Source organism: Microtus oregoni, unplaced genomic scaffold (assembly GCF_018167655.1).
Source record: "Microtus oregoni isolate MIOR12 unplaced genomic scaffold, Mior012 000049F_ref0000343, whole genome shotgun sequence".
Classification (NCBI taxonomy): Eukaryota; Metazoa; Chordata; class Mammalia; order Rodentia; family Cricetidae; genus Microtus; species Microtus oregoni.
Window position 1 is genome coordinate 6,653,933 of NW_024543223.1, and position 122,646 is coordinate 6,776,578.

General features: G+C 51.3%; 1 protein-coding gene across 2 annotated transcripts; it reads left to right on the forward strand.

Annotated features, from left to right (window-relative positions):
* Positions 1 to 34,028: 34,028 nt before the first annotated feature.
* Positions 34,029 to 120,825, forward strand: Ppp2r2c (protein phosphatase 2 regulatory subunit Bgamma). Of its 2 annotated transcripts, none has more exons than XM_041636410.1 (9): positions 34,029 to 34,386; positions 91,259 to 91,356; positions 93,708 to 93,873; positions 96,032 to 96,144; positions 98,401 to 98,578; positions 105,861 to 106,025; positions 113,027 to 113,196; positions 115,281 to 115,372; positions 118,106 to 120,825. In XM_041636410.1, exons 1-9 carry the CDS (start codon positions 34,317 to 34,319, stop codon positions 118,395 to 118,397), a joined length of 1,344 nt encoding a protein of 447 aa, XP_041492344.1. In that variant the 5' UTR covers positions 34,029 to 34,316; the 3' UTR covers positions 118,398 to 120,825. The 2 variants fall into 2 exon arrangements, with proteins under 2 accessions (XP_041492344.1, XP_041492345.1); XM_041636411.1 differs by having other exon boundaries at positions 34,330 to 34,463.
* Positions 120,826 to 122,646: the final 1,821 nt, after the last annotated feature.

Sequence of the window (122,646 nt, forward strand, 5' to 3'; positions counted from 1 at the left end):
GGTTTCTTTTTTCTTTTTCTTTTTTTGCTTTTTATAAACATCTATTTTTCTTATTTTAAATTTATTTATTAAGGATTTCTGCCTCCTCCCTGCAACAGCTTCCCATTTCCCTCCCCCTCCCCCGATCAAGTCCCCCTCCCTCATCTGCTCGAAGAGCAATCAGGGTTCCCTGACCTGTGGGAAGCCCAAGGACCGCCCACCTCTATCCAGGTCTCATAAGGTGAGCATCCAAACTGCCTAGGCTCCCCAAAGCCAGTACGTGCAGTAGGATCAAAAACCCATTGCCATTGTTCTTGAGTTCTCAGTATTTCTCATTGTCCGCTATGTTCAAAGACTGGGTTTCTTTGTGTAGCCCTGACTGGCCTGGAACTCACTCTGTTGACCAGGCTAACTTTGAACTCACAGAGACCCATCTGGCTAATGAGTGCTGGGGTTAAAGGTGTGTGCCACCACTGCCTGGCCCTCCATGTCTCCTGTCCCTGCCTGGGTCAGGGGTAAACAGGTAAAGGAGTACAAAGCTTACTTGAGGTACTCACGTGTGGAGTGGCTGGGGTTTGAGATGTAGAGATTCCTGCAGGCTGCCCAGCTTAGAGAAGAGGAGAGTCGGAAAAATGGGAAGGGGTGGAGGAAGGCCCTGGAGAAATCCTGGTCCCTGGCAGCCTAGAGCCTGCTGCAGGGAGTGAGGATTGCCAGGTCTATCCAGGGCAGGGGGTCCTTCCAGAGGAGATCCATGAAGCTGGGCAGTGAGGATGGAGGAGGGGGTCATGGTAGAGGAGATTCCTGGCAGATGGGTCAGTAACAGTGTAGACTCAAACCCTGGGAGTGTTGGTATTTGCTGAAGGACATGGGTTGGGGGTAGCCAGGGTAAGGTTAGTGGAGGAGACACTGGGAGGTGAGGGTGGAGAGGTCAATGGGACTTCATGTGCTCCTGAGAGGTCCTGGCTGGGAGTCTAGAGCGTCCTGGCTGTGGGTCCTGAGGGTCCTGGCTGAGGGTCCTGAGGGCCCTGGCTGAGGGTCCTGAGGATCCTGGCTGAGGGTCCAGAGGGTGTGGCTGGAGATGTGGAATGGTAAATTTTTTTAAATTTATTTATTTATTAAAGATTTCTGTCTCTTCCCCGCCACCGCCTCCCATTTCCCTCCCCCTCCCGCAATCAAGTCCCCCTCCCTCATCAGCCCAAAGAGCAATCAGGGTTCCCTGCCCTGTGGGAAGTCCAAGAACCACCCACCTCCATCCAGGTCTAGTAAGGTGAGCATCCAAACTGCCTAGGCTCCCACAAGGCCAGTACGCACAGTAGGATCAAAAACCCATTGCCATTGTTCTTGAGTTCTCAGTAGTCCTCATTGTCCTCCATGTTCAGCGAGTCCGGTTTTATCCCAGTGGGGACAAGACTTACAGAAGCAGAATGACTTGTCCAAGGTTACACAGGCAAAGTGTGAAGAGGCTCTGGAGCCCTGGCCTGGGAATTAGCCACTGCATCCGTCCCCAAGATCTCAGTTGCATCTTACACTGCAAACAGCAAAGTGACAAGTCAAAAATAAAGTGCTGGGTGGTGGCACCATTCTTTATTGGCACATGGTGAGGGTTTGCTTTGTCGCTTTTTAAAAAGGCTCAATGTCACCTCAATGTGTTTCTTCCAATATCTGCCTGGGATCTTGTCTTGGGAGATGTTCAGACTAGAGCTGCCAGGGCCAGACTAGCCACAAACCTTCCCAGTCAGTGACTGCTGCATAGCACACCTGCCGCGGACTGACTCTCTTGGAGATTGAAGACCGAGGGAGAACAGGGGTGAAGGCTTAGGACAACCCAGGATTTGGCGAATGACAGACAGACACAACTCTAATGATATTTGAATCTGCTGCAACTTTACTAAAATTCAAGCATCACTTTTAAGAGATTACAGAAGGAAGTTGGCAGACATAAAAGTTTCCATAGAAAAATGATTACAGACAATTGATTATTCTTAACAAGTCTTGTGGTCAGAGCCAGGTGGGCAGAGCTTTTCTTTGAAATTCGTCTCACACCACTAACCAACTGTGCTTTCTCATGGCCCTAAATCATATCTGCCCTCAAGGTAACCAAGGTAACCCAAACACCATTTTTCAGGATTCCACCCCCAGGGTTTGTTCCAATATTGAATGGCTGGCTTCATGTTATCAAGAATAGCCTGCCTTTCTTTCCTATCTAAAATGCACCAGGGTTTTCTCATTCTGGCTAGCCTCTCCATAAATGGTAACTCATGACATTCCACACATTTTCCTTCATAATTCATCCATCTTCTACCAAATCTCTTATCATGAGCTCTTTCTGTTCTAGGGTATCTGTAAATTTCCCCAGAGAGCGAGCCAGAGTCTTAATCATAACATTAATGGCCTGAATCAAGGGAGGGAACTGACGCATCAGTTCCTCCGCATTCAAGGAGCCGTTGGAAATGTTTCCTGGTTCCTTGAACAGATTAAGTTTTTGTCAAGAGAAAAATAGAACAGAAGAAAGGATAGCAGAGTCAATGCAAGAAACCATCGCCAGGAACTAAGTGAACGAGGTCGTTGAGGCTAATCAGGCACCTCAACTCTGAGCAGACTGCCAGGGAACCGCCGGGGGCCAAGCTCCAAGAAGCACAAGCCCCTCATTTTGAGATGGCCACCACCTGAGAGGCATTTTGTCACACAGGTGAGACAGCCGTGAATGTGGCACACATCCTGGCTGGGAAAACACATCAGTCTCATATATCCTATATGTCTCATATATAAAGGCCATATATTCTTGTTCCAGTCAGCTGGAGAGTATACGGGGCCTCCTGTTGGCCCCTTAAATGTCATGTGTCTACATCTGCCATCCCAGTAGTTTCTGCTATGATTCCAATTCATACTTGCCCCAAGATTAGAATGCTGAATCCTAGCTACTGGTTTTCAGTTAGTCCTTTGGTCCCTTTTGTACAACTTCCTCTGTGAGATGTGAGAGAGGCAAGTTGGCTTTGTGTTTCCCTGGGTGGGTGCATGAGGGTTTCTGCACCACAGGTTAGAAAGATAACATACATATGCTACATACATATGGCGTGAATCTACTGCAGACACTAAGTCCTCAGTCCCAGAGGGTACCCTGCCTTCTGGACAGAGCTTTCATGCAGTGTCATGGACATGTCTCCTGGTGTGGTAAGTCCTTCTGTATATGTGTTCCTTTTATTGGCTAGTGAATAAAGCTACTTTTGGCCAATGGCTTAACAGAATATAACCAGGTTGGAAGATATATATGTATATGTATATATATATATATATATATATAGAGAGAGAGAGAGAGAGAGAGGAGAGAGAGAGAGAGAGAGAGGGAGGGAGAGAGAGAGAGGGAGGGAGAGGGAGAGAGAGAGGGAGAGAGAGGGAGAGAGAGAGAGAGAGGGAGAGAGAGAGAGAGAGAGAGAGAGAGAGAGAGAGGGCAGAGTCAGGGAGATACCATGTAGTTGCCAGAGGAGAAAGATGTGAGCTGCCAGCTGGAACCTTGCTGGTAGGTCACAAGTCTCATGGTAAAATATAAAATAATAGAAATGGGTTAATTTAAGATGTAAGAGCTAGAAATATGCTTAAGCTATCAGCCAATCAGTATTGCAATTAATATAGTTTCAGTGGGATTATCTCGAGTCTGGGCAGACGGGAAATAAACCAGCAGCCTCTGTCAACAGTCCCCCAGGCTTCTCTGCATTCTGTAATGTGGAGTTTAAAGGGGTTTTATTATTTTAAAATTTGTATTTATTTATTGTGTATATGAATGTTTTGTCTGTATGTATATTTGTTTGTTACATGTATGCATGGTGCTTGTGGAAGTCAGAAGAGAGCATCAGATCCCCTGGAACTGGAGTTACGGTGATTATGAGCCACCATGTGGGTGCTGGGAATTGAACCTGGGTCCTCTGCAAGAGCAGCTAGTGCTCTTTTGTTTGCTTATTTGTTTTGTTTTTTTGAGGCAGGGTTTTTCTGTGTTGCTTTGGAGCCTGTCCTGGAACTAGCTCTGTAGACTGGGTTGGCTTTGAACTCTCAGAGATCCACCTGCTTCTACTTCATAAATGCTGGGATTAAAGGCATGTGCCACTAACGCCCAGTTTAGTGCTCTTAACCACTGAACCGTCTCTCCAGCCCTGAGAAGGGGTTTTATTACATTGAATCTCACCCTGTTCTCCTGGCAGGAATACTTTATATAGATGAGGTGAGTGTCCCAAACTGTTCCTTGTGAACACTCGGTGTCTGCTGGCTCATCGTCTAGTGGTCAGGACCTCTGGTGGATGAGAACCAAGAGCTGTTGTTGCTTATTAGAGTGTCAACCTTGCTGTGGTTATGTACAGAGAGCCCTGTATTTAGAGATGCTTGCTGGAGCACAGGAGCCTGACATAGTCCGGGGGGGGGGGGGGTGGGGTGGCACAGGTGGATCAAGTGTGGCAGGGTCACCACAGTGATCTGTGCGCTTGAAGAAGGTCATGGTTGTGCTTCTGTTACTGCGGTGAAGATACCAGACACCAAGTCACTTAGGGAAAATGGGGTCAGTCAAACGCTGCGACACGAGTTTGAGACTCCTGACACCCACTTGACTGTGGTGTCAGGGCAGGAGAGAATGCATGTGTGCTTACTTGCTTGCTCGACTGCTCTGCTCCACATTTCTACTCTTACACATTCCAGGGTCCCCTGCCTAGGGAATGGTGCTATCTCAATTCTTCCGTCTCAATTGATTTAATTAAGATAATCTCCACAGAGCAATTCAATGAAGAAAATCCCTCCCTGGGACTCTTTCCAGATGGTTCTAGAAGGCATTGAGTCAATTATTAAAGCTGACCCTCACAAATCTGGTTTGTGCAAGCTTCTACCACCAGGGTCTCTGAAGAGTGTGAGCCTTCGGGTGCTTTTAGAGGCCGCTGTCCTTGTGTCTTGCTCCATTTTCTGTTCCTCTTCCCCCACTTTTCTTTCCCACTCTCCTTTCATGTCTCATCCTGCTCGTCCCTATGTCTGCCACCAGAGGGCGCTGTGATGTAGACAGGCGCTGTTCTTGGTGCTGAAATTCTAATCCTGCATGGAGAACCTTACAGGTCCCCACGAACTCTTGGGGCCTTCATCCTCATTCCCCCTCTTTGAAAACATACTTTTAGGTTAAAAAGAAAACCATCTTAGATTATCAAGTTATCAAGTATCTGTGGTCCCTTACTTTTTCACTACTAAGGTTAGAAGGGACCCTGAAATGCTTAGTGACAGATGCACACCTTGAGAGTTTTGGCTGGAACTGGCCCTCACCAGCTGTGTGGCTATAGACTTGTTACAGTACCACTCTGATTCTTAATATTATAATCCGTAAGATGGGGATGACTGTGTTATGTTTTAATTTTATTGTTTTTAATTATGTGTGTGTGTGTGTGTGTGTGTGTGTGTGTGCAGGTACATGCATTTGAGTACTGTGCCCATAGAGACCAATGGAGTTGGATCTTAATGGAGATGGAGTTCCAGGTGGTTGCAAGATCATTGGGCAATGAGGAGTTGGACTCTGATCTTCTGGAAAATTGGTATGTGTTTTTAATCTGAGTCATCTCTCCAGCTCCCAGGATAACCATTTTAAAGCATTCTTATGAATCTCATTGGGGTCGTGTGGAGTGGGGTGATCATTCAATGTGGTCATTTATGTCTCTGTGACCATACATGGTGCTTACATGCTGTGGAATAATGGTCTGTACCCTGTAAATTGTATTTTAATAAAATGCTGATTGGCAAGTAGCCAGGCAGGAAGTATAGGTGGGACCACGAGACCAGGAGAATTCTGGGAAGAGGAAAGATTCAGTCTGCAGTCATCATCCAGGCACAGAGCAGGCAAGATGTGACTGCCTCGCCGAAAAAGGTACCAAGCCATGTGGCTAACACAGACAAGAATTATGGGATAATGGCCGGGCGGTGGTGGCGCACACCTTTAATCCCAGCACTTTGGAGGCAGAGGCAGGTGGATCTCTGTGATTTCGAGACCAGCCTGGTCTACAAGAGCTAGTTCCAGGACAGGCTCCAAAGCTACAGAGAAACCCTGTCTCGAAAAAAACCAAAAAAAAAAAAAAAAGAATTATGGGATAATATAAGGTATAAGAGTTAATAAGAAGCCTGAGCTACTAGGCCAATCAGTTTATAATTAATATAGATCTCTGTGTGATTTCTTTGGTACTTAATGACTGTGGGGACCTGATGGGACAGAAACATCAGTCAACACTTACTGAGCATGTCCTTTGTGTCAAGAGTCTTCCAGGGATGTCCTCTCATGTGTGAAGTCAGGAGAGGTGATGCCTGCCAACCTTATCTCACCTGTGGTCTTCCATTGACTATGAGTGAAGTCTCTTGCACTGTGCTCCTTGTTTCTGCCCACATGGGCCTTGCAGGACTTGCATGGGTGAGGTTGCACAGTTCTGAGTTCTGTAGCCATAAACTTATTTGATGCTAAGTCAGCAACAATTGCTACTATCTTCACCAGGACCCTTATCATTTAGCCACCAGTTGAGTGTATGCTGCTGTGGGGAGGCTCAAGTCTCTGCACCTCTCCAGTCTCCTGGGAAAACTCCTACTATGGGGTTCTGCAGCAGTCAGTGGCAGATGCATGGCCAGTCGCTTTGATTTTATTATTACACTTTGTTGGAATCCATGTGGTGATTTCCAGATGGAAGCATATCTGGGCTCATTGTGTTCAGTTTTCAGTGGAAGGAAACTGAGGCTTTAAAGAATGACCTGTCACAGTGGCCCCAGGTCTGGAATCAAACCTGGGATGAGATCTAGGGCCCCCACCCCACCCACAGCCTCTTCTGTGGACTCTTGCTTTCTGCTTGCTCCTCACGTTATCATGAAAAGAAAGGATTGTGTCAGAGTCCAGCTTAGTTTTTATTAAGATTTGGCACAGTGATTCTCTTTTTCTTTCTTTTTAAAAAATTATTTATTTTTATTTTATGTACATTTGTGTTTTGCCTGCATGTATGTCCATGTGACAGTGTTGGACACCCTGGAATTGAAGCTGCAGATAGTTGTGAGTTACTTGTGGGAGCTGAGAACTGAACCTGGATCCTTTGGTAGAGCGTTCGGTGCTCTTAACTACTGAGCCATCTCTCCTGCCCCTTATGGTGATTTTTCTTAATTGCATTTACATAGTTGTGCATGGGTCTGTGTGTGCCTATGAGGACACCACAACATGCATGTGGAGGTCAGAAGTCAACTTGCAGCAATCTGTCCTCTCCTTCTACGGTGCGAGTCCCAGGAGTCAAACTCAGGTCATTGGGCTTGGTGGCAAGCAACTTTATCCAAGGAGCCATTTCACTAGCTCTGGATAGTAATCTAAGAATATTCTTATTAATTCTTTGAGAACGTCATATAATGAACTTTGTTCATATTTATCTCCCACACTCCTCCCACAACCATTCTTTCCATCTTACCTCCTTACCCACCCAGCGGTGAACAGGCTCAAGTCAGTCAAAAATCCCAGCATGGAGAGTGCGTAGGAAGATGAGTGCAGACTCCCACCACCAGCTGAGGAGTTATTGGCATTTGACAGCTGCTGGAAGAAGCAGAGTCAGCTTTCTTTGGTAACGTGACTCCAGGTAAGCTGACGGAGACCAAGCAGGCTCTGCTCCCATGCATAGTTGGACAACGCAAAATGGACTTGATGGGGAAAAGAAGACACTGGACAGTGGTTTGGCCTCTTCTGAGCTGAGCACCCGGCACACTTGGCTGTCCACACACACGCACATACATTTGAAGCACCTTGTAAGCAGAGTCGAGTTAGCATAGCAATTCTGAGTGACAGTGTCGAGTGGCTCCAGTCATTTGTTGTTATTCAGGGGTCTGTCTGCACACTGGTGCCTTGACAGAGCTTTCTTAAATGACTTTTCAATTACTTCTGCCTGAAGAGTTAGGATCCATGTTCTCTGATTCATAATGTCTGTCATAGTGTGGTCTGGCCAGGGGGCCTGACCCAGAGGCCCCATGAGGTGAGAAAGAGTCTCAACTGAGGAATTGCCTTCCTCAGACTGGTCGGTGGGGAATTTTCTTCCTTCCTCATTGATGTGGGGAGTGTCTAGCCCAAGTCTGGGGTTCCATCTCTAGGAAGATGGTAGCAGGTTAAAGGAAGGTTATGAGCAAGCCAGAGGCAGCAAGCCCATGACAGCATCCCTCCATAGTTATTGCTTCACACTCCTGCCACGAATTTCTGCCGTGGCTCCCACTGATGATGAACTATGACCTCTAAGCCAAATAAACCCTGTAACATGAGAGTCAGGCTTGTTGAGGTTTATGTCCTGCCCAGTTCCCCACAGCCATCAAGTCCCAAAGAAAATCACATGGAGAGTCTGCATTAGGTTATAAACTGATTGGCCCATTAGCTCAGGCTTTGTATTACCCCATTATCCTTAACTATGTTAGCCACATGGCTCGGCACCTTTCTCAACCGGGTAGGTTACATCTTGCTTCTTGGTGGTCTGGGCAGGAGTGTAGAGGGAGCTTCCTGCTTCTCAGCATACTCCTCTTCTCATCGCCTTGCCTCTACTTCCTATCTGGTTGACTTGCCTATACTTCCTGTCTGGCCAATCAGTGTTTATTTAAAACATGATTGACAGAATGCGGACAATTCTCCCACACCAAAACCCTTTGCTATCCAAGCTAGTTTTTCCCCAGTGTTTTTCTCAAAGCACCAGAAATCAAACTAGGACAGACAGAATGTGCCTCGCATGGAGATTTCCTAAAGCTGAAGTCTGGGGTGCTACTCACACCTACAGGATAGACAGATGGAGGGTAGGTGTGGCTGGGAGCTGGACTGGGCTGGATCCCATGCATGACAGGCTTAAAGGTCCGACTCTGAGATGCAAGCAACTCATCTACAAGTAGGGTAGCCATCTCCACCAGGCAGGGTTGTTGATGGTTGGAAGAGGCACAGTAGGGATTTGTGGTGTACTCAGCTTTCTGACAAGATGTCCTCCTAATTATCCTCTTCACAGCCCACAGAATCAAGAGATGCTCCCAGGGTCTTGCATCTCTTGGGGCAGGACTCTGGGGGAAGGCATTGGGACCACGAAGCAACTAAGTCCTAAGGTCACCTGCCAGAAAAAAGTTCCCAATACTTATATAGCATGAATTGTGTCCTCCAAAGGTATATTGTTATGGTCCTTGATCCTTAGACCTCAGAGTTTTGAACTTGTTTTGAAGTGAGTCACTGCAGGTATGATTAGTAAAGATGACGTCGTGAGAGTGAAAAAGGGGTGAGGACCTCAGAAAAAGAGACACCAGAGAGAGACACACACATACGATCAGAGAGCTAGACAGCTGAGCTGTGGCTACCAGCCAGAGAGTGCCAAGGATTGCCATTGCCCGTATGTGCCAGAAAGGCCTGCAGGAGTCAGAGAGATGTGGTCCAGCCCACACCTTGTTTTCCAATATACAGACATAGTCACAAGCCCCTGATATTCTGTGATGTTTGGCAGGCTTGGCAAGTGTGAGCTGAGTAGGGGTCCCAGCTAACTTCTCTGGCAGAATCCATCCTGTTTCCCACACTTTGCAGGCATCCCTGTGAGTTCCCTAGCTGCACTAACTTTAACTCATAATCGGTGGTTGGAGATGAGATCTGCTGTGTCTCTCAGGTTATGCGCGAGTAAACCAACAGGAGGAGCTGGGTCTCTTGCCCCAAGTCACACCAAGTTGTTCAGCTAAAATCATGTTCATTGCTGCTCAACAGTGCAGCTCCCTCTCCATCCTGGTGCCCCACACAAGACAGGCACTCAAGTGATGCTGGCCACCAAGACTTGTCTGCTGCTCTCCCAGGCCTGAGAAGGTTCTGGATCTTATGAGAGTCCTAGTATTTGCATCTATAGAAACAGGACTGACTGGATGCTACCTTTAATATTTAAGACTGTCACTTCCTTCAAGAGGTGTCTCCAAGCAGCACCATCTACTTGGCATCCTGGTGTGCTTGAACAACATGCCCTCAAATGGTTTGGTAAGTCCTTACTCCTAATACCTGTAAATGAGTCATAATTTAGATATAGGATCTTTGTAGACTAGACCAGTTGTTTGTTCCCAGTCTTCATTTTACTTTTTGTTTGTTTGTTTATTTGTTTGTTTCATTTTTTTTGAGACAGGGTTTCTCTGTATTGTAGGTGGAGGCTGTTTGTTCATTCCCAACCGCCCAGACCCAAAATGATCACACAGAAACTGTATTAATTACAACACTGCTTGGCCAATCATTTAAGCATATTGCTAGCTAGCTCTTATATCTTAAACTAACCCATTTCTATTATTTTATATTTTACCACGGGGCTCGTGGTTTAGTGGCAAAGTTCCAGGGTGTCTGTCTCCTTTGGTGGCTACATGACTTCTCTCTGACTCCGCCTACTCTCTCCTTCTCTATCTGCTTGGAATTCCCACCTTGCCCTATTCTTCACTGCTATAGGCCCAAAGCAGCTTCTTTATTAACCAATGGTATTCACAACATACAGAGGGGAATCCCATATCACTGTGTAGCTTTAGAGCCTGTCCTGGAACTCACTCTGTAGCCCAGGCTGGCCTCAAACTCACAGAGATCTGCTTGCCTCTGCCTCCTGAGTGCTGGGATTAAAGGTGTGCACCACCACCGCCTGGTTTGTTCTACTTTTTGAGACAGAATCTCATTAAGCCATTTAGACCAGCCTTAAACTTTCAATCCTCCTGTCTCAGTTCTTGAAATAAGAGTGCAGGCCTGGGTCATCAGGATGGCTGGTAAACACTTCTGTTTTCTTTTGTAAAGATTTATTTGTATCTTTTATTTATGTTTCTGTGTGTCATGTGAATATATGCCGTATGTATGCAGTACCTAGAAGCCAGGAGAGGGTGTCAGAGCCCTTGGAGCTGGGATTACATACATGTGGTGGTGAGCTGCCTGGTGTAGGCACTGGGAACTAAACTCCAGTGCTCTTAACTGCTGAGCCATCTCTCTAGCCTGGGATAAATACTTCTTTAATTGAACAGAGTCCCGAGCCTTCCAGTTGTTTCATTCAGCAAATGAAATTAAATCTCTCTTACAATCATAGGTTCAAAGAATTTAAAAGATTAATTGCAGGATATTTTCCACCTGATACTTAGATAAATAGGACAAGAATAATCCAATTATAACAGGCTTTGTGTTTCCTGAAAAGACAAAAAAAATGTGAAAAGGAGGAAAATGAGTTTTTCCTTCCATAAAGTGAATCTGGGGCTCGTTCATGTTGCTGCTTTTGTATTTCCCAGCTGCCTAGTCTAAGAGGCCTGGTTTCTACACCCCATCTGTATTTGAATATTTTTAGCACGCCTCAGAACTAGTGTTGATTTAATTTACTGTCACCAGGGATTTGTGAAATATTTTCCCAAGTTGTTTTGATCCAAAACAATTCATTCCAGAGACTAGCAGGTGGTAACTTCAGGGAACATGTTTTCTATATGGAGACCCACACACACAAATCAAAGTTAGGGAGAAGGGGGTTTCGGATGCCCTCCTGGCCTGCCTGCCTGCCTGGGTACCCACTCCAGGCCTCCTGGGGACTACTCTGTACACCTGCTGTCAGAGACTGAGTCACTGAAGGATGGAGCTGGGGATCCTGGTGTGGCAGGATTCCCTGATAAGTGGATTCTGTCTGTTCCACGCTCAGGTCTGACTTCACTTTCATATTCACCCTCCTGGATTTCCCCTCCAGGCCTCAGGAAAGAGGTGCCCACTGGGTCTAACTGCTCCACTTAGCTTCTCCGTTGAGGCCAATAACCAGCCTCCTTGCTCATCTCCTAGGAGGACGGACCTTTCTAGGCTTCAGGCCTGTGACGGCTATTTTTAAGTTGTTCAGCTTGCCACAGTCTAGAATCAGCTGGAAAGAGAGTCTAAATGAATTGTTTGGATCAGATTGGCTTGGGCCATGACTGTGAGGGGCTGTCTTTATGTTAATTGGTATGGGAAGATGCAGCCCACCATGGGCAGCACCATTCCCCAGGCTTGGTGTCCTAGACTGTGTAAGAGAGGTGGAATCTAGCTGAGCACAAGCAAACAAGACAGCTAATGTGGATTCGTTTCTCTCTGCTCTTGATGTGAGTGTCATGTGAATAGCTGAGGTTCCTGCCTTGAATTACACCCAACAATGAACTCATGAGCTAAATAAATGCTTCCTCTCCTAATTTGCTTTTTGTCACGGTGTTTTAGCAGGGCAACAGAATCGAAACTAGGACAAGTTCCCCTGTGCCCCACTAGCCTCAGGCTAGAGACCAGTGACCTCTCTCTCCCAAGACTTAACAAAGGCTCTTCACAGACAAAACCACACCTTAGTGCTGCTCCTGGGACAGACTCCTGTGATGGGGAATCTTTGCCAACCAATTATCTTTAAGAGGTGGGACCGAGTTAGGGTGTGGCTTTCTGGGACCTGGAGAAACATGGCATATACAGGTGCCCTCTCTCTGTGTGGTTCCCTCAGAACACAGCTGAGTTTTCCCCTTATAATAAATAAAAATAGAATTGTGTTATCTTTTAGCTAGCCTGGTTATTTCCCAAACTGAGCTAACTTCAACACTCCTGGACGCTCACTGTCCTTCACAGCTGGTATGGTGATTTAGTTGAGAATGGCCTCCGTAGGCTCATATATACCTCAGTTGGCAGAATGTTTTTGGAAGGATTAGGAGGTAGGTATGGCCTTGTTGAAGATGTGTCACTAGGGGTGGGCTTTGAGGTTTCAAAAGCCCACACCAGGCTCAGTCTCTCTCTTTCTCTCTGTCTCTCTCTCTGTCTGTCTGTCTACCTGTCTGTCAGTCTGTCTCTATCTCCGTGCGTGTGTGTCTGTTTGTCTCTGTCTCTTTCTCTGCCTCCTGCTTGAGAATCAGATGGAAGTTCTCAGTTACTGCTCCAGTATTGTACCCGCCTGCTGCCATGCTCCCTGCCATAACGGTCATAGACTAGCCCTCTGAAATTGTAGGCAAGCCAATTAAATGCTTTCACTTATAAAGTGCCTTGGTCGTGGGGTCTCTTCACAGCAACAGATATACAAAATACAAAATACCAAGGCAGCAGTATACCATAGTAACTAAAACAGCCAGTATCCACTCACCACTGCACCATGGTCCCCAGCAATCGGGTGCGTGGGCTCCCCACGAGGAGCTGTTGGATGTAGACCCGTGATTGCAGTAGTGCCCCTTCTACCATGCAAAACATTCACTTCCATTTCTGATGTGGGATTCTCAGCTGTATGCTGTGAATAAGTTTTATTGCCATTAGTTAATAAAGAAGCTGCTTTGGCCTATGGCAGGACAGCATGTAGCAAGGTGGGAAATCCAAGCAGAGATAGAAGAGGAAAGAAGGTGGAGTCAGGGAGATACCATGTAGCTGCCCAAGGAGAAGGACACTGGAACCTTACTGGTAATTCACAGCCTCATGGAGAAACATAAATTAATAGAAATGGGCTAATTTAAGATGTAAAAGCTAGCTAAGAATATATATGCCTGAAGCATTGTGTTGTAATTAATAAAGTTTTTGGGATTATTTAGGTCTTTGTGGCTGGAAAACCAAAAAGCAGTCTCCATTTACACATTTCCTGGACTCATCCTCTTGGTATTTTTGACACTGAATTTTTCTGTTCATCAGGAGAGTCCTGATCCAGGCTCTGTGCCGAGCTCTGGAGACCCAAACATTCAACTTTCCAGCCACTCTCCCCTGGGAGCCACATCAGTCATGACTTTGATGACTCATAATGAGACCTGGGCCCCATGTGTCCTCCACTCTAGAGCCCAACATCTCCCAAGGTTCAGGGTGCATCTGGGGACCAATGCAATGAGACCGTGGGTGACTCTTCAGTGTTGCATGCCGCCTGGGCCTTGACTTCCCCAATCTAAAGTAGGCCAATGACATGCCTTCCTGCTGGGGATGAGCACTTGGTCTCTCCTCCACTGTGGATCTGTAGTACACAGGCCAGTGCCAGCAATATATGGGAAGGGCTACATGACTGAATGTCACAGGGTGGGTGGCAGGAGCACATGTGACCTAAAATGTGCAGGGGGGTGGATTTGGTATCTAAGCCAAACCTGAGAACAGGACTGGGCCACTCCATGGGGCTTTGTAAGCATTTGCAGAGGGAAGAGGGAAGGACAGGACTCTAGCTTCACCCCTACTCTGTCTGGTGTTCCTGGTGTAGATGGGGTTCATGAGCTTGGGGAGTTTATTCTGTCCTGCCACCATGTTACTTTCAGAGACACTCCCATGCCCCATGGCAATTATTTCCTCCATTTCTAGGACCAGCCAATTACATTTTATGGCAGCCCCTGGGCAGACAAGGCACAGCACCGAAGCCCAGCATTCTGGGGCCTGTGCAAGGGAGGTGCTGAGTCTGAGCGTTTGTCAGAAAATAGCATCCGGATCGCTGAATAATTTATAGCTCACTATCCCAGCTTAAAAAAGCCTCCTTTGCAGTGATTATTCCTCCTCCAGAGTTGCATAGACACGTCCTGCTCATCTGGAAGGCAGCGAGGAAGAGCGCCCCCACCTTCCCTGCTGACGTCTGCCCACAACGCGCAAGGATGTGCGTGTGTGCCTGTGGTTGACTGTTGTTAATGTGACCTTTCTGCCAGCATCAGCTTTTGTCACCATTTAACCCGGCTCCCCCAGGGCCCAGCAGAATTAGAGATGATCTCCTAAATTAGAGCAATTTATCCTGTGTCTGGGATTTCGAAGCTTTCCCCATGGGGTGTCCGGAAAAAGTGTGCCATGCAGGGCCCTTAGGCTATTTGTCACTGGTGGGTGGGTGGGTGCAGAGGCTTCCAGCGCTTGTCTTAAACACACCTTGTCTTAGCTGGAGTTTCTATGGCTGTGATAAAACGCCACAGCCATAGGCAGCTTGTGACAGGGAACAAGATTAATTTGCTCACAGATCCACGTCATAGTCCATCACCAAAGGAAGTCAGGGCAGAGGGCAGGAACCTGGCAGCAGGAGCTGATGCAGAGGCAATGGAGGTGTGTTGTTCACTGGTTTGCTCAGCCTGCTTTTTACTGCATCCAGGGCCACCAGCTCAGAGGTGGCACCTCCAGTAGTGACTGGGCCTTCGCCAATCAATCATCAACCAAGAAAACACACTGCAGGCTTGCACACTGGCTCATCTGGGGGAACATTATCTCAGCTGAGGTTCCCGCTTCTCAACTGACAGGGGCTTGTGTCAAGCTGACATAAATCTAGACAGCACACACCTCCCTTCTACCTGGTCACATACTTGTGATATAGTAACCTCTAGGAGGTTGATTGGTGTCCCTTATGGAGTAATGAGGGCCAGGAGGGGTCCTATGGGGGCAGGGTCCCTTCCAAATGATGCCCTGTTTAAGCCCACAGCCCTGAGGAGATGAGGTGGACAGGCCCGGATGATCCCCGTCTCCTAGCGCCCTCATGAGGGTTCTCCATGTAACACCTTACCACCCGTGCATTTGTTCCTCCAGCATTTACAGTTCCAGTCTAGAGCGGCAGTGAAGAGATCCACACACTTTCCCCTCAGAAGCTCACAGGCAGCGGGAGGAGAGGCAACTTCCTGTGTGCCATGCCTGGGAGTATTGTGAAGGAGGAGAAGGCTGGGGACGGCTCTTACTTGGGGTGGGGATTACAGTCGCGGGGGAGCATTCAAGTATCTGGGAGTGGAGGTGACTTCAAGGGGCAGTTTTTAGGTTACACAAAGGAACAGCACCTAGGAGCTGGGGGATGCATTATTTTGAGTGTGTCTAAGTGTGGTTCCAGAGCCAACCGGAGCATGCGTGGGTCTGCTGGAATGACTGGGAAAGATCTGTGCCAGTCTGTGCAGCTGCAGCCTAATGCCCCAGGGAACCCAGAGGGGACAAAGTTGGCACGCAGCAAAGAGGGAGGAGATTCCCATGTGGAAGGGAAGTATGTGTAAGGGCCTCGGTCTGCGGCTGGGCTGAGAGTGCTGGAATTAAGAAGACCAATGGAAGGACCACAGAGAGGATGAGGAAGGGGCATGAGGCTTGGTGTGTTGTGTATTTTTATGTCAACTTGACACAAGCTAAAGTCATCTGAGAGGAGGGAGCCTCAATTAAGAAAGTGTTTCCTGGTGACCAAGAACCATAGACTAGATAGCCCAGGAACCTAGGGTAAAATCAAATACTACTGGTCTTAAAAACAGAAGTAGTGATAATATGGCTTCTAATGATTTCTGCTATACTCATAGGTCAGGGCCTTGTTCAACCACCATTAAAGAAGTTTCCTCTACAGCAATCAGGAACCAATACAGAGACCCAGCATCAGACACTACACAGAGAATGAGACCTTGGTACACTCAGTCATAAATGAGATGTCTCCATCAAGTCCTTCCCCTAAGAGCGTCAGAAAAGGTGGCAGCCTGTCCCAGCCAGAGGGGATGGAGGACACCAGGAGAACAAGTCCCTCTAAATCAATATGAGCAAAGCTCATATGAGCTCACAGAGACTGAAGCAGCAAGCACAAGGCTAACATGGGTCTGCACCTGGTCCTCTGAGTATATATTATAGCTTCCAGTTTAGTGTTTTTATGGCATTCCTGAACGAGAGGGTCTTTGATTCTTGTGTCTTCTCTTGGGTTCTTTTCCTTCAGTTGGTTTGACTTGTCCAACTTCATTGTGATAGTTTTTTGTTTTATCTTATTATATTTTATTTTGTTTTATTATTATCTCCTCGAAGCCTGTTCTTTTCTAATAAGAGACAGAAAGGGAGTAGATCTGAATGGGAGGGGAGGTGGGGAGGAACTGGGAGGAGTAGAGGGAGGGGAAACTGATATCAGGATATATTTTGTGAGAAAAGAGTGTTTTGTCAATAAAAGAAAAAATATTAACCACTAAAAAGAGAGAGATGAAATAGTAAGCTGGGGTTAGCAGCGTGTACTGGCTAGTCTTATGTAAACTTGACACAAGCTAGTCACCAGAGACGAGGAGGCCTCAATTGAAAAAATGCCTCTGTAAGACTGGACTATATGCTAGCCCGTAGTCCACTTTCTTAATTAATGACTGACGGGAGAGGGCCCAGCCTTTGTGAGTGGTGTCATCCCTGGGCTGGTCGTCCTGGGTTCTGTAGGAAAGCAGGCTGAGCAAGCCACGGAGAGCAAGTCGGTAAGCATCACCCCTCCATTGCCTCTGCATCAGCTCCTGCCTCCAGGTTCTTTCCCCATTTGAGTTCCTGTCCTGAATTCTTTCAGTGATGAGCAGAGATGTGGGCATGTAAGCCAAATAAACCTTTTCCTCTCCAAGTCGCTTTTGGTCATGGTGTTTCATCACAGCAATAGAAACCCTAACGTGGACACTGGGGAAGAAGTGGACTTCATATCTGTCTCATTCTTTTCTAGGCCAGGTCTTGCCCATGACAGAGTTCCTCCACCTGCCAGGTACCATGGTTGGTTTTCATTCAGCCAAGTGTGCAGGCCACTGACCTTGAGTGGTGGGCTGAGAGGACAAGGAGGGCCTGGTTGCTGGGGCCCCTGGATTGCGGGGAAGTCTGAAAGGAAGAGCTGCCACTTGGCACCTCCCTCCCCTCTCCTCTCCTCCCCAGCCACGACTTTCTGCTGCTTTTCAGAGTCCACTTTGTTTTGTGATGTCCAATTGGTTTGTGTTTCCCAAGCTAAATGTGGAAGAGAGAGGGGAGGGAAAGGGGGAGGGGAGATGGAGAGGGAGAGAGGTGGTAGTTTGGCACACCTGTTTCTCCAGCTGTATTCTTAATATGACATTGCAAGGTCCCTCCTAGGATGGTGAGGTGGCAGGGGTGATGACAGAAATTTCAGGGAAGCACTTTTCCTGTCAGTGGTGCTGGAGTTACCATGTTCTAGGAAGGCCCTCAACCCCCTGGGCCAGCAGCTATGTGATGCACCTAGGAACGCACTGCCCATTTGGGGTGGTTCAGCGCCTGCAGCCTGCAGCCCTACCCCAGCCCGGGCACAATTTCCAAGACCTGTCTCTTCTGCACGGAGCATGACTTTGTGTCCTTGCTTGTAGCTCTCCCTTCCCCCCTGCCCCAGTCAGCACTAGTGTTTGATTATGTCTGCCCTCTCGTGGAGCTGAGTTCTGTGAATGAGAACTCTGGGTCTGTATTCTTTAATGACTGCCTTTCTCTCTCGGTTATATGTCACTGCAGGCAGTAGCTTGTGGCACTTTATGCTCGGGCACTGTCACCTCAATGACTGTTCACCTATCCTGATGGGTTTCTGGGTGGCAGCCCGCCCTTTGTACTTATGACAAAGCCCTGAGGCGGTTATCGTGTCTCTCAAACTGTGGGGCCTGGGGCTGACTCTCTAGGAACCAGAGAGAAACTGCTGGGTTTGGGATGGCATGCCAACTTTATCGTGTCTTCCCCACTATATGAATGGCCAGCACCAGCCATATGTAAATGTGCCCTGGGGACTTGCCATCTCACTTTGCTGGGGGAAAAGGAACTCATATTTTGTTTACTTTTTAGTACTGAGGATTGAACCTGGGCTCTTGCCCACGCTAGGCAAGCCCTCTACCAGGGAGCTACAGCCCCTGCCCTGGTTCTTTAGTTCTTACAGGTCTGGGCATGCCCATAACCTCTCCTGGGGCAATAATTTCCATTTCTTGGCAGCCTGTCTCTCCGTTTCTAGGTGTTTCTCTCTGACTCCATGGGCAGCGCTATGCTCTAGTTCCTGCAAATGTTTCGGTTGGTTCCCTGGATATTTTTTACTGGACACTAGAATTCCGCACATGTTTTTCCGTCTATCAGCTGCTCGTTCTGTGGGTGGTGAACGTATTCTTCCTGCTCCAGGCTGCTCTTGGCATCTGTGTGTAGAGACTTCGCTAGACCGAAAATGAATTTCTTTGGCCATTTGTGCTTTGGGGTTGTTTGCAGAGTCCTGTTCAACCCCAGGGTCATGGTGGTGGTTTTCTGTAATGTCTTCCAAAAGCTGTTTGACTTTCTGGTCTGCTCCTTAATTTACCCGTGATTCATTTTTCTGTAGAACTTGAGACAGGGTGGGACTTTCTTTCCTTCCAAAGAGAAAGCAATACTCTATCACCATCTCCTGAGTGCCCCCTCCAACCTCGAGGATGCTTCCAAAGAGGCTTGACTGAAGAGGTAGCCTGTGGGTCCCACCTTCCCCATGGGCCGGAATCCCAGACTATACATAACAGACAGAAAGAGAGAGGAGAGAGAGAGAGAGAGAGAGAGAGAGAGAGAGAGAGAGAGAGAGCTGAGTGAGTGCCAGTGTTGTCTCTGCTTCCCGACACACAATGTGACCGACCACTTTCAGTTCTGGTTCCCACGACTACTCAGCCATGATGGTCTGTGCCCTCAAACTGAGTCGAAGGAAATCTGTCTTCCCTTTAGCAGTTTTTGCCAGGGATTTTGGCACCTCAAGGGGAAAATTGGCTAACACTGTCCTCCTTCCCTGCTACTTTGTTTGGTGGCTCAGCCTATGTCCCAGCCCCTCATTAGCCAGAGAGGCATTTGAGGTGCTGAGACCAGCTTACTGTTGTTGGGTGGGCTCAGGAGTGTCAGGTGTGTGAATGGCAGGGAAGGGGTGCGCATGGGTTCTGGCTTAAGTACTCAGAGCTGGGAGCTGCCTTTGCCCAGTGCGGTGGCTGTGCTGGGCAGGGCAGGCTAAACAGGCAAGGGGTTAAGGGCCAGAGAGAGGGCATGGATGATCCTCTGGCCCACCTCCCTAGCCACCACCCCATGGGACCAAGTATGGGGGTTACTTCCTTCTAATGTTGCCCATTTCCATTTTCTGTACCTAGGATCACTACCTACTTGCCACTTTCCAGCAGGATGGCCTTCTGTTCATCCTGCCCCTGTACATGGCCTTGCCTCCTGCAGCCCCAGGTACTTACGTGTGCTGCTGAGAATCGTGGGAGCTCACCAGCCATGGCTTGGACAGTTGGTTGCTCAGGCAAGGGCTGAACTTGTTTTGTTCCCTATAGTGGGACTTCTGGCATGGAGCCTAGCCTACATGGTCCTTACTTAGGGGACCAGTGTTGAGTGTTGTTTTTGTCCTCAGTAGGGATCCAAGCTCTGTAAGTGAGGACTCTGAGGTGTCCTGGGTACAAAAAGTGCTCTAGACTGTTCGTTAAGCATGAGTGCAGGAGGGCTTGAGCAAATGGGTCTATGTGAGGAATCTCTGGGTACTCAAGGAGGAATATCACACGCGTATGATGGACCCAGGACACTGTGCTGAAGGGCCATTTGGGGACCCGTGGTAAGGAAACAGCATCCCCTCTGTGCCTCCTCAGGTGCAGGGCAGCCTGGGATAGGAGAACAAAACCTGAGGCCTCCAGTTTGGAAAGAAGGGGCCTTTCCATTCCATGGTAGAGAGCTTGCTTCATCCCATCCCTGGGTGCTGGGCAGAATGCCGGGAAAGCACAAAAGACTCTCGGGGGAAAAGTTCAGCAGACCAGAGATCGTTTGGGAAGGTACCTTCTGGTAACTCCGTGAACCCAGGAGGTGGAGAGTGGGTGCAACCAAGGTGTGGGGCGGATAACATGTTCGGATTTAAAAAAGCCAAAGCACCTAACAGCCAGGCAGGGTTGCCTGCACATTCCAGCATGTTCTGTTGATTTATGGTTGTTGCTAAGCAACAGAGTACACCGAGGTGGGTGTGATTTTAAAGCTATGGCTCCTGACCAAAGAGAAAATCATTAATGGGGATGGGAGTGGGGGAGGGCTCAGAGAAGCCTAGAGCACTCGAGATGGTAGAAGCAATTGGAACGGTCTCTACACCTCCCATCCTCCAAGCCTTCAAGGGCACGTTCAACTCCAGGTAACCTAGAGCTAGCTGCTGCTGCTTCTTGGGAAGGCTCAGTGTTGGAAGTATCCTCTATTCTGCAGTAAATACACCCAATGAGTGTCATGTTTCTGATGTCACTCCCCAGTGTATTGACTGCAGCATGTCCCTTTGAGGGTCAGATTTGTGACCGCTGTGCATCACCCACAGCTCCCATCCCATAGCACAATTCACAGGCAAGGACAAGGGTGCTGATACAAAGGACTGGCCTGGGGACAATAATGAAATATATAGAAGTCACATACCCAACATGAAGCTGGCATTCAGATTTGGGGGTGAGAGGTCAGACAACAAGGCAGTGGTTCTCAACCTTCCTGGTGCTTCGGCAATTTAATACACTTCCTCATGTGATGGCGATTCCCCCCAACCATAAAATAATTTTCATTGCTACTTCATAACTGTGATTTTGCTGCTGCTATGAATAGTAATGTAAATATCTGATATGCAGGATATCTGATATGTAACTCCAGAAGGGGCATGAGAACCGCTGCAGTAAGGAGCGACCAAGATTAAAGGCCGAAGGGTGTCTTAGGATGTTTGTTTCCTTGTGGTGCTGGGGTCTCAGGCGTGCTAGGCAAACACTTCATCATGGAGCCCCACCCCCCTGCCTTCTGAAGTCAGTAAAAAGAGAGGAATACTAAGTGGTAGACCCTGGTTAGCCTCATTGAGGTGATCCCTGCGGATATCTTAGGGAGACTAAGCCTTACAGGGACTTAAGCAATAGTGATGGGGTTGAGATTGAGTGGGGATTGGAGGCAAAGAGTACCAAGGCCTGAGGCAGGGCATACATGCTGTGTTAGAAGAATAATGGTGGGGGGGGCAGTGTGGCAGAAATGGGAGGGCCCTATAGGGTCCCCAAGTCACTGTAGACCATTGTCACCTTGACAGGTTGGAACTGCAATTTTCCTAAAACTAGTCCCCTGGGTTTGGGGAGATGGCCCAGTGTCAGATTTCCAGCACCACATGCAGGCTCCCACCATCTGTACCTCCAGTTCCAGGGGATCCCAATCCCCTCTACTGGCCTCCATAGGCACTGTCCGCTTGTGGTGCATGCAGAGAAAACACCCATACACATAAAATAAAAATAAATAAACCCCAAAGTTCAGTTCCCCTACTGGGATCCAGGGCCTGTGGCCTTCAGGGGCAGTTGCTCTTCTCCGAATGATCGGGTTGCACCTACTGTCTTTCCACAGTGCACCATGGTTTGTGGTTCCCAGAAACTTGGAGGTGTAGGTAGTTCATTCAGGACATATCGATATGTTCTCAATATAGAGAATGGGGAACTTGGTCCCACCAAGAAGTCTGCAGGAGGCTCTCTATAAGTGAGCCAGCTACAAAGGACAGGTGGGGAGGAACAATTCTGAATCTTCTGGGTTCAGGCTGGTGGGAGGTTGCCATGGAGGCTCTGGCTTTTCCATGGTCTGCCCTGCACATGCTCACGACCTCATGAAATGCCTGAGAGCTGGACGTGGAAAGATGCCGGGTGTGCTGGGCAGGGTCTGAAGCCTCAGGCCTTTCTTGTGGTGTTCCCTTTCCGACTAAACTGGTTCAGACTGCCTTTCTTCTTTCTCTCACAGAGTCCCAGTTAAGCATTTTTGCTGTCTCTGGTGCTGCCAAACTCTGCAATAAAGACAGCAGGTGACACTGACCCACGTTCTTCCCAAGCCTGCTCCCTGAAGGTCAGTTGAAGCACAGCAGGCTGCTGGGCGGTGCTGAGGAGGGACTGAAGCATAGACAAGTCCTGCCCATCTGCCACACACTAGAGATTCAGTTTCCTGGCCTCAGGCCAGCACCCGTTAGGTCAGTACACACTGTTAGGCCGAAGTTTTCCATCAGTGACATGGAGATTCTGAGTCCAACCTGCGGGGTCTGGAGGCAGAGGGAGGGTTGGAGTATTTTCACATTCATGGAGTGGGCATGCCCCTTCGGCCTGGGCTACTTGTCAGACACTGTCCTCTGGGATGCTGAGCCAAGATGGGGCACATCTCGTACTTGGGATGTATGGTCTATGACGTTCATTCACTGATCCCCAGCCACCTCCTTCGTTCTATGTTATGGTTGTTGCTGTTGTTTTAATTTGTTTGTTATGTATTTGATGTGTGTGTGTGTGTGTGTGTGTGTGTGTGTGTGTGTGTGAAGTCAGAGGACAACTTGAGTGAATCAGCTCTCTCTCTCTGCTGTGGGATGTGGGAATCGGTCCCATGTCACCAGCTTAACAGTGCACGCACTTTTACCCACTGAGTCAGCCGCTCTTCTAGCGCTGACCAATCATTTAAGAAGTAAATGAACAAATGAATTCAACCAGGACTTAGCAATGTCTGTGAGCACTGAGGTAATAAAGAAGGGCTCACAGGAGAAAGTGTCCTTATGGATGCGGCTGGACAAAGTGACCACTTCATTGATGGACAGAGTTGGGCCACAGATGACAGGCTGGCTCCTGGGCCGTGATACCAAGTTCTCAGGAGCCCACCCCGAGAGCCTCTCTTTTCTCCCTGACATCACCAGGCCCGGGTGGCAAGTAGAGTGAGCATGGACCTGGAGTGTGGCTCACAATGCCAGAGCTGACGTGGAGGCTCCATGCTTGCTGGGCTGCAGGTGCTGTGAATTATTGATCACCTGAGTGGCACACACAGACGAGGTCACATCTCTTCTAGGCCAAATTGCTCGATCATACTTAATGGCCAGTTCTCCAAATTTCCCCAGGGCTAGCCTCAGGGAGGGATTAGCCATGTGCCCATTTATTTTTCTTGACTTGGGTGTGTTGGGGACAAAGGGATACCTTGCACTTTAAGTTTGAAGCCCAGGGGATGGCTGGAGGGGGGTGCCTTGCACATCCTGGTAAGGCAAAGTTAAATGCCCCTCTGCCCCACAAATCCCCAAGTAGCACCCACGGCCTCCTTTTCTTCTCAAATAATCAATTAAATTAACTGTGATATGCTAAGAGAACAGAATCCCACCCCCAAAAACTGACCAAGCTGGGGCTGGTGGCAAGGTCCTTCCACCTTCAGTGGGCAATGAAGGAGGCTTGGAGAGGATGCCACTTGGAGGGGTAATACTGGGATCCCACACTGTAAGGAGAGGGACCAGGGAGCCTGACTTCCCCATACTCAGAGCTGAATGTGAATTCTGGCTTCTGGCCAAGAAAGACAAATAGGAGCAGAATTTAGGGCACAGCATGGAACCTTCTATCATTCTCCAAGAACTGAACACCAGGCAGACATTACCCACCTAACCCCGTGGAGCCTCTGAGCTGAGTTGGGTGGGCAAGGGGGTGTCACCAGGCAGATGGGTGGAACAGAGAGAGTTTCTGATGGCAAAGGGCTAGCCTGAGTTCTCTGATGCCCACAAGCACATGCATGAGAAAACTACTAAGCCAGAAGAGGAAGCAGAGGGACCCAGGGAATGGTGTGTAGGCTCACCTGACTGAGGACAGCGCCTGCTCTCATCAGCCTCATGAGAACACTCCTGATTCACAGAGAGTGGGGACATTATTTGGTTCCAGACTCTAGTGACAGAAATTAAATTGTGGAAGGTCTGAGTAAATGAGGAGAGATTATAGCAGTGGATTGGAAGGCTGGGTGTTGCTAGTACGTCAAGTGTCTCCAGTCAGGACAGGGTAATTTTTTAAAAAAGAAACTGGCAACTGATCTAGAAGTCATCGACAAACCCAAAGGTTCCAGCCGAGCTCTAGCTGTGGAATAAAGACACAAAGCCGGAGGACTGACTGAGCCTAGTCACAAACTCAGGTTACTAGTGCCAAGACATAAGTAGGTCAGTGGGAGAGACCTGAGGCCAGAAATAGGCTCACATGCTATGGGGCCTCAGACGCCGTAGTTTCAGAAAAGACAACAGGATAAAGGCAAGGATGAGGACTTGAGTTCAGATCCCCAGAACCCATGGAAAAGTTGGTGTCCATAGAAACGAGGGAACTGATAGAGGAAGACATTCAGTTTTGACCTCTGACACAGACGTGCACATGCACACATACGCACACGCATATACACATACACGCACACACATAGACACACACATGCATACACACAAAAATTATTGTTGTAGTGATATTTCATTTGTATTTTAATAAATAGAGCTTGCCTGAAGATCAGAGAGTAAAACAGCCCCACTGGTCAGCCTTACAGACCAGGCAGTGGTAACACACACCTTTAGTTCCAGTAGCCACCTTGTTTGCCATAGAAACTGAGTTGTTTCAGGCCTTTAACCCCAGCTCTAGAGAGGAATACAAGATGGGAGGAGACAGCTCTCAGACACTGTCTCATTCTGAGATTCCTGGAGGCAGGATCACCACTTTGGACTGAGGTAGAGATAAGAGCCAGTGGCTGGCTGTTTTGCTTTTCTGACCTTCAGGTTGAACCCCATTTCTGTCTCTGGGTTTTTATTGTCCATAATACAGATTGTAGATAATATAGAAGAAATTCAGTACATATTGCGCACCATATAAAAAATGAAATTAAAATGAATCATAGATCTTAATGCAAGCCAAAAGTCTATGAATGTTCTCATCAGGACCCTTTTCTTAAAGGAGCGGAGTATTTTAGGATTGTGGGTCTTGTGGTCGCTGGTGACTCTCTCCACGTCTGTCACAGTACTGTGAAAGAGGCTGCAGGGAATGCATAAACGGATGGGGACAGCTGCGTTCCTCTGACACTCTACAGTTCAGAATAAACAGCTGTCAACAGTTTGCCAGTTTCTGCTGTAGAAGAAAGCAGGGTACCCACCTTCGTGATTCTGTGACCTTGATTTATCCAAGTGTTTCTTAGATTTGGCATTTGAAGCAGGATTCAAATAAGAAAAAACCTCTAAGAACTGGGGCCTCATCTTTGGAAGTCATAAGGAGTAAACAAAAGGTAAGTAAGTGTTGGACTGGGAGAAAAATCTTTGCAAAGCTTATATCTGACAGTGAGTCGCATTAAAACTATGGGGGAAATCTTTCAAAAGTCAGTAATAAGAAAACAATGAATTAATTCACAAATGGACAAAATGCCAGAACTGACACTTTACCAAATGACAAGCAGGAGAAAGGGTGACTGCTTTTGCCACAGAGCAAGGCACTAAAGCCGCAGTGAACTGCTCCCCTGACCCTGCTGCAGTGACCACAGCGAGAAGCCTGGAACACTGACGCAGAGAAACTGCAGTCTCTAGCCCTGATGACCGATAGTGCAAATTGTACAGCCATCATGGGAACCATTTGGAAAATGGCCTTTGTTGCACAGTACCTAAAAGTGTGCAAAGAAAGTTCCTCAGCTGGTTTCCTGAAGACTGACCTGCTAGAAAAACATAGGAAAAGAGACTCCCTAACCAGTATAACTTCTACACCTAGGTGCAAAATTCAAAAATAATATCAAAAAGAATCTGGACATGTGTCTATTTATTTCTGTCTTGACACCTTAGGCAGTTGTGAGCTGCCTGATGTTCGTGTGGGAACTAAATGGACTTGGGTCCTCTGTAAGAGCAGAGTGCGCTTGTCACTGCGGAGCCATCTTTCCAGCTCCTCAGAAGCACTCGCAGTGGGCTCGAATGGTTAGAAATCTATGTAGAGAGTAAAAAGCTCAGGAGTAGTTTAGACAGTTCCGGGGAAAAGCTGAGATTCAGCCTTGTGGTCTATCAGATATCAACTACCATGAAGCTATACGACCTAAGCAGGGTGGTACCGTCATATGAATCAGATAGAAAGATTACTGGAACAGAACAGAGACCAGAAGTAGACCCATATCTGTACAGGGACCTCATGCAGAAGATAAGTGACGTCATAGGTTAAGTGGGAAGGGACGTATTATTCAATGGATGGTCTGGAATTAGGTTCTTCACATGGGATGTAGGTAGTGTTTGAGATGGAACCCTCCGATGTATGTCTTCATGTGTGAACATGGACAGAATACACTCTGCAGACCTCCCTCAGAGTCCAGGGTATGGAGAGTATGGACCCAATTGAAGACAGAAGGTGACATATCCAAATGACACACTGATAAATTTCACTGCCTGAAGCTTAGCATCTTCTACGAGTTCTTGTGGCGGGGACTCGTGTCCTGCAGCAGGAGGACATTGTTTCTCAGTGTGGCAACGAGCAAATGTTAAATGCACACTTCACTGTCACCCAGAGCCCCCCCCCCCATCCCCAAAGCCTTTACCTTTGGGTGTGGGGACCTGTGTGGGAGGCTGGTACTGCAGACTGTTTGCAGCCCTGAGAGCTTGGAGACAAGCTAAATGTCCATCAGGGTGAGTGAAAGCAGGGCTGGAGAAATGATAGCCTTCTGTGGCCACAGATAAACACTTAACCTTCTCTCTGGAGAAAAAAACTTAAACTTGTAGCTTTTGCCAGCTCCTGGGATGGAAGTTCTTCATGGTGGCTGATTTCCTGCCAGCCCCATGATGCTACTGAACACGGACTCAGTCAGGGTGCACACAGACAGATCTGCCAAGAAGGTTCTCAGAGCAAGTGTGTCACACACACCATCGACTGCTTCCTTCCTGCACTCAAGATCAACAGGGAAACTATGTAGGGTTGAAAGAAACCATGCTCTGAAGGGGCGGGGAGGAAAAAGCAATTTGCAACACGGGGCAGTCGGTATGACAGTGTTACATCAATTTTAGAATTAGATAAAATGATCCAAATGTGCGTTCATATGTTCAAGCATAGAAATAATAGTGTAGGGGCTAGCTCAGGAACAGTGCTAGCCTTTAGGAAGAAGGGAAGATGGGGGTATGACCAGAAAGCATGAAGAAGTCTCAGTTTCTCTTTCTCTCCTTTCTATGTACATAAGGGTGTGAGAGAGTGTGGTGTATGCATGTGGTATGCATACACACGTATGTGCAGGTGAGCATGCCTGTGTACACACAGAGGCCAGAGCAGACACTGGATCAGAACTCTATTCCCTTGAACCAGAACTCTATTACTGATCCTGGAACTAGCCTGGCAGTCAGCAAGCCCCAGCGATCCTCCTGTCTCAGGCCTCTTCAGTGCTGGGGAATAGCCACATCTAGTGTTTTTACATGGGTGCTGGGAGGTTGGATTCAGGTCATCGCACTTGCACTGCAAGCACTCAATGCCGGAGCCATCTCCTCAGCGCTGGTCTTACGTCTTAAATGAAAGGAACTGTCATCAGCCTAAGTTCTGGATGAAAACAGTGAGGGTCAGACTGGCAGGTAATTCCTTTTGTTTTGTTTCTTACAATGCTGACGGTAAACCCAGGACCTTGCATATTGCTAGGGAAGCTCCCACTAAGCTATGCTCCTTGTCCTTGAAACCAACTCTTCATGAAGGTCTGTGGTATGCCTAAGAGGTACTTGTGAACTACTTTTCCTGGCAGCATGCAACTTGGTCCATTGGTCAGGAGGAGAAAGCACGTGGGGACGCTTTGCCTCTGCTTGGTGCACAAGACTACAGTAGTCAGGACAGGGAAAGGCATGCTGCAGAGATGAACAGCCTCCAGGACTTAGTGACTCCACACTGCATAAGTTTGTACTTGCTAAACTTACACATGTGATAAGGGGCCTTGGTATCTGCAGTCACTCAGTGTTTAATGGAGGCTTTACCTAGATGAGTACTTTGCCCAAGATTCCTGGACATGAAAAAGAAAACTAGTAAAGCACACAGAGGCTGTGGAGTGCCTGGTCAGAGGACACTCTGAATGCTTCACGTTCCTTGGTCCAAAGCATGCCTCATCGTCACACCTAGCTCAAGAAGTGATAGGCTGTGTACTTCCACAGGAGGCGTGAAGCATGACATGAGATTCAGGGCTAGCCAAAGATCTTCCTGAGGCCCACTGGCTGCCATTGGAGAGGTCACTTAGCCTGTAGATTCTGAATGGAGGAGGAAGACAGCAGGCTAGGCAGAGACCAGATTGTGAAAAGGCAGAGTCTGAGGGTTCCACCGTATCACAGAAGTTGCCAGTGTCTAGTGGAGGAGAAAATGAGGCAAATAGGGAGGTGAAGTTGGGGTGTACACTATGAGACTCCAGAATTTAGACCTAGCGTTTGGAAGTTTGCAGCCCAGAGTAAGGGAAGCAGGACGAAGAGCCTGGGAGACTATGAGGCTGTATAGAGGAGGGCGAGGATGACTGGGGAGGCATGGGATGCAGAGTTGACGACCCCAGGCCATGCTGACTGGTAGGAGGGCCAGGCCAGAGGGTGCTGGACTCAGCAGTGGGAACAGTGAGTAGCTGACCCCATAAGCCATGGCAACAGCCCTCTGAAGGAGGCTGGGCAGCAGGAACATAATTCTCAATGCTTAGCATCCATCGCTGAGCGAAACACCCACAAACCATGCAGTGCGGAGACACAGGAGACTTGACCACACAGCTTTTAGAGCAATAGCCACCCTGCGCGCCCATTAAAATTGGGCAGACTGCAGCATGGATTTGTGATGGAAAACCACCCAGCAGAAGCAAGAACTAAGGCACAACTACGTATCCAAAAGCCTGAAGGAGTCTTCAAGATATCACAACAACCCAAGAGAGACCGTCAGATGTTGCAGAATATTTGTTTAGCAGTGCAACAGAGTGTTGTATTTGTTTACCTTGCCTGCCGAAGGCACCTGATTGGTCTAATAAAAAACTAAACGGCCTCTGGGTGGTGGTGGTGCATGCCTTTAATCCCAGCACTCGGGAGGCAGAGGCAGGTGGATCTCTGTGAGTTCGAGGCCAGCCTGGTCTACAAGAGCTAGTTCCAGGACAGGAACCAAAAAATAGCTACGGAGAAACCCTGTCTCGAAAATCCAAAGCAAACAAACAAACAAAAAAACAATAAGAACAACAAAACACTATACGGCCAATAGCTAGGCAGGAGGTATAGTCGAGACTTCCAGGCCGAGAGAGTAAGTAGGAAGAGGGATCTAGGCTCAACAGAGACAAAAGGAGACAGAAGGAAAAAAAGAAAGAAAAAGAGATGCCAGGGGCCAGCTAGTCAGACAGGAAGCACAAAAGCAGGACATACAGAATAAAAGAAAGGTAAAAAGCCTTAAGGGAAAACATGGATGAATAGAAACAGGTTAAGTTAAAAGAGCTAGTGGGACAAGCCTCAACTAAGGCCAAGCGTTCATAATCAGTCCCCGTGCCTTTATTTGGGAGCTGGTTGGCAGTCAAAGAAAATGCCAACTACAGTCAGATTCCATAAGTCTGTTTATAGGAAGTCCCCAAACTAGTAAAAGTGGTCAGAAGTCACCCTGAGGTCATCTATGGGGTGTTTTAACGAAGGCACCTGTCAGAGTCAGCTTAGTTGTCAACTTGACAGAATCCAGTCACTTGGGAGCAGAGAACCTCAAATGAAAAACTGTGCAGAACAGATTGGCCTATAGCCTTAGCTATGGGGCTTATCTATTAGCCTTGAGTTAGTAATGATGTAAGAGGCCCAGACCATCATGGGCAGTGAGTGCCATCCCTAGTCAGTGGGTCTGGGTTGTATAAGAAACTAAGCTGAGAACAGGACAGTGAGAAGCATTCCGCTGCCTCATTTTGATCTGGGAGCTTTCTTTTAAATACTTTAATTCTATTTTATGTAGATTGGTGTGAGGGTTTCAGATTCTCTGGAACTGGAATTACAGACAGGTGTGAGCTGCCATGTGGGTGCTGAGCATTGAAGCTGGGTCCTCTGGAAGAGCAGTCAGTGCTCTTACCCAATCATCTCCCTCTCCAGTTGCAACCTTATCACCTCTTAAAGACCCTCCTCTTGACACTGACAGGTCACTTAGGACTGACACGTGACTTAGGAAGGACATTCACATTCAGGGGCAGAGTGGGTTGGGGCAGGCCTAGAGAGGCCTGGCAGAGGAGTCGTTTACGGAAGAGAGGACACAGCAAGTCTGTCTAGTCACTTTGTGGCTGCCCACCGAGGACATGAAACCTTTGCAGACATTCGTCAACTATAACACGATACCATCGAATGCGTGCCCTCAGCAGCAGAAATGTATTTTCTCCCAGTTCTGGAGATTGCTGTACAAGATCAGGTCCAAAGTGGAGATCTGGGCCAACATAATTCTGCGGAGAGGGCTTTCTTCCTGGTTTGGAGGTACTCCACATCTCTCACTTGGGGAACCGAGCAAGCTTTTCTGTCTCTTCCTGTAAAGCTGCTATCCATATCATGAACCCTAAGCCTTCCCAAAGGCCCCGCCTGGAGATCCAGGCCTCAGGATAAGGGACACATTTGTGCCCCACCCACAAATGCATGTTCTGGATGTCAGAAGGAACCCAGAGAAAACACATACTGCACAGTTTCTTAGAAGGAGCCATGGGAGAGTTGTGGCAGCGAGTGAGGGTCGAGGAAGAGGAGGCATCTGTGTAGATCCCTTTAGCGTCAACCATGAAACGGCTGGAGCTCACGGTGTATGGGGGCTGCTCTTTATGTGGAGGAGAGGGAGGCTCCAGTGGATCTTGCAGGTGCATCTCTGGCTTAGCGCCAGCTAAGCTTCATCGTCATGACCCGTTGAAGCAGGGTGTTTATCGGTGCCATTCACGTTCTCCTGTGCCACTGTGGGGAATGACTACACGATAGGGACACAGGGAATAGGGAACATTCGCTTTGAATGCAGAAAGGCAGAAGTCCATGGAGAGAGGACGCAGGGGCTCGTGTTTCTGCTGGGAGCAGTGGTGAAGCTGCACAGGAGGAGAAGAGGGGCAGAGGGCTCTGTGGCTGAGAGGTGCGGGTGTCAGGAAGGAGGCAGGAAGAAGAGGTCTGGCTCTGAGGGTCAGAGTGTTGTCCAGGACTATTCTCCAAGCCAAGCTCACCATCATCAGGGGTCCAGTGGTGCCTGTTTCCAAAACATCATCCCACCTGGGCTTCTTGACTGCTGATGTTTCCTCCTAGGAGGGCTGGGAGGGCTATAGGGCCCTCATCTGCATACCCGGCTGCCCCTCCCAATCGGCTGTATGTAATCCTGCTCTAGTTACATATGGCCTTAAGGGATGGAGCTTCTCAATGAGGGGCTAGAGTGTACAGGTGGGAAGCTGTGATATTTTGTTTGTGCTTTAACAAATAAAGCTTGCCAGAAGATCAGAGAAGCAGAGCAGCCACTAGTCCTTACCTCTACAAAATCTTCAGACCTGTCTCTAGAAGTCTCAGACTGAATCCTGAGCTCCTGGCTCTTCTTGCCTTATATTCCCCTCTCTGCCCAGCCATTTCACTTCCCGTCTTCACCTTCCTAGTGCTGGGATTAAAGGTGTGAGCCACCACCGCTTGGACTAAAGGATGCATCTCCATCATCTCTGCTGGGTGCAGACCTCCCAGCATGGCTGCTTTAAGGTCACCCACACCCCTCATTCACTGCTCTATAGCTAAGCCTAATACATCGGATGGTTCCCAGGGCGAACTTAGGTGAACTCCAACATTTTATCATTGGGGCCTTGAAAGGGGAGATGTGGATGTAGATGTTGCCTAGTCCCCTCCGCCTCCCCCAAGTAAAAATTCTCACAACACTGAGGCAGTGCAGGTGAGCCCTGAGGAAAACAGGATATTGAAAACGCAGAGGGACTGATGCCAGCTTGGAGCCCACGGGAGCTGGGATGTTCAGCATGGCTCAGCTATGATTGTGGCATTACGTCATGGCAGGCTGCTTTCTGTGTGGTCCAGGGCACCCAAGCAGATAAAGCTGGATGGACAGTCAAGAGGGGAGTGGGGGTCCTTTTAAGACTAGGGGATAGGGATGGGACACTGTGAGGGGGGAGTGCTCATCATGATGGTAAGATGAGGCCAGGCTACAGAGTAGGGTGCTAGGTAAGGATACGGAGTGGGCATCTAAGTAGAGCGGGTGTTGGCGAGGGGCGAGAATGCCAGGTCAGGAAGAGACCATATGTTTGCTAGTCACTTTCCTATGGGGAGTGAGCTTGCCCGAACGTTTTGGCCCTGACTCTGCACGCAGGCCAGGAGGAAGGCAGTGGTGACCTGCTTCACAGTGGAAGAGTTCAGGCTGGTCACTCAGCAAGCAGTGCAGGCCACGCCCTAGGTCTCTGGTGGTCTAGCCTTCTCCCCAGTACCCTGCAGCACTCTGGGGGGCTCTTGCTCCACCTTACAGGTCCTCTTTTCTGTGGAAAAGAGTTCTGTCTCTGGATGCCTTCATTGTCCAGCAGGAAATTAGAGTCCCTCCGACCCACCCTCTCCCTTTCAACACTTTCTGGACTGCACTGGGGAGACGGGTGTCTGGAGTCCCATAGGCCACCAGAAACAGTGCTATGGAAAGGGGAACAGACTCAGAGCCACTTGCCCCAACTTGCGCCCAACGCCTCAGATTCCAGACCCCTCTCTCTACTTACCCTAGTGCCCAGCCTCCCAAGGAAAGCTAAGTTGCTGTACCTGTCACAGGAGGGTTCACTGAGAACCCAGGTGAACTGGGAATCAATACTGCTGGCCGCCCACTCCCCCTCCCGCGCATCCCTCTCACACAGAGGACTCCAGATTCCTCAGGGTAGGAGTCAGCTGGAGGTTGGAGGAGGTGGCAACTTGGTGAAAGAGATACCCACACACCCCCTCAGGGTCCTGCATATGCCTGGCTCTTGTGGGATGCTGGAAATACCTGAAGGACCTGAAGGACGAAGGAAGAGAAGGAGGAAGTAGGGAAGGGGGAAGGGAACAGAAAAAGGAAGGAAAGAAATAAGTATTGAAAAGGAAGGGAAAGGAGGAGAAAGGGGAAGGAAGGAGGGAAGGAAAAAGAAGAATGGGAGAAGGAAGGGAGGAAGGTGAGAGAGGGAGGGGAAAAGGGAAGGAAAGGAGAGAGGGCAGAAGCCCTCCCTTAGCAGGGACGAAGCTCAGTCAACCTTCCTCAACCTTCCTGGGAGTGCTCCCATGCAGGTGTCACATCTCACCTGTGAGTAGAAAGGTGGGCAGGACCGGTGACAACTCACCCCCAGCAAATTATCCAGCTCTGCCTTGTGGGGGTGCTGACCTTCTGCTCCCCAAAGGCGCGCTGGGCAGGGCATCCCCCAACCCTCCCTGCAGTTGTCAGACCAACCTACATCTTCTTAATAAAGGGACATAACATCCTCCCAATCCCCCTAAGTCTCTCCTCCCGCCTCCATGTCCCTAATTGGAACACCTGGTCACCAAGGTGGCCTCCACTCAAGATAGGTGCTCTTCCCGGGTGGCGTCCTAGGCTTCAGGGGTGACCGCTGTGGCCGGGGCTCGGTGCATCAGCTCCACCTGCGCTGTGGTTGCGCGGCCGGGGGCGGAGAGGCGCGCGGCGGAGGGAGGGGCCTGCGACACGGCCCCCCCACGGCGCAGCCGAGCTCAGCGCCGCGCGCGTCCCATTACCGCCGCTGCCGCTGCCGCCACCGCCAGGCGCCCGGACGCAGCGCGAACCAAGCGGCCGGGATGCGCGCCCCGGCCCCGGCCCGCCCCACGCTGCGGCCGCCGCCTGTTCGCCGCACGCTCGCTTGAGCGCGGCGCCCGCCTGTCCCCGGCCACTCGGCCGCGATGCCCGCCCTCCCGGGCCCCGGCGGCCCGCGACCCTGCTAGGCTGCGGCGGCATGGCCCGTGCGCCCGGCGCGACCTCTGCGGATTGCATCGGTGTGCAGCGGCGGGGCATGCCCAGGGCACCGGGCGCGGCCTTCAATGGGCGAGGACACGGACACGCGGAAAATTAACCACAGCTTCCTGCGGGACCACAGCTATGTGACAGAAGGTAACGTACGTGTTGTCTGAGACCCCCTCCGGCCGGCCGCGGCGTGGGGATGCCGTCGCACCGAATGCCCTCCGAAGGTTTGGACCGCGCGCTGTGTGTCGTGTCCCCCCACCCCCACCCCACCCCGACCCCGGGCCGGGAGGGAGGGACCCGGGGGCTCCAACCGCTGCCCAGCGCCCTCCTCCGTGTCGCCCTCGGGAACACAGCTGTCCTTTCCCCGCCGGGTGGCACTGGATGGGGCCCTGACTATCATTTACAAAGCCCAAGACTGCAACAAATCTGGTGTGGAAATCTCTGGGACGTGGAAAGGCTTAAAAATCCTTCATTTGCCCTTTCAGCCTTACCAGAGCCCGCAGAAATTTCTAGACTGTCCATTCCCTGGAGAGGAACCCAGGGGGAAAAATTCCATTGCCAGATCCTCCAGGGTTCAGCTGCCTTGGCACCTCCCTGGCCTCCAGAGGCGGATCCCCTGCGTGGGAGGGGGAAGGAGGCTCGTTCCAGCTACTGTTAGTGCTGGAACTACTGTTAGTTACTGGGTAGTGCTACTGAGACAGGAGCTAGGCCAGACCTTTATGGTTTTCCGGAAAAAGTGGGGCATGCTACCCCTAACAGGCTCTGCGTTTAAAACCCCCTAAGTTGGCCCTGTGCGTCAGTCCCCACCAAAGGCTGGTGGGATGCAGAGGATAAGTGCCCTTTGCTAATGTGACAGTAACTTCCGGGGTCCCCAGGCCCTGCCTGGCCATAGATACGGTGGGGACAGCTCGAGCTTGCAGCTAGGGGCTGGAGGAGTGAATCGGCTGCCGTGAGAGTACTATACACCCTGGTGCTGGAGACCTTCCCGGGCAGTGTAGGCGCCTCCTGCACCAGGGCTGCGGGCCTCACCGGGAGGTGTCTAGGGCTTAAGCAGGTGGCTGCCCGGGTGGGAGGGCTCCTGGCACTGAGACCCGGGGACCGGTGTACGTGGGTTCCTGATCCAAGGAACCTGCGTGGGCCTGGTCTCCCCCGTGCCTAGCTCTGCCGGAAATGAAGCGGGCGCGGCGACTCCCTGCGGGTGCGCGGACCCGGGAGGCAGAAGCTAGGTGTGCGACCCAGGCGTGTGGATGCTGAGGGCGGTGCTCCGCGCTCCGGGGAGAACCGCTGAGTCACGCGTTGCCGCGCGGTGTGCGGGAAGAGGGGGCAGGGCTGTCAGGCCCGGGCTGGGTGGCTGCTCTAACTCGGCTTTCGGAGGCCCCTGGCGCAGAACTCAGTGCTTTGTCGCCCGGTGGGTGTTGCGGAGGAGGGTCGCACTTCGTGAAGATGATCTGCTCACAGCCTGCCTAGTGGCAGAAGGCAGCCTGTGTGGTTGGCGGGGCTTCGGAGCTTCTTGGCAGGAGTCGTGCGCAGGGCCAGTGTTGGTCGGGCTTTCTTGGGGAAAGCCTTAGTTTTTTTTGTTTTTTTTTTTTTTTTCCACCTGCACACCGGGTAGGAGTCAATGGGCCTCAGAGCTTATGTTGTGTATCAAACACAAACTTCATGATGCCCACCTCACAGAGGAACAGACAATTCAAAGTGTGGCTCTCATCCTCATCCTACTTCCTCTTCCTTAATAAAATCACCTGGGCAGGGTCTGCAGGAGGAGGGAGGACCTTCAGGGTTCAGCAGCTCTTGCTGCTGCTGCTGCTGCTATCCCCTGAATCTTCAGGTTCCAATGCTGGGGCTGGATGAAGGCTCCCTGCCCTGGTCCATCCCGTGTTCTATCTAGCAAGGAACCCTGCGGTCTGTGGGGGAATCTCACATGCCTTGTTTTATCTGTACAACGAGAGGGAACAAGACCCTCCCCTCAAGCCTTCAGGCTATGAGAACTGGGTGAAGATGGTGAGGAGGGGCTACCTTCGACCTGTAAATGGTGATTGGCAGCTGAAATGTATTGAGCACCTCTTGAGTGCCAGGGCCTCTTGGGTGGAAGTCTCCTCATGAACTCTGGGCATCGAGCAGTAGGGGGACTCAGGCAAGGAGGAACCCCATCAGATATCCCTACCCTTTCAGGGATGTATAATGAGTGAGGCACCTTTAGACTCTTTCTGGAAGGTGATGAAACTTGTGGTCTCTCTAAATAAGGACAGGACTTCATACATGCACATCCCAGTCACACTAGAGTCCCGACTGAGTTATGCTCTAGTTCAAGGTCAGGCGCGGATTTGTCAGCTGGTAGACTGATTTGTGTTCAGGTTCTGTGTATGGTTTACCACCTGCTGAGCTTCCCTGTTGAGTCATGAAACATCCCTGGACTTCAGTTAGCTGCTCTATAAAGGGAAAAGTCACAGTGACCTCTGTCTCAGGATCGTTGAGATGACCGTGGTCCTGAGAGTGTAAAGTGCTCACAGAGAGGACTGGGCATCCTGGAGGCATTCATAAATCACAGCAGCTTCTTGTCCTAGGATTTTGAGACTCTGTAAAAACCCAGGTGTATGCCTTCCCATCCTTCCTGGAGGTAGGCCCTTGCTCACTTATACACTCCAACCATGTGATTTACAGCTATTCCTTAAGCCAGGACTGGCCCTGCACATTTCCTGACTCGGGGCATTGCCTTATCTCTCTGTTCTCTCTGGAAAATCCTTCACCCCTCTCCCAGGACCAACTCCTAAATCCCTGAATCCCCAGTCCAGTGTCATCTTTGCTAGTGAGAACCCTGCCCAAGTTCCAGAGTCTCCTAGTAAATCCTAACTGTCCTTAGAACAGTAGAGTTCTGTTAGCCACTCCTACTGTGGTGAATTGAATGAGAATGGGCCCCTTAGGCTCTCATTTGAATGCTTAGTAGCCCAGGAGTGGAACTGTGTAATAGAATTAGAAGGATTAAGAGGTGTGGCCTTGTTGGAGGAAGTGTATGCCTGAAGGTGAGCTTTGAGGTTTCAAAAGCCCATGCCAGACCCTTCTGGATCTCTGCCTGCAGATCAGGATGTAGCTATCAACTGCTTCCCCAGCAACATTCCTTCCATGTTCCCTGCCACGAGGATAACAGACTAAGTAAGCATTTGAAACTGTAAGCAAGGCCCCAGTTAAAGGGCTTCTCAGATAAGAGTTGCCATGGTCATGGTGTCTCTCTGTAGCAAAGAACAACAGCTAAGTCAGAGGTTGGGACAAGGGAGCAAAATATTGCTGTGACAGGCTTCACCATGCTGTTTGTTAGAGGAATATGAAGGACTTTGGGGCTTTGGACTAGAAAAGTAGTTGAACACTTTAAGCAGGGCTTAATGGTCCATCCTAGTAGGGACATGGAAGATAATGCTGAGGGCAGTGTGAACTGCAGGGGCCTAGCTCAAGAGGTTTCAGAGGGGAAGGATATTACTAGCAAGTGGCCAAAAGACCATTCTTGTGATATTTTGGCAAAGAATGGGGCTGCTTTTTTGCTCTTTTCCTAAAAGTCTGCCTGGAGCTAAATTGAAGAGTTTTTGGATTAATGGTGTTTGCAGAGGAGGTTTCAAGACAGCCAGTGTTGACTCAGTCCTGTGGTTATTAGTAATCCCTCTTATGCAGACCTATCATGAGAAGAAGCAAGCCGGATGAAGAAAAATACAAAATGTACAGTTTGAGGAGAAAAGAAGCATCAGGAGTGTAATTGATCCAAGTGATATTTTCAAGGAGATAAACAGTTTAAAGAAAAGTGTGGTGCTAAATGGAGTGAAGGGAGTGATGACCTCAGGGCAAGTCCCCCGCTCAGCTAAGGTTCCAACCTGTGGAAAGGAATTAAGGAAAAACTTAAGCACAGAAGGAAGCAACAACGGAGAGCTGATGCAAATGTAACTGAACAAGGGGACCAAGATCCAGCCCCATCCAGCTGTAGACTTTGGCTCTTCCACTGGTTCTGGCTTTAGAGTCAAGGACGCAAGAAAGGCGTTGTGGAATCCTCCTCCACGGCTAAGGAAAGCAGCTGAGGCCAGGTGTGTGTCAGGGGTGCCCCTATGGAGCAGGCCAGCATAGGTCACTGCTTGAAGTTGTGCATGAGAAGCCTGGATCACCTTGAAAACCCTGAGATGTTGGAGATGCCGGAGTTATACCTGCTGAGGAAACCTGCAGGCTAGGTGTGGAACCAACTCAAGAGAGAGAAGTGTGTTTGTAGTCAACAAAGCTGGAAGGAGTGGGAGTTCTGAGGAGCACTTTTACGTTGGATGTAGAGATTTAGAATTTGGAGTTTGCCCCTCTGATTTTCTGTCTTGCTTTGGTCTAGTATTTCCTCACTATGCTCTTTCCTCCCTTTTGGAATGAATGATCTTCCCACCTCATTCAATAATACCAGCAATGTCATTTGCTACCCAAGGGTGTACCTGTTGCCCAAAGAGGAAATTGAATCCTTTGGAACTGGAGTTACACATGATTCTGAGCCCTATATGGGTTCTAGAAGAACCGAATGTGCTCTTTACTGATGATTTATTGCTCCAGCCCCATACTTATTTGGTTTTGGGGGTAGGATCTTTCTGGAGTTTATTGTTAGGCCTGACTGACTTGCCAATGAACTCCAGGAATCCAACCGTCTTTACCTCCTAATGCTGAGGTTACATGTGTGTTGCTCTTATGCTAGACTTTTATGTCTCTTCTGGAGATTGAACACAAACATGGTGGCCTCTTTATTGACTTTCTAGCTCCTATATTCAGTTCCCCCCTAATTCTGGAGGTCCCACTACAGACTATCTGGGTCCAAGACCCCTTGCCCAGGGTACTTTGTACTGAGACCCCACTCCAGATGACCTGATGCCGTGACTCCTTTTCTTTGGGTCAGCCTGACTCATGAGTCACTGAGATGAAAACTATAGCTTTGTGTTGGTGTAGAGACCTTGATGGAGGAAGGTCATTGGCTAATAAAGGAACTGCCTTGGCCCATTTTTTTGGTTAGAAGATAGGTGGGAGGAGTAAACAGAACAGAACGCTGGGAGGAAGAGGAAGTGAGCTCAGACTCGACAGCTCTCCTCTCGGGGCAGACGCCTCAGAGAGACGCCATGCCCCGCTCCCGGGATGAAGCTCCGACCCAGGATGGACATAGGCTAGAATCTCCCCGGTAAGCGCACCTTGGGGTGCTACACACAGATGATTAGAAATGGGCTAAATTAATATGTGAGAATTAGCCTAGAAGAGAATGGGCCAAGCAGTGTTTAAAAGAATACAGTTTCCGTGTAATTATTTTGGGTAAAGCTAGCCGTGGGGGCGGCCGGGTGCTAGGGACAGGGAGGAGAAGGGCTTCGCCAGTCTTGTGGCCACTCGCTAGTTAGCCATCCGTATGGAGAAATCTCAGCTCCACCTTCTCTTCTAGGGTACGAAAGGCAGATTCAATGACCTGCAAGTTCCCTTCTCATTTAGTGTTCTCTGATTCTAAAGTCAGAGCCAAAGTTTTATCTCTTTTTTTCTGGGCATATTCTCCTTATCCTTCGCTGGCCAGTACTAGCCTCCAAGCCAAACACCTGCCATTGTGTGGGATTCAGCTATGCCCGTGTGCAAAAGATCATTCTAACTGGGTTTGTTGGATATTTATACCCTTGGTAGAGGGATGGGGAGGGCCACAAGACCCTCATCTGAGTATCCAGCTGCTCCCCATCCCCTCACATACCCCTTGATGTGCATTAGAATAGCTTCATGGGTTTTTTAGTGAATGCTTTGGACTGAACTCAGCTCTGTTGAGGGCTGGTGTGGTCCTTGGTTGTGGGTGCAGGGAACAGAGAACTTGGGAATGGGGATAAGAAAAGAAATAGAAGCTTGTAGGGTGGTGGAAGGACTTGAGCCCAAGCAAGGGGGGCTTCTAGGATGGGGGTAAGGTGGGATAAGTAATGAAGTAGAAGCTAGTAGGGCAGTGGAGGGATCTGAGCCTGAGAAAGGGAGCGGGGCTCCAGAATGCAGTGCTCTGGGGAGTGTCTGTCTATCAGACATTTTAAAGAACTGTATATATCTCCCAAAGGATTCTGCTTGGCTCAGTTTTGAGACCAGTCCAAGACTCAGCTCTAGACTGAGTAGGATGGGCATGACCAGGCTTGACCAGACCTAGCTTACCCATCCATTCTTCTCTTCGTGTATTGGCCAGCATATCTTCTGGGTTGTCCACAGGATGCAGCTGTGGTCCTTGGGGCAGGAGTTCAGCCTAGGGGCAGTCCCAGCAGTGACCAGTCGCTCTGTGTTCCACAGGGTAGGTGTTGAAGGAGCGTAGTCTCTTTACCTGTGCCTATGTGTTCTGTGTGATGTTAGAGTTGTCTGTCCTTCCAGAACTGCACTGGCTTTATAGCTGAAGGAATAAAGAGGCTCAGGGGAGCAGGGATCTGACCTGTGTGTGTCTAGCACATCCATTGAACAGCCAGTGTCTAGGCTGATCCCTCCAACATCCATCCAGCCTTCCCTCTGGTGCCTGTGCATTTGTGTGTTCTAGGAGACCACGTACAGTGATTGCTCTGGTTGGTCCAAAGGTAATGTCATCATACAACAGCTTCCAGAATGGGAGCAGGAGTTAGTTCTGGAGGATGAGTGCAAGATAAAGTACATAGGAAGGAGTCCTTGGCAGAATACAGAAGCCCACGGCTTCTGATAGCCATCTTGGCACCCTGGATGGGTTGTGACTGTGAGCCTCCATTCGGTCTGTCTTAATACCTGGGTCTGTTTTTAATATCAACAGTAATCTCATTATAGAAACAGGATTGAAGCTGCTTTTCTAACTTAGCATGAGGTCCTGTGGTTTTCCAGGCTTGGCTGCAGGGCTGGTGCATCGCCTGGGCGGCCATCAGGACCCTCCACTAAGCATGTGGGGTGGATCTAGCTGTGCTGTCCTGTCTTGAAATTTCCAAACATTTCTCTGGGAACTGGAGTTCTAGGAAGGTTGGTGGCAGGACGGAGATGTCTAGGCCTGATGTCTACTCCAGCCCTCTGTCAGGAAACCCAAAAGGAACCCTTTAACACTCAGGAGACTGAAGGTAGGGAAACTGGGAGGGGTTTTCACCAGCTTCTTCTTTGGAGAGCCCACCCGTGTCTCACGCTGCTTACATCAGGGCTGTCTGGCCCTGGATTCTCCTGGATGGTCCTGGCTGCTGCTTCGATCATTAGCCAGGAGGAGTGTACTGCTGCTCAAGTACTTTCTGTCTCTATGAGCTCCCACTCATCACTGGGAGAATCATTCTCAGTCTACCAGGGCCTGGAGCTCAGGGACCTCCTCCTACTTTATGTACAAATGAGATATGGCTGAAGCCAGAATTGCCCTCAGAACTCTCATCAAACTGGCCAACCAAAGTCCCACCCCCACCCATGGGGAAACTGAGTTTAGGTGAGGGCTTAGTGGTACATACATGCAGTCCAGGAAGAGCCAGTCTTTGCTGGATTTATATTCCCCTTGCTTCTGTTGGAAAAGCTTAGCGAGTCTCGCCAGGCTTCAGGGAGAGGAGCGTGCAGAGTCGGGATCATGTCCTTCAGATCTCTCTGCCTCTCTGGGCCTCAGTGTCTCCATGCTGCCTGGTATATCAGGTGTGGTAATGCTCAAAGTGCCATGTGGATACTCCAGTTAAACTTGGGGAAGACAGTCACCACTCTGGCTTCCCTAAACCCATGTCTAGACCTACCCTGCCCCATGTAGCCCAGGCTGGCCTCTGTCTCATGGTGTAGTGGAGGCTGACCTCAAATCCTTGACCCTCCTGCCTGTATCTCTGTTGGTACAGGTGCTACTGTCACACCTGTCTCCTGGGTTTCCTTTTTTGAGCTGATCAGGCACAGCTGCTACCTTTATGCCTTTCTTCCCCCAAAACAAGTTCTGATGGATACCCACACTGGCTCCTGGCTCTCACCTTCTCCCTCTAGATTTTGGGTTTTGTGCTTAAAGCTCCAGGAGCTAAGGGACATTTTGCTGAGAGCTGTTCCTTGGAAAGTAAGCAGTTTTGTCAGGTGAAATGCTGGGGTTCCATGGAGAGGGTAGCAGGTGTGGAAGGTAGCAACTGGCAGAGGAAATGGGCGGAGAGGCTGCCCATGGCAGCAGTCTACGAGTCTCCGTTCGGTCTGCCTTAATTTCTGGGTCTGTTTTTAATATCAACAGTAATCTCATTATAGAAACAGGACTGAAGCTGCTTCTCTAACTTAGCATGAGGTCATGTGGTTTTCCAGGCTTGGCTGCAGGGCTGGTCTCATGGGGCATCGCCTGAGCAGCCGAGAGGACCCAGCACTAAGTGTGCAGGGCTTGGCTGCAGGGCCGCTTGGTTGCAGGGCTGGTCTGGTGGTACACCCCCTGGGTGACCGTCAGGACCCTGCACTAAGTGTACAGGGCTTGGCTGCAGGGCTGGTCTGGTGGTGCATCCCCTGGGCAGTCGTCAGGACCCTGCACTAAGTGTACAGGGCTTGGCTGCAGGGCTGGTCTGGTGGTGCATCCCCTGGGCAGTCGTCAGGACCCTGCACTAAGTGTACAGGGCTTGGCTGCAGGGCTGGTCTGGTGGTGCATCCCCTGGGCAGTCGTCAGGACCCTGCACTAAGTGTGCAGGGCTTGGCTGCAGGGCTGGTCTGGTGGTGCCCCCCTGGGTGGCCTCCAGGACCCTGCACTAAGTGTACAGGGCTTGGCTGCAGGGCTGGTCTGGTGGTGCATCCCCTGGGCAGTCGTCAGGACCCTGCACTAAGTGTACAGGGCTTGGCTGCAGGGCTGGTCTGGTGGTGCACCCCCTGGGTGGCCTCCAGGACCCTGCACTAAGTGTGCAGGGCTTGGCTGCAGGGCTGGTCTGGTGGTGCATCCCCTGGGTGGCCTCCAGGACCCTGCACTAAGTGTGCAGGGCTTGGCTGCAGGGCTGGTCTGGTGGTGCATCCCCTGGGCAGTCGTCAGGACCCTGCACTAAGTGTGCAGGGCTTGGCTGCAGGGCTGGTCTTGTGGTGCATCCCCTGGGCAGTCGTCAGGACCCTGCACTAAGTGTGCAGGGCTTGGCTGCAGGGCTGGTCTGGTGGTGCACCCCCTGGGCAGTCGTCAGGACCCTGCACTAAGTGTGCAGGGCTTGGCTGCAGGGCTGGTCTGGTGGTGCACCCCCTGGGTGGCCTCCAGGACCCTGCACTAAGTGTGCAGGGCTTGGCTGCAGGGCTGGTCTGGTGGTGCATCCCCTGGGTGGCCTCCAGGACCCTGCACTAAGTGTGCAGGGCTTGGCTGCAGGGCTGGTCTGGTGGTGCATCCCCTGGGCAGTCGTCAGGACCCTGCACTAAGTGTGCAGGGCTTGGCTGCAGGGCTGGTCTTGTGGTGCATCCCCTGGGCAGTCGTCAGGACCCTGCACTAAGTGTGCAGGGCTTGGCTGCAGGGCTGGTCTTGTGGTGCCCCCCTGGGTGACCGTCAGGACCCTGCACTAAGTGTGCAGGGCTTGGCTGCAGGGCTGGTCTGGTGGTGCACCCCCTGGGCAGTCGTCAGGACCCTGCACTAAGTGTGCAGGGCTTGGCTGCAGGGCTGGTCTTGTGGTGCCCCCCTGGGTGGCCTCCAGGACCCTGCACTAAGTGCAGTTCTAGCTGTGCTGTCGTGAAATTTTCAAGCGTTTCTTTGGGAACTGGAGTTCTAGGAAGGAAGTTCAAGGAGCTGTGGCTGGGAACAGGCTCCTTTCCTTCACTGTCCAGGGTTGTGGACCTCACATGACCACTCTGCCCCCCTACATCAGTGGTTCTCAACCTGTGGCCTGTGAAACCCTTTGGGGATCACATAACAGGTATTTACATGATGATTTATAACAGTGGCAAAATTACAGTTAGGAAGTAGCAATGAAATAACTCATGAATGGAGTCACCCCAACATGAGGAACTGTTGCAGCATTAGGAAGGTTGAGACCCACTGCCCTGCATGGCCCCTTGTACTATGTCTGTATTGAAGGAGCCAACTCTACTCCTCACTGAATCCAGATCTAAACAATGACATCCTGAGACGTGAACCCTCAAGATAATGGCCTTTAAGAAACCAAGGGTGAGGACGTGGGATAGGGAGAAGGGACACCCACCTATTCCTTTTCCCCACACATGTGAGGCAAGCCCTCCACCACTGAGCCATACCCCGGCTTTCTTATTTTTGTTTTGAAACAGTTCACCAAGTTGCCCAGATGGGCATTGAACTCTCATCTGTCCTGACTCAGTCTCTGGAGTAGCTGGGCATCTTTGACTCTAGAGTCCCAACTTTAAACGTCACACTCTGAAGGCAGGTGGGAGAATGGTCCCAGCTTTCTTCCAGGTTCTCCCTGTGGTAATCACCTGCGAATTCTGCCATCAGCATAGAAAGGCCATGGCCTGCAGCTGAGGACTCCATCCCCAGTGACATAACCCACACTGCCCAGCCTGAGCCTGTGGGCAGCCTTTGTTCTGCCACAATAGGCCATTCAGCCCCTGTCCAGGAAGACAATGGCCCTGCTGTGCTAGGATCAGGGCTACCATGGCTCTTTGGGTGTGTCCTGTTCCCTGGGCAGCAGGCAACTGTCTTCTGGGCTCAGAAGAGGAGTCCAGACACGGCCAGGCACAAACACTGACTGTGGACTGGCTGTCCTGCCTGAAGGACTCCAAAGCCTCATAGCCTAGGGGATGATGCTCAACCTGCAGCTTCTGTAGACCCTGCCTCCCCTCCCCTCGGCACCGCAGGGACCCTGTCTCCAAGGAGCCCAGAACTGCCAAGTTGCACAGACGGCTCAAACTCAACCTCCTAAAGCATAGTGTGTAATCAGAAGTGAGCAGGCCAGCTGTCCCTGCCGTGGTGGTCCCAGTTACTAAATGTGGTGGCCAGGCCGTGGGCAGATGGCCTGCCTGCATTTAAACTCCAGTTTTGCTCCTCGTGAAACTCAAGATGCTAGGCAGGTGCCCACACCCCCCCTTTCCCCTCTGTAAAATGGGGGTATGTGGAACACCCAGTAAGATACCCAGCATCCTGTCTGCTCAATGTGTGGCCACTTAGAATTCTGTGGTCATTGAACTCTAAAGGCACTCTCCATGTTTTCAAAGCACAGGGGCTGCCGATCACCAGGGCTTCAGCTGGAGGTTTTTGAAACATCCGCCAAAACTTCTCGCACAGACTGACATAGCTCTGGTTGTGAGGCCTGTACTGCGCATCTGGCTGGACCTCTCTCAGGTGTTTCCCGATCCAGGTGGGGCAGCTCTCCATTTTCAAGCTGCCGACCTGCTGAAGGTGCCCGATGTGGCTCTGTAAAGATCACTGACTCTGGTTTGTGCCCAGTGACTGGATGGCTGGCCCATCACCAGGAGCTGGTTCAGACCTGCTTAGTGACTAAAGGGGGCCTCTGCTAAGCCACGCCTGGTGGCACCGTAGGAGATGAGGGAGAGTGAGTGTGGTTGACTTCCTCTTGGGGTGTGGCGAGTGCTGTGTGGGGTGACACATGGGACAGGCCTCCAGGGCCTGGCACAGCGGGGACAAACCATCTTCCTCCCAGGGTGAGGGTAGCACAAGGATCAGTGCCATGGCCACCTGTGTGTGTCCTTCTGCTGCTGGGATATCCTCGCCCCAGAACTGTCACTGTACGGATGCCGAGGACTCCCCATTCCAGAATGTAGTGATACCATTATTAATCTCAGTTCCATAGAAGCCACAGACCCGGCGGTGAAATACCATGGCTGCCTATGTCCTGATCAAGTCCCTTATTGTCGTTCCTTTTGCTGTGTTAAAACGTTCTGAGAACCACTCAAGGGGACAGGGTTTATTCTCTGGCTCACAGTTCAAGGTACAGTTCACCTGGTGTGAAAATCAGGGCTGTGGGAGCTTGAAGTAGCTGGCCACACTGTGTCTACACTCAGAAGAAGGGAGGTAAATGCTGGTGTACATTTAATCCTTTTAACCCAATGTTGGTGCCTCATTCAGTCCAGGGCCCAGCCCATGAATGATCCCAGCCGTGTTCAGGTGGGATCACCTCTGTAACCCAATTAAGAAAGTCCCTCCCTTGGTTGTTCAGAGACCAGGACACCAGGTGATTCTAGAGCCTGTGTAGTCGGCAATTAACTGATCATCACAGTTGTGGCTGGCTTGTTGGTGGGCAGCATGATGGGAGGGGGGGCGTCCAGGCCCTCCTATCTGTCATGCTCCTCCATCCCTTGTATTCTTTGAGGTGGTTTGTAAATACAACTCATTGGCCGCCGAGACGTTTTGGCTCACAAGGGACACTTTTCACTCCCCCCACATTTCATTGGCTGGAGCTGTAAGGGGAGCTGGACGCTGGAGTCCATGGTTAGGTAGCCCAGGGACGATGCTAGTATTAAGAGAGTGTGGATCTTGGTGGGGCAGCCATCTTTGCCACATGACCTGACCAAGCAAAACCTCATGCTTTCCATCCCAAAGGCCCTGTTGAGGATTCCTTACCTCTGGGTATGATGACACACGCCTTTAATGCCAGCACTCTGGAGGCAGAGGAGCTCTGTGAGTTTGGGGCCAGCCTGGTCTACAAAGTTCCAGGACAGCTAGAGCTACATAGACCTATCTAACCGTGCCCCTCCAAAAGGATTCCACACTAGGTACCCTCACCCAAAACCCTGCTGGTCTCTGCCCCTGCCTCAGTGCATGGTGATGAGGGGCCAGAGCGGAGAGGCAGAAAGTACCTCGGGAGGTCAGGTATGTCTGAGCTGAGGGCTGGAGGGTTGAGCCGGGATGCACGATGATGTGGACACAGGCATTGGATGCGTGGGCGTGAAGGTTGGGAGGGGCATCCTTGCAGGAGCAGTTTGTGGGATCATGAGGTGTAGATTGGCGGGGGGTGTAGGAGAGAGACTTGTGAATGGCTTTAAATGTCCCTAATAAGGAGTTTGGATTTCAAACTGTCAACCTTGAGGAGTCACATAGAGGTGGCTCCTTCCTTGCTGGAAAGCATTTTAAATTCTGTTACAATGTCACAAAATATATGTTCATGTATACTAAGGTCAGAAAATACAGGAAAAAAGGAAATCCTACTCCTTAAAGAAGTTTGGGCTATTTTCCTTTATATGGGTATATATATATTCTCCTCTATCTACCTACCTATCACCTATTGATCGTCTATCAGCTGTCTATTATCCATATCTGTCTGTCTGTCCATCCATCCTTCCATCACCTGTCTATTATAACTAGCAATGTTCTTTCTGTCTCTCCAGTCTGTCTAAGCTGAAACATGCTTTTTTTTTTTTTGGTCATTTATCAAGTGCTCATGCTGGGTTTTGCTCTTTAAGATCTCCCTTAATAACACACCTTGACAGTTCTCCTGTTAGAAAGGCACAATTTTCTGTCTGCGCCTGCAGATGTGGCCATAGGAAAGTGTTGGAAGGCAGCTTAAACAGTAGCAGTGTACCGGCCCACAGTGCTGAACATGACAAGTCCAAGGTTAAGGTGTTGGGAGGACTGGCTCCTCCAAAAGCTGCCCTTCTTGGCCTAGGGACAGGGCCTTCTCCCGATGTCCTCATGTGGTTGTCTCTCTGTGCTGTGTCCTTGCAAGGACACTGGGCACATTGGATTAGGGCTGACCTAGAAGAGCATATTTTACCTCAGCCACCTCTTTAAGAAATCTGTCTCTAAATGCAGGCACCTTCTGAAGGCCTGGGGTGGGGCACAAGTGTTGCCACTGGTAGGGCTCTTCCTCGGAATGTTAATGACTTGCGGGCTAGTGGGTGTTGTGGCAGCGTCATCTGCTAGGGGTCATGCAGGCCTCCGTGAGGGCTTCTCTCCCTGGGTACTGTTCGGGAATACCTTCATGGACCCCCCGCTTTCCCCAGGAGTCTCACTCAGCAGTTCCCCCAGAGCCTGCTCCAGTCAAACCTCCCACACCTGCCAACATGGCAATAAAGAAGCGGCGTTCTGAAGTGGCTGTGGGGAGGCGAGGCATCCTTGCAGGTGCTTCCTCACCGTGGTGTCCACTCAGCTGTGGGATCGTGCACGCCCTCCTTGCCTGTCCGTCGGGTCACCTGTCACCTCTGCTGCAAACACAGCTCCTTGCTTTCTCATTTGCTCCTCGTGGTATCTGAGTTTAGATGGTCACTCATGTTGTTGTCATCTTCTGAGGAAAATTAATAGAAACACAGAGGAGGGGCCTGTGTGGTGACTCTGTGTGGCTTTGAAGGCTGGCTCTGCATCAGGCCAGGGACTGCTCTTTGTGGCTGTTGGGTTTTGGAAGCAGCCATGTTGGGAGGAAGCCCAAGCAGTTTGTGGAAGCTCAAGTGGAAAGGAGCCATGGCTTCTGGCAAAGCCAGCATCTAGGGTCACCGTGCCTGTGGGTGAGTGACCACTACATGAGTAGTGACGGCTCTGCACTACATTAGCTGAGTCAGATCAGCTGTGTGGGAGGGAAGAGTGGCCCCTGAGACCTGCCCAGACGACAGATAAATTCAGAGTGACAGATACGTGACCAGTCATGAGTTCTCATACTGAATTCCTAGTCCTGCCCCCCTGTCTCTTCCTACTTGGGCAATAATGTGTGTGGTCTCTCTGTGGCCCTGCTGGCTCTTCATACAACTCCTTCACCACTTCCTTCTTCACTTGTGTTAGATTGTGTCCGTTTCTGGTGCTGATAACTGTGAAACCCAGGCAAAATACTCAGCTCCCTTAGGGAGAGGTGAGCCCCCTGAGGCAGTAAGACAGGAGTCCAGCAACCTTACTGCAATAGCCAGGGGTCCTGTCTCACACCCTGGCATCAGGCACCATGCCCACTGGGGTATGTCTGCCACCTCTGTACCCAATTCCACACCTACTATCTACTAGGTCCCAAAACATGTGTCTGAGGAAGTGAGTGAACACCTGGCCTCAGCAGTGCAGGCAAGCTAATTACCAAATGTCACACTTGCCCCTGGCCTAATCCCCCAGGACAAGCAGTTGTTCATTTATACGTGAAGTTTTGGTAAGTGAGGATTTCATATGTATGTATGTGTGTATGTATGTATTATGTATTTGGTTTTCCGAGACAGGGTTTCTCTGTGTAGCTTTGAAGCCTGTCCTGGATTGGGCTGGCCTTGAACTCAACTCATAGAGATCCACCTGCCTCTGCCTCCCAGTGCTGGGATTAAAGGCATACACCACCACTGCCCAGGGAGAATTTCCTTTATAAGGCTTAAATATCACAGTCCTGGACAACACTGTTCAGAGCTCTCTCAGCAGCGTGGGAACTAAGTCATCGCATTAGAACATCCAACTTCGGAGGGCTCCTCGGACCCTGGGCACAGACAACCTTTTGGGCCATTGTGCCACTTCGCTGGAGGAATTTTTGTGTCTTCTGCAAGTTCCTGTTCAGTCCAAACCTCTGTGCAAGAGTCTTGGGAGGCATTTCAGTCACTAGGGTGGGGCCCTGATGAGTGGGTTAATTCCCTAGAGGACTCCTTTGCACCTTGACTTGAGAACACAGTGAAGAGATGCTGGGAATCCAGAAGCCGTCACCAAATGGAGTATTGGCTTTGATCTTCCAGACCCCAGACCTGTGAGAAGTAAGTGCCACCCAGGCTGTGGCATTTTGTTATTCCAGTCCGAGTGGACAGAAGCACTCCCCTGTGACAACCCCACCTGCTGTTTTACAAAGACGGAAAACTCAGAACAGGAATCGGCTGATGACATTGCAGTCAGCAGGGCCATAAGGAGAGATGTGCCCGGCTGGGAGATGTCCTAACTCAGTGCTGGAACACTTGGTTCTGTGTGAGCCCTGAAGAGAGAAGGCTGCAAGCAGGACTGAGTAGGTCAGAGGCTCGGCCCGCTAAGGTGGATAATGGCCTCAAAGAGGGTCATCAACAGCCAGGGCTCCATGAAGAGAACTCAGGGCTATAAAAAGGAAAATAGTGTGCCCCAAAGATGGAGGTACCCCCAAGGAAGTGAGCCTGGGGAAAACTCAAATCCGGGGCTTTGGGTAGTCCAGGCTGGTATGCTTCCACTGAGCCCTACCCCATCCAGGTTTAGTAACTTAAGGTACCCCTGAATGGAAAGTCACAGTTGGAACCTCATGTTGCTCCAGATTTTGAAAGGGAGTCCCCCCCCCCCCCCCCCCGGCATGGAAGGCCTTTTCCTCAGGTTCAACTGCCTGGATTCCAACAAGCAGAAGCCGGTGTGGTTTGAACCACTGTCACAGCTAAAGGAAGAAAACACTCGACTTCTCAAAATCCCCAGTGTTTTCAAGTCTAGTGTCCTGAGCCAAGCACAGGGGCTGGGGTAGTAGTTGAAGTTGCCAGCCTGCAGTCTCGAACCACCGGAGAGAGGGACCTCTGGGCATGCCTGTGGGAGAGTATTATGGCTGTGTGACTGTTGGGGAAAGAGCCTCTTAACCGTGGGGCAGTTCCTGAGCGGGGCATCCTGGACTGTATAAGATGGAACCAGCACTAAGAAGCCTTCATGGCTCTCTGTTTTTTGGCTGTGACCAGCTGCTAGGAGTTCCTACTGCTTCACCCTTTACCTGTGAACAGGAATAAACTGTTTTGTCAGGGCATTTTATCCTAAGAACAGGAAAAGAAACTAAGCTGGTGGCTCACACCTGTCCTCTCAGCACTCTATAGAGACTGAGGCAGGAGGATTGCTGTGAGCACAAGGCCAGGCTGGGTTACACAGACCTTTCTGGGCATCTACTCCACCTGCCCCCGATTACAGTGTCCTTAACAAATAGTGGCTTACTTACTAATTTCCCTGTACATTTCAAACAGTCGGGACGAGAGCTTGTAATGTCTTGTTTAAAGGTCACAGGGCAATCGTAAAACGCCTCCCTGATGGCTGAAATGATGTGGAGCTGAGTTAGGCTGGACCACCACTTCCCCATATTGCTGTGTGAAGGGGGAACAGAAAATGCCCTTCCAGGGCTAGCCCTTGGTGGTGTTTTACGCTATGCAGGAAGGCAATAACCTCTCAAGGCTGCAGTTGAAGAGGGTCAAACGTCCGATTTTTCTTGCTGTGAACCAATGTGGCCCACAGCCGGCCCCTGACAGGGACTCTGCTGTCCCTCCTTGATGTTCTTGTGGGCACATCCCCTGCCAGCCTGTGCGCTTTGGGCCCGTCTGGTGTGGAATGGCCTTGATGGAGTGGACTGAGTGGTAGCCATTCCTATGCCAGCTCTTTACCAGGAAGATGGTAAAAACACCATGAATATTTCATAGCCCCGAGGAGAGGTTAGGCACTTTATGGAAGTCATGAAAACACAGTCCATCATCCCGTGCCCCACACTGTCAGGCTGGGCATGGTGGTGGCTGGGAAGGTGCCCCAGCGGGAAAGTTTTAATTGTATTTCTCTGTATTCTGTCGTACGATAGAAAGGCTTGAAGGTGCAGAAATAGAAAAAGGTGCATGTATGGGGGGTAGATATATCCTTGATTTTACCCTAGAAGCATTGTATGCATTGTGTGGGCATTTCGTTTTAAGCACCCCCCCCAGATTAAAATATACAGTTTTGTTTCTTTTAAAATATTAAGTACACTGTAAACATTCCCCTGTTGTGTGCTAACAGTGAACAATTTTATGGGCTCTATAATATTCCATCAAATAGAGATAATTATGCATTCAGTAGTTACACATGGATTCACTCATCACATTAATGGGGCCCGTGGTAGGGATGTGGGGGGAGAGTGTACAGAAGGCAGGGGGTCCTGATGCAGTACGATGGGGTGCAGTGGGCCCAGCTGTAGCCTGGAACCAGGTAGTCTGGGGTACTCAGGCTTGGAGACGGCCTTGCAGCAGTTGTGTGGCACAGTAGAAGGGAAGGGGGGGTCTCAGGTGTTCAGGTTGCAGGGACATTGTGTGCGAGGCACATAGGTCAGGATCAGCTAGTGTAGCCTCTGTTACGGAGCCATTGCTTGTCAGTCTTGGAGGTTCTGGGCAGGCATGGTGGACTCCAGAGGGATGGGATGGGTGGGATGGGGTGGGTGCTTCTTGCAGAATGTCCCAGTGATGTGTCCTAAACTGTGGTGGTCGGGGTGTGGCACGGAGAGCTGTCCCAGTAGGTGGGAGGAGGAGCTGAGCTGCCTGGCCTGGTCCTTGTGGAATAGGAGGCCCCAGGCTGGGAAGTATGGGTGCTGCAGAGGAGGTTGGTGTAGTTGTCCGTTTTGACTGTGACCAAAGAGATGACCAAAGTAACCCAGGGAAGGGTTTACCTGGACCTACACTTTAGTTAGAGATATAAGGCGGGGCAGCTGGTCCCACTGTTTAGAGCCAGCAAGCAGAGAGAGAGGATGCTGCTGCTCGGCTCACTTTTTGTTCTGTCTTCAGCCCAGGACCCCAGCTCATGGAAAAACTACCACAGCTACATCCAGGACTGTTTCCATGGTGATTCTAAGTCCCATCAGTTTGACAAGATTTACTGTCACTGATGGAGAGAGCATCTCCCCTGCTGTTGATGCCCACTAGCCAGCTTTTGCTGGTTTAGATTAAGATATACTGAGCATTGTGGGATACACTGAGCATTCTGGGGTATGCTGAGCATTATGGGGTACACTGAGCGTTATGGGATGTGCTGAGCATTATGAGAAGGTCTATTGGCTTGCCATTCTAGGAGTGTTGAATCTTGTTAAAAGTGTTGGGTGTGCTTCTTAAGGATTGAATAAAATTAGACATGTTGTCTACCACAGTAAACTTCACTGGCCACAAGCGTTTGTTCTGCCTGTGTTTTAGAGAGGCAGCCCTTTAACCACTACGGCAGGAGGTTATCTGGAGAACCCAGATACCCATCTGCCTCTGCTCTATCCGAAGGATTAACCAAAGCTCTACCACAGGGAGTCTGTGGCCATGCTCGCTCTCACTAGGTGGGGTCTTCCAAGGTGGGGCTGGGGCTGTGTCCCTGACAAGTTGGAATGTCACTGGCCTGTCCGTAGCTCTAGTATGTCCTCATAGAAAATGAGTTCGGAGTAAGATTAACCAAGGATGCCCTTGTATCTCAGTCTCTGCTGCAGACAGCCATGCCTGTGGTCCAGGCAGAACTTTGGGAACCCTCTGGGAGCTATGGGGGTGGGCCTACTGACACCTAGGCTTTGCTGTCTCTCTTCAAGAGCTGTAGTTATTAGGGCTGTGTGACAGGTAATGTTATTTAGTGAGGCAGGCAACAACCACTCTTTTCTGCCTCCAGGTTCTGAGGGGTTGGGCAAAGTGAGGCTGTCAATCTTCCCTCTGAAGGGTGCCTGCTGTGCCTCTTTATAAACGGTGGCTGGGCGGGTGATCACATGGTGGTGATAAGACGAATTCTGGAGGGTCAGGCTACCATTTCTAGCACGTAGCTCTAGGGCAGTTGGATTCCTTAGGTGGTCGCTGGCTTTCCAGGGTCAAGGTCATAGGGTCTTCCCTGACTTTCTCAGAAGTCCTGGGTATCCCTGTCATTTCCCTGGTGTGAGTTGCAGGCTAGCCCTGGTTGAAGGGGAGTCATGGGGTGGAGGCCAGCTTGTGCTGAGAGCAAGGACAGACAGGTAGGGCCAGCGGTGGTGCTAAAGCCTCTTCGTGCCTTCAGTCAGCCCCCAAATGGCCTGGGTGGTGCGAGCTCTGTCTGACCTTGGACAGGTTCCTGGGCTGTGCACATCCATCTTTCTGCCCAGACAGAAGTACACAGTTTTCCCTCCCCATCCCAGTTCAAGGATACCAACAGCATCCCTTAATCCCTCATTAAACATGCAGAACAGGGCAGGTGACTGGAGGCTTTCTTTAGAGGGCAGAATTGACTGGAGACAGCCTAAGTCCCGTAGGTGTTTCAAATACACAGAGTTCCCGTCCTTACCCTCTCCACTCCTGCATGTTTGGGTGGTCCTCAGATAATAGTGGTCAACGTGAGACTGGGCAGGCCTTCTTGCCAGGACACCTTGTGGGAGAATGCAGAGTGTGAATAGGTAAGCCAGCTTGGCCTTTCTGCCCCACTCATCTGGTGCCAGGAAGGACACACTGACCTTCCCAGCAGCAAATTTGCTCAGTGTCTTAGAAGCAGGTTTATTGGAAACCACTCCAGCCCTTGTGATCCCGCCCCTGTCGTGGTGTGTGAAGCTCCTTCCAAAGAGCCGCAGAGGGCCATTCTCTGCTCTGTGGACCTGCCGCATCTCTCCAGGTCACGAGGGGAAGCTGGGACAGGCTTGGGTAGGGTGGGTTCCTGGTTTCTAACACCAAGTCCTCCGGCTTGTCCTTCCACCCACACTGATTCCTGATGTTGTGCATCTGGGAGGGGCTCAGGCCAACCTGGGGCTCCCTTTCCTCAGTGCACACGTGACATGTCCTAGCTCCTCCCAGCAGCCCCATGTCATCTTTGGGTCTAAGTCAGTGACTAGAATGTCCTTTTGGGGTCACGCTAAGAACATACAGAGATCATGCATGCCGGTGCTAAGAAAATTCTTCCCCCACGCTGGTCCTTACAGAGGGCAGTGGGATCATGACAGAGAGATGTCTGTCCATGCTCTGTAGCCTGTGAAGAAAGATAAGCCGCCCTTCCACCTGCCTCCCTCTGCAGCCAGCCAGGGTGTAGCTGTGCAGAGTGAAGCTGTGCAGAGGGTCAGGGGCAGCAGTGTGGGCAGCGACCCCAAAAGTGTGGACTGCAGTCAGTAGTTCATCTGCCCTAATACCCATGTTTTACTTTCTCAGGGGAGGTGTCAGACTCAGGCAGGAACCTTTGTCATCAGGATGGTATCCAGAGTCCTAGACAATCCAACACACAGCCCTCCAGAGCACTGCAGGTGAAGGGAGGGGATGACCCAACCCACACACTTTCCTTTGTCCTCCTGCCTCCCTGGCCACCCCATCCTGGGAGGCTGAGGATTAATTATAAGTTGTCTCTGTAAGCAGCAGGCTATAAAAACCTATCTGCAGGCCAGTGCCTTCTGCAACAGCCAGACCTGGCTGGATTTATCACCTCCGCCTCCTCCAGACTGTTCAGGGAGGCCAAGGAGGCTCTGCCTGCTGCCTGCCCCCACTGTGACAGAGCTGTGAGCCATGCAAGACACAAGCCACAGAAGGGAATCTGTGTACAGTAGCGGAGTGTTCCTTGGAGTTGGTCCCACAAAAAAGGTGACATTATCTGGGGATGTGTTTATCCAGGGGTTTTAGATGTTTTAGAAACAGTATCTGATATCTGAGGGTCAGCAGTTCCTGGTCATAACATGTTTTTTTTTTTTTTTTGGCGATGGTCTGCAGGGTACCTGGTGCAAACTCCACATCAAGGGCTTTAAAGGGAGGAAGACTGTGGTAACAGATGTGATTGACAGATCTGTGTCCTGAGATGTCCCCAAACAGACTGAGTGGTCAGCATAGGCTCAGTGGAAGGAGGCTCCCACAGGCCAAATTGCCCAGAGGAAGCGTCTCATTTGCCTGGGTGATGGGCAGTGCAGGTCAGGAGGGTTTCCTAGAGGGGTGAATCCAGGCCTTCTGTAGTTAAGCAGGAGGCTGGTGTTAAAGAAGAAAGAGTCCCGGAGTCACAGTGCCTTTTGGATGAGGAGCGGGGCATAGGGTGCGGGTAAGTGAGGAGCCTGGCGTCATGGAGGGAGGCTGGCAAGGGCCCGGGCTGAGGATGCTGCCACTGCCAAGTGCAGGACTGTCATTTCCAAGTGACAGAGATGGAAGGGAGAGAGTCCCCAGCTCAGAAATGGATGGGCCTGAACTTAAACTCAGACATGACAGGCTTTGTAGCCCCGAGGCTCTGGGTGGCCTCATTGTGTGAGGGTTGCATTTGGTCACTCACAGGCTTTTGGGGGGCCTCTCCCCCTCTATTATTTGCTTGGCAGATCTGGTGGTATTGCTGACCACAGAAGGCCAGAATCCTCCAAGCTGTCCTGCTGAGCGTGTCATCTGGCACTTCCTTCCAGCCCTTGGCTAGCTTAGACAGTGAGGCCGGGCCACCTCTTTGTGTCTCTGCGACCCAGATGAAGAACAAGGTAGACATTCAATGCCAAGTGGAGCGGGACTCTGTATTTGGGTTAAAAATGGAAGTGTTGAGAACAGGGGAGGCAAGCCAGTGTCTGTGTGTCCACGAGGAACTGGTTTTGGATGCTGGCCAGGTGTGTCTGGTCCTGACCCCGTAGACCTCCACTGTTGGTGCGCCTGCTCCCACCCAAAAGATAAGAGCCGATGGCACCACAGGGGCTCAGGCCCAACTCAGGGCTGCATAGTCCTTGGTCATAGTGGTAGGGTATTGAGTAGCTCACCCTGATTGACAGCTCCACAGATGGGATTCCTACCACACCCAGCAGCTCCCAGTGCTAATTTTGTTGCTCTTGGAAGCCACAGTCCTCAAAGCTATCTAGGACAGGCGACCAAATAAAAGAGAATTAGGGGGGATTCTGGGAACACAAGTCTGGCTTGTGGAGAGTTGAGGGGAAGCCTTGCAGGGAATTCCTGGGTAGGGCTCTTTTCATTCTCCCTTGCCCTGGTGAGTTCCAGCCTCCTCTGCGAGCCTGTACCCCATGCACATCTGGCTAGGTTCTGAAAACTTACCCTCACCAGGTCTGACTTCTTGAGAACATTCTGGCCCTGTGGGGTGCTACTACTTTCTAGACTCCTCAGGGTGGGGGATGGGAGAGGGTTGGATTGCAGCCTGTGTATTGCCAGGGGTCTGTGTGTGGGACCTAGAGACCTGCTAAAAGTCACCTGTTGTTATCAGCATACCTGCGCTCGAGGCTCCAGGCTGCACTCTTGGTGTCTCACATGCACACTGAATGAAAGTCATGTGTTTGTCTGGGACAGAGTCCTAGGAGCCGAATAAGGTGGGCCAGAAGTGTGTCTTGGTCCAGGTCTCTGGACACATAGATTCTTACATGGGACAGGAGCCTCTGCCGATTCCCTGCTGATGGGTTCAGCAGTGTAAGATGCTGAGTGATGCTGACCGGCACTTATAGAGACCTTCCCCTGATTCATGCAGGTGCCCTTCTGCATCCAGTCCCTTTGGGTAAGGGCCACTGGCTGTGCTTCCTTTGCTCAGTTGTGGGGAGAGGACACTCAAGAGCAGATGAAAGGGTCTTAGACGGTGGCATCTCTGATCCTTGGCCCAGGAATTCTCTACTGGAGTCCCTAGAGTATCGTGTAGTGTCAGAGATTTGAGAACTGTGTGCCTGGACCCCATCCAGTGGAGAAGAACCATAGACTCTGGGCCTGGAGGAAAGGGGAGGGGGTGGTGTGAGGGGGCACTCAGCAGGGTCTGCCTGAGAGCCCAGCTTGAGCTCAGTGGGTACAGCTGGCCCTGGTCAAGGTGGGGAGGGCCCAAAGCAGTCTGTTTAGTGGACTAAAGTCAGGACACCTGGGCTGTGGCCTGGCTCAGTCCTGTGACCATTCAGTACCTTCATATTGTTCAGTAAGAGACTTTGGAGCCCTAATAATGGGTGCAGGGAGGTTCTTCCCAGAAAACGGATGGAAGGGCTTTGCACAAAAGCTCAATATTTTCTGCTTTTCCGTAATGACCACAGTTTTCTCCTTACTAGCCTGGCAGACCTGGGAAGCCTTAGAATGTATAGAAAGCTAGGCAGGGTGGCTGCAGTCCCAGCATGTAGGAGGCTGAGGCAGGAGGACTGGCATGGATCCCAAGTTACCCTGGGCTATAGAGTTGAGAAAGTGTTTTAAAAATTAAAATAGAAGGAAAGAAAGAAAAGAAAAGAAAAAGAAGAGAAGCCAGACCTTTCTTTGGCCCCTTTCCTGAAGGTGTGTTTGGGTGCCTGCAGTTCTGAGCACACTGGACATTCAGGCAGCTCCGCCCTGCCCATCGGGGAGGAGCCTGTGGTTCTGAGCTGCAGGCCCCATGAGTATTGGGCCCAATGCTAGGTAGAGCCTGAGAATCTGAAACACTTATTGAGGTTTCGGTGTTCCTCAGGAGACCTTGGCAGTGGCCTTGCTGGGCCTCATGAGTCCTCTCAGAGAGAAGGATGGAGTTCTACGGTGTGATCTTGAGTTTCCTCTTTTCCATTAAATAATTGCTAAGGAAGCAGACTCCCATAGATGGGGAGGAATAAAGGTTAGGTCTCTCTGAAGCCTGATACCACCCTCATAGGGGTCTTTGGGAGCCCAGTACCTGAGATTGGATCTGGGGGCCTGAGTTTCACAGCATCCTGGGTGCCAGCGAGTGCTGCCTCCTTCTCTTCTGTTCCTCCCAGCTCTTCCTCTGCAAGGAAGAATAGCAGCCATTGCTTCGGGGTTATTTCAAGGGGATCCCCATGGAAACCGAGAGTGGGCGGCTCCTCTCAGCCACAGATAGGGAGTTGGTTGCAGTGGCAGCCTGTCCTACCAGAGGGTATGAGGGACCTACTTTGACAGTGGTGTTTGCAGAGGCCTGAGGGGGCTTCTACATTATATTCTCTCTCTCTCTCTCTCTCTCTCTCTCTCTCTCTCTCTCTCTCCCTCTCCCTCTCCCTCTCCCTCTCTCTTTCTCTGGCTCCCCGGGGATCCCCAAACTGGGCTCCACCTGCCAATCGCCTCTTTCTTCAGCCAGCTTAGGCTGGGACTATTGGAGGCTTCCAGTGTCCTCCTGCCTAGAGCTCTGTATTTTAAGGCCTGGTTTCTCTCAGAATCTTTTCCCACCGATGACTGGATAATTCCCAGAACTCCTTTTTCTCTTTCCCCATCCCCCATTTCTCCTCTATCGGCAGAGAGTTATCTTCTCCCATCTGATGAATGGGAGCCGTGGTGCCGGCCCTGCCCAGCTGTTGTGGATCAGTTCAGCAGTGGAGAGGGAGCTGCTTTGCCGCGGTCTGAATTTCCTCAGGCCTGGGTGGGCAGTGGCAGGTGAAGTCTATGAGGCAGGGAAGCCACCCAGGAATGCAAGATGCAGGGAAGTGCCCTCCAATGGAGCCTAGTATGAGCCCTTTATGAGCAGTGGGCTTCTGGGCTCTAAGTATCTCTGTTGCTTCTGCAGGGCCTGGTGGGGGGAGGAGGGTGGGAGGCCAGATGATGTTGTTGTTTCTAAAACTGAGGGGACTGAGGTCCAGAGAGGTGTTGTGATCTTGGCTGAACTCACAGCTTGGCTTCACCCCAGGGTCTTTGAGGATTTCACCGCCCCCACCCCCAATCCCTGCCAACACCCCATGGCCTAGCTGCTGGACTGCCTTGGGGTGGGGCTGGGAGCTGAGGAAGAGGCGGACCTCGAGCACTGCCAAGGCCAGTGATACTTGGTGTTGAGAAACTGTGAGGGAACTGTGTGTAGGGGGTGGCGAGGAAGCTGGAGGAATGCCTCTGAGTCCTGGGGTCTTGGGGTTTTAACTGATGCGTTCTAAATGGCTCCCGAGGGTCAGGTGCTGCTCCGGGTGCTTGGTTGTAGACTTCACGTTCTCTAAGGATCTATACCTTTGTTACTGGATTTTAAGGACAAGCAAAGTAAAGCACAGAGAGGTTCAGTGCTGTGCCTGGTGGATTTGAACCAGAGCCAGAGGCACATGAGACACCAGTACTTGGGGTCCTGAGACAGGGGCTAGCGTAAGCATCTAAACCAGGAGACAATATCCAGTGTAAGCATCGAAACCAGGAGACAATACCCATAGATTGAGGACATACCGCGATAGGGCCCAGAAATCCTCCTGATTCTGAGTCCTGAAGGGTGAAAGGCAGAGAGACACAGAGCCCCTGTCTCGTGGAATGAGATTGCTGAGAGCTGGTGTTAAGTCTTGGACTTTGTAGCAATCATCAGTTTGTTTATGAAGTGGTACCTGTGTGGCAGATGGGCCGTTGCTGTCACCATTCTGAGGGTTTGATTAGCAGGTTCAGCAGGCTGAAACCCCTTGATATGTCAGCCTTAGTTCTTGACTTCCCTTGTAGAGTTTCCAGTTGGAGGAATTGGGTGCATGGTTGCTAATTCATGTATGTATGCAAGTGCTTCCGGCAAGTTCTGTCTTACCCACGACTCTTTGGAACATTCTTAGCTATGGCTGTGGGATGATAAGGAATCATGCCAGAGAGGTATAGAGAGGGATTTGGAACGGACTGGGCCATGGATGTGAGGATGTCCCCAGAAGTGACCTTTGAGGACTGCATCTTTGTTTAAGGCTTGGTTCCCATCTACCAGGGTAGTTACAGCAAAATCTGTGTACGCTGTGGATAACAAGCAAGCCCATTGCAAGGTGTGTGTGCTGGGAGAGGGGAGAGCTCTGCCTTCCCATCATACACAGCTTCCCACAGTGTAAAGAAATGGGGAAACTAAGTTGGCCTTTGCAGCTTTGAAATGCAGAGGCCTTGTCCTTGGCACAGCAGGATCCAGGAAAGGTGCAGTGAGGGGAGGGGGGTTGTTGATCATTTCCCAAACCTCAGAAACCTAGCATCTGGGTCTGTGCAGGATGCTTGAGAGTACCTGGGGAAGCCATGTGACCTCCCTAAGTGTCAGTCTCTTGGCTTTCATAACCAATGGAGTCAAACGCTCAGATGTTTTGCTCAGAAGACTTGACTGCACAGGTGGGCGGGTCTGTTCCATCGGATCCCCACCCTCCTGTCATGGGCCTCGCCCTCCTGTGGAGATCACCTCTGTCTTGGGGACCTGCTCACTTCCCTAACCAGGTCTTTGGACCAGCCTGGGGTCCTAGACACTGCTGTTGGCAGAGGGCTGCAAGCAGAAAGTGCGTGACCAGGGTGCGTCCCCATGGTTGCTGCCTCTCGGCTGTGTGGGCTGAGTGAAGCGGCCCAGTAAGCTGCACCAAGAGCCATCTGTTTGCAGCCCGTGGACCAGATGGTCTGTTAGGACTCCTGGGGGCAGGGTGGGGAGGGAAGACATTTGCCAAATACCCAGCATCTTCTAGAGCCTCATCACAGCCCATACTTAAACAGACCAGAACAGAAGGCCTAGAACGGTTCAACTACAGGTGAAGGTCATGTAGCTAGGAGGTGGCAGAGGTGACATCCGAACCTAGGGCTTTCTGACTTTCTGGGCCCCTGAGGGCTGTGACCTCAGTCCCAGTGTGTCCCTGGACCTTGTCTGGAAGTCTAGACTGTACCCAGTTTTATTGTGGTCAGACAGACAGGAAGACTGGGTCTGTCACAGCTCTGTGTGTATCCTAAAGCACCCTTTACCTCTTTTTTGCTTTTTGAGACAGACTTTATCTATGTAGCTTTGGAGCCTGTCCTGGAACTCACTCTGTAGACAAGGCTGGTCTTGAACTCACAGAGATCTGCCTGCCTCTGCCTTCCAAGTGCTGGAATTAAAGATGTGTGCCATCACCACCTGGCTTCTTTGCCTCTTAAAAAGCAATACAAAACCTCTCCAATTTGGGGGAAGAGAGAAGTCTACTCAACATCATTGAAGAGGCAGACTGCCAGGAAGGCAGGCGAGAGCCTTGTGATGATAGGGTACGGGGGTGTGAGAAGAGTAAAAAGAAGAGTTGGGGAGAAGGAAGAGAGCAGGGGGAGGCAGGTAGGGAGAGGCTTCAGGAGGTGAGAAACTAGGGTTCTCTATGGGGTCCTGCTTTCAAGGATACTGAGGGGCGGGGAACAAGGGTCAAGTGCACCATGTGTCATAGAGCGGGTTGTGAGCTTTTAGAGCCTGCGTCTCCTCGCTATGATAGGAGACCACAGGCACGGCTCCTCTCTTGGGTGGCTGCTCTAGACCTCCATACAGAGCACAGCCTCCCGGGAGATTCGGCTGCTCCATCCTGAGCTAGTGAGCACCAAGGCTCTGGAGTCAGGATGTTTCCACCCCAAGCCCAACAGCTCTCAGTCCTGTGCACACAGTGAAGTTGCCTAACTTCTCTGTGCCCACTCTCTTTCTCTGTAGGATGAAGGTCGTAGAATTGTCCCTCCATGCTAGGCCTGCTGGGAGAGTAACCTTACACAGTCGCCAGTTTCTCATGGTGTCTTTATAGTTGCCATGGTCGTCACCACCACCATCATCGTCTCCTCTTTCCAGCCTACTAGGCCATGCTTTGTGGTACACACTAGGGCCTGAAACCGTTTGGATTAAGCTGAGCCTGTGGCCCTCTGTGGTCATGGATTGGTGACCCCAGAGCTGGAGCGGCTGCCTAAGGGCAGATCCCTTTCCCTTTCCACGGGGCTCTGCCATTTTCAAATAGGCTGTTGGGAAGCCGTGTGTCCTTTGCTTCGGGTAGGCACGATGATGCCTTCCAGCCCCAGGCAGGAGGGCCGTCTGCAGCCTGTGGGTGGGGAGGCCTTCTGCTGGGGGCAGATGGCTGGAGTATAGTCCAAGTGCTAGAAACAGGGGCAGGAGGTGGCATGTTAGACACAGTTTGGTAGCCTCCTTGAAGAGCAGGGTCCCCAAGCTATTGGTAGTCTCTGAGTCACGTCAGAATGTGGCAGGCATGGCTGGGTGGTTTAGGGAGAGTGTGACCACAGCAGGCTGGTCACTATGGCTCACTGCCTCCTCTCCATCTTCTCTCTCTGTTCTCTTTCCCCCCTTTCTGTCTTCTTCTGTCCTCTGCTGTCCTAATCTGTTCTCCCTTCTCCTCCATACTCAGGCTCAAACTGGATTTGTTCTGTCTGTCCAGTAGTCAGTTGCTTCCCTTGTAGCCTATGAGAGGTGCACAGGCAGGAAGGGAGCTTTGGTAGCTAAGAGCTGCCAGGCACCAGGCAGTTCTTTCTTTTTTAAAACTTACTTATTTTTATTGTATATGCATTGGTGTTTTGCCTGCAAGTATGTGTGTATGAGGGCTTCAAATTTTGTACAGCAGGAGTTACAGACAGTTGTGAGCTGCCGTGTGGGTGCCAGGAATTGAACCCAGGTCCTCTGGAAGAGCAGCCAGTGCTCTTAACTACTGAACCAGCTCTTCAGCCCCAAGGCATCTGTTTCTGATGCCAGCAGTACCAGGAGGAGCTGTAACTGTGTTGCAGAGGGAGGCTGGGTGGTTCCTACCTAGACATACAAGTGAGTCAGAGTGAGACCTTGCCTGGGCATAGTAGTCTCCAGTCCCCCACCCCTTCTCACAGTTCTGCCCATTTTAAAAAACCCTTTTGATCCTCACTGGGACAATAATGAGGGAGCAGAGAGAAAGAGGCTTGGGGTGCAGACTGGCGGGCTGGACACAGGTAGCTGCAGAGTCCTGGGTATGCTGAGCAAAGGTGGTGGGGTGCTGTGAGCCAGGTAGCACCCCAGGGAGGGTCACAGCATGAGCGGAGGTGCAGGGATGCAAGAGAGCAGGTGTGTGGGGATGAACAGGTGAGGCCGCAAGTACTGCTGGAGTGATGCAGGTTTGGAGCAGGCAGAGGGGTGCAAATCCCTGCAGCGGAGATCAGTGGGTGGAAAGGGTGGAGTCTGCTAGGGCTTTGAACTGAGAAGCAAGAGATGGGGGCCAGGTGGAGAAAGCCTCTGGCTGCAGTGTAAGGAAGGACTCAGGGAAGAAATAGGTCATGGCTCTAGTTGATGTCATTAGCACTTCGCAGATCCCCTTTGGGTCCCATTGCTGCTTTCTCTTCCAGAGCCTGTACCGGTCACCCTGCAGGAGTCTGATCTTGGCTGCTGGAGCCCATGCTGCCTGTGTACTCACTCAACAGCTATGAATCCTGGGAGTTCATATCCTCTGGCTGACTTCCAGCGACAGTGGGAATACAGCCCAGGGGCCTGGCTAGGTTGCTCTGAGATGCTCCTGGGACTTGTTGCAGTGACTCTGCTTGGCTGTCTTCTTGCTCTGGTTCCATTTCTCCACAGCTCTTCTGGTTTCTGAGTCTGCTGCAGGGGAGCCCAGCCCAGATGCTGGGGAAGATATGGCCAGGTCTAGGAATAGGAACGATGGAGTACAGGCTCAGGAGAATGAGGCAGACAGTTGGGAATGTGTGGCTCAGCCTGACTGTTGGGCAGAATCACCTGGGGGTTTGGTTTCCGCACAACCTTACAGAGCTAACATGCTATGTCCAGTCTGTCCCGCTGCGGAGAGGTCCTGAACTGCCATTGTTGGGAACCAGTGGTCTCCCTTAGCCTCTTCTGAGCCCCCGCAATCACCCTACAGATGGTTGGCCATTAGGGAGATTTGTATTTTCACTTTCTTTTTCCTTCATGTCCTGGGAAATGGTGCAGACTTGCTGGGATGCTTCGGTGTAATACCCTAAAGATAAACACTCTCTTTGGATGACTTCATGGATGAGCACCATGAGACATCTGCTCACCTGTCCTGTCCTGTATCTTGTTTTATGGGCCCCAGGGATACATGGGTCTTTTATTTCATTATGGATGTCCTAACTTGGGCTGGGAAATGGCAATCAGAAGGTTTTTTTTTTTTTTTTTTTTTGGTTTGGGAGGCTGGAAATCTGGGATTGAGAGCCAGTGGAGAGGACTCATGTGCTGTACCATCTCACAGCTGAAGGCAAAAGGGCTTGAGGGGCCAAGCTTTAACAGCAAGGCCATTCTTGTAAATTCAATCTGATGGTGACATTAATCTGTCTCTGATGACTAAGTCTTTGGGCCAGTTACCTCCCACCACTCTTTCACAGGAGGTTAAGTTTCCCCTGAGCAAACTTGAACTGGCTGTTGTGGGGAAGTAACTTCAGTGGAGAAGACAATGGTGGGGAAGGTGGGCCATACGTTGGTGTGGTGGCAGAGCTGGAAGGCAGGCAGAGGAGGAGGACATCAGGATGCTTCCTGGAAACTGGGCTTGAGCTGGGCAACAGAGGTTAGTAGTTTTTCCACACAGGAAGAGGATGGGGAGAGAGCAGTGGGGGGAGGGTGAACCGTATGTGAATTGGTGTCTTAGGTGCAGAAGTTCCCAAAGGCAAGGTGTGGTTTAAGTGCAAGCTGAGATGGGCTGTGGGCATGGGTTTGGCCAGCCAGGACTCCAGGAAATCCCCTCAAGGCTTTTGGACTCCAACCTGAGGGGACGCTCTCCACCTGGGTCTAGGAGAGTTAGCTCAGTTGGTAGAGTGCTTGCCTCCCATTTATAGGGCCCTGAACCAGACCCTCAGTACTGCGTAAACTAGGCAGAATGGACCATATCTGTAATTCTAGCACTTGGCAGGTGGAGGCAGGAGGATAAGAAGTTCAAAGTCATCCTTGGCCAGGCCGGGATATAAGAGGGTCTATTTTGTAAAATCAAAAATAAAACCCACCAGAATATGATGTCACATTTCCAGGTTAGGAAGATCTCTCCAGACATAGGGGTGAGGAGAGGGATGTGTTGATGGGTCCCAGACTGAAGCCTCTCACCAGCCCGGATCATTTTCCCTACCTCAGGAGAACATCAGAGGCACTGTCATTCTGTCCTGTTTCTCTGGGATGAGAACGAGCTTCTGAGCCATGCTGAGGTTACACTTCCAATTTTTGTTCAATCTGTGGCTCATTTAGAGCACTAGGAAATAAAATCACCACCGTCCAAATGGAGCGCCATGAATCAGTGCCCGCCACCAGCTGCAAAGCCAGCCAGGTCGACTTGTGTGCATGCCGTGCGTTGATGATGGCTCTAACTTTGTCTTCGCGGGCCTCGGAGTGGAGGAATTAGTCCTTTCTGCTGATCTTAGCAGAGAAGCACCAACATGTCGGGCGAAGCACACTTCTCTGGACCGCTTTTGCTGTTACGTAAAACTGCCTCTTCTGCCCGCGTCTTGCAGGGAGAAATGTTCTGTGACTGCATTCTTGCCTTTCTAGATACGGGCATTGCAAAATAGCAACATGTGGCATTTCTTGGGCTCTTTCCACATCCCTGTGCGCAGTCCCAGAAGGAGAGAATTCTTTGTCTACATGGAATCTGCCCAGCATGTCAGGAGGTCCTTTGACCCACCTGAACTCATAACTAACTAGCTTCTCTCTGTGTGCCAAGAGCCACCTGTATACCATGTATATATTAGCCACCTTCTGTTTTCTTGGTACTTGGCCCTCTCCAATTAAGGGAAAATAAGCGTACAAATGGAAGCAGCAAAAGATCATTTGGGTATCTCTCTAAACAGCTGCGGGTCTTGTCTGTAACCAGGCACTGGCTTCCCCGAGTTCACAAGCAATTGGCCTGGGGACCAAGGCACGACTAAGGTTGGCTTAGAGCCCTGGAAGCCTATACCATATTTCACCTGACAGGGACAAAAGCATGAATCCTTTGGAGATCTGGCACCGTTTATAAAAGGCTGTTTAATTCCCAATAAGGAGATGGGGCAGTAATTAGAGAGTTTAATCTTGAGGGAAGAAAGGCAGCTAGATGGAAGGGGCTGTAAAAAGATGAGCTGCTGAATAAGGGATGGCATTTGTTGTAAGCCTTTCTCTGCAAGATAGGGGCAGCTTCTGAAAAACTGTGATTCAACCTGACCTTCACTTGTTACTGTTTGCATCCCCCATCCACTATTCACGTGATGAGGCTGTTTTGCAGAAGTCGGCCTTGCAGGGTCACGGGTAATGGCAGAAGGACTGTGACCTCCTCTTCAGACCACCGTGACCCAGGTGTGCTTCTGCAGTTGCTGGCAGGCATAAGAATGGGGGGGAGGTATGTTTGTTATGGAGTGGGGCCTTGCAGCACCCTGGCTGGCATGGTCTGTGTCCCTGGCTGGCATGGTCTGTATCACTCCTGTTACCTTGAGTAGGGAGGCTGGAGAAGCAAAGAGCCATTGAGAGTCGCCTGGTGCACTCATCAATATCACAGAGGGAAATGTCAGAGGAGCCCAGGCCTGCAGCCCCCTGCATCTCCATTCCATCTTTAGGGAGTCAGGGAACTAGAGAGGCTCTGCCAGCCGTGGACTCTGCTGAACATGCTTGGCAGAGAGACAGACCTAAATTGACGCAAGGCTATTTATGGTCTTTGTTTCTCGCAGGAGTGTGAATTGTCGTATGTTTGATGCTTGAGTTCTGTCCCAGATCTCCTGGGGCTGACGGATCCAGTGGGTAGTCACATACTGTATTACTACTTTCCCCCATCTGGAACATTCTCTGCTCTGAAATGCTGGGTCCGGCCCAAGGGCTGTGGGGCTCTCCACCTGACCTGGGACTCTCTATGGCACCAGAGCACGAGAGCTGCTTCACTTTCCCTGCAGGGAGCTGGAAGGGTTGGTAGCTTAATGCCCAGCTCCTGGTGCAGAAGAGCAGAGGCTCCTGTCTTGCCTTGGCCTAGGTGAGACCTACTTGTCCATGGAGCCTTTTGCAGGGCAGGACATCCTTTCCCTGGTCTTCTCTGGGCACTTTCCTTATTAATTGCTTGCACCCTGATCCTTGTCTTAGGGCCTGTTCTGGGGGCTCCAGTGGAATACCTGTTCCTAAAGCTCTCTAGCCTGCCTCGGACACATGCTCCAGACTCTCCATGAATCTCTTCCCAGCCCCTCAGGGTTACAGGGTATGTGGGACTGAATTCCAGTTGACTAGGTGGTTGAGGACCTAACCCCGAGCTCTCTGGAGTTCTGGTCCTAGCTGCTGGCACTCCATCTAGTACTTCACTCTCAGAGGTATGGTTCTGCTACCAGCAGTTGGCACTTGGCTCACTTGAGCTCCTGTGTGCTGACTGTGTTTGGTATGAGCCAATAGGTAAGGTGGGTCTGTGGTTGGTCATGTAATAAGCAGGGCAGGGATACACACACACACACACACACACACACACACACATATACATATGTGCAAGCACACGCATATACACATATATACATATATGCAAGTACACACACATATACACATATGTACATATGTGTAAGCACACACATGTGCAAGTATATACACATATATACATATGTGCAAGCACACACACATATACAGCACACACACACTCACACACTGGAGTCCAGTGAGTGCTGAAGTTTAGAGCCTTGTCTCCAGTCTTCATGCCCAAGCCAGGCAGTCCTTTGAGCTCACAAACCTCTGTCATCTGACCCCCAAGTATGTTCCCAGAAGGCCTTGCTTCTTAAAGTGGGTGGACAGTGGACATCAGAGCACTCTAGGACCATGGGAAATCTCCTCAACCTCTGCTGTGCTTTATGTGGGAGCAAGCAAGATCACTTAACTCTAAAATCATTATTTGTGGAAAGCAGGAGCCAGCGGCTCCCGGACTTGGCTTGATTTCTCTAAGTAGGCATGTCAACCCATCAGCTCTGAGTGAGCTGGCAACAGGCCACTATTGTCCCAGCCTGCCTGGGGCCGGCTGTCTTTTCTGAGGGTCAGCACAACAAAGAGAGACATCTGGCCCTGGGTCTTCCTTTCTTCATGTAGAGGGGAGATTCTGGGGACCAGTTCTCCCCAGTGTCTGGGGACAGGAGTGTCACATAAAGAGGCACTACTTTTTCAAGCCTCTGACTCTCATTTGGCTCTTCCTTGGTTCAAGGATCTCAGTCGAGCAGAACTTTCTCCATGTCCCCAGGTGAGTGGCTCCCATACTTGCTGGTGCTGCCTGGCCCACCTGGCCCTTTCAGATACTGAAGAAGCCTCCCCTATCCAGGCTTGACAGCCCATTCCAGGCAGGGTGAGGTCATGATCTGTCCTAGGATGTGATCCACAGCTGAGTCTGCTGATCCAAAGCGGACCACTGTGGATGGTCCTCTACTGAGGCCCTGGCGTGTATTTAATGAATTGGCACATCCCAAAGAATTGGGGCTGCTCTGCTATCCTCTGGGGGTAGGGGATATCAGCATACTGCCATGCATCTCTGCCCCTCCCCGGTGAATTATTTGAAAGACATTATCAATTTTTAACATAGGCTTTCATCCTTGCCTTGTGAAACCATCCACTGTCCTTCCAACTGTGTGCCCTTTCCCTTCTGTCCCTGTCCTAGGTGAGTTCACTATACTTTTCCTTCTTCCATCTCCTCCCAGGGGGCCTCCTTGGTGCTTCAAGTCCTTGTGAACATCTCCTCAGCTTAATCCTGGGCCCCTAGCATCCTAACAATTACTGCAATGGTCTCCTCCCCAGAGGCCGGTGCCATTGGACTGTAGTTTCTTGCTGTATTTCCTGCTGACCACCCAGGCAGGACCTGGGGCCGTGCAGGTGCTCTGCAGCTCCTCTGTACCTGCCGGGGAGGAGGCAGAGCATCTTCTGGGATGTTCTAGGAGTGAGTAACAATAAAGCAAAAAATACCCAGCAAGTGAAATGACTAGGTGCTTGTTGGATGCCAGTTGTTGAAGGTGTGACATCTATTGGGATCCCACTGTGTGAAACTTTATACATTATTACCATATATAAATCACACACACACACACACAAACACACACACACACACACACACACACACACACACACACACACACCCTATGTTGAAGTCTTAGTCTCCCAGGATCTCAGAATGTAACTGGTTAGAAACAGGTTCTTAAAGAGGAACAATCACAAAAAAATGAGGTCCCTACGATGAGTCCTGTTCCGGCTGGCAGCTTTCCTTCCATGTCCAGATCAGGACCCAGACACTGAGGGAACTCCAAATGTAGACACACAGAGAAGGCACCATCTGCAAGCCTAGGACAGTGGCCTCACAGAAGTCCCAGAAACTGGCTTGCTAATACCTTGAGCTCAGCTCCCAGCTTCATCAGTAGAAGACAAGTGTCTGCCTTATTTGGTTAGTGCTGCTGCCGAGAGTCTCAATCTGGAAGACTTCTCCCATCTTTAAGAAGTGGGTGTGCAGCTCAATGTGGTGGCACAGACCTGTAATCCCAGCACTTGAGAAAGAGGCAGGAGGATCAGTTCCAGGCCAGCTCCTGCTACATAACCAGTTCAAGATAACCCGGGGCTATTGGAGACTGTCTCAAAAAAAGAAGGGAAGATGCGGAGGTACAGTCCTCAGCTGTGCACCCTTCCCCTTCCCTCTCAGCTCCCACTGAGGTCAGCCTGTTAGCTTGGTGCCATATGACCCATCTACCAGTGACCAAGTAGAGCCAGGTCTGGGGATGTGGCAGTCGTGGTTGCGTCTGACTGCTATCAGAACACCTGGTGCAAAGGGTCTGGAGCTGTTTGTCATGTACCCATAAACACTCCACACCTAGGTACCATTAGGGTGATTTGAGCAGCCAGAAGCAGGTATGCACCCTGGCTCCATCTGGGACTCGTAGAATCAGGGAGGGCTGGAAAAGTAGTCTGTGAAAATGTCAGCCTGGAAGCCCTAGAGCAGGAGGTCCGTGGCTGTTCCAGCAGCACAGACATGATATCTAGCTCTACCATGGCTCCCAGGATCAGCCATGGTACTACAGCTGGATTTCCACTTATCAACCCTTTTCGGGAGTTTTTTGTTCACCAGGCTGGGTGAGAATATCTGGCGGGCCCAAGAACTTCAAACAGCTAATCATATCACAAGCATAGTCAAGAACAGACAGAAATGAATGCATATGTACCTGGCTTGGTTTCTCCACGCTTACAGCTCAGGATCCTCTGCTTAGGGAATGGTGCTGCCCACAGTGGGTTGGGTCTTCCCGCATCAATTAACGCAATTAAGATAATCTTCCATAGACATGCCCATAGACCAACTCAACATAGGCAATCCCTGTAGAGACCCTTCCCAGATGATTCTAAATTGTGTCAGGTTGATAACTAAAACTAACCATCACACGTGTCTTAGTCCAATTTTTGTACTTTAGCAGAACACTGTCGACTGAATAACTTACAAAGAGAAGAAATATAGTTCTCAGTTCTGGAGACCCAGAGGCCAGCATCCACTATGCATTTATTTGGCGGATTTCTTCGGTGAGGGCCTTCCTGCTGTGTCCGTTCCTGCTGTGTCACGACACAGCAGAAGGCGGCCCGTGGGTGATGGAGAAGGGCAGGTCTTGCTTTATAACAAGCCTACTCTCCTGGTAACTAACTAGTGAGCCATTTGTTCCTGAAGGCAGAGCCTGGTGACCCAGCCATCCAGATGTCCTCAGCTGCCAGTGTCATTGCTCTGAGGACTATGTTTCCAGCTGATGAGTTTTGAGCTACACCCTCAAACTGTACTAGTGGGCACTTTTGAAAAGTATATGGACCCAACTCCACCCCTTTCTTCAGTGTTTCCTGCAGCAGGCTAGTGAGTAGGTCATGTGAAGTCCTAGATGGGGCGTCCCAAGCACACAAGAGCTCCACAGAGGGCAATTCCTTTTCTAGATTTAAGCGTATCAGATGGAGAGGCAGACAGAGAAGCTGGGAGGAGACCTGCTTGGACCCTAGGGCTGGGGCAGGGCTGATGTTCTGCAGAAAAAAGTGTCTCTGTCTCTTTAGAACCAGAAGCCTACAAGACTCTGAGCGCCATCTCTGAACACTATGTAAGCTGCTGGCAGCTGGCCCCACAGCAGACGGGATGCTGGTGGGCCACACACAGTGGAGGTCTTATTCCCACCTTCATTGCCACTGGGTCAGACCGGTGCAAGGATACACTGGCAGTGGGACTTGGCAGGAGACAGTCATGGCTGCATGCCAGCCTGCAGGTTGCCCCACAGCCTGTCTTTGGGAAGTCTTGCTCACCTGTCATTTGGAGTAGTGTGTGTGTGTGCATGTGGTGTGTGTGTGTGTGTGTGTGTGTGTGTGTGTGTGTGTGTAAGGGGAGTGGATGAAAGGAGGGGGAGGTGTCCACATCCTGAGAACACAGTCCTGCAGAGGAGACAGAAATAGGAGGTTCAGTGTAGAATGTGTTCCATATTACAGATCTTCTCCAGATTCCCAAGGATGGGACTCTATTTGCGATGGCTTCCTAGTGATGTTGCCGGTTAGTATGAGGCTACAGTGGGCTAGATGGACCCTATGGTTGAGATGAGGCTACAGCGGGCTAGATGGACCCTATGGTTGGGATGAGGCTACAGCGGGCTAGATGGACCCTATGGTTGGGATCCCTATGAAAGGAGGGGAGGAGAGGAAAAGGATAGAGACGAGAAGGTATGTGAGCACAGAGGCAGTGGTTAGAGCAAAGCATCTACTAATTAAGCAGTAACAGAATTGCTCCACTCAAAAAGCTTTGAGAAAGCCTGGAACCACCCGCATGTCCAGAGGGACTGCCCTGCGCCACCCTGCTTCTCTATTCCCAGAGCTGGAGGAGTATTGGTTACTACTGTGTTGGGACAATGGACTTGCTGTCCCCTGCTACAGGTCGGTGATGTGCAGACCTGCCTATCCATCCCAGCTGACCCTGGTCTCCCAGCTGCAGGTTGAGGCTTGTCCTGAGCCACGATCATGACTCGGAGCTGGAGTTCCTTGGGCATACTTTTCTGTTTTGCTGTTCCACAACCCTTTCAAAAAGTACTCTCTGCTTTGAGCCACACCTGTGAGCTTCAGTTTGCCATCCTGGATTGGAGTCATGAATTCAGACTTTCCTCATGTGCATAGCCGGCAAGGTGACTTGGCCAGACTCTACCATGAGGGTGGAGTGAAGTGTGGATGGGGTGTCCTTGGTATCTCTGTTCATCCCGGGTCTGATGCTCAGTGGGAGGCCGGAGAACAGTGGCTCAAGGGTGTGGCCATAGATGTGGGTCCTCAGAGCCTCTGTGGGCCTCAGCAGGTGAACGTGTTTACTAAGAACCAGAACAGGAGCATCCAGAGGGAGCTGGGCCAGGCAGGCAACACATCAGTGGCTTTCCCTTGGGATTCATGGAGCCTGGCTCAGTCTCAGCATGAGGCAAGAAGAGGGTGGTTCCTTGGAGAAGGCAGAGCATGGTCACCCCCAGGGAAAAGCAATAGGTCCCTTGGCTGCTTAAGCTCAGTGGAAGATTTCCAAACCCAAGGTGATGGAACTGGAGGTAATGACTTCAGGCGCTATGCTATCCAGCCACAGCGAGCCTGTGCTCTGTAACACCAAAGCTAGGCTACCTTACTACCCCTCCCTACCCCTCAATTCCATTAGTAGGATCTACCAGAATTCTAGGAAATGGATCTCTTCACTCAGACTATGAACAAGGGAAGCAGAACTAGAGGAACCTAGTCTCGCCCTTGTCACCATGTTATTGCTGTTCCTCGGTACTTGGCCTGGGCATGGTGACCATGGGGGCCCCTTGAGACCCATTACCCCCAGCTGGTATGGTACATCCACCCTGTGCTGGATGCCGGCAGTGGGAGGGGCAGAGCAGAGTGACTTCCAAGAGGAGGGTGATGGATCTCCTTACCAATGCCTTTGTAAAAGAAAAATCCCTCCTAGGAGAATGTGGGGAAGAAAAAGAGGCAAAAGAGCCCTCCCAGGGCCTGGAAAGAGATGTGGGGAGGCTCAGAAATAGCTGCAGGGCAGCTTCAGGTGGCAAATTGGTGTAGGGGCTAAGGGCTTCAGGGGTAGTAAAGGGGCTTTGAGACAAACCTCTGCTCACGTCCCAGCTCCCATGTTTGGTCTCTGTGTCTGTGCTTTGACTCAGTTGTATGACCTCTCTGAGCCTTGAGGTCCTTATCTGCAGTGTGGGGAGGGGCCCTAGAAAGTCGTTTATATAATGCTTCTACTCCAAGCAAGAGCACACAGGGGTCGTCCCATCAGTACTGTCCATGCTGAGGAAAGGAGTGAGTGTTCCTTATCCAGCCCTCCAACTGGCTGAGGGGTTGGAGTAGTGGAGGAGGGGTTTGTTTGTAATATGGTCAACTGTTCCCTAGGCGTGTTGTTTAGATTGCTGGTGGCAGATCAAAGAGATGTGTGGTCAGAAGAAATGGCTAGAAATTTAGGACAAGAAACTGGTGTTGGGGATCTCCATCACTCATATGGATAGCGACATGAGTTGAATGCTCTGTCTAGGCCTGGTTGGCAGGGCTGGACCAGTTAGGGAATCTTATAGTATAGAGACTCGTGGAGAGTTGCTTAAACCCTCAGAGAGGTCTTTAAAATGGGTAAGCTGTGGAAATGGTAGTGAGCGTGTAGTGATTTTTCTTTTGTCTTCTAGTAAATAAAGCTTGCCTGAAGAGCAGAGAGTTAAACAGCCCCATTGTTCAGCCTTATAGACCAGGCAGTGGTAACACACACCTTTAGTCCCAGTAGTCACACTAGTTACCATAGAATACGGGCAATACATGCCTCTTATCCCAGGACTAGAGAGATTATAAAACAGGAGAAGACAGCTCTCAGACACAGTCTCATTCCGAGATTCCTGGAGGCAGGATTGCCATTTCTGACTGAGGTGGAGGTAAAAGCCAGTGGCTGCCTACTTTGCTTTTCAGACCTTCAAGTTGAACCCCAGTTTCTTTCTCTGAGTTTTTATTAATTGTGCTTCAGTTGCCTAAGGTAGAAAGTTTCTTTGTTAGCTTCATTGGAGTACCCAACATTTGAGCGCACTTGCACACACACACACACACACACACACACACACACATGCACACACATACACACGCAAGTGTGCGATCTATATTAATGCCCACACATCACTCAGTAGATCTGGACCATTTTCATCTGGTAGATGGTGTTGCCTTGGCGCTGCCTGTGGAGCTCCAGAGGCATGCTGGTCCTGATCATAACCAAGAACTCATGGGAGAATAGGGAGAGGCTGTAGGTGACCTTGGTGGGCTAGCAAGGTTGCTGTCTCACATTGTCAGCCTGGGGACAAGCTAGAAGACCAGAGTTATGACCACCCTGCTTCCTCGGCCCTTATCATCTCCATCTGCCCACAGCAGGGCTGCTGGAGTACCTAGATATAAAAGACACAGGTCTTGGCTTCTCAGTGGAATATGGTAGCACTCTTGCTGCCTGAGAGGCTGAAGGGAAAACTCTGATGGTCACTCCAGGAACACGCCCTCACACTTACCATGCACACACACCAGACACACGCAATCTCAGGCTGAGGTGGATGTGTATGAGGCACCAGTGGTGTACCTGGCAGCTTAAAGAAGGAAGGGCTTATTTGGGCTCACAGTCTTAGGGTACAGTCCACGGTGTCTGGGAAGGCATGGTGGCAGGACCTTGATGTAGCTCACCTAGCATCCACAGCCAGGGGGCAGAGGGAGAGATGAGTGCTGGTGCCCGGCTCGCTTTCTCCTTTCAGTCCAGGCCCCCATCCCCTGGGATGCATTTCCTGGTCTCGCTCCAGGGTAGGTGTTCCTGGAGTTAAACCTGCCTGGCGACACCTTCCCAGACATACTGAGGTGTGTCTCCTAAGTCATTCCGAATCCTGTCAAGTTGACAATGAAGCCATCACACCGCCCCAGAGCTCCACCAAGGAATGCCATTGACCGTGAGTTTAGGGATTAAATTTCTAACACAGAACCTCTTGGGAGACACATGCAAGCCACACCGCAGTGCAGCGAACACTTCAGAAGATCACCAGGCACTCAAGGGAGGGACAGGAGATGGTGTCACTCCCCAGCCTCTCACCAGCTCCAGTAGTCACCCCTGCACTCCAGAGCTGACCTCGTGGGCCTAGGGGGTCAGGACTGCAGTAGCAAACAGTGAGAAAGCCGAGGCTGGAGACCTGGGCACACCCCTTCCTGGCTGGGTGACTGCAGGCATGCTGCTGATCCTTTCGGATTCCACTGCAAGAGTAGCAAATATGAAATGGGTTTGGTTCATAAGGACGTCAGGGTGGCTTCACACTTCTGAAGGGGTGACATCCTCTTACTCGCCCGGTAGAGCTGTGGCTCAGCGATTCTGCCCAGTTCTCACCGCCATGTGCTCAGCTGTGTTTGTTTCACAGGGCAGACCATCCAGAGTGACCTGTAAGGCCCAATATCACACTCCAGGCACGAACAGCCTCCGCTCTTTCCCTACATTGACTTTGCCAACAGGTGTGCCTCTCTGCACACCCCCCCCTCCAGAGTATCATTCCAAGACTACCTTCTATGTAAATCTGAGCTCAAAGCCCATCCCCCACTAGCTGTGGGCATAGAGACCCCTGCCATGCCAGCGTCTAGAGCATATCCAAATGTTCACCCCTTGCCCTGCCCCCCCATCAGGCATGGGGAGTCTGCTCCATGAGTGGTGGGCGATGAGGGCAAAACCAGAGCAGAGGGCTAATTAAATCCCGAGGTAAAGCCTTGTAGAACACGGGATGCCTCATTAGGCCCTGAGTGAACAAGCACACACGCCTGCCCAGGCCCTGAGCGCCCGTGAGCTCATGTAATTACAGCTCAGTCTCAGCCTCATTAGCTCTGTGCCCAGGGAGGGCTTGGCCTGGGGGGCTCCATGAACCCACTGGAATCTGCTTCAAGGTGGGCGTGGCCTGCCTGCTGGGCTTTGCGGGGGGCGGGGGGGTTAGCACAGTGAGATTAAGGGCATACGGGGACTGTCAGGTAGATTCAACACTGGCGTGGCTCCCGGCTTGTATCCACTTCCTTCGAAGTCTCTGTAAACCCTCACACCAGGCAAGTCCTCAGGTGGCAGTGAAACTGGAACTTTCATTAAACAGACACAAGATAGACAGGTGGATGGGATCTGAGGGAGGGGACCAGGGCAGCAAGGACTTGGGAGATGAGGGTCCCAGAGTGGGGAAACAGCATGCTCATGGAGGCCAGAGACCTGGCCCCTACTTGTTTCCACCCTGTTCTATCCATGGGGTGAATCTTGGGGTGCCTCCCCTTGTGTCCCACTCGGTGGCAGCCTCTGGCCAGTGATCAGCCTTGGCTACAATTGCCCCATTTCTTTATGTTGGCAATGTTACTTCTTGATTCTCCAGGGAGACCCACCCTGCCTGGCTACCACGCCTCACATTCGGATTCCTAGAAGAGCAATGTGATTGGTTCAGATCTCTGCGAAGCCTGGTGACTGGCTGTTTGTAGAAGGGCGTGACTACCTCTTGATTCAATCATCTGAAGGCAGCGTGGGAGTGGCCAGTGAGAAGCTATGTCCAGGCTGAGCTGACCTCCTGGCGGAAACAGCAGGAAGAAATTGTTTATGGCTCTTTGCATGTCGGCCTCCTTATTGGAGTCCCTTTCGTCTGAATATTGGATATGTGTGTGTAAACTAATCTGAGGTCACATAGCTCTTTATTTAAATCCCCTGTGCAGGGCGTATCAATTTCCAGCAGCCTGTGTGTGTGCGCTAGGCAGTGGGAATGAGACCACATATGGAATTGAAGATCTAGCAGTCCCCTGGACATGGTGGCTCATACCCCAAATCCCAGCACTCGGGAGGCAGAGGCAGGAAGGTCACCTCCAGTTTGATTGCCAGGTTTAGTGCCACTACCCACCGCGTACACCACAGCTTCCTCAAGGAAGCATCTTTTCTCACATCAGAATAATCGAAGGAGTCTTCAGTGCACTTGTCTAGGTCTATTTGACGTTAAAGTGGAAGGTTCCACATCCTCACACATGCAGGGAGCGCTTGCAGGACGAAGGCTCGCTCGCCATTCTGGCTTGCTGTGTCCTGGCACCATCACAGTTCATATGCCGCAAGTAAGCCCATTCCTCCACAGTGACTGTGGTAATGTCAGTGCTCATTGGGTGGCTAAAAACCCCAGAATCTCTTCTCTCTGATTCTGCAGAGAAGGCCGTGCGGGGCTGCTAGCATCCCTTGACTTGCAGACTTCCTCTGGTTTCCCATCACGTCCTGTTCCTCTCTACTCCGTGTCTTCTGTAAGATTATTCATCGGATGCTTTAAGGTCCACCGGGGTGACCCAGGATAAACTCCTTGGATGGTCCTCTGTTCAGTTATATCTGCAAAGACCCCTTTTAAATGAAGCCACACACACAGGTTCTGGGGCTCAGTGGGTGGACTTGCCACTGGAAGACATCATTCAGCCTCTGTTTTGGACCGAGATGCAAGGAATTAGCATTTTGTTCTTTTAATCCAGGAAATGTGCAAATGACCGCAAGTCACCTATCTAGTGGGTACCACTGCCCTCCTTGGCTGGGGCTAGGCTACTTTTCCCAGCAGGGCCAGCAAAGGGCAGGGTTGGGGAGAAGGTCATTTGATGAACATTTAGGAAACTGAGAAAGCCTGTCACGGTCCCAAACAAGCACACTTCTGTATACCACACCCCTGTCCCTCAGGTACTCCACATCCCACCCGGTTTCACCGCGTAGCTAAATACTGCCTGTGTATCCATCAACTCAATAATAGATGATAACAGATGAACAACAATAGGCCATACTAGATAAACAAAACTCAAAGTGCCCCTGCTGGAATACACAGCCCAGCCCAGTCAGTAAGTCAACAGCTGGGTCGCTGTGCTGGCAGCCTTTATGAGCTCTGCCCGCTCCTCTTGATCCTGCCATCTACAGTCGTGCTTGCTCATGGCTCCAGTGTGTGCCTTCCTTCCACGACCACCAGGATGGCACTATTTGCGTTTGCAAACGAGGTGCTTGGGATGTTATGTCAGTGTCTGGATTGAAGGTGGCTGCTTCCTGGACCCCATGCTCTGGGGGTGGGAGTAGCAGGCTTGGCCCCTCCCTTAGCTGATCACTCCCTGGGAACCCGGGGATGTGCTAATGGGCCCAGGAAGCTGTGAGCTGTAATGAAGGCACTGGAGATGAGGCTCAGCATGGGGCTGCCCGCGGCTTCCTTCCTCATAATTAAATCGGGGATCCTCCTGCTTTGGGGTGGAAGGAACGGTAGGCTTCCCCGTGGCATTTGTTAGGCATCAACCGCCATTCATTTATTCGTTCCCCAAATCCCAGCTGGTTGCCTGCTGAAAACCAGTTCTGAGTGGACGGGTGGAAGGAGAGAAGGGCCACCAAGCCTGTGCTCAATCTGGGGAATCCCTTTAGCATCCTGACTTGGTTTTCTCAGCTGTGAGATGATGTCGTTTATGTAACAACAGTTGCTATACAATTGACTTCAAGAATCCAAGGTATGGACAGAGGTGACCGCCCACCCAGTCTGCCACAGGGCAGTAACAGAAGCCAGGGCTTTCACGCTGCACTTAGCTTGTGCCCATGCTCCTCTGCGCACCTCCTCTGTTTCCTCTTTTAGCCCTTCTAGCAGCCCTCTGGAGGATCTTGCAAGCATCCTTCATATGGGGCTGCTGTGGCAGTTGGGATCCGGAAAGGACAGGGGTTCGCACAAGGTGACACATGCAGAATAGGAGTCCTGTCTATGGTTGGCACACCTCTGCCTGCTCGCAGCTCTTGTGGGACTCCTGCTCATCTGGGCTTCCCACACAGACCGACTACCAAAATTGTCCCGGCACATTAAATAACACAGAGAAAGGTCCTCCACTGGTTAGCATCTGAGAGCAGCAGGACATTGCTGTGGGGATCTGCAAGCGGGTTGAGGCAGGCCAGTTTTAAGGCACGGTGTTGGTTGGCTTTAATTTAGGCAGTTACTCCTCCACCCCGGACTTTCATCCATTTAAAGGCCAAGGCTTATTTAAAGGCCACGGCTTATGTAAGGTATTTTGGCACAGCAATCCCTGGCCACAGACATCTTCCAGGTGCAAGACTGAGGCTCAGGAGGAGTCTTTTTCTGGTCATACCCACGTCCTCAGCACTTGGGCTTGGCTCCACCTGGCTTTTCTGTGTCTTCCACCTTTGCTGCAGGGTATGGCCCTCCCACACGCACCTGCCTCGAGAGGAACCCTTCCTAATTACCATTCCCATTGCTCCCCCCCCCCCCCCGTCTCCCCAGCTAGAGATCTCGGAGCCCTTTATTTCCTGGCAGACCCTGGAGATGCTTCTGATTTGCTGACTGGATAGAACCCCCTCTCTCTAGGATACTTCTGACTGTCCCTTCAAGTCCTCAGGAGACTAAGTGTGCTTCCCAGGTGCTTCGCAACCGACGGCACAAATACTGCACCAAACACAAGAAGTGAAAACGTCCCCATTTGTGGAGGCCTGGTGAGCGGCAGGGTCAGAAGCAGCCCCAGCTCTTTTGGCAGGCACTCTCTGTCAACAGGGAGGGCTGGTGTTCTCATCCTATAGACCTGATGAGACCAGGCACATTCAGGGTGGTATAGTCGTAGACAGAGGGCTTGTGTTCTCATGCTCGGAGATGCTCCCTGGATAAGGACAGTAACACCCTTGGCAGGACATCCCTCTAGCCTGGGGATCCTGTTGCAGCCCTGCTGCTGTCAAGGTCCTCCTTTGCCTCCACACAGGGCACCTGAGAGTTATATTGTTTTAATTCATTTGCTCAGTCAGACAAGACTCTTGGGAGGCAGCAGACAGAGCCCGAGAAAGAGCTTCTGTGACTCTTGCCTCTGGACCATTTCTGAGCAGGCTCCCATCTGCAGCATTGAATGCCCCACCCACCTTAGCTATGAAGCTGCTCTTGTCTGGCCTGTCTTTAGCTGCCCAGAGAGTGCCAGCCTGGTGGGCCTAATCTTCACCTGCATGGGAGGCACCATCCTGCCAGGCAACATAATTGAAATCCTTGGTTGTTCGGTTGTTCTAATTAGCTGAGAGGCGCCCTCCTGCCTCCTGGCTTTGCTAGCTGCCTAAAATAAGGGCCTAGAATGCTAGGCTGCCTAGTTGAGGGTGGGGTGGGATTCCCTGGTGGTTATTTGGGTTTGCAAGAAGCTGGTATTCCAGAATCTAATGGGGCCCTGGCTCCCTCCTGAAATGGGTGCATACATGCACACCCTTCTGTGGTTCTCCATCTGCAGCATTTCTGCTCCTATGGGTTGATAAGCCTTGTCCATGCTGCAGGTGAGGACACCGGGGACACTGGCAGCTGCCAGGTTCCCGCGCTTTCCCTGTAGCGCGAACAGGGCCAATCTGATGCACTGACACAGGGAGGAGAGCGTGAGGAGCCTCAGTAAGGTAGTTAGAGACCAGCGAGGTGTGTGCCAAGCCAGCCTGCTCTACAGCCTTGGCCAGGACATCAGCCTGGCAACCTTGGCTTTTCCATGCCCTCCCCGGGCTACTGGTTGGAATGAGAGCAGCAAGCACCACCCGTTGGAACTCCAGATCCTTTCCTGTGTTATCACAGCCTCAAAGGACCCCACGGACGCTGTCACTCACCCCGTCACGAACCCTAATAGGAAGGGGCTGTGGTAACTAGCGTTTCCTGAGAGGTGTGAACAAATGTCTGATAACCCCAGATAGGACACTGACTATGTACCAAAGAAACCCCATCATGGGTGACCTTAAAACAGCTGGAACAGGTGGAAGCTCAGAGTTCCACACACCCCAGTGTGAGCAGTGCCACCCAAAAGCTGAGTAAATAGGATGTCCCTTCACTTAATCTCCCCGCCCCCATACTCTCTAGCACCTTTAGAGGCGGTCAGTAATCCTGTGTAATCACGTATAATCCTGTCACCGGGGCAGGATTACAGAGGTCTGGGAGCAAGGGCCAGGGGGAAGTAGGTGGGATCTCAGGTGAGAGCGCGAGGAGCCTCTGCACCCTCCTATGCTGGACAGCCAAGGGGCCTGATCCTGGGAGGGTCCCTGTCCTGTGCTAACCACAGCTGCTCAGATGAAGATGGTCACAGCCATGCCCAGGGGACACTGTTCTCCGACAGGGGAGTGTCAGTGTTCAGAGAGGATCACTTGCTGTCCCCAATCCACACAGCTGGTTAGGGGCAGTGTCTTAGTTAGGGTTTCTGTTACTGTGATGAAACATCATGACCAAAAGCAACTTGGGGGGGAAAGGGTTCATGTCCCTTACACTTCCATGTTGTGATTTGCCACTGAAGGAAGCCAGGCAGGAACTCAAGCAGGACAGGATCCTGGAGCCAGGAGCTCAGGCAAAGGCCCTGGAGGGGTGCTGCTTAGTGGCTTGCTCCCCATGGCTTACTTACTTGTTCAGCTTGCTTTCTTAGAGAACCCAGGAACAACTGCCCAGGGATGGCACCACCCACCATGGGCTGGGTCCTCCCCCATCAGTCACTAGTTAAGAAAATGTCCTACAAGTTTGCCTATGGCCCAATCCTATGAAGGCATTTTCTCAGTTTGTTCTGTCCTCTCAGATGACTCTAGCCTGTTTTGAGTTAACATAAAATTAATCAGCACAAGTAGTGTGTGTGTGGAGGTATCTGGCTCTTATCCATCCACCCTAGCCAAAGTAGCCATGGAGAAGGAATTCACCAGGGGATCCCTGAGGCCCCTCGCCCTGCACCCAAGGCTGGCAGACCCACACTGCAGAAGCAGTACCTCTACACTAAGCAGCTGAACTCTCCATAGCCAGCCAGACCCTGGCCATGGTTGATCCTCATTATCCAGGCCATTGACCATAGCAGGAGCAGGGAGTGGGGGTCTGACTGTCCTTCAGTCCAGTTCCCTGGTTCTGGTGTCTGTGGTGTTGGCTGGTCCCTGGGGACTTTGTAATGGTCATGTGACAGCCACATAGGGCATGGTGCTGGAATGGTGAGAATCTGAACTCAGAGTGACACTGGCATTCAGGGCTGACCATGAGCTAGTATGGGTTGATGTTCTGGGTGAGCCTCGCCGCTTATTCTGGCTGTGGAAGCCACCTGTGTTGTTTCGGTTTTACAAAGGCAATTGTTAAACCACAGTGGCTTGGAACCAGTTTTAAAGGTCGTGCTTGGCCTTCCAGGTCATCAGCCACAGGCGAGGCTTGAGAAGCCCGGTGCTGTGGTCGAGCTCCATGAAGGTGCAGGGCCATGTTACGGTGAAAGGCTTGGGGGCCTGCCTGCATGGTGGTGTTGAGGGTACTGGCCCTGGAGGTCAGCAGGTGGGGAGTAGCCACCCACTCCTGAGTTGACTCGTATTGTGTAATGCATCTGTGTAAGGCCCTTTGGTGTCCAGGTGAGGGACCTCTCCAAAGCCACTATCTCCATTGCTATATGTCAGGCCAGGCTGTGTCAGCAGGGGTTGGGTGGGTGTCAGCAGAGAAAGAGGAGGAATTGGGCAGAGGCCAGTATTGTTCCGGGCTGTGTGAATGCTTACAGCATGTGAGGACAGCTCCTCACGTGTCAGACTCACCTGGCACACTTCTGAATTCTTGTTGTGTAGCATAAGGTCTGGCGCTTAGTAGGTGAGCCATGGATGCTTAGTAGGTGAACAGTAGAGGCCTGTCTCTTTTAGAGCACCAGAGACACCTGGCTATAGGACAGAGCTCATTGTGGGAGGTGATGAGAGGGTGGGGCTGTATCCCAGAGGCAATCGGATCCACAGAAGGCTGTAGGAAAGTCGGGATAGGATGCTGCTAGTCACGGCTTGAACCAGAGCTGGAGCAGGAAGAGGTTGAAGAGATGGGCTGGTCTTGCCAACTGTGACCTCAGCACTCAGGACTCCACAGCTCAGCGCCTGACCCACCCTGGAGCAGATAGGCCTTGGGAAGGTCTGGTGGACACAGTGATGGGATGAGACTTGATGGTGCCAGATCGGCATGGTCCCCACTTCCTTCCTGACAGCTGCAGCCTGAGTGGGGACTGCAGGTGCTGGAAGGGCTAAAGCCGGCTCCAGCCAACCAGCATCAGCTCTTTGGGTGGTCAGTCCAAATCAGTGCCAGTGCCCCTCCCTCTGGCACAGCACAGGGCAGCGTCCTCATCCTCGACCGCCGTGGTTACCACTTTACAGAGTCACTGAGACTACCGAAACCATGCCTCAGGGCCAGGTTAGATTCAAACCCAGGTCCCCAGCAGAGCACAGCATCCCACATCATCTCTCTCCAGATGTCTGTTATTCATGTGTCAGTATCATGGGGGCCATGGGGTCGGGTTTATGCTCAGAACTGTGGTGATGCTGACGGTGCCTGTCTTAGCTTAGGGTTTCTGTCACTGTGAAGAAACATCCTTGACCGAAATGCAAGTCAGAGAAGAAAGGGTTTATTTGTCTTCCAGTTCCACATCATGGTCTACTAGGACCATGGAACCAAGGAAATCAGGATGGAAACTCAAACAGGAGCTGATGTGGAGGCCTTGGAGGGATGCTGCTCACTCCCCTACTCAACATGGCTTGCTCAGCCTGCCTTCTTATAGCACCCAGGACCTCGAGCCCAAGGGTGTTCTCATTCACAATGGGCCCCTCCCCCTTAATCACGAATTAAGAAAATGCCCGACATTATGGGGGCGTTTTCTCAGTTGAAGTTCCCTCTTAGGTAACTCTAACTTCTACCAAGCTGACATAAAACTAGCCAGCACAGTGGTGATGGTGGTGGCATGCTAATTGTACCTAACGATGGCTTCTGGCCAGATCATCCGGCTCCAGTCTCAGCACTCAGGGAAGAGTTGTCCCTCTGCAGATTCCACGCCCCGTCAGACCCTCCAGGTCAGGAGGGACTCTGGGATCTTCTTTGGTAGAGAAGCTGGGTACTATGGAAACCCTTCAATGGAAGTTCAGGGAAGCAGGCGGTGAGCGGAGGGTGTTCTCTCCATCTCCTTCACCCTGTTCTGTCTCGAGGCCAGAGGCTGGCCTCAGTCCACCTGGCCATGAGGCTGGAACCAGAGCTGGGTGTCCTCCTGCTTTGAGCACCATCCAGCCTGGCCTCAAGGCACAGCAGGGTGACCACATGGTGCTGACCACAGGCAAGTCCACAGCTGCCTGTCTGCCTTCCAGACCCATCTGTGGTTGAACCAGTCTGGCCAGCAGACATGCCATGGGGAAGGGGTCAAGTCATCTGGCCTGGGTAGGAGGAACTGGCTGTCTGGGTCCCAGCCACCTCCACCCTGTCCTTATGAAGTGGAAGGGGCAGTAGGTTCTCACTTCCCACCTCAGCAGCTGCAGCCCTGATCAAGGTTTGGTGGCTTTCAGAGGCTCACACCACTGAGGGATAAGGAATGTGTCTTAAAACCATCACAATGGCAGTGGAGTGTTGCAGTCTCAAAGGCAACTGGGTGCTAACGAGTACAGTGTGCTCGGACCTCACAGATCGCATGCACCGTGAGATGCTATTTATGTAGAACGGCAGTAGTCAGATCCCACAGGGACAGAGTAGATGTGTGGTTCCCGGGCTGGACTAGGATGCTGCGGGGGTCTAGAACCTTCTGGGAGATGGGAGTGTGTGTCAGATGGCACTCTTGGCTTCCCAGTGTGTGGAATCCACAGAGGGGGAGGCACACTTCAGAAAGGGGGGCTTTGAATTAGCCGAGAACACGCTGACCTCAGCACAAGATTAGCATGCTTACGGGATCCCACCATGAAGGAGGTGGGGAAGAGTCCAGACTGGGGAGGTGAGAAGGATGATAGGCAACATCCTACCTGCAGGGACTTTGCCTGCTCTGGTCATTCTGACAGGTGGATACGGATGCCCGTTTCTGTCACAGATCCCTTCCCTTGTGTTCTGCCAGTTCCCCACTGTCCAACAGACACTTGCCCAGGAGTCACAGCTGTGGCCAGCAGTCGGTTGTGAACTGAGGTTTCCATGTTGTATGGCCTCCTTTGCATCCCTGTTTTGGCTTTTTTTTTTTAAAGAAATTTTTTTGTTTTGTTTTTGTTAGAGTTGGGGTCTTTCTACATAGCCCTGGCTGTCCTGGAGCTCACTATCTATGTCAGACTGGTCTTGAACTTGCAGAGATCTGCCTGCCTCTGCCTCCCAAGTGCTGGGATTAAAGGTGTGCCTACCGTACTCAGCCCCAGACATCTGAATTTTTTGTAAACCTTAGGTACATGGTGGCCAAGTGAGGATGACAGTTTCTCTTTTTATCCCTGCGTGGTCTAAGCTGAGATGGGTGAGACACAGCTTGGGAGTAACAGAGCTCAGGCTGGGTTGCCACGCCTTGATGAACCTCTGTGGGCATCCCAGGTCCACACTGCATGATGTGGAAGACCAGCCTGGGCACAGATGCGGATTCCTATGTTTTCCAGAGCTCATGGCTGCATAACCTCACCACAGCCTGAATGTAATGAATTCTAGGACCAGCATCTCCAACTATACAGCTTAAAACAAATGACACATACCCTCTGAGCACTAGAGGCCAGAAGGCTGAAGTTCAGGTATCCACAAGGTGCCGCTGGTGCTCCCCCTATAGGCCCCAGGCTAGACTCCACCTGGCTCCTTCCTAACTCCGGTGTTGTTGGTAGTCTTTAGCTTGTAGACTAGGGTCTGCTTGCTGCTTCTCATCATGTGGTCCCTTCCCCATGTCTATGTGCCTCTGTGTCCCACTCCATCTTCATGTTAGGTCTTTGTGCTTAGAGCTGGTCTTCCTAGAGCTTGTTATCTTTATCTTGACTGTCTACAAAGATTCCTCTTCAGAGCAGTCTGCTCCCTGCAGGGCCCAAGTTCAAGCCTTTGCCATATCTTTTTAGGGGATGCAGTCCAACCCATGCCACTATCTTTGCTCATCTTTGCCTGTGGTGTGCAATAGTCTGTCATTGTATGGCCACCAGAGTTAACACCTCTCACTTCTCAGGTGTTCTCAGGTAGACCCTGGGCTGGCTCAGGGTGCTGACCAGTGGCCCCTTGTCCCCCATCCCTGTTGCTCGCTCCTGCATGCCTGCCAACTCTGCAGAATAGCTGAGGGCTAGTGGCATTCCACATGTCTGTGGCTGCCCACACGGCATAGGTGGTCTCCGCTCTGAGGCTAAGCCTTGAGCTTTTCACTGTTGCTGACCCAAATGTTTCCTAGTGTGTGGTTCCCCTCCAGTGACCACAGATAGTTTGGTTTTGTTATTTGGTCATGGGTTTAGACCCTGCAGTTGTCACCTTGAAAGCCCGGCTCTATTAAGGGTTCCTGCGCTAGATCAGCACTACCTGGAGACAGATGACTCCCAGGAGAAGTGAATGGGATTGGCTGCAGGCTCTGCAGCCCTTCATGGTCAGGACTAGAGGTAATGCGGACACAGACTGCCAGGGAGCACGAGCTTAGGCCTTCTAAGGGGCACGCATTGATCCTGAGCCCGCATCTAGAAAAGAGACCATTTCATTGACATGGAGTATGGTGGGCATGCGCTTCCTGAAGGAGGTGGTACTAGGGCAGGAGGTGTCTCACTTTTACTAGGAGAAAAGGTGACCTTTCTCTGCAGAGGTGCTTCCCAGTGACTGTGCTTGGCGTTGGTGGATGGTGACTCTTGGCACTCTGAGGTAGCTTTGCCTCAGGCAAACCTTCGGGACCTGTGCTTTAAGACAGTAGGCGTGACCCCCCCCCCCCACCCCGTCCCTGCAGTCCTTGTTTGGAGAGCTTGGCAGGGCCCTCGTCTGGGTAAGAAGGTTGATCCTGGGAGATCGATACCTGTTCTGCACCGGTATTCAGAACTGAACCTAGGACTGGAGGGGCTGGGCTGTAGGCCTACACTTCTAAGCACTACTGTGCTTTCTAGGAGCCAGAGGCAGTGATGGCAGAAGGCTGTGGCTCTCTGAGAGGCAGATTCTTCTTCAGTCCATTATTCCTCAGAACCCTCGTTGCTCCTCCTTCCCTGGTCTCCCCACTGCAGTTGCCTCACTATCCTCTGTTCCAAGAAAGACCACACATCACAGCCTAGGCACAGATGAGGAGCCAGGGATCCTCACCTAGGCCACACAGCTGACTGTGTGAGCCAGGATGCTAACCCAGACTTCTGACTGGTCCATGGAGAGCTCCCACGGCTTTGCCTGTGGAAGGAGCACTGTCTTCCTGCCACCAACTGTAAGTCACACTAATCTCTCCCCCGGGTAGGGTGGGGGACGCTTTTGAGGCGCCAAGGAAGCAGTGGACATGAAAATGACATACAAATTGTAAATTGCCCACAGACATTAGTGTCTGTTACTGTGGTAACCGTCCGGCCTCGGTGGACCTCGATTGCTCTGGATAGTGAGGTTATGGCAGCATTTTAATTTAATTGCATTATTTTCCCATCATAAAAATAATGAGCATTATGTATATATCTAAACTCATCAAGTTGTCTACATTAAATATGCCAGGTTTGATGTACTGATTACATCCTAATAAAGTTATTAAAATAATGTCGCTGCATTACAGAACATCTACAAAATCAGGAAGGGAAATTTATTTTGTTACATCCATCCTACATAAAGCTTTGTTGACATTCTGGGAAATCCCCCCCCCCCACTTCAGCTTGTTTGCTTGTTTAAAACAAGGCTGTGATCACTGGTCTATATAATTAAGACATTTTATATACAATTTTATATTCTGCTCTTTCCCCCTTAGGGAGTTTTAACGTGAAGTAGCAATAGCCACTGCTTCATCTGGGAGCCCAATACTGCAGGGTTGATCAAGGTCAGCCCAGAGTGTCCCTGCGCCAGGGCAGGTGCTGTGTGGAGGGATGGGGTCAGTGGGCAGTGTAGCAGGCGCTTGCCTGGTCCCCTCTATTTAAATGTAAAGGGGGTGTGTTCCGCTAACAGCCTGTGTCTATGCCCTAATTGGTTGCTACCACGACTGGCATTTATCTCAGAGGCCCAGTGTGCATCAGGGGCTCCCTCTGGAGGGCACACATTAGAGCTGGGCGTACAGCTCAATGATGGGCTGTAAAAACCCTAGGTCCTAGCACGGCACCCTCAAATTAAAGGTTTTGATAAGCAAAAGGTTCGTATTAAGTAGACACACACACTATACCGGACACAGGTGCCACTGAGGTTTTGAAGTACATCTCAGAGCTCGGCCATCATGGAGCCAGGCACTAGACACAGACAAGGACACTGCATACAGCCTGGGCCAGGGAAAGAGGGCACAGGATGAGAGGTTCAACAAGGTGGGCACGCTGGCTCACTGAGCAGGCTGCCCATATGCAAGATGAGAAGAAAGTCTCTAGGCGACTGTGCAGTACTGATGTCAAGGGAGGACATCCAGGCCCAGTGTCCAGACTGGGCACTGATGTCAGCTGGGATGAAGAGGCTTCTGGACAGGCATGGGATGATAGCGAGGTAGAACAGGATAAGGCTTAGAGGGTGTCTATCACTGGCAAACAGTTTGTCATGCATCTGCAGAGAGCTGAGTTTGGGCTTGCATGTGGCCTGCTCCAGGCTGGGCTCAGCCAGCAGCTCTGTTGCACCTGCTCCTGTGGGGACTGACAGACTGGCCTGGGCAGGTCCCTCTGCTGGCAAAAGCAGAGGCAGCAGGCTAGAGCTGAGTGTGTAAGGCCCTCTTGGCCCGGCTGCAGCTCGCTGGCTATTGTCTCATAGGCCCAAGCAAATCACAGGGCTCAGAGGCCAGGGCAGGTGGGGTTTACCGTCCAGGTGGGAGGCAGGTGAGTTCTGAAGAGGGGAGCAGGCACAGGGGACGTGAAGGTCTGGGGTCCTGATGTGCACAATTTCAGACGGCTCTGAATGTGGGGTCCAAGGCTGCTAGAAGCCTTGGGCAGGGAAGTGACACATCAGAGTGTCAGTCATGGTGTTGCTGGGCCCTGCCTGTGGTTTCCCTGCAGCCTGTGGGGCACAGTGAGGTAGGTGAACATTTAGGAGGGGCCCAGGCCCTCCTTTGAAGGACAGGTGTGATTGCCATTTTCTTTGAGTCACCAACCAGCTCGCAAATAAAGACACAGAGACTTATTATTAATAATGAATGCTCGGTCTTAGCTTAGGCTTGTCCCGCTAGCTCTTCTAACCTAATTTCGCCTGTTTCTATTCATCTATGTCTTGCCTTGGTGCTTTTTACCTTTGCTTCATTCTATCCTACTTTCCTGCTTCCCCTGTGTCTGTCTGCCTGGTCTCCAGCATCTCCCTGGCATCTCTTTTTCTTTATCCCCACCTCCTAGCCTAAATTCTTCCTCCTCCTTACTCCTCCTGCCCAGGAGTCCTGCCTGTACCTCCTCCCTTGCTATTGGCTATTTAGCTTTTCATTAGACCAATCAGGTGTCTTAGGAACACAAGGTAAAACAGCAACACATCTTTACACAGTTAAACAAATATTCCACAGCATAAATGAAAACAACACATCTTTGCACAGTTAAACAAATATTCTGCAACAGACAGGGAATAGCACAGGGATGTGGGTGTCATGGAAGCTAAGCTGAGACCTGGCTGTGGAGATAGGAAGGGGCTGGTTGTTACTGCTAATAGCCAGAGAAGAAAACCAGGTTTGGGAACTGCTACGGATGAAGCATGAGGAAAGATGCCAAGATCCAAGGGTGTAGGCATCTCTCTGGTGACTATCTGAAGAGTAGGATAGGCAGGGAGGCCTGCTGGTGCCCCACTGGGGTCCCTGGAAGGCTGTCACAGATGGACCTGTTACCACAGTTGGGACCAGAGATTTTGGCACTGAGAGAGTCCAGACCAGGAATGTGAAGAATGACCAGGAGCCCATTCACAGAAGTAGGCTCTGCCCTGCCCTGCCAACAGTTGCTGCTTGGGCATATGGGTCAATGTTGTAGGACATTCTGTGCTTCATAATATATAGGAAACACTTTTTTTTTAAAAAACAGAGATACTTCCTTTTTTTCAATATTAGGAATATGTTTAAATTAAAAACAAAGATCATTTTGGGGTTCCAGTAAAGCCTGGTGGTAGGGCAGTCTTGGGTTTGGGGCTGGTGAACTCTGGAGCTTTTTCTAGAATGAAGAACTTTCCTTCTGCCAGGCCAGGGGCTAGCCTTTCCAAGCATGGCCCTAGCCCTGTGGCTGGATGCCTGAGATGTTCAGGCCTGTTTTCACTCCATTTTCATAGAGCCTGAGAAGTCTGGGGAATAGACTGGGTGTTTCCCTCATTCCCAGATACTGAGGCTGGAGTCTGGGTTGAGCGCTGTGGGCTCTAATCAAACATCTGCACACATAGGTGGGTCAGACACTCCAGTTACTGGGGTGGCTCCATTAGGAAGGCCTCTAGGTCTCAAGCTGAGTTCAGCCTTCTAGAGGCCTGCCTGGAGGTGAGGCTCTGAGGTAGAGCAGACAGTTCACCCCAACCCCTACCAGGTACTGTGCTGTGCTGTGCTGATGGGGGAGTGGCTTTTGTTTTTTTTTTTTTTTTTTTTTGCCTGCCACAGGTGTTAGGAGTGAACATGAGGCCTGGTTCAAGAAACCCAGGTGGCTTTCAATGTCACCTTCTGTCCCCAGTTTGTAGGCAGTCTGCTAGCCATGGTGGTCCCCAACTTTGCACCCATTCCTTATCTGTCCTAGTGCAATGGCTTTGACTTTAGGCCTAGACTTTAGTTTCCCCAAAGGTGCCCATTAGAGACAAAAGCAAGCCACCGTGTCTTGACCCCTGGTCCCTACTGTCCCCATAGACAAATTGCTCTCCCTTGCCTGCCTTCCAAGGCTGAACAAGCCTGACTTGTGGAAGGCCCCGATGGCATCCAGGGCTGTGGAGTGGTGGCCTCCGTGCTCTGATACCCAACAGGCCCCAGGCCCTCAGCAAGGCCCCACACTGTCCCCAGTCCTGTCCCCTGGGCCTGGAACCCAGCCTAAGTGTCAGATTTGTACTAGTTACCTGCTGAGCACAGGAGGAAGCCTGCCTGATGCTGTGTGAGGGACAGGGTGTAGGGAAGAGCCACACACTCCTGCAGGAGGGTGGGGATCCTCAGCATGCTCTGTTCGCCTGGGCTCCCGCCTGCTCCATGGGCCCCCAGGGTTGTGGGGTCTGCAGAGCAGAGAGCCCTGTACTGGTGCCTCTGTGGGATAATGCGGTGGTCTGAAAATGCTTTCTGTGTTGCTTCCTCAAGCTGACATCATCTCCACTGTCGAGTTCAACCACACTGGGGAACTGCTGGCCACAGGCGACAAGGGTGGCCGCGTGGTTATCTTCCAGCGGGAACCAGAGGTACGTGTGTGGAGGGGTCACGAGGGAGGTCGGAAGAGGACGGGCAGATGGCTAGAATGCGGGCGTGAGGGTGGGGTCAGGCAGGTGTAGGTGTGGCAGGGTGCAGACCATTTTCTGAGTAGAATTTCTGACCCACCTTGCCCAGTGTTCCATCCAGTCCCTCACTGGCTCCTCTCTGTCACAAGGTCCCTGGGGCTGCGGGGAAAGGGATGGACCTGGCAGTTGGACTGGGTCAGCTCCTAAAGTTATGCTCTGAGCCCCCACCCCCACCCCGCCCCACTCAACAGGAGTTTGTTGACTGTTCACTGACAACGCTGCAGTTCCAGGCAAACCAACGAGCCCCCAGGAGAACCTACCCTGCCCGTGTTAGGAGGGGGAACCCCAACCCCACCCCCCCACCCCATCCAGCTCTCTGCTGACCCTGTCAGGTTTTGCGCAGGTCTCCACCCTTCAAGCAAGTCTCCACCTGTGCCTCTGTCCTCCCCGGTTGCTATGCAGTAGCATTCTGAATATGCCAAGAACAACCTGAGACCATCCCCCCAGGAGGCCATTTCTGAAACCTTGCCCCTTCATGGAGGACATACTTCATGCAGACACTGGGCTGAGCGGTCCATTTCCATACGGTTTCTGCCTTGGCTCCTTCTTGCTGGTCCCCGAGGGTACAGATGCACACCCATTTACAGACAGGCCAATCAGCAGCCAGCCCCATGGAAACCTGCCAGGCTCTTGCTGCCTGGTCATGTACCACCCCAGCCAGGGGCCTCTCACCACTGAATGTTGAGAAACCAGGGAGGGGAGAAGGGAGAAGCTCAAGAGAGGCAAGGCTAGAGAGAGGAGCTGAAGCCACCTTCGTCCCCTTGAGCGCCGTCCCTGTGCTTCATAGCGCATGCAACCCCGCATTGCCACCCCTCCAGGCAGAGAGCTGCTGTCACCCTTCCTCTGACAGCTCAAGAAGCGCAGCACAGAGGGCTTAAAATAGCTCAGCAAGGGCAGGTGAGGGACAGCCTGATGCGCACAGGTGTCGCAAGGCAGAACTACCGTCCCACATCAGCGTCAGCCATGGTGCTACCCGCTGCAAAGAGAAATGAGCTCAGAGGTTCTGGCTTTTCTCCTTCCGTTTGTCTCCTCTCGCTGGTCCTGCTGACATTTTCGCAACTCGCGCTCATGGGAAGAGGAGGCAAAAGACGTGGAAGGATTTTCAAACAGATCCTAACGCAAGACAGAGATGGGGACCTAAAAATAGACACTTTCAAAATGAACAGAAAAGCCTGACGCCGGGCTTGGCTGGCCATTTTCACTTGTTCCCAGCTGTGATTTCATGTTGTCATAGAAACTTGACTTGTCTGCTGGAAAAGTGATCCCCGGTGTTTATGGCAGGTCTAACACTCAGCATTTGGGTTTCTCCACTGAAAGGAGATTCATAGCAGGAACTCTGCAGCCCAAAATGCCATCATGGGGAGCAGGGTTAGGGCCAGACAGATGAGGGTAGGTAGAGCCTTGACATTAGCATCTGGTCTCATCGGGGTGAATGGTGGCCATGTCGTGGATACATTGGGTGAACCCTAGCCTCACAAGCATGAAGACCTAAGTTTGATCCCCAGAACTGACATAAAAAATACATGTGCCTGTGATTCCAGTTTTGGGGAGGCGGAGACAGGCAGGCCCCCCAAGGCATGCTGGTCTGATTGGTGAGGTCTAGGATAATGAGAAACCCTGCCTCAAAGAAGGTGGACAGTGTTCCGAGGATGACATCTAAGGTTGTCCCTTGTCTCTGTATGTGTGTTCACACACATGCATGCACACCTACGTCCTTATACACACAGATACACCTGCCTGCATGCCCCCTATACACAAACACACACCCCTGCAATACAGCCTGTACACATATCCTATACACACACACACCTGCACATACCCACCCTGTGTACACACACACACACACCTGCACATACCCACCCTGTGTACACACACACACACACACCTGCACATATCCACCCTGTGTACACACACACACGCCTGCACATACCCACCCTGTGTACACACACACACACACACACACCTGCACATACCCACCCTGTGTACACACACACACCTGCACATACCCACCCTGTGTACACACACACACCTGCACATACACACCCTGTGTACACACACACACACCTGCACATACCCACCCTGTGTACACACACACACACACACACACACCTGCAATACGAGTACACTTGCACTAACATATTCCTTTGGTGGTGTGGATAGCACCCTCACTGCAAGGCGAATTCAGCCCCGTCTCATGTCTGCCTCCATCGCCCTGGCTGCTCCTGTGGCTTATCCACCTTTGGGTTTCCCTGCAGAGTAAGAACGCGCCTCACAGCCAGGGTGAGTACGATGTGTATAGCACCTTCCAGAGTCATGAGCCCGAGTTTGACTACCTGAAGAGCTTGGAGATCGAGGAGAAGATCAACAAGATCAAATGGCTCCCGCAGCAGAACGCCGCGCACTCTCTGCTGTCCACCAATGGTGAGGCCTGGCGGTGGGACCAGCCTGACCTCACACAGGCTTCCTGCTTTCTCTGTGGCTTTAGTGACGACCAGGCCATTCTCTTCAGCTTTCCCTGGCTGATCACGAGTCTCCCCTCATTGTAAATACAATGGTCAAGGATTTTTTTCAAGGTAGAGATGAAGTTGAATATTCCAGAAACAGGGACCAGGGCCAGAAACCAGCGACCACCAGATACAAACTGAATTCTCATTCAGAGCCACAAATCACCCAGCCTGGAGCTGCCCTGAGTGGTGGGGAAAATAGACAGGTGGCTGGCCTTTGTCCCTCTGCTTCAAGACTTGCTGTGATGTCAGAAAGCTGTGGCTACATACTAGCTGTGACTGCCACCTCTAGATAGAGTCTAGGCCTCCCAGCCCCTCCTGGCCACCTAGTTCCCACACTTGCCCTGCTATCTTCCTTCCCCTACTTAGCCCATGAGCCCGGGCCAGGAGTCTGGTGGGGCAGACTTGGGTCCAGGCCAGCTCTGTGGGCTGGGACATGTGGTCTTACCTTCATCAGCCTCGGTCTGCACACTGCTCCTTCTGGGGTTATGAGATAAGATATCCATCCGACTCTGAGAAGAGTAAATGCTGTGTGAGCCTGAGGGCGGCTGGCGAGATGGCATCACCTCTGCGTTCCTTGAGGAAGTCTTACTACTGAGGGGGCTTCAATGGCTTCCCGAGAATGACTCAGCTTTTACCCCCTGCCTAGCCCCACCACAGTCTCTCACGTGGTGACTTCCCTCCTCCTCCCCTCTCCGTCCCCGTGAAGCCTGTCCTGATGTCTCACCTCTGCTGGACCATCCTCGACAGGACACTTGCCATTCTATCTGTGCATCTCCGTCAGGGTTTGAGAGGACAGGATCTAGCTGGCCTCCCGGAGGCCTGGCTGGGATTACAGGCTCAGCACACCTGTACTCTGGGGTCTTTATCCTGTGTGAGAGTGGGTGGATAGTGACGTGGGACCGGGAGCATGCAAAGATGGCACTAAGCTTGTGTGTGTGTGTGTGGTTACCCGCACGCGCATGTGTATGCACACACGTGAGCGCCCATGCATGCATATATGTCTTCAGAAATAACGTCCTGCCATTCTGGGAGGAAGGCCAGCCATGGGAGTCACCTACTTCTTAGCCCCACAAAACTTATAGATCCTCTATACCCCAGTTCCGCCCTGTCCTTACAGAAGACTGAAGACCCTTATAGAAGGCCCCGTCTGAAACCTCTCAATCCTTCCCATGCTTACACTGTTGTTTCTTTTGACTGCTGAGGTTATCAGGGTTCTCTGGGGGAAGCTAGAGAGAGGAGAGAGGGAACGATGGAGAGGAACTTGCCCCTGTGATTGTGAGGTCAGAAGCACACAGCTCAAGCCTGGAGGATGTCTGCTGACAGAGGCAGCACCTTGATTCTGTCAGGGCCTTCAGCAATGATGCAAGGCCCAGCTCCTGATGGCAGCTTATCTGCTCGCTGGATTTAGATTTTAATTGCATCTGAAAGACCCTTCCTAGCAAGAGACAATGTGTAGCTTGCTTGTAGCCCTGGCCTCCCAGCTAGCTTAGCCCCTAAATAATCACACAGAAACTGTATTCATTAAAACACTGCTTGGCCCATTAGCTCAGGCTTCTTGTTAGCTCTTATAACTTATATTAACCCATTATTCTTACCAACAATGTATTTTGGATGGTGTCTGGTACAGCCAAGGTGAGCCATAAGGTTACCATCACCTGTCCTTCCTCCTGTGAGGTGCAAGAGAGGAGTGCAGAGAAGAGAAGCCCCTGGAACTGGCTTCCGGGTGGCAGGTACCACTGAGCTAGCAATGGCAGGTAGGCCACCCTCTTCTCAGGAAGACACAGTGGTACAGACTCAATGTAGAGGTCAGTAGTGATCCTTGCAAGGATCATGCCCTTTGACCTAGCAACATCCCTGCCAGGTACTCAGAAAGATGGGCTGAGGATAGAGTCTTCACGTGTAGAGGTATTCTGTGTAAGGCATTGGGAGGGAGAACCTGGCTGTGTGAGAACAGGGCTGTTGGGTGACTCCTGAGGTACATACATGTCACTGTCCCTCTGGCTGTGACAGACCTGGGCTGGGCTGACCTGGCTGTGACAGGGTGCCTTATTCTTCCTGTTTTATTCTTAAAGATAAAACGATTAAATTATGGAAGATCACCGAACGAGACAAGAGGCCCGAGGGCTACAACCTGAAGGATGAGGAGGGGAAATTAAAAGACCTGTCCACGGTGACATCGCTGCAGGTGAGCTTCATGAACAGAATGTTTGGCATTTATGTCCTCCTAAGCCATGAGATGTTTAGGACTCTCGGTGCCAGGGCCAGAGCCATACTGTTGTGATGTTATTCCTGGGGTGATGAATGAACATCTACATATCCTAGATGGCGAACCAAAGACAGACCAAAGTACAGATATTACCAAGTCCACCATGGTGTACCAATGAGATTATTATTATTATTATTATTGGTTTTGTTTGTTTGTTTTGCTTTTTGAGACAGGGCTTCTCTGTGTAACAGCTCTGACTGTCCTGGAGCTCTCTTTATGAACAAGACTGGTCCCAAACTCAAGTAGATCCTCCCGCCTCTGTCTCCCGAGTGTTGGGGTTGAAGGCATGTGCCCCCACACCTAACCGTATCAATGAGTTTTATTGGGATTACTTCCAGGAGCAGAAATGAGTGATAAACAGATACCTCAGCAAAGTCTACCCCAGCATGGTGACAGCTCACAAAGCTGGGAACCTGGAGCACACTGCACATCCTGCAGGCAGCTCGACAGGTGCCCTTTCCAGGTGACTCGGCTGGTCTGAGTTTCTTCAGGCTGCCAGCCCAAGCCTTTTCTGGGCCGAGCAGCTCAGCTCGTTGGAGAGTGACTCTTGGCAGGCTTTCCTGTTTATATGCTCCTGGAAAGGGAGGGACTTGGCGAACCTGGTCAGTTTCAGGGACTTCCTGAAGCTATCATGGGTTGTTTATCTACTGTCCAGAAGGAGCTTTCCTGCAGGATGGAAGTGTTTCGCCTCCCCTTAGATCAGGAGTTCTCAACTTTCCCCACACTGTGACCTTTAGTACAGTTCCTTACGTTGTAGTGACCTCCAACCATAAACTAATTTTTGTTGCTACTTCATAACTGTGATTTTGTAATTCACAACTGTTATGAATCATAATGTAAATACATGATATACAGGAGATCTGAGGTGATCCCTGTGAGAGGGCCATTTGACCCCCACAGAGGGGTGTCGACCCAGGTCGAGAACTTAGAACATCCTGTTGTTTCACCTCCTTGTAAGCATCCTGTCCTAAAATAGCCTGTTGTTTCACTTCCCTTTTACATCCTATGTCTTCAGAATTCTCCCCAAGATGAAAAATTTTAATCCACTATACAGCATACACCCTGGCTACTTCCTTACTGGCCTGGTGTGGTGGGCTTTGTCTGTGACGGGCTCTTCACCTGCAGTTGAGGGGGATAGCAAGTCAGAAAATGCCCACACAGAAAGGAGAAACGGAGGCCCAGTGGATAGCCACACTTCTCCTATAGTTACTAAATTGAGCTCAGTGCTCCCAAGCCCTGGGCTATTATTGTGGGGAGGGAGTTAGGCTAGATCTTTGGTGCAGTGAAGTCCAGAAGGTGACGCTGTAGAGTTGTACCAAAGTAGACGTTTGTCCTGCTTAATTAAAAGGCATTAGAGCTTGCATCCTTCAGCAGAATGTGGAACTCGCAAGAAAGTTCTGAGGGCTGGAGTGATTGCTCAGTGGTTAAGAGCACTTGCTCTTCTTGCAGAGGACCTGGGTTGGCTCCCAGCACCTACATGGCAGCTTATAGGTTACAGCTCTCTATAACTCTTGTCCTAAGGGATTCGATGCCCTCTTCTGACCTCCCTGGGTACCAGGCACACACATAGTGTATATGCATACATGCACTCAACATGCTCATACACATAAAATATAAAAGGAATGAGAAAGAGAAGAGGAGAGAGAGAGAGAGAGAGAGAGAGAAAGAGAGAGAAGGAGAGAGAGAGAGAGAGAGAAGGAGAGAGAGTCCGTGTATGCATGTGTGTGCACACTTGCTAGGCACTTCAGTTCATATGAGGTGGGTCAGGTTTACCACCTGAACCCCTTGTACAGGCCAGGAAACTTTGAAAACCTCACAGTTGAACAGCTATATAGATAGAACATGCTGCATGAGCCGGGCAGGTGAAGGCCATTTGCCATGTGTGATCACTTATCTCACACCATGACTGTTTATTTCGCACCCGGCTCCCGAATGAGTGATCCAGTCTCCCGTGAAGATCGTGAGTCCTCTGCCAGGCAGTGGTGGCACACACCTTTAATCCCAGCACTCGAGAGGCAGAAGCAGGAGGATCTCTATGAGTTCAAGGCCACCCTGATCTACAGAACGAGTTCCAGAACAGGCAGGGCTACATAGAGAAACCCTGCCTTGAAAGAAAAAAGATTATGTGTCTCCCGACACTTGTCCCACATGACTCTGCCTGCCTCTGCTCTGCAGGTGCCTGTGCTGAAGCCCATGGACCTGATGGTGGAGGTGAGCCCAAGGAGGATCTTTGCCAATGGCCACACTTACCATATCAACTCCATCTCAGTCAACAGCGACTGTGAGACATACATGTCGGCGGATGACCTGCGCATCAACCTCTGGCACCTGGCCATCACTGATAGGAGCTTTAGTATCCTTGGCTTGACCTGGTTTATAAGCATACTGACTTCTGGGGCTTCAGGCTTGGCGACTTCCTCACTGAAGAACTGTCCCACCTAGAGTGTAAAGGAGGCAAGGTGTGGGATCACAAGGTGTCTGTTTATGAACACTTAAAGCACATGGCTTCTGTGAAGGCTCCATCACACCCCATGCCTCCTTAGGGTAGCAGTGGTCCTCCCATAAGAACCATGGAGGAGCAAGAGAGCTAGAGACACCATGCCCTTGAGGAGAGGAGGCTGACCCCCCAGGACAGCTACCTAGAGGTTGCATTCCCTTGTGTTGGTCCAGTGTGTGTCACCCTGGATGTAGAGTGACAACTGGGGTATCAGAGACTTGGGTGTCTGAAGCCAGGCAGAAATGGGGTCCTGGTGTCAGAACAAGCTAAGGTCTGAGCACTGCCCCTCCTGCGGCCTGCTAAGGAGAGGGCCACCTACAGGCTGCACCAAGCTGGGGAAGGTCAGGGCCAGTCCAGGAAGGGCAGGTTGCTACCTTGTCACTGTTGTGGGGACTATTAATGACAGCCATGCTAAGCGAAGGTTTACGTGCTGGCCTTTCACTCAGTGAGGCAGACACTGTCACCAGACCTGTCCAGTAAGGGACCTGAGTCATAGAGCCTGAGCTCATAGATGACAAGTATCTCCTGGGAGAGAGTGAGGGGCAAGGAAGGCCATAGCTGCTATAAAATGGAGACAGTAAAAAATGTTGACTTCATCGTTTTGGGCTGAGTTGTAACTGTCTTTGAACCTGTGTGGCCACAGGACATTAGAACAAGTTAGTCATGAATGAGGAAAGTGTTAGTGACTCCAGCACTGAGACCTGTCTCTTTGTCACTGGCTTCCTTTCTACAGAATACAGGAATTATGCTCACCCTTGCTGAAGAGCACAGCACTCACCTGCAGGTGTTTATCAAATACCCAGTGACATGCTTGAAACTGGCACTGGGTATGCAAGGCCCTGACCTGCAGGAGTCTTTCGTGACCAGTACTGGGGTCTTGGACACAGACCAGCATATGCCGTGGGTCATAGGCAGCAGGTTGGAAGAGAGGAAACCAGGGGGGCCTTTGCCATGTGAATCCGTGGGCCTGGAGCAGATGGCGTGTGTGAAAGTGAATGGGATTATTGACCAGAGAACCTGGGCTGCTGAGAGGGAGTGGAAGGGGAGCTTGTCAGTGGACTGGTGGGCCTGTGGGAACTCGAGTGGAAGGGAGCAGTCAGTGGACTGGTGGGCCTGTGGGAACTCGAGTGGACAGGAGCAGTCAGTGGACTGGTGGGCCCTGTGGGAACTCGAGTGGACAGGGAGCAGTCAGTGGACTGGTGGGCCCTGTGGGAACTCGAGTGGAAAGGGAGCAGTCAGTGGACTGGTGGGCCCTGTGGGAACTCGAGTGAACAGGGAGCAGTCAGTGGACTGGTGGCCCTGTGGGAACTAGGGAACTAATGTGATTGTTGTGGAACTGTATCCAACTTGTGTGTGGCTCCATTTTGAAAGTGCCTGGTAAGCCAGTGACAAGAGATGCCTGGCTTGTTCTCTGGAGGAAGGGGTATGTGTCATGTGCTAAAGACCCAGAGGTAGCTTAGGGAAAACTAGTATTTAAAGCAGCCTCCTCTCTGACTGACAGGTTCACTGGGGAACCATGCTGCCTCCCTGTGGCTACTGATGCCAGGCCACAGAGGGTTGAGATTCAGACACCTGGGGCAGAGCTCTGGTGAGCCTCCCTTAGCAGAAAAGGGTCTGGACTCTGGGCTGCAGGTGTTTTCACAGATCTGATGGCAGCTGAGTCATTGGAGATGTCTCACTTCCGGCATGGACGGGGCCAGAAGATGTGTGACCTCATGCTGAGCTGGTTTGGCTCTGAGCTTATGAGATACCCTCTGAGCAGGGGTCATCTGGAGGATTCTTGCTCATTCATCCTGAGGAGGAAGCTGAGGTCAGGGTAGAGGCCATACCGAGTGCAGGGAGCTGGGCTGGGGCTAGATCAGAGTCTTGCATCCCTTTCTTTCTTGCTCTTGTCAAGCTTGCAGGGGTTCCTTCGGCTTCTGAGGCTGCTCTGTGCTCCTCAGTGGTTGCTGGTGATCCTTGGTAAGTCAGAGAGCTATTCTGCACAGGGACTTACGATGCTGCTGATGTCACACTGTGGCCCTCATTTTTGTCTGAAGCCCTGTCCAGAATCCTAAGATGACGCTGATCCGCCATCAGTGTGTTCAGGGGTTGTTAGTTTATAATCAAGCTCTAGGGGTCCAGTGTAGCTGGTGGCCTTAGCTGAAGAGGTGATGGAGATGCTGACACCTCACACCAGCAGGGGTAAGGACACAGGGAACAGAGCAGGTGACCCCTGGAAATGCCAGCAATAGGGCCTTGGGGGACTTATTCCCTGTCCTTACCTTAGCAGTGAACTTCTAGCTTCCAAAATTCTGAGAGCCAGGTGCCTGAGGCTTGACGCACTCACCTTTGGCATTGAGCCTTGGCAGCCAGGACCTGGGTCTGGATTTGACAGGCTGTGTCTTGAATGCCCTCAGCTCTTGTTTGCAGCCAGGTCATCTGCTGAAGAAAATTTGGAGAGAAAAACCGATTCTATTTTTAGACCACTTCTATGTGCAGAAGGCCTTGGGGGCGCTCCACAAAGGAGGCCCTTCTGCAGGGTGTTGGCAGAGCTGCCTCTTGTCTCACTCTAGTCACTACTTGGTTGCCATGACAACATCTGGTCTTGAGAGCAGGCTCCTGGGAAGACATGCGGGTGAGCCTCATGCTTTTCCTGGTGCAGTCTGGAGCCCCATGAAACCTCCGCTTGCACTTGGCATCCACCTTGGTGTCACAGCCATAGCCACAACCTCAGGGCCCTTGGCATGCTGAGGCTGCTGGGAGGTTTGCCCTGCCCTGGTGTTTGGCAGCCGGCCCCTTCCTCTACAGCTCCACGTGTGGCTCTGGGTGTGGCGCTGCTCACCCCAGCCTCCCTGCTTTCTTCAGGGATGGGCTCCATGCTGTTTTATACCCAGGGCTGTGTCTAGAGGCCCAGTTCATCGTTGCCAGCCTAGCTTCTCTCCTGGTGTCTCCATGAATGCCCATGTGAAGGGGGTTGGTGTTGGTTCTCTGCTCTGTGTGCCTACTTCTCGCTTGGTATTTTGTTAGACAAGTCAGTGATTCTCCAGCTTGCAGTCCAGACTCAGTAGACAGTTAGCAGAGCTCCCCTGTGAAGGAGGAGTGGCCCTCAGTCCCCACCACTGCTTAGCATGGATGCTGAGACTCAGTAAATGGAAGCCGTGGGACACCCAGCCCCTAATTTTCGCAACTCACCCGTCCAAAGTGATAGTGTGACCCAGGCTGAGCTTCAGGAGATCAGGCAGTGTCTTTGGTGACAGGAGATGAAGGACAGCCTATAAAAGTCCCTACAGCCTGACAATGCTGCAGAGGCCCATGTGGCTCATGTTTCCTGTGTCCTTGACCAAGGACCACAGATGTCATTCTGGAGCCTGGCTCTGCAGTAGCCTGACGGTCCCTCGCCTGATCCACAGCTTCACCTGCCTTCCAGGGCTGTCTCTGGTGGTCTCTCCTCTACCATCCCTTCTAGTCCCTGGTGGCAGCTGCTGTCCCCATCACTGAGTCACTCGGTATGTGCCTGTCTCCCACCCCCAGCACTCTGTGCCAGTTTTTCTTTTTTATGTGTCTAATATGGACACTTGGGTTGGACTCCAGGCCACCAGGGGAAGCCAGGAGTGCTGTCACATGGAGGGGTCCTAGTTGAGGGTATCTGGAAGACCCCACTGACACGACCTGCAAGGAGAGTGTGCACAGTGCATTTGTGCTGTGTGTTCATCCCGCAGCCACCCCCTTGTCAGATGTCTCCTTCAGGCTCCTGTTTTAGGGCAGATTCAGTGAAACTTAGTGGGATATGTTGTAATGATTAATCTTGATTGTCTACTTAATTGGATTTAGGATCACCATGGAAACCAATCCCTGAGTACATCTGTTGAGGTGGTGGGGAATAGCCATCTCAAATGTAGGTGACACCATTCCCTGGGCTCAGGTCCTGGAAAGAGCAAAAAGGACAAAGTCAGAACCCCCTTTCCCCTTTTGAGACAAGGTCTCACTTTGTTGCCCTGGCTAGCCTGGAGCTATGCAGACCAGGCTGACCTCAAATTAACAGAGCCTACAACTGCCTCTGAAGTAGTGCTACAAACCCTTGCTTCAAACTGGACAGGCAGCCCAATAGAGGAAAGGGGTCCTAAAAACTATCAGGAGTCCCCCCCAAAAAAACCAAACCAACAACTATAACATACGCAGAGGTCCTAGCGAGGACCCATGCAGACTCAGTGACTGCTACTTCAGTCTCTGTGAGCCCCTATGAGCCCTGCTTAGTTGATTCCATGGGCTGTGCTCTCTCAGTATCCTCAACCCTTCTGGCTCCCACAATTCCTCCTTCCACATGGTTCATTGGGCTCCGGGTGAGGGACCTGATGGAGACCTCTGGCATGGGCTCGCTCTTGATTGTGGGTCTTTGCGTCTGCTCTCATCATCTGCTGGAGGCAGTCTCTGACGACAGCTGGACTAGGCACTGATCTATGAGTATAGCATAATATCTTAGGAATCTTTTCATTGATTTTTTTTTTCTGTCAGTTGTGTTTGGTTCTACCCTGTGTCTCTGGGCTATCTAGCCTCCAGTTCCTGGTCATCTAGGCAGTGTTGGGCATGGGCTCTCTCTTGTGGTGTGGGCCTTAAATTAGATCGTCCATTGGTTGGTTGGTCACTCCCACAAATTCTATACCACCATTGCCCCAGCAGATCTTACAGACAAGGCAGATTGTAGGTCGAAGGTTTTGTGCCTGGGTTGGTGTCCCAGTCCTACCCCTGGAAGCCTTGCCTGGTTGCAGAGGTGGGTGGTTCAGGCTCCGTGATCTCTATTACTAGGGGTCCTCACGAGGGTCACCCTTGTAGATTCCAGCAAATTCCCACTGCACTAGGTTTCCACATTGAGCCCCAAGTGCCCCCCAATTCCTGTCATCTCTCCCAGTACTCTCTTCCTCCATCCCTCCCCCAACCTGATCCCTCCTATTCCCATCCCCAACTGCCCCCAGTCCACCTGTGAATCTATTCCACTTCCCAGGAAGATTTGTCCCTTCCCTCCTTGAGCTCTCCTTGTTACTTAGCCTCTCTGGGTCTATGGATTGTGGCATGATTATCAGTTACTTAACAGTTAATATCCACCTAAAAGTGAGTACTTATCATGTTTGTCTTTCTAGGTGTGGGTGACCTCACTCATCATGATTTTTTTCTAGTTCTATCCAATTCCCTGCAAATTTCCTGTCATTTTTTTAATTTTCAAGACAGCGTTTATCCGTAGCTTTTGGTTCCTGTTCTGGAACTAGCTCTGTAGACCAGGCTGGCCTCAAACTCACAGAGATCCGCCTGCCTCTGCCTCCCGAGTGCTGGGATTAAAGGCGTGCGCCACCACCGCCTGGCTCATGCCATTTTTTTAAAGTGATGAGAATACTCTTGATAGGATGGAGCATCCTTTGGGTGTATGCCCAAGAGTGGTATAGCTGGCTCTTGAGGTAGATCAATTCCCAATTTTCTGAGGAATTGCTGTATTGATTTTCATGGTGGTTATACAAGTTTGCACTTTTTTTTTTTTTGCTCAAATCCTCACTAACATAAGCTGTCACTCGTGTTATTGATCTTAGCCATTCTGACAGGTGTAAGATGGAATCTCAAAGTAGTTTTGATTTGCATTTCCCTGGTGGCTAGGGATGTTGACCATTTAAGTGTTTCTCAGCCATTTTAGGTTCCTCTATTGAGAATTCTCTGTTTAGTTCTGCACCCCATTTTTTAACTGGGTTGTTTGGTTTGTTGCTGTCTAGTTTCTTGAGTTCTTTATATCTTTTGGATATTAGCCTTCTGTCAGATGTGGAGTTGGTGAAGATCCTTTCCCAGTGTGTAGGCTGCCATCTTGTCTATTGATGCTGTCCTTTGCCTTGCAGGAGCCTTTCAGTCTCATGAGGTCCAGTTTATTAACTGTTGTTTGTTGTGCCTGTGATATCAGCGTTCTCTGCATGTTTCTCTTGCAAGCTGCTCTTGCCAGGTGTTTTGTTGAAGCCATGAGAGAGTGAAGTAATGCACAGACCCTCAGTACGTATTAACGTCCATCCCAGTGGCACATGACAGCAGCCAGGCAGTGGCACTGGCCAGTCCTTGAGTCCTAGAGCCATGCACTTAGCTGGACACCTATAGGCCACTTTGATGCCCAACAGGTACTGGCCAATCTTAGGCTCCACGATCATGTAGCCAGCTAAATGCCCACAGCCTGAATACTGTGGAATGCTCTTTTGCCCTGCAGGCAGAGACTGGGGTGTGACTCCAGGCCCCAGAATCCTCTCCTCTGTTTCCACCCAACCCCAAAGAACCCATATCCCAGCATCCCTGTATTCCAAGTTCTGGAGTCTCCAAAGCATAGGTCAGAGCCATGTGGGACTGGCTGAGATCAGAGAACATTTTTCCACTGGAAAGTCTTGATACTGTGGGTACAAGGAGAGTAGCTGCTGGGGCAACAAACCTATGCACATGGTCCAGACACAGTTCAGAGGGGCAGTGATGTGAAATTACTCACTAAAAATGCCCATGGTCCAGAATGTAGTGGGTGTGTCTGTTCATCACCTGCTGAGTCTCCATGACCACAGCCCCTGATGGAAGGAAAGGGTTGGTTTTGGTTCACATTTTGACCTGAGCAGGGACGGCACGGTGGAGGAGCATAATCCATGACCGTGGGAGTATGTGCCAGAGACTGCTTATATTAGGGTGGCCCAGGAGATGGAGAGTAAGGCAGGAACCAGGGGTAGGTGTTATCTTCAAAGGCCTGCCCCTAGTGACCCTCCCCAAGCAGCAGCGACTGGAGGGCAATCATCTGGTGGGGGACAAGCCTGTGGGGGACAGCTCACCGTGACAGCGCACACTCAGCACCCCTTCTCTTTGGTTGCTGAGAGAGGAAGGTGGGCTGTCAGGAGAGGGCCATGGTGACTGCAGGGCTGGGCAGTCACTCTTCTCTGAGAGGGTATTGAGTTCAGCTTTGCAGGGCCAGTGGGCAGGTATTGGGAAGGGGCACTGGGCAGCAGTCTTCTACGTGAGTACGTGTGGCTTGGAGGACCAGGGACTGGTGTGTTGGTTGCTGGGGTAGGGGGTCTTAAAAACCAGATTGGGCTTGCCCTGGGCCTTATGGAGGGAGAGAGCAAAAGTGCCCTCACTGTTGCCCTTGACCTCGCCAACCCAGATATCGTCGACATCAAGCCAGCCAACATGGAAGACCTCACGGAGGTGATCACAGCATCCGAGTTCCATCCCCACCATTGCAACCTCTTTGTCTACAGCAGCAGCAAGGGTTCCCTGCGGCTCTGTGATATGCGGGCAGCTGCCCTGTGCGACAAGCACTCTAAGCGTAAGTTTCTGCACTGGAGTGGGTGGGTAGGGACTAGGTATATTGGGACTGACAAGTGGGTGCACCAGCATGGGTTGGGGGGTTGTTCAGGCCATCAGCTCCCTCCCTGAAGCACACTGAGAGCTCCTTGGAGGCAGGATGTATAATGTTCACCCTCACCAGGGAGCGTCTGCAAGGCCTAGGATAGAGGTGAAAACAGCAAGAGTCATTTCTGAAACCTCTGGCAAAGTCTGCCACACTCTACCTGTCTCAGGTGATGGTCATTTTACTCCAAGGGATCTACTGAAACCAAAGAGGAAACTGAGGCCCCATCCGTCTAACTACAGTGTTGCAAAGACACAGTAAGATTTCCTACAGCACCACAGGGCAAGGCCAGTTGGGCACCCTCTCCTCTATTGCTTAGGGTCTTAGCTGGGGTCATCCTTGTGGATTCCTGGGAATTTCTCTAGACAGGTTTCGTGCTGCCCCACAATGGCTCCCTCAATCAAGATATCTCTTTCCTTGCTCTCATCTCTCTCTCTTCCCTTTCTGTGAGGTTGGCATCGTACAACCGTCCCCCAGGGTCTTGTATGGGTCATGTGTACATCTGTCAGATATCTTTTTGAGGGAGAGATATGTTTTTTTTTTCTTTTAACACAAGGGCTTATTATATTTCCTTTAATCATATGTCTATCTGTGGGTTAGGTGTGTGCACGCAGTGCTTTGTCCACAGAGACCAGAAGAGGGCATCATTTCTTGGAGCTGGCCTTGCAAGCAGTTGGTGCGAGTGCTGGGAACCAACCTGGGATCATCTGGCAGTGCAGTAATACACAACCACCGAGCCCTCTCTCTAGCCTCGTGGTTTTGTTTGTTATTGCCACTGAGCTCAATTTCTCTCTTGGGTTAGTGGTTATCTTTGCTCCTTTTCCTGTTGCCACGGTAAAATACCCTAGAAAAGCAATAAGGCAGAGGAGGTTTCTCCTGGCTCACAATCTGATGCTACTGTTCATTATGGTGGGTCAATGAAAATGAGGACATGACTGCTCCAAGCTATGGTTGAGAAGAAGGTTTTTACTGTATATATGTAGGAGAGTATAGCTCAAGGCATCTGGAAGAATCCAGACTGAACTGGGCTGTGAGAGGAGAAGTGGGAAGAGCATACATGACCAAAATGGCGGGGTTATATAGGAAAGAAAAGCTAGGAAAAGGGAAACAAAGTCCCTGGACTGGAGAGGTTTAGGACGGGGCTGGAGTGAGAAGAGCAGAGGAGAGCCTAAGGTACTGAGGGAGCCTGGCAGCCAGGACTCTCTTTCATATGCTAATAGCTACGCCTTTGTCCTGGATTTCTTTGGGACCTGACACTGGGGAAGTCATGGCAGTGGAAACATGAGGTGGCTAGGCAAATTGCATCTGCAGTCAAGAAACAGAGAGATGAGCATCCAAACTGAAAAAAAAAAAAAAAGAAAAGAAAAAAAAGAAACAGAGAGATAAATGTCGGGTGTTCAGATAACTTTCTCCTTTTTATGCAGTCCAGGACTGAAGCCTGGGGAATGGTGCCACCCACTTTTAGGATGGGGCTTCACATTGCTATTAACTTTATCATATAATCCCTCACAGGTATGCCTAGAGGGTTATCCCCTGGGTGATTCTAGGTCCTGACAATTGACAGTCAGTATTTGCTATCATAACTGTACCTCTCGCTACCTCGACACCCCAACACATTACTTCTAAGCCATTCTTTTAAAAAAAAAAAAAAACCTCTCATCTCCATAGGCTCATAACCATCTCATAATACAAGCTATGTTCAGTCCAACTTCAAAAGTCCCCATAGTCTTTTTAACATTCCACCATCATTTAAAAGTCTAAAGCCCAAGTCTTATCTAAGATGCAAGGAAACCTCTTAATTGTGAACCTGTAAAATAAAAAATAAGCCAGTGCTCCCAACATACAATGACATAGTGAAATGAGGGGAAGAGTGGATAGCTAACTATCCCTTGGAAGCTAGGATATCTCTTAGAAGACCAAACTATCAGGGTAAATATCAAATCTGTCCACTCCATGCCTAGTATCTGGGACCCTTGATGGACTCAACAGGGAAGCAAAAAGCTTAAGTAGCCATAACTGTTCATCTGTTGCCCACAGTACACATAGCCTCTTTCTCAGGACAGGCCTACTCCGTGACTATAGCTTTCCTTGGTGGATGCCCCATGGTCCTGGCACCTCCAGCATCCTTGGATCTCCATTGCAACATTGTCTTTATCGTTTGAGCTTACACAGTGACCTGCAGGGGCCCCCTGCAAGTGATATTATGCTACCTCACAGTCTGCCTTCAGTGGTTTTCTGGAATCTTGGCACCAGCTTCCATAACCACCTCCCTCTCAAATATTTCATGCCTACAAAACCAGTACCTGGTGGATGATGCTGCCAAGTTCTGCTGCCTGTGTGAGCTGTAGCCTGGCCTCCTTGGACTACAGCTGTATCAGATTCTGTAGGCTGATCCTTTTGGGAGAGGGGGAAGGTCTCTTGGCAGTGAGCAGGGAACCCCTCCAGCTGCACTCTCCTTTCAGACACTTTGAATTTTCTTGACTTTGAGCCCTCAGGGCATATTTTTCTATTTTCCCAGTCTAAAGCTGGGGCAGTCTCTGTAGCAGTCCTTAGTCACCTTTCAGCTCCTGCCTCAGATGCACCTTTTAGCTTCCTTGGACTCTTTCTTCTTGACAAACTATACATTTAAAAATATCTTTATGCTCAAATTGTTAGTTTTTTTTTAAAAAAAAATTGTGGACCTATATAAATGCAGTAAACAATCATGCCAAGCTTAAATGCTTCTCTGTCTTGGAATGTCCTCCACCAAACAAATTAGTTTATGACCTTTAAACTTTGACCTTTGTGGTGCCTGCACCACCAGGAACTGTGGTCGGGCAAGGGTCTGGGGAATAAAGAGCACACAGAGACACGGGTCACTCTTGAGGCAACAATGCCAATTTTATGATGTTCCAAGGCATTATATAGTGCTCTCCTTAATCAGTGGCCACGCCTTAGCTCTCTGGATTTCCCACTGCAAGCCCACCAGAAACCACTTCCTTGTTATCAGGAACTCATGAGGGTTCCGTGTTCAGAGCAGCTGCAAGCACAGAAAAGTAAATTGTTTACTCCTGCAGGCAAGGGGTCATAGAAAGTTCAGGGTCTGAGGGTCTGCAGCTCCCAACAGACATTTACATATGAAGCCAGATTCTTTGCCAAATCTACATGGATGTCCCCCAGCCCACCCCCTGATGGAGCCCTTGTTCCCTTTGTAACTTCATGAGCCGGGGCCTCCACCGTCCAAATTTATCTTAGAGTTCTTGTCTTTTGAGCTCTCACTAGAATAGCTTAAGCTCTGCTTACAGCATTGAAGGGCTTTTCCAGCCCAAACCTCCAAGCTCTTCCACATTCCTCCTTTACATCTCTAGAGGCCTAAGGGCAGAGAGGTCAGGTTCATCACAGCAACAGCCTGGCTCCCTGGCGCCAGCTTTTTGGATTAGTTATGTTCCTGTTGCTGTGGTTAAAGCACCCGTTTGCGGGAGAAGGTTTCATGTTGGCTCACAGGTCAGGGCTGCAGTCTGTGGTGGCGAGGAAAGCCTGGCAGCAGCAGCCTGAGGGGGCTGCCCACATTGCATCCATAGTCAGGACGCAGAGAGGTGTCTGTGGCTGCTCAGGATTCAAGCTCAGGGAATGGTGCCTCCCACTGTTAGGGTGAATCTTCCTGCCTTGGAGAACTTAAGATAGCCCAGAAGCCAGCCCAGCCAGCCAGGTTCTCACCAGTGCCTGAGTGCTTGTTTACTAGGTGAGCCTAGGCCTGAGTGTTAGCCAACATGGTGCCTCACACAGGGGTTTTGGTTTGTTTTTCTATTCAGGGTTTTTTTTTTTTGTTTTGTTTTGTTTTGGTTTGGTTTGGTTTTGGTTTTGGTTTTTCAAGCTAGGGTTTCTTTGGAACTTGTTCTGTAGACCAGGCTGGCCTGAACTCACAGAGATATGCCTGCCTCTACCTCCTAAATTCTGGGATTAAAGGCATATGCCACTACTTCTCAGCTCATACAGGTTTTTTGTTGTTTGTTTTGGGGTTTTTTGTTTGTTTTGGTTTTTCAAAACAGGGTTTCTCTGTAGCCGTGGAGCCTTTCCTAGAACTAGGTCTTGTAGACCAGGCTCATACAGGTGTTCTTTTCCAGTTAATTCTGTATTTTACATTTTTATGGAATTTTTTCCTCACCCTCTAAGTCACCTGTGTAGAATGTAGAATCCAGAATCCAGAATCCAGACTCAATCTTCACCTGCTTGCCTCCCGACCCCAGAGTGGATGGAACCCAAGCCAAGAGCATGCTAGAAAACACTCTGACACCAAACCATGCCCTTTGCAACAACAATTTACACTTTGATGCTGCTACAAGGGCAACTGTCCCTAAACTGTGTGTCTCATCCATAGTGTTTGTTCTCAGTGTTCATAAGAAGTTGAGCAGCTGATTCCCAGTGGCCAGGCACACGTCGTTCTTAATTAGCATGACCATCATTCCAGCTGTATTTGTGTAAGAAGTCTGGAGCTTTGGCTGATTCTCTGCCTCCCACTCTTATGTTCAAAAGCCAGGGTGAGGCTGTCAGCGACTCCCCCAGGGTCTCCTTTCCTAACGGGATGACTCTGTGGCTTTCTTCTCACTTAGTGAGAAGCATTGTGGACCACTGTGTGCTCATCATACCTGGTACTGAGCAGACGAGGAGGCCAAAGGTCAAAGGAGCACAGGAGCTCCTCAGACCTGTCTGAACCAGGTCAGGCTGGGGTATACTGGCTACTCCCATCCATGGCTTCAGCTCTCTAGACGAAACCCAGGTTGTTGTCAGCTAGGCACCGTGACAGGGTAACCATAGAAACAGCCATCCCTGAGTCTTCAGAATAGACAGTTATTTCTGCTTTTGACAGCAGAGTCTGTGAGAAGGAGGGGCTGAGCACTGAGCATGCGCTTGGTCAGAATGGGTGGGGATGATGGTTCACTGTCATGGGACTCCAGCAACGTGAATGGCAAATGGCTGGGACACTTGGAGCTAACAGTGGCACACCATCAAACGCTCAGAGCCTCCCAGGGTAGAGCCAAGGATACCCCTTAACTCATGAAGGGCACGTGCTCTTCCTCTGCTTCCTGAAGGTATCACCCTGGAGCCACGAGAGAGCTTTCTTCCCTGTGGCTTCTGGGTAGTTGTGGAGGTTAGAGATCTAGTCAGGGTGTGGGCAGGGCTACCTTTAGGAGCAGCTGTTGCTTTGTCCTTTCCAGCTGCTGAAGCTGCCACGCTTCTCAGCTCACGGCTGTCACTCTAGCCCCTAAGCAGTCAGTGCAAATCCTCATCCCATTTCAAGATTCAGGAGAATCTTCAAGATTCTCAATATAGTGTTCTTAACCAGCATGGTGGGAAGGGGCCGCTCTGGCAGAGCAAGCCTGGGGGGTGAGGCCCAGAGCTTCCCCAGGGGCGCCCTTTGCATGCTACAGTATAAGGGACAGCAGGACAGGAGTAGATGAGGACAGTGGGACTCAGAAATGGGTGCCAAATCATGTCAGTTCTTGAGGGGCCCCAACTAGGAACAGATTTCACTTTGTTGCATGGGGACCAGTTGTATGAGGCTGCTCAGGGGACAGACAGTTGTCAGTCAGTAGTCAGAGAGCTTTGCTACATCAGCTTCTCGGTGCTTCTGTCCCTTCTGGGCTGGGCCACTGCTCGGGGGGGTTAATGCCGGGGCTGGGCCTGGAAAAGAAGGTATGCAGCCTCTTTCTCCCGACATGGCTTTCCCTTCCCAGGGTGCCTGCTTCTTCCCTCTCAACCCTTCCCCTGACCCTTGAGAACCTTGTGTCCTGGAAAGGCTCAGGAGGGGCGACAGGACTGGGCCAGGCTCCAGGTGGATTGCCTCCATCTTTTCCCTTGCTCTTGGCACAGCCTCCTGGCACAGCCTGTCCTGTTGGCTTCAGGGAGCAGAGCTTTGTGTCACTCACCTAGTACCTTGAACAGAGCCCAGGGCGTCACAGGCACTCGGCGTGGGCTTGTTGACTGAGAGAGTGCCTAGCAGGGAAGTCAGAATCTTCAGATGCCCTGTGGGGGCTCTGGACAGCTTAGGGCAGCAATGATATGTGTGTTGAACAAGAGGGCAATGGCAGGTCCCAGATGAGAGGCAAAGGGGTGGGACCCAGGAGGCTGGCCATGACACCTGTGATTCCCCAGGGGCCCACTGGAAGGGTCTGTCCCAAGTCTCTTGGGAGCTGTGGCCAGCCCTCTTCTTCCAGTGAGGCAGTGGTCAAGGCTGTCACTCAGTGGCTTTCTGAGGCTGGCTCTACAGGTTGGAGATGCTTAGATCATGGCTGGCTGCCAGCCAGTACCCCACCCCCACTTCACTCCCTGTCTGCCCACAGAGCCCAGGGAGTTGATGCCAGCCCCACAGCAATCCTGGTCCCTATCTGCTCTGCCACCAGGGCTACTTAGGGGAATGACCTCAGGTATCCGCTGTGCATGTCCAGAGGCAGCTTCTGGCTTGAAGACCTGGGACCAGAACCACATCAGACCCAACCTAGAGACTGCCAAGAACCTTTCAGCTCTGCACTGCCAGTAGGAGGCAGCAGAGCATTGCAGCCGGTGTAGCTCTGGGTTCAAATACCCCACTTTCGTCTGCCTCTGAGAGCTGCTCGTGGATTCGCTCTCAGCCTCAGTTTTCTTGGATATAAAATGGAGATAATTAGGCTACCACCCTGCCGTTTTTATTAGGGGATTAGATGAAGTCCTTCGCAGTACAGTAAATACTCAATTAGCATAATTCCACAAGGAAGCCCTTTCAGGGCTTTTCCTCTTTGGAGGGTTCTTAGAGCCAAGGGCTTTGGTAGGTGTTTAGGAAAAGGCTTGACAAGTGAATGAATGATGCTGGTATAGACAGATAGCTAAGCCCGATACAGTGGGCTGTGTGGTTCTGACTGTGAGCAAGGCAACGATGACAGCCGCTGATTCTCTCTCCACAGTCTTTGAAGAGCCCGAGGACCCCAGCAACCGCTCTTTCTTCTCAGAGATCATCTCCTCAGTGTCCGACGTGAAGTTCAGCCACAGTGGGCGCTACATGCTCACGAGGGATTACCTCACGGTCAAGGTCTGGGACTTGAACATGGAGGCGAGGCCCATAGAGACCTACCAGGTGTGTGTGGAGGTCTAGCAGCCTTGGGACCCTCTGTGTAGGGTGAGATCTCCCAGGAACACCCTGTTCCTTGTGCTGACACCCCCATAGGGGGCTGCCCAGCCACAGGGGCTTCCTCTGCTGCATTGTAGATGAAGCCGCAGAGAATCTTCCAGCACAGACACTGGTGCTGAGGAGGCTCCTGCATGGGACTGCCACCTGCAGCTAGAACTCCAGTTTCTGGGAAAGGAGGGGAGGGAGAGGCAAAGAAAGGCATGAAGCCAGGCCTGAAGTCAGAGTGCAGATGTCACCCCCAGCACCCACAGCCTTATCACTAAGTAGGTAAGCGTGACTCCGCCAGAAACATCTGGGTGTGGACTGTGTTCAGTGGCCACATGGGAGATGTTTCTAGACCCTCAGGGTAGTCTTTTGAGTTCATTGTGCAGGGTGAACCTCTGAGCACTTCTGGGGAAGCTTCCTTTATTCCTCATCCTCCCAGGTCTCTTGGTGGAGCACGGGATAAAGCTGACTTGCTGTTTAAACAACACATGTGTAATGTAGCTTGTGGGTGGCTGGCACATGTGTGTGGGGGGGGGTAGGACAGGGCTTTCTGGAGGCAACTGCATTTGCACTGGGCCTTGAAGGTCGCCTGGAATTTGGATTGGCAGATAAGGAATCAACCAGAAACCCCACCCGCACCCACAGGGCCATCGCCTGTTTTGTCCTGCTCCAGCAAAGACGATACTGACTGCCTGTTCTGCAGACAGGGACATTGGGAAGTTGGAGGGTGACAGAGGCATCTCAGCCCAGTGGTGGCATGCCCAAAGCTCAGCCCTCTTCCTCTCCTACCAAAGCTGAGGAGGTGCACCCAAGAGGAAAAGCTTCCGGCAGGGACTCCTAGAAGCCACATTCTCCCATTGACCCAACCGCCCCTTTGTTAGCAGTGGGCAGGGCCTGTAGCTCCCCGCTTCCCTAGGTCCTGCCCTGTACACTCTAGATAGGGACAGGCCCTCTTGTGTCCCCTGGGAAAGTGTCAGCAGCCCAAGACTGAGGTCCGAAAAGACCTCCTGTGAGGTGTGAGCTGACTGAACCAGTGCCTTCCCAGCCCCCTGGGGCCACCACAACACTGCAGACAGCACAGGCCTAGGTGTATACATGTTTTCTTAGGGAGGGGTGAGTGTGGAGCCTCTGGGCCTCTGAAAGCCTGGGGGACCCCATGAAGGGGCAGCATTACTGTTTTCAGCAGCGCTGAAGCTCAGTGCCTGGCTTTCTGTACAGCTGACCTACAGATTCTAAAATAACCATGATTAATGGCTACTCCCACTCGTGTCTTTGGAGGTGACTCTTGTGTTCTGGAAACTGTAGATAGTGGGACTGTGCTTGGCCATCTTGCAATACTTGACCCGCGAGAGCTAATCCATCCATCAAAAAGAGTCTTGGAATGGGCTGCAAGGCGTGGGATTGTCCCAAGACTTCACCATCTCCCTCAGCCCGTGGTTCTTGAAGACGCTGAGTCTTCACGGCAGGCCCAGGAAGTCTGGTGCTCACTCTTTCTCTATAGCTGAAGCCTCTCCTCCTGCCCCCAGGGAGCAAACCAGGCTTGGCACACAGGAGAATCTGCCACACCTGTGCGTTGACCTGCTACTGACGGGCCTGTGTGAGCGGACGGGAACTTAAGGACCCCTCCTGCTGGCAGGGTTGGCAGCACCATGGGGCCCTTTGGTTTTGGTCAGTGTACTGCTGGGTGCTGGCCTCAGGGGATCAGAGAGATGTAGAGCTTTGGCTTGGTCCTCTGGGGTCCCAGGCAGGTGGGACCATGGGGATGGTGACACAGCACGGTAGGGCCGTGAGCCAAAGTCTAGAGCAGGAGGAGTGGCCCCCTAGACTGTAGACAGCAGTGTCCACCCTTTGCCACCACCCCAGTGACAGGCTCTCTGAGCGGTGAATGCTCCCTTTCCTCTAAGGATGCGGCTTCTTGATGCTGTCTCTGTGTCCCACAGCTCCAGGTCAGCTGTGTGTTCAGGGCTATGCCAAGACCATCGGTCCCTTGGAGGTGTCAGGGCTATTTGGTGCCCATTTCTCAGCCTCTCCCCTCTTCTCTTCAGGTCCACGACTACCTGCGGAGTAAGCTCTGCTCCCTGTATGAGAGTGACTGCATCTTTGACAAGTTTGAGTGTGCGTGGAATGGGAGTGACAGGTGAGCCAGCTGCAGGCACCCAGCCTCAGCCACCCTGCCATGCCCCTCACCCTTCACTCCGGGAGGGGTCTTTTCTGTCGTCTGTGATCACAGAGCTGCACTTTGCCAGGTTGCAGTGTGGGAGGTCTCCTCCCTAGCAGGCAGAGCTCTCCGACTCAAGTTCAGGGCTGAGAAGTGAGCTTTGCTTCACCCCTGTGACTGATGCTGACACCCACTTTAACCCCCTGACCTAGGGTGCTGTGGGACTTTGGGTCAGGATCAGCCAGGTGCCTCCCATACCCCAGGCCCTCGGGTGAGGGCTGTAGCCCAGTATTTCCATCCCCAGGAGACAGAAGGCATTAGGCCACCCACACTTTCCTCCTACCATCGCGCTGGCAGCCTCACATGGGTCCTCTGGGGCTCACAACTTGAACTGGTGACCTAGTAGTGATGCATCTCTCCCATCCCACAGCCTGGAACCCAGCCCCTAGTACATGGCACAGGCTCCTGTGTTACCACAGCCTGAACCCAGCACAGTGATGTGGATGGGCCCATTGCATCCTTCACCCCACCTCATTCCCCTCCCTTACCCAAGAGTCTGCCTTCCTGTGTGCCTGCCCCCCCCAGGTCAGAAGCTTTCCTATTGGGGATGGGACATTGCTTCCCTGTCCCCCCTCATGCTTTCTTAGGCCCCACAGGCCTCAGGCCCAGTTAGTTACCTGCGGCTGGTAGGTGAGCCTCTCCGGGTCTCCTGTGGATGGACAGCTGCATAGCCTCCTGCCCAGATGAAGGAGAGAGGATCCAGGTGATCAGGGCAGCATAGTACCCAGCATGTGTTTGTATTAGAGCCTCTGAGGCATCACCTCCCTCCCCGCGTTCCCTGTCCCTCCATCGGCAGGTGAGAAGTGGTGGCAGGAGAGCCTCAGCCCAAACTCCCCTCCATCCAGAGGGTGGATCCACACAGGTGGCATCTGCTTTGCCCTGCGCCTGGGTGGGCAGGATGCTCCAGAGCTTCTGAGTTGGCCCTTAAGGGTGGCTGTGTTCAAGGCTGAGCGGTGCTCAAGTAGGGGTGGTGGTGACAGCAAGTGAACCACTCTGAGGAAACCACTCTGAGCAGGCCAGGACCCACATGGGAGCTGCTGTCATCGCAAGGGTCCACCAATTCTGCAGGGGCTCGTGACATAACCGTGCTGAACAGAGCGTGCGTGTGGTGGTCTAGAGCGTCCACTGAAGGAGAATGCTAAGGCAGGATATTAGGGTAGATGGCTGAAGTTACCGCCCACTGCCTGCATTTTATGTTGCCACCAGGGGGCGCATGTAACCAGACAGTCCCTAAGCCCAGCACAAAACCCAGCAAGCCTCTCTGACTGATGGAGGCCCAGCAGCAGCCCACTTCTGCCTGATACTTCGCATAGATGTGCCCCACGCCTCCTTTTCTTCCTTCACATCCTCTCTCCCCTACTCTGGGATCCTGCTGAAGCACATGCTACCTAGGCTTGCTCCACTGCCGTCTCCTCCAGGAAGCTGTCCTGGGGCTCTCTGCCTTGCCCCACAGAATCCTGGGCTTTCTTCCTGTAGCTCGCTATTTATGAAGTGACAGATTCTCGTCATCTCTGTACTTGTTTCCCCTACCACCACTGGAAGAGATGTCTGGTGGGAGGGACCTCAGGAGATTGTCTAGTCAACAGCCATCCATATTTCTGGGCAGTAAAGAGCAATCCGCCCCTTCCTTCTGCCTCTGCCTTCCTCTGAGCCTGGTCTGTCTGTGGACAGGAACCACAATGCCTACATTCTAGGGGCCCAGGGCTAAGAGGAGAAACAAATTGCCCATCCCTTTAAGGCAAGCCTGAGGACCACAGTCAGCTCTGCTAGACTCAAAGAGGGCGTACACCCCTTAGTAAATGGGCCCATAAAGGGCTGCTGTGTCGCTCCCTGAGTGAAGGTGGCACCTTCATTCCCCTCCAGCATCGCTGAGTCGGGGCACGGGACCCAGCTTTGGTTCTAGTACTGATTTCACTCCCTAACTGGGACCAGATGAATTCATCTGAATCAGCCCCCTGGGAAGTGACTTTATGTAGCCTTTGCCAATTTCTTAGGCTGAATGACCCCCCCCCACACACACACACATGCATACACACAAGGAAGTGGTGTTCTGCGACCTGTATAAACAAAACTGGTGTAGGCCTTTGTTTTTCATCAGTCTCTGAAACAGTGGCTATTCCCTCCTCTGTGGAGCCCTCTGTGGTAAACAGCTCCCCCCCCCCACCCTGGGCTTTTCCTCCTCCTCTCCCCATAGCTTTTCCAGCCTCCCATAGGCCCAAGCCCAAATCCTTCCTCTAGGCCCAGGCCTGCTTTCCACATGCATCATGGGACTAATGTACACCATGTCTCACTGGACGAAGTCCATGGAACAGAAGGCATAGAGCAGAAGTCTGCTTCCAGGGTCCCTTGTCTGCCGTGGTATGTGCCTCACTCCGTATCATCCATGGCGGTGAGCACTAATCTATCCATTGGCTTAGCTACTCAGGTTGTGGAGGGGACATAGGCCTGGCAGGTACAGAGGCCCTGGGACAGCCATGGTCACACCTCAGTGTCATCCCTGTCTCTGTTGCCCCTGAGGCTACAAGCAAGCCTTGTGTCTCTTAGGCCGTGTACAAATGATGGGAAGGTACCCATAGTGTTGGGACAACATCATAGCTAGAGGGCGCCCGTGTCCCCTCTGTCTTCCCACACTGAGTCCTCTTCTCTCCCCAGTGTCATCATGACTGGGGCCTACAACAACTTCTTCCGCATGTTCGACCGCAACACCAAGCGGGACGTGACCTTGGAGGCCTCCAGGGAGAGCAGCAAACCCAGGGCAGTGCTCAAGCCCCGGCGCGTGTGTGTGGGTGGCAAGCGGCGGCGTGATGACATCAGCGTGGACAGCTTGGACTTCACGAAGAAGATCCTGCACACGGCCTGGCACCCAGCAGAGAATATCATTGCCATTGCGGCCACCAACAACCTGTACATCTTCCAGGATAAGGTCAATTCTGACATGCACTAGCTGGCCTCAGTGGCCCTCCTGGCCACCTCTGTAGGAGGGCAAGATGAGCATGGTGGCCACTGTGGGGACATGAGTCCCTCGGCTGGAGTTGCCTTGGATGGCAATTGCCGGTTTAAACAAAGGAAAGGAAGGAGCCTCCGTCGCAGGTGATGAAATGGATGTGTCTGGTAGGCCTTGGTCCAGGGTTCCTTTGTTTACGGTCCTTCTGTCTCAGGCTGGGCCTTTGTTTATTATCAGGACTTGATTCGGTCTGGGGGTGATTTTTACTGCAGTGGGTCAGTTCCTATCAGGGAAAGTCAAGTTGGTCCCTGATGGGGCTCCAGAGAAAGAGTGAAGCTCCCAAGCCAGGCAAGATCTGTGTGTGGGTCCTCAAAGGAGCCAGCCACGTGCCCTGGCTCGGAGCTGCTGGCTCATGTTGGATTTTGGACGATGCATTTTCACTGAGCACTGGCAATGCCAGCTCCCCACTGGGGTGTTTGGGATGTCATTCCGTATCCTAGGTGCCAGGCCGGGGCAGGTCCTGAGAGGCAGAGCTGAAGTCCTAGGGTTAATCTTGAGGCAGGGCTAGGTTCCTTGTGTGGCTTTTCCAGGTTGGGGCGAGTCCTGAGAGGCAGGACTGGGGACCCTGTGTGGCTGTAGCCCTTACCTCACTGCCGTCCGTTTGTGAGTGCCCACTGCACGCTGGGCATGGTGCTCAGTCCATAGTGGCTGTGGATGGATCCCCACAGCCCACTCTGTGGTGGTTTTGCTGTCACCCTCCCATGCTAGTCAGTCATCTTCCCGCAGCTGACAGTGGGTTTTGTCCCTGACTGCAGAATCCTCAAGCCATGAGGCATGGGGTATGGTTACCATCCCCTTTGTACATAGGAGGAAACTAAAGCAGAGAAACGGGGTGCCTAAGGAGTCACACCCCAAGGGCTGAGTTAGGGTCCCATGCAGGTCTTTCCATGGGCTCTTTCCGGCCCACCACATTGGTGACTGGTGTTCAAGCAGCGTCCCAATGGAAGGTTCTGGAAGGGAAGCATCTGTACTTGGTGAAGCCCGAGCAGGTACACCGGTGACGAGATGACACCGGAGAGAAGACAGCGAAGATCGGTAGTGGCTCCCCGCTCTGCTTAGTGGCATCCGGGCATGCCTCCCAGATGCACTTCGCCTCCATTGTTCCTGCAGCTTTCTCCTTGCCCTCCCAGCTGCTCCCCGAGGAGGTTGCATGCAGCCAGGCAGCCCTCCCCAGAGCCACAGGTCAGTGGCCACTCGGTGACCCCTCCCCCACCCTCCCTCCTGGAATCCCAGAACTGCAGGACTTGGCATTTTGACTCTGGAAGCAGCGAGCAGAGGGGCTTTTATTTTTACAAGGTGGATTGAACTGCCGACCAGGAAACAGATGCAACGGAGCTTTTTTTTTCTCAGTGGATCAAGGTATCCTTGTGTGTGTCAAAGCACAACCGCATGCACACTCACTTCCGGCCATGTATTTACACAGAAACTGGGTCCATTACATTTTTGGGTTTTTTTTTTTTTTAGTTTTATTTTTAAATCAACGTGAATGAAGAATGTTTATCCATCACTGTAAAATCCAGGCACTCTGGACAGTATTATATGTACATATTGACCCTGATTAAAAAGAGCAATCAAAAGATCGGGCGACTTTCCCCTCTTGTAAAGGAAGTTGAAGAATGTGGCCAGTTGTACAAAAATCTCGTTGAAGCCAAAATCCAGGTGAGAGGGCCTTGCGCACAGGCCTGGATCTCTGGCACACCCACCTGCCTTTGCAGTTCGGCGTTAGAAAGGATTCTTGTCTTGGGAGCTGGTTGCTGCCGTGAGATCACAGGTGTCACGCGCGCTGTCTTCAAAGTTCCATCTCACACGGTCTTCAAAAGGAGGGGTCTTTCATATGCCCCTCGTTTTAGACTATGTTTTAAATGTTGGGTACCACAGTAGGAAGGAAAAAGAGACAGAACACGATCTCAGAAGAAAAGCATGTCTTTGGGACCCCAGGACATCACCCAGGTCCAGAGCAGATGGCAGATAGCACTGCTGCTGCGTGTCTTGATTGAGGACAGAACTGCGGAGGGGGGAGGGGCAGTGTGAGAAAGAGGGACCAGAGCCAAGCCACAGACTTTGCTACCTGACTCTGCTTAAGTTCTCTGGTCTCGAATATGTGGCATTCCCATAATCATCGCGACATCGTTGGGGGTTTTAAGTTTGTCTCTTCTGCTTTGGTTCTTCTCTGAGGGCAAAGCCCTTGGAGGGTGTTGGGTTTGTCCGTGCTGGTAACATAGTCAGGCCCAATCATTTGGGGTTCCGTGGCTCATAGGTGCATTCTTGTTTTCTTCTTCGGTGTCTCACAAACTATCCAACTGTTGAATAAAATTATAAATATGTTAATACCAGCTTTTTCCAATAAAATAACAAATGTTACATCTAAGACGAGGCTCAGAAGGCTGCTGATTAGACAGCTGGTCCAGGAGGGGGGCTAGTGGGGTGGGGTCACACCTGGCGGCGTCTTTTTGGCCCCGATCCTAACCCAGGTGGAGGAAATAGTCAGTAGGGACACCAATCATATATGTGCCTGGGGGAGGGGTCCCCAGATGCAGCCCGCAGAGCCTCTGCCGGGCGTGTGTTCCATGACAGGCAGCCTGTCTCCCTGGGTAGCAGCTGTGTATGACTCAGTACAAACACAGGGAAGGAAACTGAGGCTCGGAGAGGAGCATTAGCCTAGTATCCCGGCTGCGTGTGCTCTCTGGGGTTGGCCTCAACTCTGGAGTCCCTTGGTGGGCCCCACCCTGCAGAACTTTGGGTTCTGGAAATGGACAGCTGGACGGAGGAAGTCAGAGCTCCGGCTCCCTGTATTCCTTGCAGCCCAGACCTCTCACGCTCAAGGTCCTTTAGGTTCAGGAGGGCGGCAGGACTAAGATCGCCATCTGTCCACATGTCAGCGTTGAGATGAGGTCACTTCCTGGCCATGTGTCATTTGGCTGACCTCTGACCCACACGTGTAAACAGAGCATGGCTCCTCAGGATCTCTGGCTGACTAAAGAGATAAAAGCTCTGTCATGGAAGCTTGGTGCCCCTGTGCAGGCTGTGATACAGGATCAGCTAGCCTAGTCTCCATAAGATGCTTCTCTAGAGTGTGGACAGAGTACTGTCACTACACCCATTTCCTATATGGAAACACTGAGGCTCAGGAGCGACTAAGGATCATGTCTGAATTGGTAAAACAGTGTGGATGCTCAGTTGGAAGCGAAGCTGGCATCAGATGCTGTGACCTCGGTCCACCAAGTCCAACTTCAGCTATAGTGACAGAGCACCGTCATTGGTGTCGGCGGCTGCTCCCATGCCCTTGAGGTAGAGAGACGATCCTGGATGACCCAGGTGGTCCCATCAGATCTCCTGAGCTCTCCATAGTGGGGGACTATCTGTCCCTCTGTGACATCAAGGAAAGCTTCAGAAAGGCACCATGTGAAGATGGCTGGCTGTAGAGATGGAGGAGGAGCCTCAGCCACTCTAGGAGGCCTCTAGTCTCTCTTTGGCCTGAGACTTGCCAATTCCGGTAGCTAGCCAGGAATCCTCCTTTCTCCTCCGATGGCTTCACCTTGGTTTCCTTGGGTTCCAGGAATCTAACTCTGGTCCTCATGCTTATCCAACAAGCATTACTGACTGAGCTGTGTCGCTGCTGGAGCCTCCAGAAGACTGGCTAACCCAAGTTAAGCCCTGCCAACCTTGACTTCTCCTACTGAGCGCCACATTGGACTCAAGGCCTCCCAGCTGTGCAGCGATGAATATGTGTTCCTTTTAAAACACCGAGTTTTTGGCCCTTGTCACAGAAGCCCCAGGCCAGCACACTAGAACCTTCCCTTAGGTCACGTAGGAACATTCCCACCTCCCTCACAGACAGGATGCTGGGGGGGGGGTTACAGGACTTGCCCAAGTTGCAGAGCACAGAGCAGGCAGCAAGGGTGGGAACTGGATCCACCCAGACCACACCGAGGCCTTCCTAAAGGAGAAGATGGTGGAGCTCCCCTGAAGAGCTGAGTGGTCATAGTTGGAGAGAAATGGATCCCAGGGCCAGAACTTGAACAGTAGAGGGGCAGCCGGCCAGACCTACCATAACACTGCACCCTGGACAGCAGACAGGGCCCTCTGATGCCCTGGGGAGGAGCTTTCCAGGCCTTCATGAAGCAGTGCTCAGGTTCAGACTTGGGTTCCAGAGACTTTCAGGGCCATCTGCCCTTTGAAAACAAGCTTC

What these genes read in the sequence shown, in the direction of transcription:
- Ppp2r2c (XM_041636410.1), top strand. Translation starts at nt 34,317, where the DNA reads ATGGGCGAGGACACGGACACGCGGAAAATTAACCACAGCTTCCTGCGG. An exon ending in CCACGGTGACATCGCTGCAG is followed by an intron (nt 96,145 to 98,400) that starts GTGAGCTTCATG and finishes TCTGCTCTGCAG; the next exon opens with GTGCCTGTGCTGAAGCCCAT. An exon ending in GGCCCATAGAGACCTACCAG is followed by an intron (nt 113,197 to 115,280) that starts GTGTGTGTGGAG and finishes TCTTCTCTTCAG; the next exon opens with GTCCACGACTACCTGCGGAG.